The 121896-nt window shown below is 39.0% G+C and overlaps 2 protein-coding genes across 11 annotated transcripts; both read right to left on the reverse strand.

The window, feature by feature from the left end:
• Window positions 1-54122: 54122 nt before the first annotated feature.
• gab1 (GRB2-associated binding protein 1) lies at window positions 54123-108497 on the reverse strand. Of its 10 annotated transcripts, none has more exons than XM_041982336.1 (14): window positions 108066-108492; window positions 107786-107938; window positions 74146-74274; window positions 73550-73715; window positions 68981-69209; window positions 68715-68807; window positions 67565-68250; window positions 66582-66676; window positions 65459-65756; window positions 61779-61871; window positions 60316-60409; window positions 58705-58780; window positions 56071-56199; window positions 54123-55979 (listed from the first exon to the last, which is right to left on the reverse strand). In XM_041982336.1, the coding sequence occupies exons 2-14, from the start codon at window positions 107855-107857 to the stop codon at window positions 55821-55823; spliced, it is 2319 nt and encodes a 772-aa protein (XP_041838270.1). In that variant the 5' UTR covers window positions 107858-107938; window positions 108066-108492; the 3' UTR covers window positions 54123-55820. The 10 variants fall into 10 exon arrangements, 9 of the variants coding, with proteins under 9 accessions (XP_041838270.1, XP_041838269.1, XP_041838268.1 ...); XM_041982335.1 differs by lacking the exon at window positions 58705-58780 and adding an exon at window positions 59619-59742 and having other exon boundaries at window positions 108198-108489; XM_041982334.1 differs by lacking the exon at window positions 58705-58780 and adding an exon at window positions 59619-59742 and having other exon boundaries at window positions 108066-108489.
• A 4253-nt stretch (window positions 108498-112750) lies between these two features.
• usp38 (ubiquitin specific peptidase 38) lies at window positions 112751-121693 on the reverse strand. Its single transcript, XM_041983546.1, has 11 exons — window positions 121532-121693; window positions 118923-119613; window positions 118140-118275; window positions 117774-117903; window positions 117474-117575; window positions 116925-117083; window positions 116576-116769; window positions 116380-116473; window positions 116186-116292; window positions 114629-115973; window positions 112751-114061 (listed from the first exon to the last, which is right to left on the reverse strand). Exons 2-11 carry the CDS (start codon window positions 119602-119604, stop codon window positions 113897-113899), a joined length of 3114 nt encoding a protein of 1037 aa, XP_041839480.1. The 5' UTR covers window positions 119605-119613; window positions 121532-121693; the 3' UTR covers window positions 112751-113896.
• Window positions 121694-121896: the final 203 nt, after the last annotated feature.

A 121896-nucleotide genomic window follows, 5' to 3' on the forward strand; every position in this document is an offset into this window, starting at 1 on the left:
TACCGTCTTGTTACCTGCCTCTTAAACTCTCGTCTGTCTGAGCTTTAGTACCGCAAAGTTTGCTGCCGGGAGCCTCACATACCTAACTGGCTAAGTGTATCATGTGGGATGACTTAACTCGCATGCAATTGGTCTGCGTGTTTCCTGACCACTACCGTGAAGACTGTAAAAGTTGCACCAGTTAAAACATAAGCACCCTGTCAGATTTTATATTCTAGGTCCAGGTCCATATGGGACAGGTTTTGGGTCCAGATCTGGACCGTGGTTCGCTTGTTAGTGACCTCTGATCTATGGTGTTTTTATTTTTTTATGATCAATGGAAGGTCACTGGTTTGACTCTCAAATGGGGAGAGGTTCAAACAGGGGCCTTTCTGCGCAGTTTGCATGTTCCCCCCATGTGGGTTCTCTCCAGGTACTCCGACTTTCTTCCACCGTCCAAAGACATACATGTTAAGTTAATTGTTCAGTCTAAATTCTCCCTAGGAATGAGTCTGGTAGTTAAACACAAGCTTAAAAGAACAAAAAACAAACAAACAAAAAAAAAGGACATGAGGGAGATTCTAACTAATTCAGCACTTAAATCTCAGGAACTTCCTGCACACATTTACACCAATATCATGTAATAACATTTAGCCAGCTGAGTCAGTGCTGTGGCATGTATCAAGAATGCTCAATCAATCAAGTTTTCCATTTTTTTTTATCAAATGCTCAATCTTTATTTTAAATGTTTGGGGACATATTGTAAGTGAAAGCAGTCAACACATTGGTTGAACATTTCCAATTTCAATATGCAACACACCAGTCATCAAACTATCAGCTTCATTAATAAATATTCCACGTCACCAGACTACTTGGGGCTAACTTTCAAGGCTAAGGATTAGCAACCATGTTGGCTGGTAAATGTTAGTGCTTTAGGGCTTCCGGTGTGAATGGACCCCAAGATATTGTTTCCTCAAAGCAGTGTCGAGCCAGATGTTTTCATTTTATTATTACTTTTATTCTTACTTTAAGTTCAGAGACAGTTACTAGTAATGGGAGTTCATGTTTGTACAGAATGGGGTATGGGTGGGCGGGACGAGTGTACATGCACTTTGTATGTGTGTGAGTTTGTGTGTGATTGTGTGTGAACAATTATGAGGTGTGCCTTTTTATTTTTTGCTATATTTTTTGATGTGTGAAGGCTTTTAAATTTTGTTTTCAAAATGCATAATTTGTTTTCATTATGTACAGCAGGGGGCTTTTCCTTTCCACTGTCACCCCTTGCATGCTCAGGATGGGGGTTTGGATTGAAGTCAGTTCCCTGAGATGACATTGTTTTGAATTGACGCTACACAGATAAAGCTGAATTGCACTGAATAGTGAAAGTGCTGATGACACATGATTAGCTCTGCACCAACAGTCAAGCAGAAGGTCTGTGGCCTATTTGCTCCTTTTGTTTCTGCTGTGTCATGCACTGATTGAGCATGAGCCTCCGTACTCATAACCTGTCAGCTAAGCTGACTTTGTCTGCTCTAGTTTTCTTGGCCATGGCCACTGTCAAATACAAATAGCAGCAAGCACCGGTATAAGTCAAGTTAACTCGGAAATCACGAATGAGCTGAATAAGACAAAGTAAAAACACTTTACTCGTGCACAAAATAAATTTGCTAAACATATCAAACAAAATCACCAAAACTTTGACAAGAAAAAAAGCACCAGCTCCCTTTCACTATTTGTTACACATGTACTTTCTTTAAATGCTTTTTACTGAAAAAGTGCCTTGGCTTTATTGAACCAAAATCAATTTCCCTGAGTAAAATGCTTCCTGTTATTCCTTGATGTAATGTGAGCTAATCTAGATAATAAGTTGAAATTTTAATTTCAGGCCATCCTTCTTGTCTTGAAATCTTGTTTCTGTTCACTAACTCGTTATTACAAATAAGAACCACATTGCTGCCAATTCGCCTCACACTATTATTCCATAAAAAGTCAGTTAAACAATGCAAACCAGAGCCAATATTATTTTTTTAAACTAATCTTTGGGCTTTACTGGCCTTTCTGTAACAGTATCTAGACCGAAATGAGATCACACAGGCAGGGTGGCAGTCAGCAAAGAGCAGCAGGCCCGGAACCTGGACTGGGTTTATTGGGATCTTAAACAAGATCTCAAAAAAGGGACATTATTTTTATAAAATGTTTTTTTTTTTTTTTTATTCTAAAGCTAAACAAAACAGAAAAAAGAAGTAGTTTGTTTTGTCCCTTTTTGTAGATGCTGTTTTAAATTTCCAGTTTAGTCTTTTGTCCAGCTCTGAGGTACTTGAATTCCTCCATCACCTCCACCTCTTTTAACAGGATGTAAAAAGTGCTTTGTTTACTCCTGTTCCTCCTGAAGTTGACAGTCATCTATTTTGTTTTGTGTTCAAGATGAGGTGATTGTTTCCGCACAGTTTCACAAACCGATTAATTAGTTCTCTGTACTGAGCTTCTTGTCCACCACCAATACAGCCCACAACTGTAGAGTCATCAGAGTATTTCTTCAGATGACAGGACTCAGAGTTGTTAGTGTTGAAAAGGTGCTGAATAATCCAACATAGTTGTTCCGAGCAGGTTCCTGCAGCCTTGTTCAGGTTCAGTTTGTTTCTTTACCTGACTGCAAGAGACAGATAAGCTAGAGGTGGAAGCAGAAGCAGAGGGGGTCTCAGTGTGTTCTGATGTGAAAGGAGATGAGCTGCATATATATATGTATATATATATATACACACATATATATATATATATACATATATATACATATATGTATACATATATATACATATATATAAATATATATATATATATATATATATATATATATATATATAACAGCGGTAGCTAATTTAAGAAATAAATTGCATTAAAAATTTTAATGCATTAAACGCACACACAGCATCTGCCCTTTATTTACATGAGACATGGAGATTTCTGAAGGTGGTTTACTCTATGGATGGATTTGAGGGCGTACCACTGGTGGGGGATGAGGATGTTTTAACACCCACACTTTTCCTGGTGAGAGGGTTCAACACCTGCACCTTTCCTGCATTAAAAAAAAAAAAAACTTTTGAGGTAGTTTGCACAAACATTACTGTTCTGGTGGTCTCTGTAGCTGTACAGCCCATCGCGGCAGCATCCTCCTCTCCTCCCTCTCTCTCCTGTTGTGGACATCTACATCTATCAGTCTCATGTCTATCAGATCCATGTCACTGTCACATGAAGCGTAAGAATGAATGAAAATCTTTGCATGTTTATTGTTTGCACAATATTAGCATGTATTTTGTAGGTGGACCCCTACTTTTAAGATATACATAGCTTCTGGGGATCCTGTTTACAAACAACAAAAACACTAATGAGATGTGGGAAAAAAAAATTTCTCTAAATGTTGTAAATGAATAAATAAATAAAGGTGCGGATAACAGCAACCTATTTCAGTTTGATATTGTTTGCCTTTATTTCATATTACTTTTCAGTATTAATGAGGTTTGCTAGTGAAACAGCTGTAAAATCTACTAGTTATAAGACAGGCAAGCACACATCTATGAAGACAGCTCAGGTTCAGATATCTAGTGGGAGTGAAAACAAGAAATGAAGCAAGGGCATGTCTTCTCTAAATCATTGGCGCTGTGCAGATGTTGGAGACACAGGTCTGAATGTGAATGTGGTGAGAGAAATTATAAACAAATATACTATACAATATATACTATACAATTATACTTCAGCTATGCAGGGGTGAGTCTAGAAAAGTTTTGATGGGGAGGGGCAGGCAGGGGAACTGGCCAGGCACAAAGGAAATAAATTTTATAAGGTCTTGATTTTATTTAATATTGAAATGAATATTACAACTAAAGTGATCATCTAATGTTAAGATGCAAAGAAAAACCCACGTGAGAATTGGTTTGCTCTTTCTGTTGATACAATACAGTAAAAACAAACATATTGCAGGCAGTCACAAACAGTGATTAATCATGATTAATCATTTCACAACCCTAATTAATAGTAATAACTAATATTTCATATTGATTATTAAAATTTTATCTAAACCTTAATGTTTAATGACGCTGGATCACTACACAGTCAAATACATAATGATTGTCAAGAATCGGGCCCACTGTATATTTCAATGGACAGCTTAGCTTTCTGACTGGCAGAAGTAGTTCGGGGCATGTGCAAGGGATGTATGTGTAAAATACCAAAATCATCCATTAGCAGGCGAGAGGCAGGGTACACCCTGGACAGGTCACCAGTCCATCGCAGGGCCAACACAGAGAAACAAACAACCACTCAAGCACACACACACACACACTCCTAGGAAAAATTTAGAGTGCCGAGTCAACCCAACATACATGACTTTTTTGCTTTGGGAGGAAGCCGGAGTACCAGGAGATAACCCGTGCATACACAGGGAGAACATGCAAACTCCACACAAAAAGGCTACTGTTCTATTCTGTAAAAATGCTCCATTTGAAACCAAACCAATAAATGCCCACAACATTATCACTGTAACAACTCCAAATACTACTGTTGCATGGGTCACCATTTTGCATTAAGAAAAATGATCAATTACATTCAGAGTCACTGACCGCCAGCCAAATAGAAAGCTATGGTGTGTTAATCATTCCTGGCTAAGATAAAACTGAAGAGAAGCATGTGCCTTAACAAGGCTAATGCATCTCACTTAACAGAAGGAGATTACAGCTGTGGTATAGCCGAGAGCATGTAGACGCAGGATCAATGCAGATAAATAGCAGCCCAGCACTTAATAACATCTTGTTCTTCTCTTTTTCTGTTTATTCTCTCTATTAGCTGTAAAAACATAAAATGCCAACAAAAAGAAAGAAAGAAACCAGAATGTTGTTTGGACAATGCAAGATTTCAAATATTAATCCCCCAAGAGAAATAACTTTGTAAAAGTTACTCAATAGTTTTAAAATCCTACAGGAATAAAAGGAATATTTGTTAGTCACACCGGACTGATGACATCATATGCTGTTGCCTGCTTAGCAGAAGGAGGGATATAAACAAATCTAACCGAGATGACAGGTGAAAGCAGCACAAGAGTGGCCATAGTCTGACAGATAAATATATCTGAGCTGCAGAGACATTCCTTCGTGGTAATGTCATCAGGGTGGCACAATTTTCTTGCCACTCTCAGACTGGTGTCCATTTACCAGAGCTGTCTTAGAGTTGTAAATGATGAATGAACTATGAACTATGGGAAACCATTGTAATTCATGTTGCCACTCCTTTCTAAAACATAATCCTACACTCACAAAGGTCCCTTCAAATCTTTTACCAGAGCCATTAAGTTGTCAGCTGCAGCAACGTCACCATGTCCATGGCTATAGAGAAGAATCTGCTCATATATAGATTTATCTTCTTCTCTATGAGTCCCTTTTCTGAGTGTCCCATTTGCCCGTTCACTTTGCTCCTACTGTGTATCTCTATATCATCCTCTGATTTCTGCAGGGATATCAGTTGTTACCATGGTCACCAAGCAACAGTGCTGCTATTAAATGAAAGAAGTAATAGCATGGTGAAAGGAAAAAGGAGCAGAATGTCCATAGTAGATCAAAAATCTTAACAGCAATAATCCAAAAAATCCCAAAATAGCATAGCTGGCACACAAGCTGTATCAGAATTTTGATACTTAGGATTTTCTATTGTACAGGTTTGCAGTTCTCTTATATTACAGAGCGTCTCTTTGACACATTCATTTGTATTTACTTCCTTCTGTGGTGGAGTTGCAACCACGAACGACGACAGCATAAGATGCAAATTAGAAAGAGGTTACTGGTGGGGTAGAATTTATTCCACAAGCTGCTTCTGATGATTGCAATGACTCAAGTGGTACCCATTTAGAAATCCAATGTCAGTTAAACATTTGATAGAAAATTAAACAATAAATCCAAATATACTGAATAGCCCCAAGGAAATTACGTTTGCAAATCTTTCTAAACAATACTATGTAACCAATAAACACTTTTCAGCAGTGGGGCATCCTGTTCTGATATACATGCACAGTAAACACATGGCTCTTAGTTTATGAGCTGGAGTCCTTCAGTGTTACTAAAACCTGAATGGCTTATTTGGTTCTATGCATTCATCAAATATTAATTCATAATAATGCCAGTATGAGCTGGTAGGTCGTGGTGAGCACTATGGGAGTTTAACATATTTCTGACAGCAGGCTTTTAATGAACAAATCAGGCCCACTACTTAATTAGCTCCAGCTTTTGTTGATAAAACACAAACTTAACATTATGAGACAATGACTCATTCATGGGGACTAACAGAAAAAAGCTAACCATATTTTAAAACTGAAAATGTACTACTGAAAAAGTATGATAACATTTCTTAAATAAAGGTTCATTTTTGATCATATGCCAACACATTTTTACATAAAGCATTTACTTGAAGTATTATATTGCTTAGCGACAAAAAAAGACACCCACCCAGTGAGATCAAAGGTAAGGTAAAGTGAGGTGAGGTGAGGTAAGGTAAATATATATATATCATTTGTTCCCCTCTTTTCCTGACCATTTCCCCTGCCTGGCCCCCAATCAGAACTCTTCTAGACCCACCCCTGCAGCCGAAGCATAAATCCTGTCTACCATCTGTCAACTACTTTGTTAGAGAGGAGAGTTCCCATGATTTGTATTTTAGAGGTTGTTCATAAATTCTCCTACATCATTCATGGCCTATAAATGATCAGCCCTGGTTCTCCAACATCTGCACAGCACCAATGATTTAGAGAAGACATGCCCTTGCTTCATTTCTTGTTTTCACTCCCACTAGATATCTGAACCTGATCTGTCTTCATAGATGTGTGCATGCCTGTCCTATGACTAGTAGATTTTACAGGCTGAAACATGCTGCTTTTATCAACATTTTCTAGCTTCACTTGAAAATGACATGGGTCTGGTTGACATGAGACTGATATATTTAGCTTACTATTGCTAGCAAGGCGAAAAACAATACATAAGGGTAAATATCTGCCGGTGTGAACCACTAACTGCTAGTTTCCTCCTTCTCAGCTGCAATACGAGAGAAAAGCTGATCACGGACAGATGTCATGATTCACAACAACAGGAGAGGACGGGGGAAGAGGAGGAAGCAGCAACAGAGACGACTGGAAGCAGCGTTTTTGCAAAACTACATCAAAAGTTTTCTTCTATTTCTTTTTTTTTTAATGTGGGAAAAGTGCGGGTGTTGAACCCTCTCACCAGTAAAGTGTGGGTGTTAAAAGATTCTCATCCCCCACGGGTGTGACGGCTTTAAATCCATTCATAAAGCAAGCTAATCTTGCCTTTAGACACCTCTATGTCTCACTTTCATAAATGACAGATGCTTTACATGCGTTAAATGAATTACATAAATTACTTACCGCTGTTAACACTTTATTTTTGACAGCCTTAAATTTAAAATACATTAAAGACACTGAAAAGCATTTTACTCTGTGCATATGCTTGCTAAATAAGCATCAATTATCAAATAATAGATTCAAGTTTGCAATACAGTCTTGTAGAATCTGTTAGATGTTTCATACCAATAAAGCTATGAAATCCCAATAATTTTACAAAAATATTTGTAAATATTTATATTTTAATTGTCATCTTCAACTCTTTAAATTTAACTATGTAATAATACTCGTAGTTATTTTACTTTTCTGTGTAATTTTCTGTTTAATTAATTTATTTTATCCAGACTATTTTTATTTCTACAAACAGAAAAGACAAAGACAGAGACAAAAAACACATAAAACGTTACATCTTTCCTTCAATCCATCTCCTCTCTCTTTCCTGTTCCTTCTCCTTCTGAATTCTCTGTTTGAACTCGCAGGACTGAGCCGTCTGGGAGGCGTGGCTTACTGTCTTCAGCCAATAAGAGCAGACAGTCTTGCAGCTTTCGCAGAAGCTCAGCCATTGGATTTCAATTTGAATGTCAGAGTTTGGCTTAATGTTACACATTTTTCTTTTTCTTCATTCTCATTTCTTGAAATATCAGATTTATATTTTAGAGAACACTCCTGTATGTTATAGGTTGTTGAAACTATTAGTAGTGACACACACGTAAAAACATTGATCAGTTATTCAAACAGGATGAACATGAACAGTATGTTTAAAACAACAAATGCACTAAATAAAAAATTTTTTACTAGACTGAGTAAACATTGTAGAAATCTTGATGATTTGAGCAGTCTGTGCTTCCTACATGTATAAAGGTATTAGAAATGCCACATCTTGTTTGGATATCATTGCAGTGAGTGGTTACTGTAGATTAACCACTTGTTTGGACATTATCTGATAAGAAGCAAACATATTAACATACGGATGGATTAATAGCACGGATGTTTGTCTTTTCCCTGTATCTGATCTGCAAATCTTCACCAGTTGTCATAAATAGACTGCAATGTAAGTTCTGTCAAAAGCCCTGGACATGAGGACCCAAGTGCAGGCTTAAAGAGCCGGGAGGCAGACTTTCAATAAAGTAAAACTAAACTCCACCTAACAAAAAGACACTAGAGGCAAAACTATGGTATGGACTACATCTCATAGAAACAACAACAGAAGCAACAAACAGAAAGCAATGAACTGAAACTAATGGCCTTAAATACATAGAAGGAACTAACGAGGCACAGGTGAAGTAAATGAGCTAATTAACCACGTGAACTAATGAGCAGAAACCAGAAAAGCAACACAGAACTAAACATGACCCTAAATACAAGAAACCAAGAACATAAACCGTAAACATAACCAAAACCAAACACGTGAAAGAAGAACATGAGCCGTGAATCACGACAAGTTAACTATCACATTTTCTGCTGCTGTGGGGAGAGGCAGTACTGGACTCCATCCTCCACTCAACACCTATAAGACAACATTCAAATAACAAGGCTTAAGTGACTCGAAATTTGTTTTTAGCTGTTTTGGTAGGAAAATCCAATTATCAATTCTGATTTCCAGTGATTCGTATCACTACAGCATATGGTCTTAGATTGGATGTATATGCAATAAATTGCTATGTGATATCTCATTGAGGGTGCTCAAATCAGATCCCAAGGAATTATTTCCTTATATCCATAGCTGAACATTGACATGAAACTGCTGCATCAATATAGCGTTGCTAGCAACAGCGGCTAAAATCAAAAAGCAACCTATCTAGCTCTTTTTGTCCTTTCCAAATCTTTAATAATATAGTTCTCTCCATGTGCTGTTTGCTGCAAAAGTTTCCATTTCACAGTTTTAGAGCCTCTGTGATTGAATGTAACCTCCTGCGTAGTCTCACAAATTACATTTCCTTTGTTATTGTTGTAAAAAATGTATCTAGAGCATGTGTGCTTTGTTGGCAGGCAGTCACATTTATATGACAATTGGAAGCAAAAATGTATAGTTATAATTGTCAATAGTTGAATCTAACTGAATAAGAATTAAACAATATGGCTGATAATGTAAACCTAACAGTTGAACCTTAGAAGCTTTTAGAAGCAGAAGAACTGATGTATTATTTCAGAAAAGATGCCATCCTGATGACAATGATGAGAAAACGCATTTCTGCTGCTCAGATACTGAACTGAGCTGTGCGGCTTGGTTCATAACACATACAGAGTTTTCACACATTGTTGTGGTAGTTGTTGTTTACATCCTTTTCTCTAATCAAAGAGTCACATGTAATTTCCACACAGCTCTAGACACAGAGATTGTGTGTATTGTTCTGTTATACTGAATTCTTGAGTTTACCACCATCAACTTGTGGGATTATAAGATCTCATTTCTAAAGTAGCTGATTGATGAAACTACAAAATGCTCAATTAATTCAGTTATTTGATCATTTTATTTGTTTAAAAAATACAGAGTTGTGTTTAAATACAAAACAGTTGGAGCTATGAAGATATACACTAAGTCTAATTCTGACATTGTATTTCTTTGTGTTAATTTGCAAACAACACTCAGAAAAAGGCTGAATTCCTTTATTCAGACTAACTTCATTTGTTAGCTGGAAAAGCTGAATGTATGCTAATCACAAATCTTCATTTGAAGAGCATCCTGACTCGTGCAAAGCTTTAATCCATGTTCTGAACATTATCTAATAATTGGCACATTCCCCTGGTGAGAATGGGTCTGCAATCTCTTTCCCCACCATGACAGCATAATGCATTGCTATGCACATTCCACATGGCTTTGAACTTATCTTTACCCCCCAACTAAATTCTAAGTTGCCTCTCACCTCTCTCTGAATGAAAATGTGGCACATCACATTACTTCAGACCCACTGCCTATTCCATCATGTTATGTACAGAAATGTAAAGAATTACTGGTCTGCTTTTTACATGTTTGCCCTCAAATATCACAGTAAGAAAGATATTATTATCATATAAACTGTTGCTTAGCTCTCAGTAAGTATGAACTTTTTTCTACTTTTTCTTTTTCTTTTCTTTTTTTAAGAGTATGTTGTGATTCACTCACTATATTGGATATTTGAGCTTATAGACCTGATGGTTATTTGTCAAGCAAGTTAGCGCTGACTTAGCACATTCAGGATATGCACACAAACACACGTACAGCCAAAGCTTGCTGGCAGGGTGAGGAGACATGTGTTCCCCAGATCTCCTAATCTCACATACTGGACAACGCTCCACACTAGCAATCCCGCAGATGAGTAGTCTGCACATTGGATTTTCAGATCGGCAAGGAGACAGTAGATTCAGAAAGTTATACACAGCAGTGTTTGGGGGCAGCAGGAGGTAAACATCAGCCTTTTTTTCCCAGCTTACCAGTAGCTCCAAGCATCAACAATGTCTCAATAGAATGTTTGAGACTTGCTGATTGCAGCAACACTGCGGGGTCTTTTCAATTGATGATATGTTTTTCATCCTGATGACTTTTGCTTTGAGCTTTCAGAAATTTTTCAGCATCACAGTTAAAACGTAGGTGTGTTTATTTTCAGTTACCACAATTAACCATTTCCTTCGAGCTGTAGGAAAAAACACATGCTGCTAACTAGGGCTGCACAATATCTGGAAAACATGTGAAAAGCAATAACACTGTTGAAAGTTGCAATGATGATATGATCTGCGATAAATTAAATTTGATGCCGCTTTGGTCCTTGTGTGGAACTCCACTCACAAAACTCTCATACACAGATATCTGTTGAACTTTATAGCCTGTGCTATAATAACATTAGTAGCGTTGCTTTAGCGAATGCTAGATTTTAGTAACTCTTAATAAAAATAATTTCATCAGCAGCACAAACAAATCATGTACAGTGGTGTTCTGCAGCCTAAAGACTAGCGATCCATCCATCCATCCATCCACCCATCCATCCCTTTCACAACCAGCCTTATATTCTTCCTAATTAGCCAGATCGCATCTAAACCTAAAAAGTAATCTGATGATGTAATCCATCGGATGCTACCACAGTGCTTCTTCACTGATCCTGGATTGATCAGCTAATTCACCTAGCATGTACCATTTATGATAAAGACAGGACCAAATCAATCTAATGGAGTCAAAAGACATCCAAAGATACAGCCTCCCCTTCATATAAACGCTCATAATACTCCATCCTACCCTTGCCCATATGCTCGCCTCGCCTCTAAATCAAACACTGAGCCGTTTTATTAATAGCCTGTCAGCAGAGTTAACATTTATTTCATGTGTATTCATCTGAACAGAGTTTTACAAATGGCCTGTAACTTGTGAACCTGCTTTTGAAAAATTAGCCTTATTTTATTTCTCCTCTCCTCATGAATTTCAATGACTAGTTGAATGTATTGCTATGTGTCTACCTACTGCAGATGCAGCATTCTGTAAATTATCCTCAGAAACGGCAAAGCATGTGGTAGTATGTCCAAATCTGAGAGAATGTCATGGGACATTACTAGGCCTGTCGCAATAAGCAATAAGTCAATTAATTGCGCAGTAAGAAAAAATTAGCTCGATAAGTTTGACGGCCACGATCATTTTTATTTGTCCCCACCCCCCACCCCCCACACACACTTTACCATAGACTGTGTATAACAATAGGTTTCACTATGGAGTATTTTGACTGAACGCTCTCGTTTTTTACGGTGTGCTCTCTCTCATGTCATACTTGACAGCAGTATCTTGCAGCACGAGACCGCATTTGTTTTGCAGGGCTGCCAACATGCATTGGCCGTGAGACTCGCGCATTTAAGTGGTTTCTCACGCTCTTGCTCTAAATCTCTGATTCTCATGCTGAAATATGTAAATAAGTCAAATGGAGAAATAATAGCTGCGAGCACTTCCTCTATTGTTTCGCTGCTCCCCACATGTAGGCAGAACACACACACATGTAGCCTACGACGTCAGTACAAAGCCCCCACTTCCTGTCCTACCGTAATAACCCCTGTACACAAATAGAGTCAGCCTATATATTACCGTATATGACAAAACACACATCAAGAGAAATGCTGGCTTATCGAGAGGTTCCAGAGGATTCCCAGTGGGCCGCATTACTTTTGGGCCGGTGTCCCGGCATGTGTGAAAAAGGCGCAGCATGGCGTCGCAGCAGCGCGTTGCAGCGGCACGGTTCACTTACTGCTTATAGATCAGTCTTATACGTAGTGATGAGGGGAGATTTCAGCTTTACAAATGATGCGCAGTGTTTATATATATATATATATATATATATATATATATATATATATATATATATATATATATATATATATATGTGTAATTTTTTTTATTTTTTAATACATTGACATTAACTGGCAGTTTTGCCAGTTTTCCCTGTCTGAGCCTCATGTTAAATTTTTTTTAAATATATTTTTTTAAGGCAATTTTGTTTACAAAACAGACTTTATTATCCATCATACTTATTGTGTTTGGTTGTGTTTGGTTTTCATTCATTGTTAATGAGACTGAGAGTCCATTTTATTTGTTTTTGTTTTGTTATTTAAAATGTCTTTCAGTTCCAGTGTAAAATGTTCTTTAGAAATGAAAGTTTATTGCTCTTTAAAAAGGTGTACTTGCATTATTATGGCATTGTCATTATATTAGTTGAAAATGGTCTCAAAATGACAACATTATCGCTTTGCACAATATTATCGTTTATCGCAATAATTTCTGAGAAAATTTATCGCCCAGCAAAATTTGTTATCATGACAGGCCTAGATATTACGATTGAAGTGCGGAGCCGAGGGGAAATGTTTACCTATTCTTGAGTAAAACCGCAGAAAATTAAAAGATTCTCAGCTAATAATAATACAAAATATGGGGGAACAAAAGATGAAATAGAAGTTGTATTAAAAAAATACATTTGCTTTTTCTTACCAGAGACAGGAAAGCTGTGGAAAACTGAGGAGCATGGGTGCTAGTATAGAAGATGCTATCAAGAGTTATCTGCTTGTGATCTCCCTAAACAAAAGTGAAACAAACAGCACCTCTCTACAGAATTTATGGTGGCCTATTATTTCATTTTATGAATACAAAATGTTCTACCACTATTGGTATTTTCAGAGAGGAGTCTTGTGCTGACACAAATTGATCACAGTGCAAGGAGACAACCTATTTCTTCCTCTGAACGAATAGCAGAGGATTGTAGAATGAGAAAGGTGGGCTGTACACAGCCAAGAGAAAGAGGGACATAAACAAAAATAATACAGTGAGGAATTTGAAGTGAGGAAAAGGATAATCGACAAAGTTGTGCAGCAAATTCCAATTTTCCAAGACAAACATGCCAATGTAAAGGTTTTGCATTGTAGATGCATTCTGTGATAGTGATGTACAGAATTTCAATCATAAAGACATTCCCATATTTTCTGCTGATAAGACTGCCGCCACCAAAACACAAAGTCAGTACAATAACTCTATTTACTTTGGGGAGAAAGCTGTTTCTGCTGTTTTATTTCTAACATCATGACAGTAATGGCAACGTAACTGTGAGTAATTCAATAAATTCAATATTTAGGGTCACAATAATTAACTACATGATTTTCTTACAGTGCAATGGACGTAACTAAGCCCACCCTGCACTGGCTCACATGGCAGTACATTTAACAGCCCAGTCACAAGAGTGCAATCTTGTCATTTTAAATTTGTAAATGGTTTATGCAAGACTGTGCAAGGTTTTGAAAGGACACCATTTTTCCTTAATCCTAAAACTGTATGGAATTGGCCTGCTGTCTGGGACTTCAGTCTTGCATTATGTCATGTGTCCAGGAGAGGGAAGTTTCTACTGATGCAAAAAGGAGTTTGTAAAAGTAGGGTACACTACAAGGTAGAGAAATGTTTTGATTGACAGCTGCTCTTTGAAAATGTATACGTTACCGTCAACATATTAAATGCAGGCATTGTATATAATGTCTAGTTATTTTATAAAATACCAGGCATTTTTAGTTTGAAATATGATTGTTGTTCCAAAGGTTACCTTGACATTGTAAAAAATGAAGAATGACAAATGCGATTTGAGCAAAGTGTAAAAGACATTGGACAGGTCTAGAACAGCTAATGTGGTTATGGACGTTCTGGATCAGATGGCAAGGAAGTATTCTGTAAAGGATAGTACGCAGAGATGGTTCGTTGATGTATTTTACAACTGTAGCGTATTCCTTTGATAAGAAGGATCCAGATAAAACAAGAAACAGACAAACCTTGCTTTGGAATGTTTATCGACTTACACTCTTAGATGGATTTCTTATGGAGACAAAGAGACCTTTCCCAGGCAGGAGAGGACACTGGAGCTCAGGGTTTCCCATATGTAGACCAATGTGTGGCACAACGCCACAGAATCAACTCCAAGCGCCACAGATTCCACCTCCCAGTGCGATTTTGAATTAAAAGATTAAGGCTAACAAAAATAACACATTAACGGCAGTAAATAATTGCATTAACATTTTTAACGCATTTACGCATTTGAGTATAAAAGAACATTGCTGGAACAACACATGGGCACAGACACCCAAAAAGTATAGTTTTTGGCAGAACCCTTCTCTAAAAAACAGGTGGTTGAAAGGATTCATACTTCAGATATGCAGGGGCGAGTCTACAAAAGACTTACCAGGAAAAAGTGGGCACAAATGAGACCATTTTTAAGGTGTAGATTTTTAAATATTGAATAGATCATTACAACTAAAGTAATCATCAAAAAAAAAAAAAAGTGAAGAAAAGAGCCAATGATACATTTTATCAAGAGTTTACTTTGATTATACTGCTGTAGGTTTATATATATATATATATATATATATATATATATATATATATATATATATATATATATATATATATATATATATATATATATATATATATATATAACTGCTGCACAAAAACTTACACTTTGATGTTATAAAGAAAAATATGTTCTTAGGATTTTTATCCACATATTCAGTGGATCAGGTTCTTAATCAATATGAAGTTAAAATACTTAATCAAATCATCAAGTTAAAATACTCTCTTAAAAAACTTACATTAAATAATTAAGATTAAGCAAAATAATTTCAAAGGCTTCTTGTAGCTTTAAAACTGTCTCAGCAGATGATTCTGAAGAACAACAGATAACCATACAGGTGTATATTTAATATGGCAGCTCAGAAAGTGTGTGTTTAAATGCCACCTGCTGCACACACTTTACATACACCCCAATGTCTGACTCCATTGGGTCTGGTGCTGGTGGGAGACAATTAACCCCTTGGCTTTCAAGCATGAGATGTTAGCTCAAATCTTGATTTGCATAATCTTTTCCACAGTCCTTTCAATTTTATAATTCCACTGAACATACACAATTAACATGTGGTTTTACTTTGCTCCCACCCACTAACAGTTACAGGTATACTTTAAAAGTGCATGGTTAGGGTTAGATATTCAACAATACAGTTAGATTTAGAAAACTGCATTTTCACAGATTGCACATCAAAAATCATTGGTTGTGGATCTTGTCATATGACACAACACTACATAACAAAATTCATCTCACAATTTTTAAGCCTGGATTGTTAAAGTGCTATGTACTGGATGTATGGATAAACATTCCAATATTAGAGTTTCTTATAGAATGCTGAGATGGGTAGACCATCACTAATGCTGCAATGTCTTGACCTCAACTACTGTGGCTTCTAAATTTAGATCTGTCATCTCAAAGAAATTCAGCCTCTTGTCTCATTTCTCTCTGTCCCTTGTGTATGTCATCCTTGTTCTTCTCTCCATCTGTGCATCAGTTTTCTTTCCACGAACCATACAAAAGAGTGTCTGAATGGCTTTTTTTCTCCTCTTTTTTTTTTCTTTTTAGTGCAAAAGTGTGTTTGAGTGTGTCTGACTTTTGACTCGTGTTTTATGCAGTCTGGCCCTCTTTCCTTTGTCTTAATAAAGAAGTCTGGTCCTGCCTTTTTTTGCAGCACCTGGAAGCTTCAACAATATTTGAAGTACCCAAATGTGGAGACTGTTATTTTTTTTACTTGGTTTATTCTGTCTTCAAGGAGTGGTTGCTTGTTTATTATATGGTATCAAGTGTAAAGTCTCTTAGGGAAAATGAAAAACTTTTTTATGTGTAAAATAAAATGAAACAAGACTCACTTATTCTCCCAAACCACAAATCTACTCAATCTATTGCCATCATTAATATACAACTCTTTATTTGACTGGCATTAACAGCCAACACTGCAGGGAGATCTTGGAATTCTACTAGGTTGGGTGAGGACGACAACAGCAAAACTTTAACCAAGCAGAGGTGGCACATGTACAGTATATGCAATTAGTGTGGCATGCAAAAGAAGGCAAGATGTATGCACAGATGAGATAAGTTTTAGAGAAACATTTTTACAGCAAAGGAGAAGGAAAGTAAAAAAAAATCTAAAATACATTTTCAGTATACATTTTAGGGAATCTATACATACAATTTAGTTTTGATTAAATATTTCAAATCCCTTTTACATACATTAACATTACATACATTTGCCATACATTTCTATACTAATGCAGGAAAGAATCTTATGGAGTCGTTAAACCTCATATCTTTATTGCCTGGCCTAAAGTTTTCAGGGATCAAAGTACTGCCAGTCAAAAGAGCATCAAGTCAGATGATTTTTACATCACCTTCAATAGCCATTCCTAAATAAAAATCATAAAACTAAAAGCTGATCAGTGCAGAAGTGCATTAGTTTCTTAGCAAACTTTCTCCTGGAACCACACAGATAGCAGTAGTCACTCTGCACTTTCTGTATACGAGAGCACAGGTAAAGCTGCAGAACCTGTATGGCTGTCCTTCAGAAAATGACACCTTGGCCTTACCAGTGAGCCATTTAACATCACTGTGAATGGGACAGCAGTTAGAAGAAAGACCCCTTGTGGATTTGGTAACAGCTTGTCAAGACTGGAAGATTCAGTAATACTTCACATTGACAGGAGGAGGAATGAATAATGACAGGCTTTGCAGTTCTTTTAGTATAAGGCTGATCTCTCAATATTCTCCCTCATACCCAGTCCCTGGAAAGATAGGAGTACCTATAGGCTACACCATACTGGAAACTCAAATTAAAGCTTTGTCCATCAGGACTCATAATGTCCTTCATATTGTTATAATACTGTATGACAAGAACATAAATAATATATTAGTGCTGTGATTTGCAGAAAAAAAGCACATAGTTTCTGCAGCTTTTTTTAACACTAGCTCCAAAAACACTAAATACACTTGACTCTCCTGCTTCCTCACTTCATCTGTGTCATGCTGTTCTGCACCCAAAGCTTGTTACATACTCTGCAAGAAGTTTGTCATTGTTCTTGAGGCCACCAGAGCAAGAAATTGGTCTGGTCTATTCATACTCCACGAGAAGCTTTGAACGTGACAGGGATAACTGCAGGGGGAATGCCTATGTTTTTGTGTGCAATGAACAGCTGACCGCAGGGCGGGGTTCTGCACGCACTGGTGTCCCTGTCTTTAAAACCCATATGTGTTTACATTTACAGACTTTCTCTCCAACTCAATCACCTGCGGAAGCCTCAAATTTCAGCTTCATTCTTTCCCGCGTTAACTACGCCTACCTCAAATGTCTGACCAATCACACAATTTTTGGAACCCCACGAGAAGAAAGTTCTGCTTGGCTGATGTGTCGAAATCAAAACATGAACAAAAATAATAGGAATGGGTGGCATAAACAATGGTGCCATTCAAAATCCCATTTCCGGCCTGTACCCTGTGACCATATATTCTTTGTATTTTTTTCTAATTGTTTTTCTTCACCCATACTGTTCCATAGTCTGACCCCACAAATGGAAACACAAAACCTTTTTCTGTTTGTATGAATATTTTATATTTTAAAGTTATTATTTCCTCTTAATGTATAATCTCCCTCCCTGATTTTAAACATGTTCTGTTGTGTGGTAACATCCTCAAGTACAGTGACCAGTTTATATGTTCATTCTCTTTGGCAGACGTGAGAGTCTGTCTGATCTCATGACGATTTCAGCATGTTGAGTTGTTTGTGCAGTATCTGCATCACCTGCAGTACTGAAGTCACTACCAAAGTCTGTACCATGTGGAGTGTGAGCCTCTGCAGCAGTTGATGGCTGACAAGCTGCTCCCCAACAGTCCCTCATCTATTGGGTGGGTGTACAACTGTCCTACGTGTGTTTCCTGTGGTGATTCATACAGTCTGACCTGCATACAAGTCTGGTTGATGATGTGCTCTGTGACGTTTGTTATAGAGTTTTTCTTGTTTCTTCTTTCCATGTGTCTACATCTTATGAAACTGGTTGATGGTAGGCCAGTGTGGGAACGATGTTCTTATCACTCTTCCCATGAGGAGCTGTTCCAGAAAAAAAAAAACTTTCTCCAGTGGGGTGGGTCAGTAACTGAGTAAAGCTTTTGTATAATCCCCACCTCCTTTCCACAAGCCTTTGACAATTGCCACAGTTCACTCTGCTTCACCATTGGCCTGTGATTATCTTGGGCTGCTAGTTATGTGAGTAAATCCATACTCACTGGCAAAGTCCTTGAAGAGAGCACAGGCATACTGAGGGCCATTGTAGACATCAGCAGTTTAAGGATGCCATGCCGGCCAAAGATGTTCTTTAGGGCTGCAGTGACTGTGCTGCCTGTCACAACATTGAGGTGGGCAACCTCAATGTATCAGGAGAAACACTTCTTGTCCCAGCTAAATATGTCTGTACCAACACGTTGCTATGGCCTATCAGGTACAGGAGAGACAGGGACTCTCTGTTTGTCATTCTGTGTTTTATACACGTGGGTCATTTTTCAACTATCTGGATTATGTTAGCAAAAGGCCCTCACCACCAGAATGACTGCCGGGCCCTGGCTCAACACTTAACTATACCTTGGCGGCCCTGATGGAAGATGTTGAACATGTCATCTCTCATTGAGCTGGGAATAACAATTCTTTGTTCTATTAGGAGAAGATTTCCAACTAGCGACAGGTTCTGTCTCTCCTTCTAGTACGGTCCAATACCAGGTGGCAAGTGGGCTTTGTTGGGCCACTGTGTTTGACAGTTGTGAATGAGTGTGCTGTAGATTGGGTCTTCATTCTGCTTTTTTCAAGCTGCTGCAGTCTCCCCGCAGTAGCTGGAAGAGCTTGTCTGACTGAGTCCACAAATATCTCAACATCTGCCACCCAATCTCTCAGCTTGAGTGACAGCATGTCACACCGGTGCTCTCAACAGCGCGTCCACAGTGATAAGCTGTTTTCCAGGAGTATGCACGTCATATGTGAATTTCATCAATCTCAAGCAAAATCTCAGAACTCCAGGGGGAAGTGCTTTTGTACTAAGTAATGAAATGAGAGTCTTGTGATCAGTTGCAACCGTAAATCTCATGCCAAGCAGGTATGACTGCAAGCATTTACATGCCTAAGTCACAGCCAATGCTTCCTTCTCAATCTGAGCATAGTGTTTTTCAGCATCCAGCAAAGCTCTGGAGATGAATACTACTGGCTTCCAATAACCACTTTGAATGTTTCTGGGCTAGAACTGCTCTAACACCAAGCGATGACGCATCTGCTGACATACGTGAATATGGGTTAAAGCAAGCACTCTAGGTGAGCTAAGCTCTGCTTTCAGCTTCTGAAAAGGCTCTCGTAGTGGTGGCCCCAACATCATTCTTTTTTTTAGACATCAGGTCATTCCGAGGACATGAGGTGTGGGAGGAACTTGGCCAGGTAGTTAGCCATGCCCATCACTCTGTGAACATCTGCCACAAGTGTGGGTTCTTGCATTTCCAAGAGGGCTTTGACTTTCCTGGGGTCAGGATTAACTCCATCAGCAGTGACCCAGAAACATAATTCTGCTTTTAGAAAACACAAATTTAGGGATCAGCCCTTAATTTTTCAGTCTCCTTAGGACCTGGTGCAACCTGGCATCATGTTCGGCCTGATCTTTGCCGTAAACCAAGATGTCACAGCCCTCCAGTATTTATGTCATTTGTCTTTGGAAATGTTGCAGGGCTGATGAAATTCCAAAAGGAAGCCTATTGAAACAATAGCGACCAAATGGGGTAATGAATGTGGTCAAGAGAGCACTTTCCCCTGCAAAGAGAATCTGCCAAAATCCTGATGTGGCATCAAACTTTTACTCCAGAGAGCAAACCCAGTGTGTGCTCAACTGCTGGCAAAATATGCCTCTCTCATTTGACCTACTGATTCAGGGATGTCAAATCAACTGAATCAGTGGGTCAATGCAAAGTTTCTCCTTTGCACCTGGCTTGGGCACAACCACCAACCCCACACACCATGAAGTGGGTTATGTGATGTTGGATATTACCCTCATGGCCTTCATTCGTTCAAGTCGTGCTCTGACTTTGTTCTTTAGTGGGAGGGGAATTCAACATGGGGCAGACAAGGCATATGGTGTGGCATTTGGTTCCAGTTCACTCTTATATGGGACCTTCAACTTTCCCAGCCCTGTGAACATGGTGACATAACTATTTTTAATATCTTCACCCATCTGAACTGCATGCACATGTCTAACAAGAAACAAGGCTTCAGTGGTTGGAAGGCACAACAGTAGTTTCATCAGTCCGACCACAACATAAATGTCCTGTTCAATTTACATAGTTCCAGTCTCCAGATTTCCCTTAAAATACCCTTTTACATCCAGGGGCTGTCTGCCTGGACCATACAGAGTGAATTTGGGTGGCAGCAGTATTCCATGCCTGTCTACGAAGTATTGTTGGCTTGAAATAGCTGTAACACCAGCTCCAGTATCTAGTTTAAATTCCATCATCTCTCCATTTAGTGCCAGAGTTTTTCTCCACTCGTCAACATTGTCGAGTTGGATTAGAATCTCCCCAAGAAAAGCATTATCATCCCCACTGTCTGTGCAGTCCTCTGTGACTTCGTTTACACCACTAGAAGAGTGACAATTGGTTGCATAATGGCCTTTTCTCTTACATTTGTGGCATTCTGAACCTTACCAGGGCAATAGTAGAATAGAATAGAATAGAATAGAATAGAATAGAATAGAATAGGTACTTTTCCCAGGGATGCTGGCATGTGTTTCCACTTCTCCTGCAGCCAGCATCTCTGTTTTTATTTTGTGACTTGCTGATTGAGCTGCGTATTTTCACATTTGTGCCTTTTTGTGATTGTCACTTTATGATTATGGCATCCAAGTTACCTGGCTGTCCAGCATTCATGGTGCCACGTAATATTGGCTGTTGTCTTTGTATTTACTCTTAGTGGTATGCTTTGGTTACAGTTTTTGCTAAAGTGAGTTTGGGATCTATTTTTAATGACTCTAACAGCTTTGTGTCTCTTAATCCAAAAACAACCCTTTCTCTGGTGAGTTCTTAGTCTTATCCACTTCGACCATTTGCTTGCCTTATGGAACTTAACTTGCCTGGTTGAGCCAGTTGTATACTGCTTGCTGGAGCTGCTGGGTCTGCTCGTGCTGCAGGATTATCCATGTTTCACTGCCAATGTCCGTTACGCCCCACAAAAGCCTGTCTGGCTTGTTTTTAACACACCAAGTCTCGGAAGGCGCACACTTTCCTGGTGTCTTCTGTCAGGCCGTTTTCCATCTGTAGAACCTTTCCGTCTCTTATATTTTTTTTGTTCTTCTTTATTCTGACACCATGTTATGTTATTAACGCAATAACCAGACATAGCGGACTGTTTAACTGTGTTCTTTACTTTTGTATTCAGACAGCCACAACTCTCAACCTTTTGGTTTGGCTGAACACAGCAGTTACCCCTTCACACAACAACTTTAAGAATAATAATAAGAAAACTTGTACTGGTCCCTCAATAGGGAGATTGCTTAATACCTTTATACATAATTTGTGCTGTTTGAAATGTGACTATTTCTATAAATTTTAATAATTGTGAATGCATATTAATATGATCTAGATAACCAATATTGTGAATAATCCTTTTTGCTCGTTTCTGAAGAACAATTAATGGTTTATTTGATGTCATGTAGTTATTGCCCCATATTACTGCACAGTAGTGGAATTAATGTAAGACAATCACACAGTATACGTTACAGAGTGACTTAAAATAAGAACCAAATTTACTTTGTTAAAAACTGAGATGCATCTTGATATTTTGGTTTGTATTTGATGTGTGATTTCCAGCTAATCTGATCATCTATTATTACCCCAAGACATTTGTTTTCATTTACCTTTTCTATCTGAACTCCATCTGTCTCTAACTGACTTTTGTACTTCTGTCTTCCAAATACCACAATCTTTGTTTTATTTAAATTTAATGATAATTTATTTTTATCAAACCAAATCTTTAGTTTGTTCATTTCCTTGGTTGTATCTTCTAACAGCTCTTTCATACTTTCCCTAGAGCAGAAAATGTTAGTGTCATCAGCAAACAGCACAAGTTTTAGCGTCTGTAGCTGTGTTTCCACCCAAGAATTGTGCAAACCTAAAGATCGCAATAAAAACTGGTAATGAAAACACCCAAATTTCGGAAATCCTCTCAAATATTGCAAAAAAGTCTTAATGCAATCATGAAGTATTTTTTCAGAACATGTCGATATAGAAGTAAATTGCAAAAGTGTAATGGAAACCCTTTTTACACATTTACACATCCCTGGACATGACGTAGGGGTCACATGACCAGTTCATTCTGCATATAGCGCAGGAGATGACGGAAATTTTTTTACAAATAATCAAAGAAAGATATAGAACTGCGAAATGCAGTGTTTTACAAAGAATTAAAAATCTCCATCCTTCTCAAAGTGGAAACTCGCTGGACAAGATTTTACGAGAATAACAGCTAATGCATTAAACACCATTCAGTGGAAACACCTGCAAATCGCAACTGCACTTTGTCAGAACTATCACTTTTATTTAGCAAAAAACTGTAATGGAAACACAGCTTTTGACACTTTGGAGATATTGTTTATAAAATAATAATAAAATAATTTAGGTCCCAATACTGAGCCTTAGGGTACCCCGCAACCAATATTCAACCATGTTGAACACACATCACCCATCTAAACAAATTGTTGTCTTTGCTGTAGATAACTTTTGATCCAATCCGTACAATGCCTCCTATTCCATATCTCTCTAGTTTACTTACAAAATATCATGATTGACCGTATCCAAGGCTTTTTTGAGTTTTGCGTGGAAACATTGTTGTGCAAACAGGGCCATAATGTCCTTGTCTTGGGACCTCCAATGGTATTCAGAGATAATTACAGTATTTGTTTGATGCAAAAACATAATTAAAAATGAATAATTATTGAGTCAATTAATGAATTTTAGTAAGATAGTGATGTATTTTTTGTATGTTTGCTTAGTTTTACAGTTTTCCTAAGTAAAGGTTTCAAAACGAATTCAGCCTTGGATCTTTCTTGGGAGATTTATCTATCTGTCGAGCTGTTGCAGCAGGCTGGATCACACCACACATGTAAGCAGCAGCAAAATATATACATTTGTTACATCGATGTAGAATCGTCTACAACCGCATCGTGAGGCATTGTAGAAACGATTAAATTCAACGGCCCTACCAGCCATTCACTGAGTTTAATAAAAACTGACCATTTATTTTTGTGGTTGTGCAGGTGCAAGGTTGGTAAACAACATATAAAGCATAACATCTCTGACAGAACTATAAAATAAAACCAGTGTATGTAATATAATATTTTACCCTATGGATTAGTGTTGTGAAAAAATAGATTCTCAGTTAGTATTCAACACTAAAATTTAGTATCAAGTTAGATATCAATAAGCATGAGAAGAGGAAGTTTTTACATCTACACAGTGTTGCCAACTTGGCAACTTTGTCACTATATTTACTGAGTTTTCAGACCTCTCTAGCAACTCAAAAAAAAAGACATAAATAAAAAGTGATTAGTGACAAATGCAGCAACTTCTGGTAATATTAGAAACTATTAGATACTGACGTGAAGGCCCATATCATTCATTCATCTCAATGAGCAGCCACCGCAGGCCCCTCCCCAATCCAAAAACACTGCAGCAGCCACAGCTTCCAGCTGCAGTCAGAGCAGGAGATGTTCACCTCTGCTTCATGCCCAGAGAGAATGAAGCATGCAAAGCTGCCACTGGCTGATGAAATGAAAAATACTTTATTTATCCTCAAGGGAAATTAAAATGTTGTAGTAGATTTTTGTTTGTTTGTTTTAAAATAAAAACAGTAATAATAATTATTTAGAAGAAGATAGTACTTTGCTCTAGAGGGAATGGTGGTTGGCAGGAATGACCTGTGGTACCTTTCTGATTTGCAATTTGAAGAATATTCCACTATTTTCAGCAGCTTGTGCAGCATTCTTTTCTGAACGATCGGCTCAAAAGTTATCCCCAGTACAGAACCAGTTTTCTTGATCTGTTTGTTCAGTCTCTTGAAGTCTCTGGCTCTGGTGCTGCTGCCCCAGCAGATGGCTACAAAGCTGATAGCACAGCCTACAACAGACTTACAGAACATATGCAACGTCTCGGTACAGACACTGAATAATCTAAGCTTCCTTAAGAATTAGACTACTTTTTCCCTTTGAGAAGGAGATCAGAAAGGCAGGGTAGCAGTAAAAAAAAGAGCAGCAGGTTCAGAACCTGGACTGGGTTTATGAAGATCTTGAACAAAATCTTTAAAAAGGACATTATTCTTATAACATATATTTTTCATTTATTTCTAAAGTTGAAAGGAAAAGAAAAAGAAGCAGTTTGCTCTGTCTTTTCTTCTAGATGCCTCTGTGTTGCATTTCCAGTCTAGTCTGTTGTCCAGCTGAACTACAAGGTACTTGAATTCCCCCACCGCCTCCACCTATTCTCCCAGGATTTAAACAGTGCTCTGTTTAATCCTGTTCCTCCATAAGTCAACAACAAAAAAACTGTCAGCCACTAGTTAGTGTACTAATTTACATAAGTGTCATTTTCTTCAATTCAATACTTAGAAGAATATATCAAGTAAACAATAGAACAAACAAACCAGTGAAGGAACTGCTGTGGCTGTAGTTCAGGAGGAAGAGCAGTTGTTTTCCAACCAGGTGGTCGGTGAATCGATTCCAGTTTTTGTCATTTTTACCACTTTTTTACATCACTTCAATGAAATGACATAACATTGTGTTATGGCCTATTTTTGTGAGTTATGCATACATCACACACGCCTGCGCATAACTAAATCTGGAGGGCAACGAGAAGCTTTGTTCATTCTGTTCCATACCTGGTGGCTGTAGTATGTATGTATGTAATTTTTTTCTCCTCTACCTAACATTTTTATTTAATTCTATTTGACAAAGTTTTTACACATTATTACTCATGCCATATTAAAAATCTTAATTTGGAATTATCTCGGTGAAACAACCTTAGTCTGGGCATGTAGGTGCTTTGTCAGGGTAGTGAACAGAATCCACCACAAACCACTTTATCGTCCTTATTTATGAAGATTCTGACAGTTTTCCAGCCCTACATTTAGAGGATGCTGCAGGATGACTCATATGATATATCACACAATTAACCACTCAGTTATTGCATCTGGTGCACACTCGTTACGTGAACTGTAATAGGATTTATTATTACTTGTTTCTATATTCAGTATTGACAAGTACTCAAAGGTAAGTAGTTTTACTTGTACTCTGTTTTTAAAAATGTGGTATTGGTGCATCCCTAACAACAACTCTCCTAGTTCACTTAACAGCTGCACTTTCTGCACTCTGGAAGCAGTTTTTCACATGTACAATAGATGTATGCATAATTTAAGAAAAGGGTTCATTCTGAGTCAAGGATTTGTCAGTGTCACATTCTGATCATCCTATGGTGCCATTTGATTAATTCATTCTGAATCATTTGTACTGATTCATTTTCCAGTGCATATGGAATGTATGCATATATCTCGATATAACAAGCCCTGCAAAGGACAGGAGTGTTTCTGACTAAATTCATAAGGGATTTTAATTTCATATGGGGAAAGAAGTGTTGAGCATGTAGTTTGTAAAAGCTTGTCCAACTTGTTCGTTTGCCTGTTTGCTACTTCATTTACCTAACACCCTGGCGTATATTGCTTCTATGAGTTTTGGGGTATGCTCAGGCTTCCTGACAGAAATTTATCAGACAACAACAACAAAAATAATAAAAATAATAACGATAATAATATTAACATTAATAATAATAGTTTGCCTTTCAGTAGGCCTTCACACCACCTTCAAAGCTCCTCCCTAATTAGAAATTAAGGCCTGCATCTAAAAAAGGCCTGGTATGCTAAACAATTTTCATAAATAAAGTCATCAGCCTTTATTTAAGCAAATGCCTCCCTCATTTGTCCTTTAAAAGCCTCACATTTTCAAATGACATTACATAAATTATACAAAAAAATCCTTAATATTACTTCTGTTAGTACACTGATTAATATAAAATCTCATTTCCAGTGATTAAACCAAGATCAGGTTAAAGTTACGAACTATAAAATACTGCAAATGTAATTTCAGTCAGAATGAACCGCTGGCTTAAGTGCCTGGAAACCCTCCTCTCATGACCTATTCATTAGCTGCAATCCATTGTTTTTTTTTTGCATGAAATACTTGTCCTCTTTACCCACTACAGCCACCACTAAAGCGGAAAAAATTAAGGACCACAGTCACTCAACTGTGAATAATATATTAGACACTGTTGCATTCCCCTAACTATGAGTAATTTATGTAGTATTCCATTTTGAAAAATGAAAAATAAGACAGCTAAAAAGAAATTAGGGAAATAGGAGGCCTGGCACTGAATAAGCTGACAGTGTGGCATGTAAATGTGTCCATCTATCATGATGCAGAACATTGAGTGTGCCTCATCTCATAAAAAAGGAGCAGTTCATCTCACTGCTTGACAGCCGTTTGGACGCATTAGATTTGAAAAAGAAATACTCCAAATTGGACAGCAATTGAGAAATTTCACAAATGCTACTTACCCACTTGCGCTAACCTCACATGTTCGCTCTGGCTGGGGCCTTTCTCTCCCTATAGTCTGCTTCTAGCCTCCGTAGAGGCGTTGTTGCATTTGCATGATCACACTCTGATCACTCCTCGTTCCTTATACTGTGCATGTTGACAAAGTCACTGTGTGAAAACGGTGTGAAAACTGTGGCGACAACTAGAGAAAGGCTTTGACATCCGCATAAAATAGCTGTAGTACATACTACAAGGCTGTGGGGGGGGGGGGGGGGGGGCATCAAGATGATTAAAGAGTAACACTCCAGAGCTAAAACAAGACTTAGAGCATGTGCAGATAATGACATATCTGCTTGCTCCCACTGCTGATGATGAAGCCAGGACTGTCTGGACCAGCACCACAACACAGTTGGTCACGGACACCATTATTGTTGTTGTGTTTGGCACGTGTTCGTCACACTGACGTCATATCCTCTAGTGGTGCGGTTACGCTGTCCAGACAGTACCACAGATGGTAGAGGTTTCAAACCTATCCACCTTGGTACCTGGTTTCAGACATAATCGGTTTCATGGAGGTAAATCCCTGGCTTCGTGCGGATGCAAGGGTGGATTGCTAAAATACTTCTGCGCTTTCACTGCAATTTGGCGTCGTGGGGACGGCCCCTGAGTTGTCCAGTGTTATACACTAAGAGCTATTTTGTTTAGGTTTATTTGTGTGTTTCTGGTACTTAAGTTTTTTTTTTTGTTGTTGTTTTTTTTTGTTTATTTGGTTTTTAGGTTATTTATTTATTTATTTTAAGAGGTCCTGATTATTGTCAGCTCTGGATGCATGTGGCCTTCATGCCCTCCGACAATGCTGCATTAACAACAGACATTATAATGTCATCAGTATCATAAGTACATGTTCTCATGATCACACTAATTAAATTACTGTCTGATAACACAAATATAGATCAAAGCTTTATCATGCAAAATAACCGTGTGCTAATGCGACAGAGAAATTCCACTGTTTTCCTAAAGTAGATGGAGGCAAAGTGAAAAAAAACTGTTCTTTGGTCAGACAAATCCAAATTAGAATTTCTGTTTGGAAATCAGGAGTACCACGTCCAAACTGGATGGTGGTATCAAATGGACCACTGAACGCCACCATCTAGTTTGTTAAGAGTGAGGAGTTGAAAAGCCTGCATTTTTTATAGTATGGGGGCACATTAGTGCCTATAGAAGAGGTAACTTACTGATCTGGAAAGGACCCATAAATGCTGACAGGCATACACAGATTTTAGAACAACATATGTTCCCGACTAGACGACATCTTTTTCAAGGAATGTCTTGCCTATTTCTGTCAACACTACACCATAAACTGCATACTGAACAGCATGGCTGTGTGTGATGGACTGGCCAACCTGCAGTCTTCTTTCACCAAGAGAAAACATTTGGTACATGTTTAAACACAAAATACAAGAAAGACAGTCAGGTCTGATGAGCAGCTAGAATCCTGTGTCAGACAAGAGCAGGCAGCTGGTCCGCTTAGTTCCCAGATACAAAGCGTTAAAAGATGAAGGAATGCTAAACATGGCCCTATTACAAATGTTTGAGACATTTTTAATTGGGGTTGTATTACTACTTCAGGTTGTTGTTAAATTAAGGAAAAAAAACAACACCTTATTACCAAAAAAATGAACAGATGTAACTTAGCAAAATACCAATATGAACAATTACTAGGCTGGTAAGTGTCAATGCAGAGCCAATGGTAAGTCTCAGCAAATACACAGATATACTCACTTAGCTTAAACATTTTACCAGGCTCAGTTTTGAAACAAAATTGATTGTATGTCATATTAACAATTAGTCATGTTTGTGAATTTCTAAATTCTACTGCCAAATTTATTACCCACCGAAGTAGACGACTACATGATTAAATCAGAAATCAGAAATCAGAAATACTTTATTAATCCCTTGCAGGGAAATTCATGTTTTCAGTACAACCCATCCAAGACTAGACAAAACAACATATAACACAACAGGAACAGGCAGACTGACGGAGCAGCCGTTTCTACAGCGCTCCTTGATATGAAATGTAAATTGCAGAATCAAAATCTAATGAAATGTACAAAGTAAGTGCATTTAAATGGATTTTTTAAAAATGATCTTTTAGTGTAACTATGATATAGATACAATAAACTACACATAGTCTATGCTGCACAAAAACAAATGTTAAAATGGCACCCAACCAATTCACTAATTATTGTAATTCTTTGTCTTACCTAGCTGTCTGTGGAAGTCTTTTTTTAGTTACTTGTCTCAGCATCCTAGACCATCCTCCGCATTTGTCTGCACATATATAGACAAGAAGACAAACGTGAGGAGACAGTAGTGTCACAGCACAGCCAAAACCAGTTCTGGAAAAGCTTCTGTGCAGCCTTGCTGTTTTGTTTACTGGAGCGTCACCAAGAGATTCTGCAAACAGCAGCAGTCATTGCAGTACAGCAGCCTCAAGCACCCACCCTGCCTGACATCTTGAGGGAAAAAGAAAAATCTCTAGATCAGGCCAGTATAGAAAGGGTGAAGGCAGAGAATAAGGTCAAGCAGGAAGGAGCAGCAAGGAAGGCAGTTTTAAATGGGCTGAGGTGCAGGAAACAGTCAACAAAGATAGTCAAGCATGCAGTACAATTCCTGGTAATATCCCAGAAGACACTGCAGGGAACAGACTGCAATAACAATGTAGCTCAGCTAAAACAAACAAACACACAAACAAACAAATAAAAAAATAAAGCCTGATTGTGTTTATTGTCTGGGTCAGTGGATTTTCAAACTTTTTGAATAGTAAAGTATAGTACTCATTAAATCTTTAGTAAACAAACCCATTTAAACCAGTCAGGCCATGAAATTAAATATGAAATAATGGAATTAAAAAGAGGGAAGGAGAAAGAAGTGTTTGCTCCCAAAGCCTCCCTTGGGAGTGCTCCTGCTCGGTTCTGCAGGACTCCCTTCACCTAGCCACCTGAGGGACTCCCACGGGTCCTGACGGGTTATGCAAAAAGTAGCTGCAGTAACAGACAATCTTCTCATTACAATTCATGAGGGATTGTTTTTCAGAGCGCAGTACACTAAGCGAGTCTTTGATTGACAACCCGCACTCAGGCCACCCTGGGTCATGTGACCTACGTTACTAGTAACAGCGGGCCGCTGCACACAGAAGTTTAAAAAATAGGCTCTTTGCCGTCTTTGTCCACAACAATTTGAAAGCAACTCCAAATGTCTGATTTCCCTCTTTAGCTAGCGTGCACTATGTATATGCCATCTCGTATTTTGATTTCAACCGACTTAACCTTCCCCTCCAACTCCTCCTTACCACTCATCATCTGCTTCTCTCTGTCTCAAATGCTGTTTCTGTACATCAATCAGGAAATGTGCAGGAGGCAGGACCTGGTCTGACCGCCTGCTTCTAACCGAGGCTGTGTGAATTCTGCCCAATCCCGGGAGATTTGTAGCAGGTCCACAAAGTTTATCGCCTCACAGATTTAATTGGCTGATTATATCACGTGGGATGGCTTAATTCACATCCAAGTCGTCAGCACAACGTAAGATTTTATATTCTAGGTCCAGGTCCATGTGGTAACATATCTATCATAAAATCTGATAGATATATACAAAGACTACCACCTTAGTACAACTTGCTGTCCTCCGAACTGGAAAACATCTAAGACCAGAATATATTCTTGCTTTTTAAAAATGCATTACATAACTTTCCAACCTTAAAACTCCACGTACCGGACTTGTTTGATGGCACATATCTATTATTTGCATTATATATAACAGGCAATGGTTCCTTTTAAAAGATATTTTTAACTTATTTTCACAGGGTAAACACAGCATTTATTTTAGCAGTAGGGTGCTTACAAAGCACACATGTAATGAATTAAAACTTTGACTACTTTCTGTATTTGCGCTTATAAAATATGTGCTATGAACAGCAGGAATCTTCATCACTTCCTCAAACTACAGATCACCTAAAAATGATCAAAATCAGAGTAAACAAGGGGGGAAAACTTTCCCTTAGGAACAATTACTTGGTTGTATCAAAATACACACTTCTCTTCTTGAATACCATTCAATGTGATTAAACTCTACAAGTCATATTTACAACCCACTTACAGGTTAGCACGGGTCTTTTTTAGTTACTTGTCGCAGCCTTCCAGACCATCCTCCGCATTTGTCTGCACACATATAGACAAGAAGACAAACGTGAGGAGACAACAGTGTCACAGCACAGCCAAAACCAGTTTTGCTTTTCTCTGTTCAACACACAATCACACATCGTTGAACCACTGAAGGCAAAGTGCCCGAGGGCGCCTCAATGTAGACTGGGGAAGCAACCAATCTTCACATTTCAGACAACAGCTCTTCCTGCTTCTGTATACATGCCCCATTGTACATAGAAATTAAATGAAAAATACTGTATTAATCCTCTCTGAAGAGAAATAATAATGTGGTAGTTTTTATTTTTCATGTTTTTTTTTTATTATTTTAGTTTGAATCTTAAGTTGTTTTAGTTTAAGTCTATGCAATATTAGGAATACATGAGATATGCGCTAACATGGTTAAAATTTGCAATGACGGTATGATTTGTGATAAATAAAATTTGATGTCGCTTTGATGTTTTCTCAGAAACATCAAAGCCACTCACAAAACTGTCATTCATGGACATCTGTTGAACTTAATAGCTTCTGCTTGACTCTTTGTATAGCTCCTTGTGGTTTTACTGCAGGTGGCAGCAGCAAAGATTTGCCATGTTTCCCCTGGTGGTTCCACAAGTATTTGACATATCTTGCACAGTATCTGTGTTTGAAATGTTGGCTCTCTTGTAACTGAAATAGCTCCAAATAGCTGTTCTTTTTTAAGCATGAGTTCTTCTGCATCCACATTTTCATTGCTCCTTTTGCTCTTTTCAGTTATACCAGTACTTAATGTGCTCTATTGCTGCAACTATTAGCATCTACTTGGAGCAGGCATCCAGGACCGTAAAAGGTGCTTTCGCACCTAATAGTCCACTAGACTATTGTGGGTGGTGGTGGGTCCAATAAATATATGAATGACTGACTGACTGACTGAATGAATGAATGAATGAATGAATGAGAGGAAAGAAATGTGTCTTTTTTTAACCATATTTTTATCATAACTTTTGCCGCATTATTCTGCCTCTGACTGCAAGTCATTTCTCTCAGCCAGAGCTACCCATCATCCTACACCCATGCATGTTTCAGGTGGGTTTACCCACAATGTCCTTCATTTTGTAGCCTGAATTTGTAGGCAGATTTTGCTTCTTTAAGGCCCATTTATGCTCGACGTAAAAGAGACGGATACTCATTCGAACAGACAGTTTCGTCCGTCTTCTGCATCAGTTACGCACATAATTTGGTCCGTTTTCAGGGAGCTTAGCTATTCGTCGTTTTCGGTGGAAGACAGAGCAGTGCTACTGGAAATCATGGGGGCAGTGCTGAGCTGAATAGCTGGCATGTGACCAGGGAAAGAAACAAACCAGAAAAGAAAAAGAAGATCAGGAAAGGAATAAAAAAGCAGAAGAAGAATGAAGAAGAGTACAACTGTAGAAAATGCGCGAGATTTTGAATAAAGATTGTATGCGAGTGTTTAGGGTGTGTTGGGTTGTTGGAAATATGTACTGTATACTGCACAGGCTAGAATCAAGATCTAGGTAAATTTTCAATATACTATGCAGTCCTACTTAAGTTTTGTTCCAGAGGTTAAAGCTGCTGGCAGAAATATTCTCCTGAACCTTGCAGTGGACCTGAAGAAGATTCTCACTAAATACTGTTAGTTCTTCATTGTGTTGTGTAGAGGGTGTGAAGAATTTCCTATTATGCTTAGCAACATGTACAGCAATCAGCTCCAGTGTTGTCCCCAGTTTTTTTTATCAGTTTTTTTTCTCTGGCTCTGATGCTGCTGTCCTAGTCAATGCCCACATAACAGATTACACTTTACAGACTTATAGAAGATGTGCAGTATCTTGGTGCATAATTTGAATGACACCAGGTTCAATAAGAAGCAGAATCTGCTCTGTCTCTTCTTGTAAATGACATCAGGTTGCATTTCCAGTCTAGTCTGATGGTATTTGAACTATCTCTACCTCTACTCCCAGGAATAGACACGATTACCTGTAAAATCCACAATTACCTACTATAATTTATTCATTAAAAGGAGTACAAAGCATTTAACAAACTAAACTGCAGCCTGTCATTCTATTTCTTAAATCCTATTAAAAAAATAAAAAAAACAGCTTGCCCAAAGTGATATTTCAATATCTCTGCAGATAAACAGCAACAAGAGGACTGGGATAAATTAATTCTGAACTGGACTAATGGATTATACAATTACTCGCCCCTGTTTAATTTGATTACAGCTTGTTAAATTATTCCTGCATTTTCTCTCAACTGTAATCTAATATAAACAGCCAGTGAATAACCCATTTGTCAAGAACAGCATCATTATGTGCTAAAGTAGTGTTTCTGAAAGAGTGTTGTGTTATGCACGCCACATTGGTGCTGATACCACGGGCTTCAGGCTCATGTCAACAGAAAAGAGAGCACCCATGTAGCATTTACCAAATGGAAAGCTTTAGAGAAATGAATCAGAATAAATCAGCATCATTGTCACAAACAGCTGGAGAGACTTCACTTTTAAAAATGCATTTCAGCATGCCAATTCTCTCTCTCCAATACACTAATATTGTACAATGTAATCTATATGAACTCTATAAAGCTCTGTTGTTCTTTATCCTAAAAAACTCAATGCCCTTACTCTTGTCTGAATAAGCCCAAATGGCTTTAAGGTAGTCTCAATGAAAAGCTTGTGTAACTGGATTTGCATGCAAGGACACATACAAAAGTTGAATTGAACTTATATAATCCAACACTGATGACAACCTTTTTGACTTCGAAAAAGGTTTCCATAGTTTCTTACAAACTTCAGACACCTATTTGTGTTTCCAGTTTGATAATATTCTTTGGTTTTTACTCTGCTACTTCTCTGTTTAGACCCACACAAACATTTTCAGCATGAATCCGATCCAGGTTAAAGGGAGGCTGGCACATTTAAAGAAACACTAAAGCTTCAGTTGACTTGGATGTCTTGGGATCTTGGGAACTTCAGTTCAGTGATTACCATGCTTAAATTGTGCACTGCGGGCATAGTTTGTAGTGCTCCTCAGGGAAAACATAGTAGGAATGAGGCGACATAAGCACTTTAAGTAACCAAGCTGCTGCTGGCAATGAGAAAGGAGCAAATTACCTTGTTTTGGACGGACGGTGAAGTCATGTTTAAAAAATAATGATAATCTTTATTTTAACATATTTAAAGGGATGTCCTGGGTATACGTGAACAAGCATATTGCAGCAAACACTAAACTTCTAAAAATCCTGAAAACTCAGCTCTGAACATGGCCAATATTTGAACTCAAAAAGGTGGACTATTTTGCTACAGCAAATAGTAAAATAATGACTGAAACTGCTGTATGAAAACTATTCAGTGAGTTATTTAGGTACTGAGAAGATGAAAGGTGATAACCAAGTTAATAGTGTGCAAGACTTGTAAATATCAAAGACGGTACTGATATGTAAGAATGTGTGCAGACACCATACAGTGAGGGAGTTAAAGTCCTGACAATGGAGTACAAATGAGAAGGGGACTGTCAAGATATCACTTAGCATCAAAGCCTGCATCATTGGGCTTTTACAGCTTATCCAAGTCCCATTTGGTTGCAAATGCAGCCTACCCTCAAAGTGAATTGCTGATTCTCAGTAAACTTTTGACAAGGCCTATTACACAGATGGATAGCTGTTCTCACAGGGGAAACAGAGTCCAGATGCAATGAGCCGTGTTTCCTGTCAAGTGTCCCTCACCAGTAAAGCCCTGTTAAAAACACTCCAGGCGACTCAAATCTAATGAGGTGCCTGCTTTCCAACAGGAAATGCCAAGTTACAAAGTGCTCTTACTTAATCACAGCTCTGATGATCTATAATGCAGAAAAATAAGTGGTAGGATGATGCAGTGCTAAAATGCTTATGTCATCACAGAAAGCATCTTACAGGAGATATTTAAGGATCTAGGATCAACATCATTACAGCTGTTTTCACTGTTACCGAGGTGTTCTGAAATTTGCATACACTGCATCTAAAAATGTCAATGTATAGCATATGTAAGATTACGTAATGCTGATATATATTAGTATGTTGCCAACATTAGGCAATTGCTTTTGAGCTGTTTGGACCCGAGGCACCCATCTGGCAAGCCAAAAACTCATGCGCAAACTTAACTCAAACTTATGAGCAAAGCACTGAAATGCCACACAAAGAATTCTAACTTTTTTGTTGTATTTTTTACACTGGAGTATTTTTCACTCATCGTGAGATTCTTCAGTGTCTGTGGGTACCATGTTTTTAAGACAAGGCTTGCAATAACTTAATATATTTCCTGACTTTGATTTTTCCTGACCATAATGTGACACAAGCCCTGCTGACACTTTGTCATGCTGGCAAGCTTCAAGATGCTGTGTAAGAAAACCAGCTCTGCAGATGAACAGCTGACACACTACAAAAGAAAAAGTGACGACAGAGGCAGAAACATATCCAGAATACATCCAGGAGGAGAGTGAAGGAGCCAATCAATGTTTTCAGTCAGTGGACTCAACAGCTACTAGCTCTCTGGAGGCAGAGAACACCATGCAATCATAAGGATGCTGCAAAATCAAACATTGGTAGCTTAATATGCACCAAGTGGGGGGACGATCAAATCCTTTTCATAAATCACTGAACTCTTGGGCAACATTTAGTGTGATGGTGCATGGAAGAGTAGTGTTAGCCTAAGCATAATAGTGCATTATCAGAAGAGATAAATTTAGTATCATATTCAGGCCAACTCCTTAAGCTATTAAAAATTAATAGTATCCCATTATGCAGTGCAAAGTTAGCATCTGTAGCAGTAGAATAGTGCAGTAACATCCTTGATAATATAGTGATCATCAGTGAAGTTAATGAACCTGCGCCAATGTGCAATAAATGCAATGAAACTGAAGCGGAAAATGATGCAAATCACAAACTGAATTATGGCTCCTTGTTCAATCCTGCTTTCTAAATATAATTACCACTCTTTCCAACACGTAATGGTTTTAGGGATCTAAATCTCTGCCGATGACTGCAACCACACACAAAAACTCAATCCTCGTATCTTCACTAAATCTGATTAGAACGAGCTTTGGTGAGGGTGAAAGAGGGAGAAAAAGAGAAGCTTAAAAAAAAAATCACTTACTTTTTTCTCCATTGGCCTGTTGCCAGGAGGCAGGATTTGAAGTATAATGTCAAAGATGGGACACATGGAGGCGGGTGACGCCAAGTTTTTGCTAACTGATAGGGACTTGCCAGGGAAAGGAGAACATAACTAGAAATCATTCTACATGTATAGTAAAACCTCAAAAACACACAAACAAGGATATGAGGACAAATATGTAGTTTATAAAGATTTAACTGACCCTTTTTTGTCATCCTGTACCTTTTACATGGTATAGTAAATACAGTAATGAACAATCTATCATATGCTTTATCTTTTAAACCACTGTATCTGTTAAAGTACTGGCACAGCTCTATGATTTTAATGATGAAGGTTTTTGCAAGCTTGCCGATTTAGGATATGGACAGGGAAATTACACCAATTTTGTCTGGACAGAACAAAAGAAGAACAGTATTCCTGGACTCAGCAAACACTGATGGCATGTTTAGCATGGTTTTAGATTCACTCCAGAAATGTTTCGCTCCTAATGTGATTGGAGATCCTAAACATGGATGAAAGGGACAAGGCTGGAGAGCAAAGACACAAAGCGAGGCAGACAGATAGATGACGTGTGGAGAGACGAAAGGTTTACTGGGTGGGTTGAGGGTTAAGAGAAAGAGACCAACCAGCTGCCAGGACTGAAAGGTAGGGAAGTGCGATAGATGTGGTAAACAACATTTAGAGAGACAGGTAAATTGGAGAGGCATTCAACCAAGATACTGGCAAGAATGATGACAAAGTAAAATTGTGACATTAAAAAAAACAAAAACAAACAAAAAAAAAAAAACCAATCAAAACAAGCCAAACCCAGAAATAACTAAACAAAAACAAAGATACTGAAGGTGTTGTAGTTATCTTCAATGGATAACAACACTGGTGCAAAATGAAGGTAAACAGTCTGTATTTATTAAGCACTTTAGCGCTTTACTGTCCCTGGAATGATACCCAAAGCGCTTTACGTTATACATCACATTCACATACTGATGGCGGAAGCTGCCATGCAAGGCGCTAACCACGACCCATCAGGAGCAATTTGGGGTTCGGTGTCTTGCTCAGGGACATTTCGACATGAGCTTGACAAGGATCGAACTGGAAACCGTCAGGTTACAAGACGATCACTGAGCCACACCACCCCAAATCCTAAAAAAGACATCAAAACCCCTATGTGGAGATATTTCACATACTGTATAAGTCAGGTGATCAGGGAGATGTTAGACAACCAAGAACCCTTCTAAATAGCACCAAGTCAAAACAGAAATAATTTAAAGTCACTTTTACACAGCATGACATATTTACAGCATGACATGCTGAGTAAAAGATTGCACAAACACAGGTAAGAAAACTCCCACCATAGGACAGAGCGCACGTTTTGAAAAACATGCCAACGACTTGACAATTGAATGGAAACACTCACTCTCCTGCAGGGAGCAACCGGAGTAGTTCTCCAGTGTTATGCTGAGATTTCCATGTCAACTGCAGGACCACACAGAGCTAAAATAGTTGAATCTACATGTCACTGTAGTAAGGTCTGTGGCATATTGTGGAATAAATGGTTTTATTCCTATCTCACAGATCAGCAATTTTTGAGGAGTATGGATACATGCTCCTCAGGAATTCGTGAAATGAAATGTGGAGATCCCCAAGGATCAATTTTAGGCCCAGTACTTTGTAATCTGTGCATGTTCCCTCTTGGAGGTGTCAACAGGATGCACTGCATTGATTTTTACATCTATGCTGATAATACACAGCCTTACATCGCCATGTCTCCTGATGACCTGGAGCCAGTTAATGTCCTTCTAAGTCATGGATGGCAGAGAACTTCTTACAGCTTAACCTGAACAAAACTGAAGTTTTAATTATCGCTCCCTCTTCACCTGTCGTGGTGAAGAGGGAGCTGAGCCAAAAGGCAAAGCTCTCGATTTACCGGTCGATCTACGTTCCTACCCTCACCTATCGTCATGAGCTGTGGGTAATGACCGAAAGAACGAGATCGCAAATACTAGCGGCCGAAATAAGTTTCTTCCGCAGGGTGGCCGGGCACTCCCATAGAGATAGGGTGAGAAGCTCGGTGATCCGGGAGGGGCTCAGAGTAGAGCCGCTGCTCCTCCACATCGAGAGGAGCCAGATGAAGTGGCTCGGGCATCTGGTTAGGATGCTTCCTGGACGCCTCCCTGGTGAAGTGTTCCATGCACGTCCCACCGGAAAGAGGCCCCGGGGCAGCCCCAGGACACGCTGGACGGACTACATCTCACGGCTGGCCTGGGAACACCTCGGGATCCCTCCGGATGAGCTGGTGAATGTGGCCGGGGAGAGGGAAGTCTGGGTTTCCCTGCTTAGGCAGCTGTCCCCACGACCCGACTCCAGATAAGCGGAAGAAAATGGATGGATGGATGGATGGATGGATGGATGGATGGATGGATGGATGGTCCCGAGGGCAAGAGAGAGATCATTTTAACAAAATGACATTTTAATCGTTCTCATTGTGTGAGAAATATAGGTGTCCTTGACGACTGAGCTGGATTTTACTTCACACATCAGAAATTAAACAAAGACAGGGTTTTATCATCTTAAAAACATCACCAGAGTCCGCCCTTTTCTCTCTCCTGTCAGCATGGAGGTGCTGATGCATGCCTTTATTTCTAGTAGGATAGATTACTGTAATGTCCTGCTCTTTGTTCTTCCCAAAAAGTCTATTTTAAACTTACAATTACTTCAAAACTCAGCGGCACACATTCTTACGAGGACCAGAGGGCGAAAACACATTACACCAGTTTTAAAATTGCTGCATTGGCTCCCCTTGTGTTAAAGGACTGATTTAAAGGTTCTTTTAGTAGTTTATAATTCTCTTAATGGTCTTGGGCCTTCTTAATTATCTGATTTGCTTTTAAATTATGAGCCCTCATGAACCCTGAGGTTCACTAGGAACCAGCCTTTTAGTTGTTCCAAGAGTAAGAACCAAAACATACGGCAAGGCCTTTTTCCATTACTACGCCCTCGTCTGTGGAAAGCCTGCCAGAGAACCTCAGGGCTGCAGAGGCTATTGATGTTTTTGAAATGAGACTAAAGGCCTACCTTTTTAGCTTAGCTTTTAACTAAATTTATTTGATCTTAATTTATTTTCTGTCGTTTTATTTTATGTTACTTTATTTTGTTTTATTAAATTTTGTTTTAACTCCAGTATTTTCCTCACGGGGATCCTCCACACTGGGGGTTGTTGCCACAGTGATCGCCCTTGTCTGGGTGGCTGGGGTCCTGCACCGCAGTCTTACTGCTGTGGTGTGAACCCCAGCCTGCCTTGATCTGGGTAGATGCTACGGCGGTGGCCTCTGGCGGCATCTGGCATCAAGCCAGATGTTTATTTTTTGTATTTACATTCAGTTTAGAGACAGAAATAAGAGTGTCATGTTTGTGCAGAATGGGCGAGGGGAGGCAACTGCTTTTATGAGGCAACTGCTATTATGTGTGTACATAATAAGTGGGATTTTTTGTTTGTTTTAGTTTTTTAATTGCTATGTTATCTATTTTGGAGTGTGAAGGCTTGTTTTATTTTAATGTGCATAATTAGCTTTTTTTTTTAAAAAAAATCATGTAAAGCACTTTGCGTTGCCTTCGGCATGAAAAGGGCATTATAAATAAAGTTTGATTTGATTTAGTTTTGTCAAACACGATTAATATTTATTTTCCATGTATCTTCTCCAGGACAGCCTCCAGGTGTAACTCAAACACACGGAGTGAGTTTAAGGAGGCTGCTCTTATTTTCTGGCAAGATTTGTCAGCCAGTATATTTTCACCAGAAACAGATGCAGCTCTGTCAGTTTTTCTAGAGCTGTGTTGCATTGGATTTCTTAACTACGTTAAATAATTTCTTAGCCACTGCTGAACTTAAGCAAAATGATAATCTGGTTGCTGTATCGTGCTGAACAAATTTGCTCTGCCAAGGGGAGGCCTATGGGTAGGGCTCCTCTTGATAATCTGATTCATTTATTTATTTATTTACTTTGAATCGCGGAATTTATGTAATCTTCCTGGACCTGACCGGAGGGGACAGAAAAAGATGGAAAATAGCAAAAAGAGCAAAAGGGAAAGAAGAAATGAGACAAAAAGATCACAGACAGAAGGCAAAAACCCTTCAATCCACACCATCACCAGACAACAAACTGTTACACCTGTACATGAACACACCAGAAAATTTCCTACAATTTTTACAAAAACAAATAAAATAAAAACAACAAAAATAGAGCTGCTAGTCATTAAGAGTTTTTAAATAATAACCAAATCAAAATGACATATCATGAAAGTAGCATAACAGCGACCAGATACTAACTCACAGGAAAAATAAAAAGAAGAATTATTGCTTAGTATATAAACCCACTGGACAACTCAGTGATCGTGTCAGCATGCAGAGAACTTCCGGCTCTCAACCGAGGCAGACGCTTTTTCTTCTCCCTCCCTCTCCCACTCTGCCCTGCTACTGTCCTGTCATCTCTCTGAGCCTCTCTCTGCATTTCCTTCCAAAACTTAAATCTTGAGATATGGATCTGATCAGTTGGTCCCTAAATGCAATCGACCAAATTTATTCGAACCGGAAAACAGGCGTAGGGGAGCCTGCTTGCCCTGGCGGAACGTTTTCGGCTGGATATGTGATGGATTCCTGGGGAGTGTGGAAAGTCATGTGTCTGTCGATTCTTTCTGTCGAGGACGCTGAGGACATCTATACATTCGGATTCATGATAACTGGGTTTCTGCTGTTTGGAGCGGGCGGTTTCCTGGCATATCGCAAAATTCGGACACTGTCGGCAGTCACTGGCAAGCTGCCGGATTTCTGTGCTGGTGTGTGCCGAGCTATGAACAATCAGGCTGTGGCGGTACAGGAGCTGAATCGTAAACTGGAGGCTATTCCAGTTCTGGATGGCAAACTGGTTGCGATTTCTGGGCTTGTACGTGAGGTGGTCACCAACTTGGAGAAGTTGTCAGCTCGGCTGGATGGAAATTGACCCAAAATTCGGATGATTGGAGTCGCCAGTGGGACCACTGTAGAGACTCAAGGCAGACGAAACAGCTCTGGCCTGAACCAAAACAAATGCTGTTATCAAATTTGGCTCCCTGTGCTGGCCTTGAATGGCTGGTTGAAAGCTCCCTGGAATGTTTTGTTGATGGACGCTCAGTCCCCCACCCTCCCCTCACCCTCTTCACGGGCGATGGACTTCAACCTGGATCAGCCCTCAAGGATGCCCCACTATCATCAGGTGGCAGAGACTGTGAGGGAGAACTGGGGCAAAGTTCATATGCTCACTTCTACGCACACACATACATGCACCACACTCAAGTACACCACTACAGATACATCCCCCCGTGATTCACTGCCTGGGGCTGCTCCTTACCCCGCTCCTTCCACTCCCTGGCGGCGGGTCGACTGGACTGCGCTCGTGTCAGCTGCGTCCGGACTTGCTGTGATGGGAGACCCCCCCCCCCCCCCGCCGCCACGTGTTTCTGATGTTGTGATTGTCTGAGTTTTGTTCTTTATGTACTGAGGAGTGTTTTTTGTATCTCAATAATGGGCCCTTAGGCCCAGTGTGGAGATGCCTTTTTTTTATCCTCTCCAGCTACATCTTACTCCCCTAATGTTACCTTTCACCTATATCTAAGACAAGGAGCGCTTTAGAAACGGCTGCTCCGTCAGTCTGCCTGTTCCTGTTGTGTTATATGTTGTTTTGTCTAGTCTTGGATGGGTTGTACTGAAAACATGAATTTCCCTGCAAGGGATTAATAAAGTATTTCTGATTTCTGATTTCTGATCAGTGATGAAGAGTGGTGAGCAAGGCCGGCTTTACGCAGGGGCAAGAGGGGGCAGTGCCCCCTCAAACAAACATTCTGCCCCCTCAATCAAATGCGCCGAAATGGGCAAATCTCTCCAAACGCTCTCTCCCCTCTGTACTGAACGCTGTGTGTCGGAGCTTCACAGGATCCATTGTACTGTCTTCAACAAGTCCTTCCCACCACCACAGAAAACAACCAATCAGTGTTTAGTATGCAAATGAGTTGACATACAGCCTGATCTTGCGGTGTCATATTTCTCCCCCTCGTAGAGAGAGCGGCTGCTGAGCTCCAGCGGTAAAACTTATAGAGTAAAGCTCTGTTAAATGTGTTGTAGCGATACTGAATAAATACTTATAATAACAGACGTATTTATTGCATCTATTCTGTCAACTGGGGTTTGTTTCTGTTCTATTTAAACGTGTCTACGCCTGTTAGTAGGAGCAGTGATCAATCACGCACGGGCCATAGATGTGACTGCCTCCTCGGTACTAGACTGAGGGAAAACGAGCTGCGCATATGAGACCCCTCAAGCTCCGCCCAGCCTTTAGTTCAGCATGCTAGTTTGAAGAAAAAAATAACAGAAAGTTTCACTCTACATTCCCGCTGCTTTCAGCAGTTCAGCTCAGAGCTTCATGTATGCCTTGTTGGTTCTTAAAATTTTGATGAAGGATCATTTAGTTTTTACTCATTTTCATTTATTATTATCATTATTTCCCCCTGAAGGTTCACTGCCTTATTTTGGTAGGGGGTTTAATTTTTTGCTCTGTTATTGTTGTGCTTGATAGTTATGATTCTTTAATCATTATGGTCTATATACAGACAGAAACAAACACACAGATAGTTGAGTTTATTGTTATTAGTTTCAAATTTATTCAAAATGCTTAGACATCTAATGGCTGTCCAATAGGGCAATTGTTATTTTGTTGGTTGTTAAAGCTTTGATAATGGATCATTCTTTTCTTTTTTCTTACTTCATTTTGTTATTGATATTTTCTGTTCCCCCCCTGAGGGATTGCCACCTTATTGTGGTCAGGGGGTTTGCGTGCCTCAGTGACTCTAAGAGCTATACCAGCAGGAGCTTTGGTTTCAGGTGGGACACCCAAGCTGGACAGGTCTTAGAGTAGAGGCCTGACAAAGTGCAATCCATTTCTTTGAAGTTGGACTCCACTAACAGCACAGTTCCGTTAAAGAAACACTTAAAAAACAACAACAAGAAAATGCTGAAGTATGTACTCATAATGCCCCCTTCAAATTTATGCCTGCCCCCTCATGTATGCATTCCTAGAACCGGCCCTGGTGGTGAGTGAGATCGTGCAAATGCAACCACGCCTCTATGGAGGTCAGAGGGAGACCAGGGCAGCCCAGAGACCTGGGCCCTCAGCAGCAGCCCCGGAGCACCAACTCAAGCTACCCTACCACAAAGATGACTCCAGCCCCACCCGAAGGGCAGCAGAGGAGAGCCCCAGCAAGAGCCCTCCACGGTCTTGGGGCACAGGTCCCAGTGGGCCAAGATCGGCAGCCGCCGGCCCCGCCAGGGACCGGCCACCCAGGGCAAACCAAGCGAAGGGCCCAGGGCCCCAGGAGCACAGAGGCGGCTGCCCCACCCCTCAAAGGCAGAGGGCCCGCACCATGCCTAGGAGGACCAGCCCCCACCAGACAACCACCCGGCATAGGCCAGCACACACCCCGATGTTCCAGCCGCACACCCCGGGAACCAGGGCGCCATCGACCCCCTCCCCCCACCCTCCACCTACTCCAATCTGCAGCCCATATAACCCCACACTCACACCCTCCCGTGTGCCGTACCCACAAACCCTCACCATCACACAATCACGTCAAACATAATCCACCCACCATGACCCGTGGGGGACACCCCAGGCGGACCAGAGGACAGCGAGCCCCAAGCAAGGACTTGATCCTGGTCAGTTTAGGTGACGTCACACAGACAGGGGGCTACATTTGTCATGGGTCTTTGGATTCCATTGTCTGCCTTCTGTCCCCCCCGTGTTGTGTTTTGTGTGTGTGGGAGTGACTGTTTCCACTGCCGACAGGCTCCTGTGGCACAGCTGCCATTCATCAACTCACCACAGCTGCCATTCATCAACTCACCACACCAGCAGTATATCTACCACCGTCCTTCTTTCATTCAACGCCACATTGCTGAACTAACACATGGTATTTGGTCTACAGCAGGGCTACTCAATTCGGTCCTACGAGGGCTGCAATCCAGCAGGTTTTCCATGTATCCCTGGACCAACACACCTGAGTCAAATTAATGAGTCATTGTGTAGAACCTGATTGGCTGTTAGAGCCACCTAATTTGACTCGGGTGTGTTGGTGCAGGGATACATGGAAAACCTGCTGGATTGCGGCCCTCGTAGGACCGAACTGAGTAGCCCTGGTCTACAGTATTTTTGGGAACTGTTGTCTTTCTCGTGTTTCCAGGTCTAATGTGTGCATTGTCCTTTCAGAGAACCCTGCTTAAGCCTTTTTGATCTCTAAAACTGTTGGATATACCTCACCTTCCAGTCCTGAGCCACGTTTGCATCCACATCCTTCCAGATTCACCCGAGGAACCAAAGATCATCTGTCTGACTGCTTTCATAAAAATAGTTGCACTTAGAGGCCAAAACTGAGATCACAGTGCAACTGTACCATATCTGTATATCATAACAAAGCAGCCATAACAGCAGGCATACAATATCTGTATTATATCATAACAAAATAGCCACATCAACATTTCAAAGACATGAACAAACAGTTCTAAACCAAAACTAAAACTAAAACCAAGCGTAGGCTGAGGCAACAACAAATTAACAGATCATAGTCAAAGTCAGCTTTATTGTCCATTCTGCAGCATTTACAGGACAAACAGAGAATTAATATTACGGTTCTCTCAAACCTTGATGTGATGAAAAGATGCCTACCAGATTGCCAGTGTGATCCCTGGCCCTGCTTTGCTTGGATGGTCTCTGTGGCCTGCAGCTTGTAGTTAGATACTTTGAGTAGCAAAATGCCTCAGAGTGCTCCGCTGTTAACTGACTTTGGGTTGGGCTGAGCATGTTTCATGTGTGAAAACGCCTGCTCACAGAGATATGTTGACCCAAAGACTGACTGCAGCACCAGTGCAATGTCCCAAAGACAGCTGAATTTCCCAGGTGCAGATGCCCAGCAGGTGAGGATGTGGCTTCTGTTATCTTGCACTGGTGTGGCTTCTGAGCTCTGCAAACTTGTCATCCACAGTGTTGAGCTTTTCAGCTCAACCAGCTGCATTTCCATTTTCTTTGTATCCAACCAGTCAGTCAGAATAGCATCCAAATCATGTCCATCAAAGCTGTCCTTTTAAAATCCACAAATCCTGTTGTGAACTCACCCTCCAGCTCACAAGTGTACATGGTTATTTCAGTGGTGTTGATGATGCAGTGGGAGGACAAGTCTTTTAGCTAGCTTGTTTATGATACCTGGACACAACATTTGATTCTGTTTGATTCTGCTTTGTCTGCTTGGTTTCTGAAAGTCTTCTCGTGCTTCGTCTCAAAATGCCGCTTAACACTTGAAGTTCAGCACACAACATTCTCACAACATAAAGTGCGCACAGCATGGTCTTTCAAAAATACAAACCCAAGTCAATCAAGTTTGTCACTCAAACCCAAGAAATCAGGCAACACAAAGAGCGACGGTCGTCATAACACTGAGAGGTGCCGGTGTGCCAGTGTTTATGCCCCAGGACTAGTGCCAAAGGTTGCCGACCCCAGCTCTCGAATGACCAATAGTCTTAAGATGAGATAAGATCCTTTATTGATCCCACGGTGGGGAAATTTCACTGTTACAGCAGCTCAAACACAAAGTAAAAGAGACATTAAACAATAAACTAAATAAAAAATAAAGACACAAAAACCAGTATGTACAATAAATAGTAAATAATAATAACAGAAAAAGAAAGAAACAGTATACACAGCCTCACCCAGTTTGATGTGCAGTGGTGAGGTGTTATTACACAAGTGAATATGGATATATAAAAGATATGAATTAACCATATAAGTAAATAAGTGGAATGAAAAAAGACCATGAAGTGCATAGCTAGGACATCAGCTACAGTTTTGTGTGAATACATAATTCAACACTGAAGAGTCAAGACAGAGAAATTATGATATAGGAAAGATGATTTTACTGTATCTAAAGCACAAGGGAGATACAGACGTAGGCAAAATTGTTGGTACCCTTCAGTTAATAAAAGAAAAACTCACAATGGTCACAGAAATAACTTGAATCTGACAAAAGTAATAATAAATAAAAAATCTATGAAATTTAACCAATGAAAGTCAGACATTGCTTTTCAACCATGCTTCAACAGAATTATTTTAAAAAATAAACTCATGAAACAGGCCTGGACAAAAATTATGGTACTCCTAGAAAAGACTGAAAATAGTGTGACCAAAGGGACACGTTAATCCAAGGTGTGTCCACTAATTAGCATCACAGGTGTCTACAATCTTGTAATCAGTCAGTGGGTCTATATATAGGACTACAGGTAGTCACTGTGCTGTTTGGTGACATGGTGTGTACCACACTCAACATGGACCCGAGGAAGCAAAGGAAAGAGTTGTCTCAAGAGATAAGAAAGAAAATTATAGACAAGCATGTTAAAGGTAAAGGCTATAAGACCATCTTCAAGCAGCTTGATGTTCCTGTGACTACAGTTGCACATATTATTCAGAAATTTAAGATCCATGGCACTGTAGCCAACCTCCCTGGACGTGGCCGCAGGAGGAAAATTGATGACAAATCAAAGAGACGGATAATATGAATGGTAACAAAAGTGCCCAGAAAAACTTCTTAAGAGATTAAAGGTGAAACTCAAGGAACATCAGTGTCAGATCGCACCATCCATCATTGTTTGAGCCAAAGTGGACTTAATGGGAGATGACCAAGGAGGACACCATTGTTGAAAACAAATCATATAAAGCCAGATTGGACTTTGTCTAACTACATGTCGACAAGGCACAAAGCTTCTGGGAGAATGTCCAATGGACAGATGAGACAAAAAATGGAACGTTTTGCCAAGGCACATCAGCGCTATGTTTACAGATGGAAAAATGAAGCATATGAAGAAAAGAACACCGTCCCTACTGTGAAACATGGAGGAGGATCTGTTATGTTCTGGGGCTGCTTTGCTGCATCTGGTACAGGGTGTCTTGAATCTGTGCAGGTACAATGAAATCTCAAGACTATCAAGGGATTCTAGAGAGAAATGTGCTGGCCAGTGTCAGAAAGCTTGGTCTCAGTCGCAGGTCATGGGTCTTGCAACAGGACAATGACCCAAAACACAGCTAAAAACACCCAAGAATGGCTAAGAGAAAAATATTGAACTATTCTAAATTGGCCTTCTATGAGCCCTGACCTAAATCCTATTGAGCATCTTTGGAAGGAGCTGAAACATGCCGTCTGGAAAAGGCTCCCTTCAAACCTGAGACAACTGGAGCAGTTTGCTTATGAGGAGTGGGCCAAAATACCTGCTGAGGGGTGCAGAAGTCTCACTGACAGTTACAGGAATCATTTGATTGCAGCGATTGCCTCAAAAGGTTGTGCAACAAAATATTGAATTAAGGGTACCATCATTTTTGTCCAGACCAGTTTAATGAGTTTATTTTTTTAAATAATTCTGTTGAAGCATGGTTGAAAAGCAATGTCTAAAATGCATTGGTTAAATTTCATAGATTTTTTATTTATTATTACTTTTGTCAGATTCAAGTTATTTCTGTGACCATTGAGAGTTTTTCTTTCATTAACCGAAGGGTACCAACAATTTTGTCCACGTGTCTCCCTTGCAGTCCTTTAAGTGTTTGTGTTGGTGTTGTCACCTCCAACCATCCCCCCTGGGCTGTAAACCTGAGAGAAACACTGTGGTATGACTCACAAATAAGATGCACACTATTCCATGTTGCTACTGTCAGTTGTTACCATTTTCCTCTGTCATTTTCATTTCAAATATCACAATAGGGCCAAGGTCTCTTTGAGTCTCATTAACTCTATACATGCAGGAGAAATTCAATTTCCATATTATCTGGATGTTAGTCTGACTGAAGAACAGAATTTAACACAACTTCTTAGCATAGATAAAGAAACCAGTGGAACATATGGAAACTTCGTTTCAAATAAATATATGTGCACAACAAATCAAGCAACAGCACAGCTCTGCTCATGCTGTAACAAAACTGCTAGAAACAGGGCAGTCTGAATCAAAAGCTATATCACCTGAAGCCAGAAGTTTTATGCATTTACAGATGTCCAAGTTACAGCATGCCGTTATCCTGTGAATCATTTGCCCTGCCAGACCAGTAATAGCAACTGAGTTACACATTTCCTGACAAATTATCTTTTTCAACACTTGGAGTGTTTTCCCTATTATCATGACATGCATCTGCATAATTTACTGATGTCTATAATGCTGACTTATCACTCATACTAACAGTGTTAATTAAGCAGGCATGTTAGGCTTGTTAGCACCACTGAATTTCTCATGTTCTTAATTTACAGCATTTTCTAAATCTACTATACAATTACTGAGTTTGGAAAGGAAATTTTAATTTAATTTTATCATAGTTAACATCCACATTTACACCCTAAGCATGCTGCAACTGCCCCTGAACATGTGTATGACTGTTACTAGCCCCATAAGGCAACACCTCGAGCTACCTCAGCAACTGCTCAAATCACTCTAGGCAGAGGTCCAAGAGGACGGTCTTGCTCTACCCAATAAAGCTTACAGGCTCCCTGCTGCCCAGGAAGCTCACATAATTATTTTGTTGGCCCTGTTAAGAAGCCAGAGACTGTGTTCCTACCCCATTACTCACACAGCACCAAAGATACTGCATAGAGGCTCCCATGGCTGCTCCATCACATAACTGCAACAGTGCAGGTAGATGCCTATATGCAAACAAACAGACAGGCCTAAATTGTATGTTAATGCTTTTTGGTACACTTAGGAATTAAGAACCTTTTCACCCAAAATAATAATAATGAAGTTGTGAATAAAAGCTCAAATTCTCTTTGTATTTGTTGTATTTATGCATGTAAATACAAAAGCTGATAGGGCTTTAATGGGACACTGTTTACTGGAAAACTAAGATATGACGACTTACAAAGTATCCTAACATTGGCTGGGATATGTGAATTGAAATCTATTTTTATCTTTTTAAGTGTGGTTGAAATAGCTGTTTTTGGGGGAAAAATACAGAATATAAATTTATTCATGTCTGTAGCAGTCTTGATAAAATGTTAAAAATCATGGTGGATGTGGCGTTTCCTCCCTGTGATCAAGCATATGATAAATGATCCTAGATGATGACATAATCAGCAATCCAGTTCTTAAAACTTCATGCATGCAAAATCAGTCACTCAATCAATACTTAAAGGAGCAATAAATGGAAATTCAAAATTTCTAGACTGAAGGAATTAGAAAAAATGCTATGTGGAAAAACTAGAGGTATAATTGCAGAGTAAAGCATGATGTCATGTCACACCATCTCTCTGTGATCTCCATCCCCGTGTTTACCAGCCGGTCCGGCCACCTATTCATATACATTCATGTAAATCACCACCTCCTCTCTCCTTTTGGAGCCCTTGGCCCTCCCTCCCTATAAAAGGCTACAGCAAGCGAGCAATGGCAGCACGTATTTTCAAATGGTGAAGAGAGGAAAGAAAAGTTCACCTGCAGACAATCTGGATCTGACATTACCTCTAAAAAAAAAACTACTGCCGCTGAAGTTGTCGGGTAAAGAAAGGGACAGCCTGGATTAACATTGGTCTTGTTTTTCCCAAAGTGGAGTGCAGTGCAAGAGCTAAATAGGTTACAGTTTGACTCGGAGCTAGCTCTTCTCCTGGACAGTAAGTAACAGCATAAACGTTATGAGTTACTTTGACATATTCCAATGTTTTGTTTAGTGTGTTTGCACTTTGCACATTTGTTCGCAGAAGAGGTGAGTCGGGGGTGGGGGAAGAGGTAGAGAAAGGTGTGGCTCATGACACTTTGTTTGGTCTACAGGTAGTGCACAACAGCAAAGCCTGTGTTACAATGATTTTACTTTTTGCCCTTTTAAAAAGCTACAATCTAATATGAAAAGAACCCAAAACTTTTCAAAAGTTATGTGCCGCATGTGATAGTGTGACCAGAAAAATGTGTAAAGTTCACGTCATCCAGGTATGAAGCAACCCAACAGCAACATTTTACCATATGCTGTATTTCATAGTAATTAGAATCAAAGGCAGTATGACACTAGCATATTATATGCATCAATCAAGGTATTCACACAATGATTAAAAAGGTTAATAGAATCACTGCAACGACAGAAAGACCCTTTATAGGATGAAGTATATCTCACCAAATCTAATGCTACAGTTTTATAGGATTAGATGTGACTGTGAAGCCAATCACCCCATATGCTAGATTTCAATAAACTGGACACCTGTCCTGATCCATAAATCAATGATAAATAGCCAGCAGTAGGAGTTATGTGTAAGTGTTGTTACAGATCTTATCAAGAAGTAGAAAATTGACACACATTATCAATAAGAAAGTTCGGACAGGACCATTCCTGCAAATGACACACTGCAAACTATCAAACCACACAAGCTCCCGTCTACCTGTACAGATTCTGATGCAAAATTTTTTCATTCCCAATTTGATTTTGTTGTTTTACTTATAGTGTTAATTGAGTAAACCAGTCTAAATGGTAGTCTCTGCCAATCACCCACATATGCTCCCAAACAAAGAAAATAGTATCTGAAAACAAAAGAACATATAATAAGCTATGTTTCTTATTTCTTTCTGAGGAACTGCAGTACACTATAACTAACAGCTCTGAAGAAATGTTGTGCTCTGCCTACTTGTAGAAGTAATACATGGGTTTAAAAAAATAATAAGGTGCTTCAGTCCAGTGGCAATAATATAAAAAACACCCTATAAAAAATTATTTGAAGAGCTAAATAAAATACTGGAGAATTTAAGCACTGTACTTAATTTGTATTTTGTTTTAAATTTTTTTAATTCAATCTTTTAGATCCCATACACACTACAACAGACAGACAGACACACAAAAAAAAAAGAAAACTGAAAACACAACTGGGGGGTGGGGGGGGGGGGGGGTGGATCATCACTTTCTTAGTTTTTGTCTAATGATGCCAAAAAAATGGCTCCTAAATCTCCTGAAAGCAGGTCTGTGCATTTCTTTTCCCAAGACAGATCTGCTCCATTCTGCCTATGGAGATCATCTCATTTAGCTGCCTTCAAAAACTAGGGGCAGAAGAAGACTTCCGATTTAATAATTTTTTCAGCAGTAAGCATTTTAGCAGTAAACTTTTGCATTTTAGAGCAGCAACTCAACATGTGAGGTTCATAGTGAAGACCTTATAGATTAAATTTTGGCTGCCACAGCACTGCAAAGCTTCAAACGGGAAGATAAGTAGTGATCTAAAGCCTTGAAAACAAGGCATCAGAGCACAGAAGATACATAAAGTCCTTCATACAACAGCGCCATCCTGTGGCCAGCGTGAGTATAACTTAAAACAGGAGGGAAAAAAATAAGTTTAATTTGGTGATTCTCTCTGAATTGCAATTTTCCCATTTGGTAGTCATTGTAGTTATACATCTGACAAATGAGAGTGTCACTGTGACATAAAATATGTAGAGGTGTTATTGTACACAATTCTCACTTAAATAAATGTAGTTCATTTAAAACTGAAGGACGAGGTGGTCCTTTATATATGGTTTAGAGAGATTACAGATAGTGATATAGAAGTATCACGGTTATTATTTTTAGACTTGAATATATATGGACAGCAATATAACGGGGCGTGAGATAAACTTTGATAATCTTTTTTGGTTCTCTTTCATATTCTCCTATAATCTTAGTTTTTGTTGAGATGATAGTCATTTTAATATTTACTGGACTGGCATCATGTGATAAGTTTAAAGGGATAGGGGAAAAACCACACACACACTTTTCTGGTGGAGATGCTAAGAACTCAAGACTTTCAAAATATGACCCCCAGCTACACAGTACAGTCAGACTATTAAAATATCCTTAACAAGCCTATAAAATTCAGCCTGTTAAACTTTTGTTTTGAGACTTATCAAAGCTAACAAATAAATATAATGGCCAGAAAGAAAAACATTTCTTTCTTAACTTAATGGACTAATAAATTAATGGCAAGTCAAATACAAGTAGGTCTGCCTGAAAACTGTTCTCTAGTACAGAGCTCATGTCAATGCTTTTCACCGTCTAAACGTGACTGCTAAAAGCTTTTTTTCCTACATTCTTTGCCTTTGTGTGGTCATATAATCATATTTCTCAAGCTGTAAACTTGTAAAGTTAGATAAGTTTCACAAAACAGGAGCAATATTTCTCTTATGTGGGGTAAATATTTGAATTTTATCGAGAAAAAATTAAAGCAAATGAAGAGATTTAAATATGATTGAAACAATAAACATTTACATTTACACACATTTATTAGCTGGAACGCAACAAGCAAAAAGCTTCGACATGTTTGTTGGTTGTCTAAATTATGTTCACTCTCTTTGACATGATAAACACGAAAATACGAATGACGTTCAGACAGTACTTACCAATTACTTGGAGGCTTTCTCTGACTACTATTAAGTCGGAAGTTATTTTCATCCGATTTCTCAAACGTTTACGAGAAGCGCGTGACTGGTCAATTAAAGATGGCCGCCACTATTGACATTACCATTCTTTAGAGTTACTCATGATTACATTCATAGCAAAACCCAAACACCACACTAAAATTATTTTCTGTTATCTACACTGTGGCTGTAGGGTGTTGAAAAAAAAATATGCCCAAGGTACACATTTCTGTTTTTTTCTAAATTTGTTTAGTATTTTTTTCGTTTGAAATACAGGTAAAACACGTAAGGCTTTGGATAATTGTTGCAACCCAAGTCACAATCAGGAATGGTTTATAGCAGGGCTACTCAATTCGGTCCTACGAGAGCCGCAATCCAGCAGGTTTTCCATGTATTCCAGTACCAACACACCTGAGTCAAATTAATGAGTTATTGTGTAGAACCTGATTGGCTGTTAAAGCCACCTAATTTGACTCAGGTGTGTTGGTGCAGGGATACATGGAAAACCTGCTGGATTGCGGCCCTCGTAGGACCGAATTGAGTAGCCCTGGTTTATAGTGTCAACTGGCAACATGGTAAACTATAAAAAGAAGTTTCCCATAAAAATGTGTGGAATTTTAAACTCTTTCCTGAAAAGGTTTTCCTCTACTACCAGACAAGGGTCTTGAACATTCACCATGATGGATGAAGGGTTTTCCCTAAATATATCAAAGTTGAAGGGTTTAGTTGCAGGGGGTATTCTGAAAACCATCTGGTCAAAATATAAAGTAAATAAAAGAAAATAGTTACCATGCATTCTGACAAAAATCAAGGATTTAATGATGTGTTTGGGTCCTAATGTAGCTGGAGCTGTTTATTCCATTTTCCAATCAGGTGAAAACTGACAGTGTAGACCAAGAAATCTCACCTGGCATAGAACATGTAGAAGATTTTTACTTCATTTACTATATTCTCTTACATCCTGGTTTCCCAAAGATAACAAGAGTTTAATAAAGACGAAACAATGCATAGGAGATGGATTTTATTTAGTCCACTTTTCAAATTTACATTTTTGTTGAGATTCGTTAAAAAAGATAAAGCATCATCAGCTCAGCAGCCTGTATCACAAAACTGCAATAAGGAAAAAGTGAAGTCAAATGAGGATGACTTAGTAGGCACATCTTTTAAACGATACATGTTAATACATTTTATAGCAAAATATGTACAGCTAGGATTTCTTTTATGGTAGCACATGCTTGGGATTTCTGAAATAGAGATGATGGGTTAGTGAAGAAGAGATCTTTGGAGACAGACTTAAACTGTCTACAAACAATACCTCAAGTTGACTACATGAGACAGACAATTTTCCCAAATTGTATGCCAGTTCAGTTTAAAATAAATTAAACCTAAGAGGAGAGAGATAGGAGAAAGACAACGTAAAAATTAACTTATGAAGCTAATTTACCAGCATATGTCACACTAAGCATTTCAACAACTCTGGCAAATGTTTCTCCACTGAAATCAAGAATATTGAGCTGAAACTGATTATGACATTGGCCTGATGAAATTACTTGAGAAAATAAATTAGAAATGGAAAGTTGTATTAGTACACATTTAAAAAGAGTACCTGATTTTCTCTCACTGTAACCTATGTTTGATAACTTTGCATAACTTACAGAAAACCTGTCACGCTCTTAAAAACTCACAGTAATTCATTCATTAATCACAAGTCCTGAAACCATCTAAGACGAGTACAGAATTCTACCCTGCAGAATCTCTATACCTTTTAAAGTCAAACATGGTGGATATTTCATACAAATAAAAGGACACTTCTCCTGTTTATATACATAACACTTTTGTACAGTCTTTGCACTTCCATGACAACAGATTGAAGCTTTTCCACTTCCAAAACACATGGAAATCACATATTCAGTGGATTAAACTTTTAGTGAATCAAAAGCTTAAATTTAGCACTTGTTAACGTTTAAAATAAACAAGTTTAACTGCCGTAGTTTTAAAAGAAAAAAATGAAAGCATATGTGAAAAATCGGTCGTACTAGGCTCCTGATTTGCAGACCTGCGTTGGACACAGATCGGGGTCAGCTTGCGCCATCTGCCGTGACTTAAGGAAGAAATTGTAAAACTAACCTGCGGCCATCTACTGAAACCTTGTCCAGATTTAACAGCAGAAACTGAAAAATAAACACTGTTAACCTTCTATGCTATTCAATAGTGTTGCATTGACATTGTAATTATTATCAAGTGATTTTATTTACACCCCCCCCGCCGCCAAAATAAAAACAGCATTACAATTTAAGGAAATGTTAACTCTGGATCAGCCCATTGGCAATAAAAAAGATGGAAGGAAAAAAAAACAAAACAAAAAGACCTCTTATTCATATAGGAGGCAGTGAAGGTTCCAAGTTCATGAGTCTGCTTAAGTCAAACCTCCCAAACTGAAGTCCAGTCTTTCCACCTAATTTCTACCACACAAAGCTTATTCCTGGCCTGTATGAACTTTCTAAAGATGCACACACAGTGCTCTCCAAGGCCTGACAGCAGTGTAAACTAAAGTCAGTAGTGGCTATGATGATCCATACACTAAGGAACTCACTAGGGTGGAACATGACCTCCCTAAAGAATAAACCAGAGCCTATACTTGTATCAGAGGCCTGGCAGTTTGGAGGTTTGGGAGGTGGGTTGATAGTTAACATTCAACGGGCTCATTTGGGTACTTTGGTGGGGGTATCAGTCTCTGTGGATTGACGATCTTCGCTCCATGCTTCCCTGGTGTTCTTAAGGGCCTGTGTGCGTTGCTGGTCCACGACCACATAGTCCACCCTCTCGTCTGAGGATGTAATACCGGTGCCGTTGTTTTTGACCTGAGAAAACACAAAGTTGTTCTCAGAGACCACTTAACCCCCATTAATTAAGAAAATATGATTAAGATTGTTGATGCTAATAAACCCATACCTTCCTAGGTGGGGTAGATGTGCCAGATTCAAGATCCAAATCCAAGTACTCCACCTGCTTGTCTCCTTTCGGTTTCACCATAGGGCTACTACCACCGTCCATAGGCACAGGCGCAGCAAGTTTCATGATCTGGTTGAGAGTAGGAAAAGATTATTTTACAGTTTGTCACAGTAAAACAACATTCATACATGAATACGCAAATTTGTTGTCACAATAACCAAAATTCTTTCACTGATATTTAAAACCAGATGCACAACAAACTACATGATTGCATTCAAAACTGTCTTTGGTGTGTCTTTAGACAGACAGAGATGAATTATGGATTATTGTATTAGTCTACTACTAAGCTGATTATTGTTTCATTAGAAGCTTAAACCTTCTTCTCATCCAGCTACCACCGCTATTCACAGTCAGCAGGCTTGCAAGGTATGCTCAAGGTGGATACACCACAGAAGCAAAAAGTCTCTAAATTCTTGATGCTTTGGTTCAGACTACACATCCTAATATTTAAACTGTTTTGCATTTACAGAGTTTTCAATACAATAATATTAAATAGAGGTTCAGATGCTTTTACAGTAAAGAATTTCTGCAATACATAATATGGAAATACATAGTATGTATCCTTAACCAAGATGGGAAGACTCAATGTTTAAACACAGTTAGCTAAAAATCCTCTTGATTACACCAATCCTAACCTTAACCATGTTTGAGTACCAACTAAAACATAAGAGTTACCATTCATGTTCTTTCATAACTTGTACTCTTACTAGTAATTTTCCTTTTTGCCTTCAGCTTTGAATGCCACATCCTTAAAACAGTAATAGATTTATATTAGTAGAAAAAATTTTTGGTATTGTGACAACTCTTGGATGCTGGTCTAATAAGTGGTGTTAACTTGATCTAGGAGTAAGGTGGCGTTAATAGAACTAGGATGTGACAAAACTGTAACAGTTTTATAGTGAGAGTATACAACATCTAAAAAGAGAAAAAGAAAAAAAAAATCACTGCAACCTTTGTATCCAAGCCACATCCTGTAGGGGGTGTTGGGTGTCTGTGCCATCTAACTTGTGATCTAATAGAGCTCGAGAATGTCACATCACACCGCAAAGCACTGTGGGATATGTAGACACACCGGCAAACAACAATAGTCAACAATGTAGGCACTATTGGTTTGCAGTAAATTTTTCTGGTATATTTTCAGCGATAGGGTTAGGATTGATGACTTTTAGTTTGCATTCTTTCTTTCTCTGCAACTTTTTTGTCATGTACATTTTCCAGCGGTTGCATGGTGTGATCTGTATTGTTTTAAGATAAAAACAAGTGTATGTAAAATCTGCAAGTAAGTATTTACATAGTACATATAAAATATGTATTATTTAAATTACTGTGTGTGTTGGCAGACTGCGGGTTTGACATTCAAGACACTGCTGGACTAGTGTGTGTCACAACACCTGCTGTCACTCAAGGATGCTGTCAGTTCGATGCCATGGATGTGGAATAGACCAGACAGCTAGAACACCTCAGGTTGAGAGGATGGTTGGAGTACACATCAAAAACACTATCCTAAGAAATAGTACTTACTTAATAAGGTTACTTAAAAAAAATGGTCTGTGTATGTTGTGCACCGACCAATGTTTGTTCCAGTGTTATTGTTAAACCCCAGTCACAAGAATTGACTGGACCCTTTTACCACTGAATTAATTCATTGTGAAACAAATGAAAGTTGATGTGATGCTTTAAAATTCTATATATTAATTTTATGTGAAACTTAAAACAGATTGTTGGTGAAAAGAAAACAAGTGAATTATTAAGGTATTTATGCAGTAAACAAAATGTTTTTTTCCAACAAAAAAGAAACTGTATATGCTATAATATTAAAATAATATGATTATAAAATCTATCTTAAAACTTTACATCAATATTTACAAAAAACCAATTAAATAACCAGTAGTGACAGACACCTGCCAGCTTCTGATGCCTATAAGGTATCGTACTATAAAGTGCACTTACCAGCTTTTCTGAACAAGAAAAAAGTTGCTATAGAATTATGTTATACAGAACAATGATTATTGAATGAATACAGGGATTATTTCCTTAATATTATTAGAATGTCAGTTCTTTCAGACTGATTGGCAGGAACAATATAAACATTTTAAACAGGACTGGGATTGCAGGGCAGTGAAACAAAGCAAAGTTCACATCCCAAAGCTACAGATGTGACCGCAGGCATTTACAGTTTCGTGTCTAAATATGTCCGCTTACGTGTAGTACAGAATCAAGGCTCACTGGCTACAAGTGTCTTATTGAGCTGCACACATCCTAGATTTTTGGGACTGTTCCCCACGCTGGTATGGGTCAATTCTGCCTAATTTCTAGATTTTGTCTAGATAACATTTCCTTGTCTGATTGTTCAGTTTTTCTCCACAAGGAACAGCACTCTTACATTTTTCTTCATCCATTTATTTATTTTTTCTTCTATCTTAAGTGGTCACTGTTTTACTGTGCGTGTCTGCATCCTACAATGCACTGCGGGATGATGTAGATGTTCAAGCTCTGTAACAACTACTAAAAACTGCAACCTTTGGTGTTCTGACAGGGCAGGCCATGCATTTCTATCCTGGCAACCCTGCTCACCTCCTCTATGGTGTCAAGTTCCTCCACCTCCCTCTTTACAGGGGTGATGGGAACTGTGCAGTAGAAGGACTCCTCTCTACACAGAATAAGAGGGAAATTGCGAAGGAGGAAAACAAAGAAGAGCAGATGGTTACGACCAAAATGCAAGAAAAAGAAATCTGATTAAGGCAGAGTCTGAGGAAGCCAGGGGAATGGGAAACTAGGGGAAAAGAAAGTAACATGAGCAATGAAAGAGCAGGAAGTTGGCATTTTGTATCAAAGCAAGTAAAAAAGTAAACAAGCAGTTAACAGCAAGAAAAATCAGAAAACAGTAAATCAAATACACAAACAGTAACAAACATGTTTCCCAATGGTGTTTTAGAGGGTACAAAGCTGTATTTACCACCTTTTTTCCATGTTTTATTAGTCACCTTTGAATAAGTGAAAGATGTGCCAACATGATTTAATTTTACCCACTGGCAAAATAAAATAAACCTAAAAAAAAATGTCCGATAGAAAAAAGGCAGAGAAAGTAGGACAGCAGAACAAAAGGAAACTGCAATGAAAGGAGTTTCAGTGGGGAGGAGTCCATCTGCAGCCACCAGTATCTTGTCCACACCTATAGATGACTAAGTGGGTGAAGAAAGAACTATAAACTGGGATTTATTCCTATTTTCAGGAGGTAATCACAGGATGAGGATCAGTCCTTTAAACTATGTCTGCCTCACACTATTTTGCTGGTGGATCCATGTAAAAAGTGCATAGTGGTTTTATTTAAAGAGCATGAACAGTTTAAGGAAACTGGAATAAGCAGAAATTGCAATTAATAAATGAATTTTCTTCAATAAGTTTATTTGATTTTTTTCTGGACCTTAAAAAGTGAATAAAAAAATCATGACTTCTTTTTAATCAGAGGACAGTTGTGTGTTACATACTGGTTCATCTGTGGATTTATTAGAGTCCATGGCTACATAATTCTCATCATACTCCTCGGAGTCAGTGCTGGAGGCCGTGCTATGCACTGACGGGGGTCTCGTTGGCATTGGAAACCTAGAGAGACTGAGCAGCATTCAAAATGTTTACACACCGATTTCCAAGCAAATATACTCTCTGGTGAGCAAAAAACATAATACAGACATAACAGCTACAGCTATAAACCACTGTGGGGACGGGGAGTCCCTGCAGTATTAAGCACAAAAATAGGTCTGATCTCAGATAAGCCAACAAAGTGCCTTCAGTGTAACGTAGCTCTGAGGGAGATCCCAGACCTGTTTGCATGAGCAGTGCTACTTTAGTCAAACAGTGACTACAGTAATGAATGAAGTGTTAGTGTCTATCTAACTGTATCCACTATAAAAGGGCATGTTCTCACTACAGACTCTTTAACCCACAAAAGATCGCCCCAGCTGCATTTTGTGTTGTTATACAAAGCACAGGCTAGACAATGTACATATTTTTCAACAATAATGTTTCTCAAAGAAGTAAAACTCAAACTTTCAGAAACACTCCACTCTGTGTAGCAGCAGCTTCAGCTTAAACTAAAACCCGCAGGAAAGCAGAGCTGTGAGAACATGTCCTTAGCTGCTAAATTTACAACTATGAAAAATGCTGCAGAGCATTTTAGATACTTACTCTCGGGCAAAGGACCGTGTGACAGGTGAGCGGACAGGTGTGCAGGTCTCCTCCCATTCGTGTAGTGGTTTGATCTCCAGTGGAGCAGGTTTTCCTAAAACAGGGTGCACATACCAGTTAGCCAGTTAATTCGGTACAAAGAATGAAATTGTATCTGTCCTGGTTGTTTTGTGTGTGTGTGTGTGTGTGTGTGTGTGTGTGTGTGTGTGTGTGTGTGTGTGTATGGGTGGGGGGGGGGGGGGGGGTAGCAAAAAGTGATTTACAAAGATTTAAAGGGAAACACTGTTGTATCCTGGTTTATTGACAACTGCATCATACATAAATTAAAAGCAGTTTGTCATTTATGCTTCACTTCAGCTTCTACTGAAAGTGTGCTGACAGAAGTGTTTCTTAATGTTCTTTCTAATGTGTTTGCTTTGTTTAAATCATAAGCAAAGTTGCTTAAGTCGCACTTTGGGGACAGGATGGCCATCTTGCAGGAGAAGCCCTCTCATTGCCTGTTCGAATTAATTTCATTTGGTTATTAAACTGAGCTGCCAAGTTGATCTAAATCTTACAATACGTTGTTTCAACAAACCCAGTTACCCAAAATACAACACAGCATGGTATCAACTTGACATTCTCTGTTGGAGCAAAAAATTACGACTGTTGGATATATTTTGTTTCTTTTTTTGTAAAAAGTATAACTTTATTATCTATTGAAACTTATAAAACTTATAAAAACACAGTTGAATCCAGCATAATATGCAAAACGCTGGAGAATTAAGAAGTCTATTTGAAATTGATGAAACATATTTCATTTATCCCAGAGGGAAATTACATGACGGTGACTTATCTAGCGCTAATATGGTAACTCACAGTTTCTGTTCACTATGGATAGACGATTATCCACAGCCTCTGCTTAAGGAAACTGTTTTTCAAACTTTAATCAGGAGGTGGCTAAAATATACTCCCATGTACACAAAAACAAGAAAGCAGATTTGGTTGTTTGCCCAAGGTTCACATTAGATTATATCCTTGTCCAATATCATCCTGGAGATGCATCTAAAACAACCTCACATGTGTTTTGGGGATAGTAATGTGGCATCTTAATGTGTATTTTGGAAGCACAATGTGTTGTACTGCAAACAAAAACACAAAATTAATTATTCAGGAGGAGAAACGTTAGTATGTTATTTGGATGACTGCATTTAAGAAATCATATTAGTATCATGGTATATTTTTGCATTATGCAATCATAAAGAACAGTAAAAAACACTCATGCATCATCTGTTGGAATTTGTAATAAAACTGGATAATTTCACACATTTCATGTTTTCAGAAGCCAAGGGCCTGCAAAAAAAAGAGACATTACACAGTAAACTACTTACAACATGCAAAGAGTCCAGATGAAGTAGGGTGTGGAGAATCAAAGAATGGAAAGTAGTCAGATACACAACAGCAGTTCAGTGTGGTGTACCTACCCTTGCGTCGTCCCCTCGGGAATTCACCTACGGTTTGAGAGTCCGTTCGCTCTAAACAGACACCTTTTGCTCTTATTATTTTAGGACTCTGACCTGATTGGTGAAAGAAGACTTTGCTTATTACAAAATTTCGGGTGATCACAACAGTTCAGCCCTACAGTAAGAATTGCTCTGCCATGCAAAGCAAAAGACAAGTAAACTGCACCCTCATGTACACCCAATCACCTTTTTGAGCAGCACACTTCGAGAGGATGATTGTCATGACAACAGTAGACCCACACTGCCCAACATGCACCTCACTCCATGCACCACGGCTTCCCACACAAAGACTGACATCACAGCTGTGCATGCACAATTAGCTGTGTAGAAGCACTGAGAGTACACTGAAAAATCAGGTCATGTTGAGAAGAGCACATATCAATCTGCAGCAGAACAGTTACTTGTCAATAAGACACAATGCTGCATTTACACTGAGCTCAACATTTATCTGCACTGATGTCAAGAGCAAAACTATAAACTGTGCAGTATTTTTACATAATCACACTTGATTCAAAAGGAATCGTATGAAAATGAAGCTAGCCTTGAACACGACTCAAATTCTGGAACAGTCAAAGCAGAGAGAAAAGTGCACAAAAGATGAACATTGCTCAGAGATTCAGAGTAGTCTAGAGAACATTAGACTTTGTTTGGCTCATGGTAAGGAAATATGTAACGTGAAGGGAAGATTTATATTACTTTATTTATTCATATATTACACTTAATAAGATAAAGATTAGAGAATAGACACCTGATGTTTACTTTTCTGCAGTTTTCACTTAAATATCTTGGTTCAAATATTAAAGGACATCTGCCTTGAAGATTTCTGGCCATAATCTGGGTTAACTAAGCTTTAAACTGGCCTTTGTACTTTTTCTAATACAAAGCACAGCCGTGCACACGTCAAGGTAGCTCAGAGTACAACCTCTGGCAAACATGATGTAACCACCAGTCTGAAAGGATGTTTATTTAGTTGTTTGACTTTGTAGAGAAAAAAAAAAAAAAAAACACACACACACACAGAGACATGCCACAAAACTAAAGTCATTTAAAATGGCAACTTCCTGGCTTTAGGAACACTAAAAGAAATCACCCCAAAGAATTGTGGTAGTCGATGACATTGCTTTTTTTTAAGATCAAGAAGAGGGAAAAATTTATAGAATTACCAAATTCTGAGGAAAAAATATGGAATCATAAAAAAACAAAACACTACAACACACCACTTGTACTTTGTTACACCACCAGCCTGCAGAGGCATGGACGTAACGAGTAACAAACAGAACTCTTCATCAATCTGGCTCCAACTTTCTCTTATTGCTGCTGCCAGATCAGCTTTGCAGGTTGGAGCCTTGTCATGGATCATTTTCCTTAATTTCCTCCACAGATTTTCAAATGGATTGAGATCTGGACTAGTTGCTGTCCATGACATTGAGCTTTTTCCAAGTAGTTTTCAGTTTTTGAACTATGACAAGACACACTATCATCTTGAAAAATGATGTCATCGTCCCCAGACATCATTTCAGTTGATGGAATAATAAGTGTCCAAAATGTCAACATAAACTTGTGCATTTACTGAAGATGTAATGACATCCATCTCAGTTTTTCTGTTTACGTGTGTAAAATGGCTTTTGTTTTAGCTTTTCTGTATGTTAGTCCCATTTCCTTTAAGCTTTTTGTTAAACTGGGGTGGTTGTAGCTCTGGAGGAAGACCAGCCGCCTGCCAACCTGAAAGTCAGTGGTTAAATTTCAGGCTTCCCCTGACTACATGCTAAAGTGTCCTTGGGTAAGACACTGAACCCCACATTGCCTCCGATGTGTCTTTTCAGGGTATGAATGTGTTTGAAAGAGCAAAGCACCTAATGTGTTACATTAGAAGTGCTGTATGAGTGTGTGTGTGAATGGGTGAATGTGACATGCAGCGAGGAGCATCTTGAACAGTCAAGATGACTAGAAAAGTCCATTTACCATTTACAGTTCTTTCACAGACATTGACTCATTTGTTTCTCTGTGCATTTTCAGTTTTTAAGACTTATAGCTGTAAGTTTTCTATATTGACACTTCAGTATCTTCCTTGGTCTACCAGAATGCTTACCTTTTGCTGTTATTTGTAGTTGGTCCAGGTTTTAGACACAGCTGACTGTGAACAACCAACATTTTTTGCAACAGACTGTGATGATTTACCTTCTTTAAGAAGTTTGATAATCATCTTGGTTTTAATTGACATCTTTCGTGTTGGAGCCATGATTCATGTCAGTCCACTTGGTGCAACAACTCTCCAGGTGTGAACCTCATGTTTAACTGCAGATTAATAAGCAGATTTAATCTGATGCAGATATTAGTTCTGGAAATGTTCATTCACGAGAAGATTCCCAATTTTTTTTTTCTCAGAATGAAATGATTCTATAATTTTTCTCTCTTCTTGATCTAAAAAAGCTATTGTTATTATTGACTAACCAAACTTTTTCTTAATTTCTTTTAGTGTTTTTTAAAACAAGAAAGTTGCCATTTTAAATGACTTTAGTTGTGTGGCGTGTCTGTGAGCTCCTTTTGTTATCTACAAATTTAAAACAAGACTGGTGATTCCATCATTTTTGTCAGGGGTCGTACATCATGGGCCATGTGTAGTCAGAAGAACTTGTATTGTCAAATGTAAAATGTAAACGTAAATTTGAGGCACTTTTGTTTATATCTAGTGTAAATTACATCAACAAGAAGACATCGGGAAAAGAAGCAAAGGAATCCTACACCTGTCTCTATATACTGATTACAAAAAAACATGTTTCCTGCAACAAAAGCTCTCAACAGTAATTCCAATTTTCTTGAAATCTGAGATTGAAAGTTATTTTCTTTTTATGAAATATACTATGTGAAATACTTGCAGCACAACCACCTGACAAATGGAAGCAATGAAGCTCTGAACAATTTTAAACAGACATGTTTTTTGCAGTGACTAATACTAAAAGGAAATCGAACTGGCCTCAAGGTTAAACAAAAGGTATATTTTCTAATCAAGAAATATAAAGTCACACTATTTTACCCTGTGACATTTACAGATCTTGCAATTGATTTGCCTGTAAGATATTTTCTGTCATACTCTTTTTGCCCAGCGCTCTGTCTTTCAGTCTGGCCACATTCTAAAACCCTTCTGTCTTCAGGTCTTTAATCAAAGGGCTCCATTCAAATAATGGGAACAAAGGGGATGGAGGTGACCACTCCAGACTTTGGTCACTGCATGGCACAGGGACCAGCCCCCTCCAAAACGACTAATACTGCCTCTCAGCTCAAGTGAAGCATGCTTTTGACAAAAGTTAACTCAGAGAAATGTAGAAGGATGTAAACTAATTAAACAAAAATATAAATGAAGAAAAAAAAACTGCTCATATTTAATAGAATTTAATAACCAGATAAACCAGGGGAGGCATTTCCCACATTAGTATGTAAGTAAAAGATAACCATGTTGACAATGAAAATTTTGTGTTGTTGGTTTTATGCCCAGCAGTGAGAGACAAAGCATGAGTTGGAGCATTAGTTTACACTTAGCATACTGAAGAAAGTTAAGAGGAACAATGAAGTTCAACACAAACCAACCATGAAGCCACAACACACTGGATACATGCATGCATGCACACTTATTGTGCTCTCACCTTTGCGATCAGGCTTGAGATTTCGATCCACAGGTGGTGGTTGGCAATCACTTAACACTGGTCTGCGAGGGGGGGTTTTTGGACTTGAGCGGAATCCCATGTGGGCGGGTGGGGGAACCTGTTTTCCCAGGGAGGAGAACTCCATAGTGCTTGGGGTCATTGGAACATAGTTTGTCTCATGCACTGGCTCTGTCAAACTGCCTGAGTGATGATGTGATGGGGAGTTGACACTCATAGGGACATAGTTCTGGTCGACCTCCTCGGCAGAATGACCCAATGGCATCATTCCTTTGTTTTTCTGAGGGTCAAAAGGCAGATGAATAAGCTCTTAAATCAAAAACGCTCAACTGATGCTAAAGTGCTTCTAGACTGATGAACAAAATGAATGTCCAAGATAATTTTCACACATTCTGGCTTCAAATTTAAAATTTATTGTTTAGGAAAGAGCTGAAAAGCTAACACACCACTGTCAACATAAAGATCATAGTTTCAAAATCAAGGAGCAATGGACTCTTCAAAGAAAGAAGAGCAGCGGAAAAAGTGACTATTCAAATCTGTGGAGGCAGGGATGTGATTTGGTGTTGTTTCATTGGGTCCGGTCGATGCTCTATTAACTACCTCAGTTAACTGAATGAACCAGTTTTAATACCATGAGTTTCCCTTATTTTCCACTCGCAATGATATATTTTAAGGTGATAATGCCAGAATTTATTGGGTTCAAATCATAAAAGAGTGATTCAGGAAGCATGAGATACAACCTCCATGGACTGGCCAGCACTAAGTAAAGACCTTTACACCGGAGTACAATAGAAATATATCAATAAAAATTAAATCTCTGTTTCAAGGAAACAATCACAAATTTTCAAGAAAAAGAAGATTTTGAATTGCAGCATTCTGTTTATGTTTACTATTTCAATACTATCCTAACTTTACTATAAGAAATATCATACCTTTTCGAGCAATTAGAGTATTTAAGGCACTTGATCTTCAATATCGTCACAGCTTGTTAAAACATCACCACTATAATGACGATTCTGCTGTAAATCACATCATGAAAGTGCACCAGTTCTCTATAGTGCACTGGAGTGCTCTACAGTCCATTAGTGACTCTTGAAACACTTACAAAGTAGCTGTTGAAGCTTTCGTTGAAATCAAATGAGCAGCTTTTGTCTGAAGGGAATGATCTGGGAATGTCATAGCAGTCCTGGGATCCAAAATCTGCAACAAACAAACAAAAACAAGTAAAAATAAAAGAAAAAAAAGAAGAAAATGTCAGTGTGTGTAGTATAACTGTAATGTGATTTTATTTTAGTATATAGTCTGTTTTACACATAGCTTTAACCTTAAATACTGGAGGTATGATAGGTGATAATGCATGTCACTTACAAACAGAAGAACAACCATACAGAATAAAACTTGTAAGGCATACTAATACTTAGTGTCCCTACTGCAAAAGACTAAATGTGGCAAAACAATCATAATGAGACCAGATAGCAGAGACATATCAGTTTGTGAATGTATAAAAAGAAGTAAAAATGTTATTGTACTGAGTCACTTATTTTACATTGACCAGTTTCCCCAACATCTATTCAGCTGTTTGATTACAATTAAAAAAATGACTGGATATCTTATTTGACACCTGGCAAATTGGATAGATAAAAACATACCTAATATGATTTTTATACTATAAGTTCTGCACTGACATTTTTCACCACAAGAGGGAAGAGTTAAAATAACCTGACCTTCCTCTCTTGACGGTTTTGGTTTTATTCTTTCTTCATTTTAAGGCTTGATAAAATGAATGATGGGCATGAGTTATTGTCAAAGGCAGATTATCTTCTTCTAATTTTGTTAGATTTTAGTGTTAATATCATCTCATCTGGGAATATATTTTAACACATTTAGTTTTCTTTTGTTGGTTTTTCACAGATTGGATGGCACACTGCTCCTCCTCGAGGTAATAACAGCAGAGTAAAATGTGACAGATTTGACAAGTGGGTTGTGATGTAGAAAAATGTGCAAACGCGAACACATGGCTATAGCATCTAGAGGAAATATCCATCAAAATCAAGAGTAAGGGGCACCAAGGAAAAAAGTAACACAAACCTTTTCGGAGCCGGGAACAGTCAACAGTGCCGATAGTGTTGCTGCGTAAAGCTTTACTCCCAGCACTAGTTGGTACACAGTAGTTTCCATCCGTCTCTGAGGCTGAGCGAGGCACACAATAGGTGTCCGTAGGTGAGCGCTCAGCAGGAGGGGGTGGGAGCCCTGAGGTGGATCCCAGTGAAGGTTTGGGCGGCCTGGGAGGAGGCACTACATCTCCCCCACCCTCTGAGCCTCCAACCCCTGTTGATGATGACAATGTGCGAGGCACCTGGTAAGTACAGTTTGCACCAGGTGTGGGTGGGATGTCGTAACTGATGGAAAAATTGCGCATCTGTGTCTCCACTGAGTGCTTCCTTGAAGGTGTGTTGAAGACATAAAGGTCAGAGGCATCCCCGCTGTCTGGATGAGCCGGGGGGGAGGAGGCAGACTTAGGGAGCAGCACAGTGTCCTGGGAGTAGCTGCGGGGGAGTTGATAGAGGCCACCATCATTTGAGAGTAAGGCACCACGTGAAGGAGGGGAGTCGTAAAAAGAAGGAGCAGAAGCTGGACTCGGATGCTGTGGGAAGAAGCCATTGTGTGAAGTGTGTTTTGCTGAGGAAGCGGAAGGTGTAGGCGTGCGGTGAGACGGGAGGTTGTCGTTCAGGTCTGTCTCTGACGAGGTAGACTTCGAGCATTCGGCATGGGCTCTGAGAACATAATATGCACCAAAGATGAAGACTCAGATTAAAGCATGTTGATTCAGTGATGCTAAGAATTCCACACAGTCACAGTAAAACATGCCTTTACAATACTGTTAAAAAAGTTACGCTTATTAATACAAACTTATATTAAGGCTTCTCATTAGTAAAAATCATTCATTATTAGCATTACTTGTAAACTAAGTTTCAAGTTTTCAACACATGCAGGCAAAAACAAAATCAGTTTAGTATGATGCTAAGAAAATCCTAGTTTTTTTTCCAATACACAGGGAGGATTATTTGCAAAAATTATAATACAGCAGTAATATCTATTTGTTTTAATCGTTTTTAGTCATAATAATCTACAGTAGAGTTTTGTATGAAGCATTTGTGTTTTTCTGTTGGTTTGCCTTCTACACAAGTCTAGAACTCCACACCAGCAGACAGCTCCAACCAAAAAGCTGGCAACTCACAAACTACTCTGTGGAGGAAGAGTCTTGCTCTCACACTCCTCAAGGAGTAAATACTCCTGGTCCCCCTCCAGTGGAGACTGACACTCCCCTGAGCTACATTGCACCATACAGTAGAGACAAGGACAAGGTAAGAGTAATAGTAAAGTTGAAACATACAAAAAAAAAAAAAAAAAAAAAAGAAATGGTCTGGAAACAGTGCAGATAAGTGCTAAAATGATCAACACCACAGCACTGTGAATTAAGCAAATTAATATTATTAATCTCACCTGTTAGGTTCAGGCTTTTTGCTCTCACAGTTGGCAAGCCACAGGTAATCCTGGGGCTCCTCTGAGCTGGACTGAGAATCCAGGTGTCGCACACTAACTGGCTGGTATGGAGGTGGCACACTGGACAGCAACGATGCTGCTGGACCAACAATATTGCCCAGAGCTGGGTGTGGGGGGGTATCTACCACAAGACCCCCGGTGGCTGACTGATGAGCGGCTTTTGCTGCATCTGGACAAGGAAAATGAGAGAGGTGGGGTTAACTCCTGTCAAAGCTTTATGTTCTAAATGTCACCTAGTTAAGTAAATGTCTGTGTGTGACATTGATCCTAATGGTGTGTTCACTGTTTTAAGAGGTGAAACATAAAGATTTTTTTTAGACAATGAATTAACTATCACTTTCATAAACAGGAGTAAAATCTTTAACTTCCAGAAGAAAAACCACAAGTCATTTTTCTCGAACAATAACAGAATAAATAAATTTTGTGAGAGTAGAGACTAAACTGGTCAGAAAACTCAAATGCCATAAAGATTTGTTGGATGATAAGACAGTGATTGCTAAACGTGGCTTTCAGGGGAGAAAAAAGTACCTCGGATTAAATGTGAGCTAATATTAGCAAATATTAAATATTTTAAATCATATGTTTTTGTGGGCTATTATTAGCATAATCTTGGACAATAACAGTAGAAATTTACACACAAGTCATGTGATGGTATATGTAATGCGCACACCAGCACAGACAACAGTGCCACATCCACCCACAAATGCTAACATGTTTTCAGCATCCAAGTTCACATCCATGAGTGAGGATACAGGCCTGCTATTTCAATGCCACCTGCTATAAAAATCTGCTCAGCTAATTTAAACCCACAGTTCTAAATGAACCCAAAGACAATCAAGACGGCTGAGGGACCAAATGATGCTGTGGGCCTGTAAAGCCCACTGACACTGTATAGGTTATCTAGCTGACTTATGATATTAGGCACAAAATAAACAGTAAGCTGTCTTACAAATGCCAACTCTGGCAGAGAAAACTTAAGATTCAAACTGTTACCTAGCAACCCGATTTTCAATGCACTACTTAAGTCTTCAAGTACATTTTGACCAGAAATACATCAATCTTTACATCTCTGTAATCTCTGAACTTGAGAGGCTAATGTGAAGAATGTTGGCTTGTTCTGATAAAACTGCAGCTCAAGGACAAATCTCATATCTATCTGTTTCCCTGTGCTTTGTATACTGAAAATAAACCTGCAAGTCAGCGGCTAACACCTTCACCATTGATCCAACAAGCTAAAGGAACATAGCACTTCTCTCTTGGATAAAAACCCCAAATAGAAATAAATTCTTTTCAAATATGACGCATTGTCCAGCATGAGCTGGTGAACAGTGGTGCAAACAGACGGCTTCAAACACCAGCAACACAAGCCGTTATTCTCATCAGTCAGTTCATCCCAGCATAAACAGATAACCCAACTAAGAGCTATATTCATACATATTAACCCTTAATATTGTTTTTCCTGGGTTGTTTTTTTTTTTTTGGTACCTTCCCACACCTTTTCTCAGACATAATTTCACCAAGGTCTCTGTTTTGTCACAAGGTGAGTTATAAAAATTTCAGAGTCCTTTTCAAACCTTTGTGCTTAAACTAACTGCCGCACTGGAGTGAGTTATGACAGCTGATGAAGTGGGTAGAGTGGGGTGGCTTAAAAACTGACAAGAACAGGCAGAGTAAGAGAGGGCACTGGGACAGACAATCCCATCAGTGAAGGTTTGCTCAGTAAACTCGCACAAATAGACCTGCTGGAGTACGAGTAGGTCTAAACACGAGGACTCACACTTTAGCAAATATAACCATTAATACAACACCTCTGGTGCCCCCAACATTTACAAAATTATCTATAACTTCCACTGGTAAGGCATAATTAATGTGCTTTCAAGTACTAGATTACTCACAGTAATGTACCCTAATACAACCAATAAAATAGCAGTTTTATTGCAACTACTGTCTCAAAAGCCCAATTAACTTGTCAAGTTGTTGCTTTCAGTTGTGTTTAGAGTTAATCAATACCTGATTCAGCAGAGGTGATTTTAAAGTTGCTGAGATTTACATCCTGTTTATTAAACATATATGCAAGTTACATGTATGTAACTTAATAGCCAAAAAAGACTAAATATTAGTCCGCTTTGTTCCAGCCATCTATTCATGGTAGTCAGACTGACGGATTTTAGGTCAGTGTCGACTGATCCCCCCCCCAAGGCTAGCAACCTGGGGGAAACACTGCAGTCCCCAAGGTTCCTTAACAGAAATGGCTTTGATATCCCCGTCTCATTTTTCCTATTTTGTTGGTATGTATGGGTACTGCTGCACTTTGAAACTCTGTTTTGATCTCACTGAATAGAAACACAAACCCCTTTTGTTACTATTCGCTGCTTAAAATAAGGAAAAACTGAGAATGTCTATTATTTTAAGTGATATTGTACTCAGACCTCATCCAGAAAAAGAAATCTTTAGAGTACAAGAGCTGTTCCTCTCTTCTCTGATGGCATAACATTATTTGCTTTTTTCTTGTTAAAACTTTAGTGTTGATTTACAGTGGGAAAGGGAAAATCCCCACTGAGTGTATTAAACTATACCTCCTACACCGTTTTTGAGAGCCTCCATTCTTCCAGCCCTCATAATGTTCTTTTCTCCAATATCTCCTCAGCAATGAAGCACTCTACATGTAGTGTGGCCACACAAAACAAATGAGGGGGAGTTGGGTCTTGCATGCAGACGAGGTGCAAGCAGAAAGAGAGCCAAGGACATTATTTAATAGTAAGAGCTCAGGAGGCCCATCTGCTAGAATATGTCTTTATACCTAGTTTCTCCTTGAAAAATCTTACTGTTAGCAGGCAAGGTTTTAAAAGCCAGTTCCCATAATTCTGTTTGAGAGAAACCATAAACGCTGATATCAGGGTTGCCCTGTAACACTAGCTATGTAAAAAGAACTGTGGAGGCACAGTTGCAAAGATGACCTTGCAGCAGCATAATAAGTGACGCACTTGCCAAGTATAAAAATGACCTTCTTCTCCCAAAAGGTATCTTCATGAACTAGTGCAATTTCTTAACCTCAACAAAGAGGAGAAATTAAAGAAGACTGGGAGCTGAGTGCAAATGTAAGGTGTGATTAGGTTGAAAGATGACGAGAGTGAGAATGAGAAACAAGATTATATAAATAAGAGCAAGTGAAAACCAGATAAGAGACTAGGAGCAATAGAAGGACAGTGAGACCTACAGACACACAATGCTTTGATTATTCAGTACTGGGAGCAAGTGTAACATGAGCCTCAATGCAACACATGGATCAACACATGGATCATTAGACCATGGCTGAGAACTATGCTAAAGAGAGGCCTTCTGGCACATTCAGCTGATTTTTAAAACTACTGCAGAAGGAGCAATGCAGACATTTGGAAAAGCACAACAGCAACATAAGACACTGAACAAAGATGTTGTTCTAATGCAGTGGTTCCTAAACTGGGAGGCAGGCTCAGAGTTATGACAGGTGGGGCGAAGCAAGGCTAAACACAGTTGATAGGTTTTGCACAGCTAGCAAAACATGGACAAATTTGAGGAAGCACCCATGGGCAAACTATGATGAATCAACAACAGAGATTTCAGGTACCAAAACAAGAACAACAAAATATGATGAGGTATATCTTGACCTAGACTTGACCAGGTAAAAAAGTTTGGGAACCACTGTTCTAATGTCTAAGCTTTTATTGTTTTATTGTGGCAATTCAGTATACTTGTTTATGGATGGTGATGAAATACACCCTTAAAAAAAAGCTAACTGGAAATTCATTGCCAGTTTACAAGTCTTACAGTTATGTCTAGGAACTGGAGATTCATTCATTAATTTTCTACACCGCTTATTTGTGGGGCATCACGGGGAAGCTGGAGCTTATCCTAGCAATTAGCAGGCCAGAGGCAGGGTACACCATGGACAGGTTGCCAGTGTAATCAGACAAACAACCACTCACGCTCACACTCACTTTTTGGCGAGAATTTAGAGTGACCCCTTAACCTAACATGCATGTCATTGGATGGTGGAAGGAAGCCGGAGTGTCCGGAGAGAACCCATGTATACACGAGGAGAACATGCCAATTCCACACAGAAATGCCAATATTCTAACCCCTCGCAAGCCGAGATGTGAATAAGCAACCTTCTTGCTGTGAGGCCGTGGTGCCGTTCATTTCACTTTTTGCAAACTAAAAGAAAAATAAGTTAACTTGCATATGAGTTGGGCATATTAGTGGACAAATTATACAGGATGCGCCTTACAGGAAGAGGGCCAGAATATGAAGTAATGTTAGCTTTAATGACTTAATCTTTAATAAAACAACTGATGTTATTAATATATCTTAGTTAACATGACATCAGCCAACAACAAAATTATATAGCCTATCCTGATCTTAGTGAAGAGTTCTCAGAAGTGCAGTTGCCGTTTGGGACACAAATAAAAGTTGTGAATGTTAATTTAAAACACTATATTGTTGATGTGATGCCAAGTATTTAATAATTACCATCATCAGTGGGATTAAAACCACAGATATCGCAGATGTGGCGAACCCACTTATTCATCTCGTCTTCAGTGTCAGCCACCAGGTAGAAGACACGGTCGATAGTCTTGATGTCGAATATGAAGCTGTGCTCCAATTCTTTCTTGTTGAATGCCAGCCCAGCGTCCACCTAAAGTGACAAATCATGTACCTACATTACCTTATTATGGCAAGTAAAGGAAAGAAAAGGGACTAAATATCTAGTCAGTCAAAAATAAAAAAATGAAGTAACAGTGAACTGGTAGTAGAGCTGAAAATAATATTTATGAAATGGTCAATAAAATAACTATTTTTTAAGTTTATTGCCATTTCAGAGATATCAAGTAAGACTCCCAACATGACAACAGCCTCTTAAGTGCAGTTTATCTAAAATATTGAGTGATGCTAAACTGAAGATTGTAGACATGAATGCAAAAAGTGCTTGCTTTGTGAGAGTCAATTTTTATCAATGCAAAACACCACAAATCTATTGTTAGACACAAACTGTTAGTGTAGATTTCAATTATTTATTCAGAAACTTAGACCTTAGGTTCTTCTGTTTGGAGTCTGGCCAACTATACCTGCTCACACAAGTTGAGATCAATCACACGAATGGGCTTCTTGGTATGGTCATTCTTGTAGTACTCCAACACGTCTGGGTCGCCTGTCAGACGGCCACTGCGAAGAACAAACCACCGCTTCTTCCATGCCTGCAAGGTGAGCACAGAAATGAGGCCAAAAGTTATGTGTATGCTCTCACAATGAATGCTTGATTCCAAGATGACCACAGCTTGACCAACGTTGTATTTTTATCAGTTTAGCCAACGTGTCCTAGCATAGCTTGTGTCTCTGTGTGCATTTCCCACCAGCTGCACTGCCCTCACTAAAGAATATTGAGAGCCAGAGGGAAGAGGCCCGCAACCAGAAGTATGTGTCTGGGATATCCAGAACAAAAGCCACATAGTTTGGTCTAGCACCCTGACAGACATGACTAACCAAATCTATGAAGAGAAACAGGCAATTAAGTCTTCTCTTAAGTAAAAAAAAGATATAAGCAGTATAGATCTGCAGATTTACACCATATTTAAAGTATTTAGTAAACATTTGCGCAATACACCCCTATTCCTAGACAATGAGCAGCCCCATATATGCTTCATTATCTGCACAATTTCAACTGGCATTTTTATTTTCTAAAGGATTATTGTTAGAAAAATCGTAATGCAAGTCCCTTTTACAAAGTTACTTCCAATACTTGTTTAGTTAAGTTCATTTGCAATATTATGAGCTATTGTTAAAAGACAAAAAGGTTATTAAGGCTTCTCTTCAGGTCTTAAGAATACATAGTCTGATTTTGGCAATACACCAATTCCTATTAATTGTTTTATACAGAAACAATGTTCAGTAGGAATTAACTTATACGCAAACTCAAGGAACATCAGGAATGTTTGACGTTACTGACTCGTGGTGGTTGGGCTGAAAATTTTGACTCATGGCTCAAGATAACCTCTCCACAAAATACTAGTAAGACTTGTTTCAGAAGGAAGAGAGAAGTCTGTAATGAGATAGGGGATTTATCTTAATTTTTTTTACTTCCTTCTACCACTTAAGAGTAAGAATGGGCTAGCATTTATTGATATTCTGTACAGGATTTATAGCCTGAAATGTGACACACAAGCACCAAATGGAAAAGTTAAATTGAATGACAGAAACCTTTGGAGTGATGTTGCATTTATAGAGGAAAGTCATAAATGCAACTCATAACAAAACACCAACACTGAGATCAGAGAGATCAAAAAACATACCAAAAGAGTGCAATGAATGCAACTGAAAGCTTTGTTGTTATCTCTGTGTTAGATTTTGACCGTATCAACAATGCTGTCATGTTTCGGTTGCTTTTCCTTCCACAGGGTGCCCTTTGTTAATGGGCCAAGCCCAACACAGAGACCGCGAAAAGCTTTCAACCTTTCCTCTTCACAAACAGGATGAAGACACCAGCAGAGTTACAAAGCTTTGGATTTTAAATGTGAACACACAAACAGAAGATTCCCATCACACACTGAAATGCAGCACGTTTTTATACTCTCTAGCTTAACAGGCCTGTATTGTATAATCACAAACACACCCACATACTTCAAATAAGGCTTAAATTTATTAAAGCTACATCCTTTGAGGCAGGCCCACTTCAATATCAAATTTAACTGTAAAAAAGCTGAATTGATGTGCAAAAACAACACTGGTGGTCAGAGTTGTGTTGGTTGGACAAAGGCAGTGGGTGTGGAGAGGGAACCCCTCTCTCTCCTCCATATGACAAAGCGATCTTGGGTCATGTTACCCTGTGGGGAACAGAAGGACCAAAAGCTTGGGTTACAGTGAGGCCAGGCCCGCCCAGGGTGAGAGTGTTGACAACTGGGACAGTTGTGCATGCTCAAGACAGAGGCGAATAAGAACTGATCAACAAAACAGTTTTGCCGTCATAGAGCACATTTCCTTTAGAGATTCAGGGAAAAAAAACATTAAACCACAAAGAAAATTGTGTAGATCATAATAAACTCATATGAAATACATTTTAGAATTTACTATACATGCATACATACATGTATATATATATATGTATATATATATATATATATATATATATATATATATATATATATATATATATATACACACACACACACACACACACACACACACATACATATCTGCACCCACTGTTTCTTCACTGCCACATTAACATGGTTACAGGCTGTTGTGGTTCTAGGATGACAAGCTGTGTAGTAGCTTTACCATTTTTCCTCCATCTGTGGGCCTTTACACAGTTTTCCTAATGCATAATTACACACACTTTCAGTGTTTTCACAACTGATTTGCAGCATCCATTGAACATTTGATATGACCAAATAACACTTTCAGTAATGAGAGAAAATGCAAGCAATAACCTAGGGTAGATAGAAGAATAATTAGCTAACTTCCCTGATGGTCACCGCCTCACGTAGCTAAAAGGTACAAAGGGAGCTACTTTCACTTGATGGAGGAGGTGTGTGTATGGATACATAAACAACGTTTAAATGCACACAAGTCACCAGGAAAAGAAGCATAAATTACAATAAGTCAAATGACACAATAACATATTTGTGTGCACTCCAATAGCTTATTTAAAATCTAGTATTGGCCAGTAATCAGATTTCTCTCCTACATCCAACAAAGCAGCATTGGAAATATAAACAACACAATTATAAGCGCATGTGGACTGTTCAAGTGGGATAACAGGCACAGCATTGCTTTTTTTTTTCTTTTTTTTACAAACTATATAGGGGTCTGCATATAAAACATCTAACTCTCAGCAGAGACAATTGAACTATATGGATACATATACTTAAATTTGTATTAATTTTGGCTGAACTTCCAATTTACTGATGTTGGACCTAAATCAATTTGAAATAAACTAACAAATGAGTGTTTTTATTGTAAGACATCTGTTATGCATTCCTGCTCATGACGTGTACAAGCTATGAAATGCCAGGTTCCTCTAGGAGGAAAATTATTTCTCTTTACTATGACGCAATTAAATAAGTTAACTGTTTACATGACCCAAAAACAACAGAGAATGAATGACCTGCAAGCCTACATTTTCATTGGAAATGTTGGATCAAATTTACTACCCAAAAATACTTTAAGGAAAACATTACATTTCATGAAAATTATACAAAAATCTTACAAAGGGAAAAAAGGTGATTAGAAACCTGACTGTGCCAACATGGCTCAGTAGTCTGCAGTGACAGAATAACACACAAACACTGAGCAGTTGCACAGTTACATACCTCCTGTCACTGCTCATGCAGGTTATGATGAGGTCTCTAGTCCTGCTTTTTCTTTTGTATATTCCATTGTAGCCAGTGTTGAGCTGCATCAGCTACCAAATCCAGATTGGTCTAAACCAGACAGCAGTGCTTAGAAACTGCAGCATACATAACATATCCTTTCCAGTAATACTCATACATCATTAAATTCTAAACTACTCAACTCGCAGAGGACTTTTCAGCTTGTAGGAGTCTAGTGTTCACCACCCCAGGACTGGGAATGGGACAGCATGGGACGATACTTGTCTAGGATGGGGAGGGCGCCCCTGGCAAAGCAGCTGTGCCTGCCAACCCCTCTTATTTTTCTCCCCCACCCCTCTTTTCTGTAACCATGTCTTCTGATAGGATGAGACACAGGAAGACACACTCTTCTATTTGCCCACCCAGGTCCTACAGCCTAAAAAGGGGCAGACAGAGAGGGCTTTGAGGGGCTCACTAAGATGATGACAGAGGAAGGGGGCGGTGGGAGACTTGAGAGAAGATGCCAATTGAGTGGAGTCATGCTGTTGTCAGAGACCTCCTGACCCAAGAATACTGGAGCATGACAAAGTTAAAGGTGAAGCAGAGATGCACGTATAATGCAAAAGAGGAAGAAAATATGTAAAAGGCACAATCCAGTGTAGCTCCAAAGAAAAAAAGATAAAGGGCTGTTGTATCTTCTTCTGGGTCCTGTTGATTAAATTTCATGGAAATTTAAAAAAGCACAGCAAGTGTTACTGTTTTACTTAGTTGTGTAATATTTCAGTCATATGAAAAAATAATTATATCCTTGTTTTATATATTTTGGTCCCAAATATTGCTTCTGATTACTTAGGCCAGTAGTCCAACTGCAGTGGGCTATGTTAAACAGCCCACAATCATCGATTCCCCATCTGATGAGCTTAACAGGACTATCTGGAAAATGTTAACTATAAGAGAAACTGATTGTGAGAGATGAGTATGAGAGGAATCTACATGCTACAGTGACTCAGTTCACTAGTGGCTCCTCTCACTGTCAAAGTGACAAGCCTACATATGTTCAATTAAACAGTTATTTAACTAAGTAGTAAAGAAATCTTCCTGCTGTTTATCATTTGAAAAATGTCACCACAGCACATAAGCCCTCCAACAGCCATGGAGAAACCCTGGCCTCTATAGTAAACAAGCTAGAGTCAGAGGGTAGAAAAGGCTTATAAACAACCTCTGCAAACAGTAACTTTTGGTGAATTTTTGTGGTATTGCTTCTTTTCCAACTCTAAGCCAATAAAATAATGTCAGTTGTGAATGATAATTCAAACAGTTTGTTTTAGACACTAGCCAACCTAAATAGGTACCTAAATTGCCTACTACAACTCCTTGGCCTTTTCTTGTGCAATGGGTGTGTCTGAATTCCTTTCTAGCTTAAGAACATAAAATAAGGCAAAAGGACTGATGTACTGCTAGTTAACATGATGTGCAAAATCTATTTAAGAGAAATCAAATTTGATATACTTCATAAGTCTAAATATGTGAAACCAGTAAAACATCCAACTCCACTCAAGCTCCACCATTTCTACTTTAACTGCCCTAAAAGGCTAATTGTATTTAATGGTTTAGATGGCTTAATGCATCATAAGTGCACTAATGCCAATACAGTTATCACAGGCTGTTAAGCTGCACACTTCAACTCATCTTCAATGTCTCGGCGCTAAATGATAGCGAGATGGCTTTTTTTCTGGCAAAGTTCTAGGATTAGATTCAACCACCTTGTCAGGACACACATAGGTGTACTGTCTCTTTAACACTTCTGTTAGACATTACTTTTATTTTTATTTCAGCAGCTCTATGTGCTTTCGTCAGCCTTAGTACAGGCACAATATTGTAAATACTGCTCAGGGTCTCACTCACAGATCACTATTACTGTAAAACACAAAAGATTTGATGTTATAAATTAACACAAAACATGAGCAAAGACAACTTGTTAAAACACTCCCCTCTAATTTTGTGTTAGGGAAGAACAGTGGACTACAATGGGACAGTCTAACCCTTAACTAAAAGTTACCAACAATTTGGACAGCAAACAACCTACATGACTTGTCCATGAATGCTTAGACCCAGATAAACATAACTAAAGTTTATAAGAAATCTGCTGCAACATGCAGTCTGTGAATAAGTCTGGGGGGGAGAAGCTGTATGTATCTATCTTGGCAAATGATGGATTTTTTTTAACAGAATGACAGAAACAACAAGTTAGGAAAGACTAAACAAACAAAAGGCTTGCAATACAGTCTGAAGCAAATAATCTAACTGCAATGTAAGAGGTCACCATCACGTCTGATTAAGCACTTTAGTGCTTTTACATAAATCACAGCCATCTTACAAAGTCTGAAATAGTAATGGCTACACAACACTTTCAACAGCATAAGTCTTTACTATTATATTTATGTTAGTAGTTAAAGTTACAGTAGAGGCGGCTCTTAATTTTTTCAATGACCTGCTTCAGAGGAATCAGAATAATCTTGTCATTAAATAAATGAGTATTTGGAGGTTCGAGTTTTGTTGCAAAATGGTTTTCTCAACAATTATGTGCAGCAACTAGAGCACCTGAGGCAACTGAACGATACAAACTATGCTTACCATTTTCCACAGGCTTTGAGCTGCAGTTACATTATCTGCTCTTTCTGATCAGTGACAATGGACAAACATAGTGCACAGCAGCAGTGGAGAGTGAACCCAGGATGGACTGACACAGTCAGTTTCCCTGTACTATACACATACTTGTATAATCTCAGTATCAACTATATTTTTTTAGTTTTTAAATTGGGAGCATTCTGAGTTCAAGTATGAATCAGTGTAAAAGATCTCTCTCTTAAACATAAAACCAAAACAAAAGTGGTTCTGGTGAGATTGAATGTTTTCTTTCAGTGTCGGAACATTTCTTTTTGATATTTAATATCATACTTGAGTTGATTATTATCAAGAAAAACAACAATACACAAGAAAGTATTCTATTATCCACACACATATAAAGTACACATACACATAAAGTATTATCCATTCCCAAGTCAACCTCACATTCATACAAGATCAGTACACAGCTGGGACCTCCTGTGATGTGATGGGTGTGAGCAGTACGGACCATTTTTTGTGCTGGTAGTAATTCTGCATTCAGGTGTGAAAGTCCTGGACAACTTCACAACAGCGGAAAAATATTTAAATTATTTTTTGGATGTAAACCTCACTGATTTGACTTGTTACCTCCACCGAGAGGGAGGTTATGTTTTCAGTGCATACAGTTGTCTGTCTGTCTGCCTGTCAGCAACATAACTCCAAAAGTTACGGATGGATTTTGATAAAATCTTTAAGAATCAAAGAAAAAAGAACGAGTGATTAAATTTTGGGGGTGATCTAGATCACTGTCTGGATCCAGGCATTTTTTTTCAAGGATTCTTTACTATTGGAAGACAGAAGCTGTAATGGCAAAACGATCCCTTACTCAACAGATAATGCCAAGAATTAATGGCAAACAAAAAACAAGAACAACAACATTTATGACCCGGATCATGTTGACATTCTGGATCTGGTGATCCAAAAAGTTAGAAATATAGGGGGTACTGAGTAGGCTGTTGGGTCTTTTAGGGTTTTTCCTCAGTGACCATATGGCTTGACGGAGGTCTGCGCTTCCTTAGTGCTTCTAGTTTATCATTTTAACCATCTGAACATTGATGATCCTTGCATAGGTTTGTGATCTCTCTCCTCTGCAAAAACTAAGCCTTAGCGTTAGCTTAGATCTGGATGAATAGTTTACATGTATCAGCATGCGACTGGCTGAGCCATCTGTCCCATCTGAGTGGGCTGTGGGTAAATGACCTGCACCCCAGCTGCACTGACTCATCCTGACTAGGACAGCTTCTCTGTTTGTTCCTCTGAAAAACACACTGCGAGGAATAGAGCAATGAGGAGACAGGGCATAGTGTGCATCGGCTGAAGTCGAGGTAGAGAAGGTCAAGATTTTGGTGATAACAAAAAGAATAATATGTGCTTATGTTTTATCTGCCAGAAATCATCACCACACTATTTTATGGTCTCACATCAAGTCAATCTTTTGTGATCATTCAATAAATAAATAGTAATAAAAAAACTTTCTTGTTCAGCTTTACACAGACACAGTGCATCTCTCCCAAACAGGAAATTAAAAAAAAAAATGCTGCAATAACCAGGCTGTCAATATGAATCTGCACACTCTTAAGAGCACTCTCATTACAAGGATGCATAGGAAGAGGTGAGAAAAATGTAAAATATAAATAAATAAACTTGTAATCTTGCAGTGTCCATGTGGAAAAAAGTGCAAGCAATGCATTGTTTAATGCAATGACAGCTGGCATTTTATTCTTATTTAATTTGTTACAATATCTACAGTCCACAATGTTAAACTAAGTATCATACACATGAAAATGTCCTCTTAATGAATATCATCCTGTCTTCCATCAATATGTGGAAAGAGCTGCCTCACAACGAAGGAAGACATTAAGGGAAAAGGTTACACTACAGCAACACCAAAACTGTAATACGTTTCTTCCTCAGCACTGTCAATGCTGGAAACGTAGATATAAGTCATGAGTCATGTTTTTGGCACATCATAAGTGCACCATAAATGCACTGAATTGTGCCATTTTAGCTACTGGGGTAAATGCCCAGATGTTCAATAGTTCAATTTGCTGAAGCAGACGTAAAAAAAAATCCTAAATATTTTTAACACACTAGGATTTGACTAAAATAAGGTGAACAAATGTGCAATTTCTGAGCCTACTGTGTTTCCATTTGCCTGACTATCAGGTCTGTAAGACTCCTGAACAAAGGCTGTTCTAAGAGGAGTGTCAAGAGCGTCAGAGATTTTAGCACTCATGGCCTTGGTGACGAGGTCTGCAGAGGGAGAAGGAGGGGAGGAACAAAAGCTCTTCTATGCGTAGTGCAGCAACTTGTATAAATCAGTCTTTGTTAGCAGGACATGACTGGGATTCTTGCTAAATAGCTATTTTTACATCCTTGAGACCTAGCAAGGGCAGTTAACGTACAAGTAAGAGTGAATGGCCTTTGGCTACGTGGGGCCGTTCCGCCAACGTCATCAGTCCTCCGCCTGCTGGAAGGAGAGGGGACTTTCATGAAGCATGCGCACGCCTGCGGTCTACAATCAGTGGGCAGTGGTTAAAAGTCAGCCGATGCGACCAGAAGTCTCTGACCTTAAGGTAAACTCTCCATTGTGCTGTTTAGATCACAGTTTTGCATGACGGAAAATTCTTAGATGCAACTGGAGTCAGTAGATCTGAAGCACAGCATTTTATTCACAATGATTAAAAACGGCTTGACTGCACCACCTTCAACTGGATGATCCATGCACAAACTTAACAGGATTTGACCAAGTTTACCCACCTCAGGACTGCAATACAAGCACACAGACTGACCTGATTCACATTAATAAAAAACCTCCTCAACAGTGTGTTTTCAAGTCTTGTCCAAGCCTGTCAAAAATCAGCCTTTAATCTGTGTCAGTGGTGTTGAAGCAGAAAACATCTCAAACCTGGAACTGGTCATCTGACCTAGACAGTTCACATGAGGTAACAAGAGAAATGGGGAAAGACTGACATTTTTCCAGGGGGATTCTTTATTAAACCCATCTTGCATTATACACATTGCAAAGGTCAATCTTTTTAAAGGCTGGTCTAATGGAGTCCCTTGTCTGACAAAATTGTATTAATATATACTTAAAGAGTCCATTTTAAAATTCAACCCATATTAAAATATAAACTGATATTACACTCTACAAATAAGGTATAATCAACCTTTCTGAACCATTGTTGTTTGAAAGGAAAAAAAGGCATATGACTTTCAGGTTCTCCAAAGTTTTCCAAATACTTTGCTTGGTATTTCTTCAAGCCCAACACTAACATTCTTCATCAAGAGTGAGAATGTGCCAGAAATCTCGACATTCAATACCCCAACAAATCTCCATGCATGAAAGAAAATTTCCAGAGCACACCTGAATAATCCTGGTCTTACCGTGCAAGCTGGAAATCCATAGCTGCTGTCATATTGTATCTTGTAGTGTTTCTGTTTTTGACAGTTAGTAGGCAAGTACGGTGTTTTTGTTGTTTGTGCTTCTTCACGTTTATCAGTTGCTGCAATGTGTTGTGGGGTCTGCAGTCTGTGACCTCTCCCTCTTCTGACTTCCTCTTCAATGTAATCAGGTTGTCCCAGGCCCACCAAAAACTGACACTACTAAATCAGTAGGGGTGGGACTAAGGAGGCTACAGAGTTTACAAAACTTTTTATATTTACCCTCAAGTTACTGCACCAACAACAGAAGGGTAATTTTATTAACAGGAACATGTATTCCATCTTTGCTACAATCTGAGTTTTATCCTTTTAATTTTGGCCACTATTAATATGAATTCATCAATTCATTCTGTTCTATTTTGTATCTTCACTGTTAACTCAGAGATGTATGAACCCAAACTGAAAGAGCTTTTATATACAGATCTCAAAAGTTTACCCACATTGTTCATCAACATTTCTCTCTCTACAGACAGTGTTGACTTAGAAGCATCTCTCAGCATGTTATGTCCTAACCAACATCCTGTTTGAGGGGGATTTTATATCACATTAAAGAAGAAAGCATTTCATGAGAGCTTTAAAAATGCCTCGCCTTACCACTCATGTTGCTTTTCCTAATGGAATAAATTCTAACAATATATCCCTTTCCCCAGGTTTCTGCAGTAAAATATCCATTTCTATATTACCTTTACAAATCCAATATCTTGCCACCTCATAATTATGAGAAAATCACTTCCTTGGTATTTCTCTTACTAGAATAGAATATGAATACTCTGTCCTCTTCCCTTGATTTCAGACGACTTCTGCTTCATGTGAAGACTTCATAATTGTTTCTCATCTGCACTGGCAATTAAAGGAAGTCAGAAATGCCACAGAATGAAGTTTCTTTTGCTCTGCCTTCAAAACAGCTCTTCCTTGACAAAGCACTGACCCAAAATACTGTTTCTAATGCTGCCAACAGCTTGTTGGTGACTAGAGGTCATTCTAAGCCAAAAGATAACAAGGAGTGGCAGTGCCTTAAAAATAATTAAGACAGACCAAGAGGCAGACAAAATTCTTTTCTGTGAACAATAGGTTCAGAAACATTCGCCTAAAGCAGGGGTCAGCAACTTTTGTGACATGGAGTGTCAGTTAGAAATTTTCTTAACGAGTGTGCCATCATCAACTATAACGCAAAGTTAAATTATGACACAAAATATAAAAACATTTCCAACATACCTGGAATTTTATTACATCCATATAGAGGACATCCAATCATATTTTAAAGATAAATTTCTGTTATTAACTCAAAAACTGCTTTCATAAATAGAACAGAACTTGTCATTGTAACAAGTGCAGAATAATTAACTAACGCGCTCTTTTTCTTTGCGGCCTGAAAAAGTCTGAGGTGACAGGCTGTCATTCATGCCAATCACAAGTGTAGCCAATCACTGGGTGGTAACGCAAACACTGCCGGCGGATTCTTCTTTGTTGGTGTTTAGCCGCTTCGTCTTCCGGTCGGCAGACCAAGTATCAAAATTAGGAATCGAAATTTAAACATTCGAATGATCCCGGGAGAATTGGAAAGTAGATCCTGGTTCCAATCGATGCTCGATGCCCAACCCTAGTCATTTTCATCAAAAGCAGGCCTATCAACTTCAGTCCTCGGAGGTCACTGTCCTGCAGGTTTTAGATATTTTCCTGCTTCAACACACATGACTCAAATCAATGGGTTATTGTGCAGAACTTGACCACAAGCTGGAACAGCGAAGTATCTAAAATCTGCAGGACAGTGACCCTCAAGGGCTGGAGTTGAATAGTCTTGATTTAAAGTATTCAACCGTGAACCCTTTAGAGGCCAGCATCCAAAGTTGTCATGTGTGTTTAACATCCTCAACCCTGTTTTATTCAAGTCCGTACCCAGCAGTTTTTTCAAAATTAATGGCAAGTATTCCCTAATAGAAAAAAAACTACAATAATTTCTGTTTAGGATCTGTTGTATGCTCCTGTTCTGAAATGTGAACTGTGACTAGAACTCTTGAACTAATTTGAGTACCACAAAAATTTGCAATCCTTTGCAAACAATGAAGCAATCAAACACCACAACTTAGAATATGGAGGGTTTGGCGAGAGGGTTTCTCTGGTGAGAACATAAAACATCAGTTAAATAACTAATCAATTATACTTCTGACTACAAGTATACTATCTCAAAGAATCATGCTGAATTTTAAGAAAATAATATGCAAAGATAAGTCAAAAATTTTAAAAACGAAATACAGATGAATCTATATCTGAACATCAGCAATACTACTCAGGCAGAGGGAAAAAAAAAAGAAAAAAGAGAGTATGGTAACAGCAGAGCTAAAGATAGGGCCACCCAGGCAAGCAAAATGAAACAGCCAAGAACACTAGCTTATGTGAGCCTGTGTGTCCTACTGAACCCTTAGAAAAAACCTACAACAGAAACTGGAACTCCCAGTTGGTACTGAACTTGTCCATTTTCAATTGGTTCACAGCAGAGCTCGGCTCCAATCTATACATCAACCTCTTCGTTTCTCCTCTTCCAAAGGACAACAAGAACAAATCTTTCTTAACCTGAAACATCACATTGTTCATACAAGCACCCAACCATCCCACACCTGGTCAGAGACACAACAGTAAAAATCTCAAGTCATAATTCTTCCAGAAATAAATAAAATAAAATAGTCATCAACCTTTTTATGCACTGGAAATGAATAAGACTGTGGTTTTATATTCTCTGTATAATCTTCTGTGATAACTTGCATTAACTCACTGAACAGACATTTTATTCAAAGCAATTTAGAAATGTAGAGCAAAACTCAAGCTTCAATACAACATGAAGCCCCGGCTTAAAGATTAAACACTAAACCTCTGAGAGTGCAACAATCTTATCAGCGTGTGCAAGCAATGCGCGGTCCATTCCCATGGCTCCTTGTCTCAGTCCCTTTACCTCAACACGGTGCAGTGGTTTCCCCTAGGTTGTCCTTTGCTCGCCTCCAGCAACCAAGCTCACCTCCCTCTTCCTACTGAAGCATAAGGGACTCAGAAGAAGAGGCTCCCAATGTAATATTTAAACTTCTAACAATGACTCAGTGGTGAGGTGAAGAGAAAATCCTATCCCCTTACACAGACTTGCAGGAAGCATTGAAGACCGAAAGGTTAAAGGACAAGGTAACAGTGCTTTCTTGTTTAAATGCTGCAAAGAGAGGCTATTCCATATTCCAATATAGATGTCTGTGGGTGAAGTTTACTGTACTGTTTAGAATTTATGCAGACTTTTTTGCCTGATGGCATGATGCTGTCTGTGCACACTGAAGGTACAGGAAAGGGGTGGAAGCAAGAGGCTAAAAAAGTGACAAAGTGAGGCACAGTAACTGAGTGCACTGGGAAAGACAATCCATTCAGTGGGTTTGCTCAGTAAACTCCCACAAGTAGACCTGTAGGTAGTGAAAAGAAATTCTCAAATACTAATTGATACTTCTTTTCAGGCACTGCAGCGGCCAGCCCCTCTTCTCTACAACAGCTACTTGAAGGACCCATTGTTTACAGTGTTGCCAACTTGGAGACTTTGTTGCTATAATTAGCAAGTTTTCAGACCTCTCTAGTGACTTTTTTTTTAAGTAAATTTTTTTTCAAAAACGTACCTAGCGTCAAATCTAGCCATTTTTTCAGGTGTAATTGGAGTCTTCTGGAGACTGACGTGAAAGAAATTATCATTTACTATTCAATGAGCAGCCGGTGCTGTGCAGGCCCCTCCCCCATCCAAAAGCACTCAGGAGAGGCTTGGTCTATACAGACAGTATTGACAGTTCATTTATTTTTATCTGCTTTTCTATACAATGCCAAGTCTCAACAGAAGTATTTTCAGGTTCCCTTTCCTCCAAAACAGGTTCATACTGTCTTATTTTTATTAAAAACTAAACAGTCTGATGTTATTTAACAGATTTACATGACCCCTTCTTCTTTTGTGGCTTTGTTAATTATGTTTGTGTGCAGGTGCAGCTGGAGTATTCGGCGGGGCGTATATAAGACCCGCCTACAATCGGCCTGGTCTCTTCTTTCTTTGCTCCGCTCCCAGGCCGGACCTGCGCCGTTGCACCTCGCGTTTGTGTTTGGTTTAGTTCTACATCATACAACACTGCCTGCATTATATTTGTACACACAACCAAGCACGCCCTGACATTACTGATATTGCAGACAATCACACTTCATGATTATATTATTTTGTCTTAAGTTTTGGTTTAATAAATAATTATAATTGGTTTTCTTGGTTGTTCGGCGTTGTTTTGTTATAACCGTACGGCTGGTTGTAACAAATGGGGGCTCGTCCTTCTTGTTCTCGGGTTTTTGTGTTCTCGTTGGGTGCGCCGTGGTTGTTCTTTTGAGTGTGCGTTGGGTGGTTTGTTTTGGTTGTTCTTTGTTTGGTGTTTGGCGCCTGCGGCTGTCTTTGTTGGCGGAGGGAAGAGCCCGCGGTGACGTCGTTGGCTGGGAGTGGAGTTTCGTTTGGCCGGGGTGAGTTGATTGCTTTTTGCGGCTTAGCCGGTCGGTTGCAGGCTCGGTGCCCCGGTTAGGTGTGGAGACGTTGCTCCTTTGGGCTTCGTCTGTGTTTTTTTTTGTTAGTGTCGCGGGGACGCGGTTAGTGTTCGCTGCGCCAGCAGTGATCTCGGGGGCACGTCCGCGGGGTTTGAGGGGGTGATCTGTGTAGATTGCCTCGCGTCCCCGCTGGTTTTCAGTGCGTAAGTACCCGCCGCTGGCCTGCGTGAAGACTAGGGTTGAGCTTGGTGTTAGGTTAGGTAAGTTTTGTTAGGCAGGTGTGGTAGCGGGGCATTGGGTCTGCTGCTGTTTGTTGGTGCCGTTTTTGCCGTTTGGCCTGCGGTGTTTGTGTTGTGTGGGGAAATCATGGTGACTGTGTCGGAGTTTTTTCGCTCTCCTTCGCTGGAATTTTTGGAGGAGTGTACAAAGGATCAGCTGCTGGAGATTGGTCGTTATTATGGCGTTGAGATTGATAGCAAACGTCTTAAGGAGAATTTTAAGGCCATCCTGATTGCCAATTTGACGGAGAAAGGTGTTTTTTTGGCTAAGCCTCCGTCGGATTCTTTGCCGGGTGCAGCTTCGCTGACGCCGGGTGCGGTTTCGTTACCGCCGGGTTTGACGTTTGAGCAGCAAAGGGAATTGCTGCGCTTACAGTTTGAGATTGAACGCGTGAAGCTGGAGTCAATAAGGGAAAGCAGGCACAGTGACGCTGCGGTGCGCTCGTTGTCGGGTTCCTCTGCTGCCGACACTTTTGATGTTCTTGGTAACTTGCGCCTTTTGCCTCAGTTTCAGGAGAACGATCCGGACTCTTTTTTCCTGATTTTCGAGCGGTTGGCCGACGCACGTAAGTGGGACAGTTCGGCGCGCGCTCTGTTGTTGCAGTGCGTTCTGGTGGGCCGCGCTCAGGAGGCGTTTTCTGTGCTGTCCGTGTCGGATAGCCAGGATTATGTTAAGGTGAAGGCGGCTGTTTTGCAGGCTTATGAGCTGGTGCCTGAGGCATACCGACAGCGGTTTCGGTCTTGCGGAAAGGCCGGTGGGCAGAGTTATCTCGAGTTTGCTCGGGATTTGAAGTTGCATTTCACGCGCTGGTGCTCAGCTGCGAAAGTGGCTGATTTTGAGCGGCTGTGTGAGTTGATTCTCTTGGAACAGCTGAAGGATTCGGTGCCGTGTGTGGTTGCCACGTACATCTGTGAGCAAAAGGCCGAGACGGTGGCTGTGGCTGCGGCGCTGGCGGATGACTATGTTTTGACTCATAAGTCCCAGTTTCTGTATAGTGATGGGCCTTCTCCGGGTAGTGGGCGTGGTGAGTGCCGAGCTGCGTCCGTGCGTCGTGGGGATGTGTCGTCTGACGCGCGTGCCGGGGCGGACGTGTGCCACTACTGCCGTGAGAGGGGCCACTGGAAGGGGGATTGTCCTGTGTTGTCATCTAGGGGGAAAACCTCGGCACAGAATGTTAATCCGACCGCGTTTGCAGATCCGGGTGGTTCTCCTGTTGCCGCTGCTGGAGTGTGCACTTCATTTCCTTTGCATGTCCCCGACGCGCTGGATTCGTATGCCCCTTTTATTCGGACTGGGTTCGTGTCCTTGACAGGTGGCGCGAAGACTCCTATTCGGATTCTGAGAGACACGGGTGCGTATGATTCGTATGTCGTGGGTTCGGTCCTCCCGTTCTCTTTCCGTTCGGCTACTGGTGATTATGTTGTGGGTCGTGGCATGGGCTTGACGACGTTGCCTACTCCGTTGCATAGAGTGGTTTTGGACTGTGAGCTGGTGCGTGGGGAAGTGTCTGTGGGCGTGCGGGCCGCGTTGCCCGTGGATGGAATTCATTTTATTTTGGGGAATGGCCTGGCGGGCGGCCGTGTTTGGTCTGCTGATCCCTTCTTGCTGCGCGCTGCCGGTTCGCTTGTTGGTGACAGTGGTGTTCGTGTGACAGCCTCCCCTGTGGTTGCGCTGTGTCCGTCTGTTCAGGGGGGTGGGTTGTCTCCGCCTCCTAGGGTGTTTCCAGCGTGTGCCGATATGCGTGCTATGTGCGCGGCTTCGCTGGATGCGGTCGCTGTGAGGGAGGACGTTGCTTTGTCTGTGGCAGATTTTCCTCTTGAGGTGTCTCACGAGGAGTTGGTCCGGGAACAGCGTGCTGATCCGTCTTTGACAGTGGCCTTTGGTCTGGCTGTCCCAGGGGCGGCAATAGCAAGCGTGGCGAGTGGGTACTTTGTGCATGATGGTTTATTGTTTCGGAAGTGGACATTTGGGGGCGACCGGGCGCGTGAGGTTGTGTTTCAGCTGGTGGTTCCATCTATATTTCGCACTGTTGTCCTCGGAGTTGCTCATGACGACTCTGGTCATTTTGGTGTGCGGAAAACATATTTGCATCTCCGCAGGCATTTTTTCTGGCCGGGGGCGAAAAAAGATGTGTCTGCTTTTCTTAAAACGTGCCGGGTCGTCCGTTCCGGTGCCGGATGACCCCTGCTGTGTTCGGTCGGGGCGTGACATTGCTAGAGCTGATGCGTTGTCGAGGGCTCCTGTGGTTCGGTCTGTGGGTTCCCTGGTGTGTGGTGGTTGCCCTGTTTCTCACCTTCTCTTCCCCTTTAGGTGCCGGTGGAGGTGATGGTGAGGGTAAATTTGGTTGGGTGTTTGTACACGTTTGTTTTTGTTTTGGTTTTGTTTCGGTGGTTCACGGGGATGACTCCCCATGACCCCCGTTTTTATGGGGGGTGGTGTTACGACCCCTTCTTCTTTTGTGGCTTTGTTAATTATGTTTGTGTGCAGGTGCAGCTGGAGTATTCGGCGGGGCGTATATAAGACCCGCCTACAATCGGCCTGGTCTCTTCTTTCTTTGCTCCGCTCCCAGGCCGGACCTGCGCCGTTGCACCTCGCGTTTGTGTTTGGTTTAGTTCTACATCATACAACACTGCCTGCATTATATTTGTACACACAACCAAGCACGCCCTGACATTACTGATATTGCAGACAATCACACTTCATGATTATATTATTTTGTCTTAAGTTTTGGTTTAATAAATAATTATAATTGGTTTTCTTGGTTGTTCGGCGTTGTTTTGTTATAACCGTACGGCTGGTTGTAACAGCATGTCATAGCTGTTCTCTGTGTCTACGGCAGAGTTTAGCCCTGATGCCAAACTTCTATCACTGGACAGAGTGCGCATGTTGGAAAACACAGCAACCAGCTGAAAATCAGATAAAATATCCAAGTTTGTTGTTTTTTTTTTTTAAACTCTCCCAAGGAGGAGAAGATAGAAACACTTGTGGTCCAGTGAGGTGCATCCAGAGTATTTCTCCTACTCTGATGTTAAACCGAGAATGTTACGGGAACGTGCACAGCTAAACAAGCGAAATCTACCATCAACGTAGTAATTTCTGAGTTGCATTATGGCTTAAAATGGATCCAATAATTTTTGTAAGTTTTATTAACGACACATTATCTGAGATCTAGAGTGACTCCACTGAATAAAATGGTCTTCCTCAGGACATTTAAAATGTTTTTGTTTTGTTTTGAACTTTTTTCTGTTCAGTGGTCTTTTTTGAGTGTAGCTATCAAATGATATTTAAATTACTTGGTCATTATCAGACATGTCAAAGTCACATTTTAATGGGTAAGTTACCCGTTACAGCTACAGAACATATCATGAATAAATTAATCAGCAGAGCTGATTTTAAGGTTGTTGAGATTTACATCCTGTTTATTAAGCCTGTATATAAGTTACATGTATGAAACTGAAGAGTCAAAAGGACTCTTCACACCCTGAGGCTGTGAAGCTCCCTTACTCCCTCACTATACCGCTTAGTCCAATTCAGGGTCGTGGGGAAGCTGGAGTCTATCCAAGCAATTAACAAACGAAAGGCAGGGTACACCCTGGACAGGTCGCCAGTCCATCACAGGAAAAACAGTGTAGAAACTTTTTCCACTTTTTTATTACTTTTCATGGCACTACTCTAGTAAACTACAACATCTCATTCATTTGAGAATTTCCTCAGATTTACATCAAATAATTAGAAATATCAAGTTGATGCTGGTTTGTACAGCAATCCAAGCCAGCATAGGCTACAAGCACAAACAAGTTGCCCTACTAACTAAAAAAAAAAAAAAAAAAAAAAAAAAACAGAAGGGTGTTATTTTATGCAGCTGGGCATGAACTACAAAGGTAACATTTGTGCATTCCTCCGTTGCCAAAAATAAACTGGATAACCAACATCTGTTATGCAATGTAGAAAGCATACAAATGTGTGCCCACTTCTCTTAAGAGAAGTAACTAACTAGTTTAAAGCAGTGGAGTTTCTTCACACCAAAATTCATCACCTGCATTTACATAAAAAGCTCTTTTTTTCTGTGTCATACATGCAGTTCAGACTGCACGCTAATATGCATGCTTATTTATGTCATATTGATCCATAAAATGCACCTAAGATATGGTAAAAAAAAAAAAAAAAGGCCATTTGTGTTGTTCCATATCGTTCCCTCCCTCAACCTACCATCCCACAGTCCCTCTGCTTTCATGTGCAGCTGTAGAATTCTCACCCAGCCAGGCGTCTTCTGACCTCAGCCTGAAAAATCTACGGTAACTGTCCAAAGAACACAGACCCTGGGAGTCATACTGCTATCTTTGCAAACAGTGCACACAAAAAACCAACATTCTCATGAAAGACTGCCTGAAGGACAAACAGGTGGACTTAATTTTTGGGAGTTTCACGAGGGACCTAATAAGATAATGCACTGATTCTTCAAACTATCTAAAGCTAAGCATTCTGCAATTCAACCTGTGGTGTGTTAGCTACAGATCTTTCCATAATTATGTCCCAAAACATCTACAGAGTAAAGTTTGATTCTTACCAAATATCAAGATCAAGTTTTATATTCTCCAACGCTTTTTGCAGGTTAGGCGGCGTTGTCCTTGTAGCTAGTTAGTGTAGTCCATGACCACAGTGTTGTCGCTACTTCACTGGCTTTGAAAAGTGAAGGTTTATTGCTGTAGTTGATGAACTAACTCTCTCTTGCAGACTGGGAACAGGCACTCTCGTCAAGTAATCATTCCATATCATTTACTAGTGTAAATAGACAGACTGAGGAAAAGAAAAAAGGAAAGAGAAGAGGTGGGAAAGGTGTAATAGAAGAGAACATATCCAAAGGAAGTGAAGAACTGATAAAAGTTCTGCATGAAAGTCAAGCTAGCCTCTATACACGGCTTTTAGACAGGTACAGACTTAAAGCCGAACTCACAAAGTAAAGCATTAACTCTAATGGAGTAGGTTTAAACATTAACACAGCATCACATCGTGTAAGACTGAGGGAGCAGAGAAGCAACCGTAGTTACTTATAACATAGGAAACTCTTCAGCACTTTCACCATTAGCTTTGTCATCGTAAGCAAACCAGCTACCTTATACCAAATTTTCAGGAAACTTGGGGCTTTATGAAACAGAGGAGAGAAAAACACACACAAAGCAAAATAACATCCCTATGTGGAAGTTTCCACTTTGTTAGCGCTTTTTATCTTCCTGGTCATCTGTTCCGACACATTCTGAGCAAAAAGGTTTCCTGTTTTGCCTCCTTTTGTCACTGTGGTTATGTTTTGAGGGTTTGTTGGGTGCTAACTTTAGAACCTCTTCTATATTAACATTTACCTTATGCTGCAACAGAAAAAAGCATGTTATGTAGAAAAGTAATTACTGGATTGGAATAAAGACAATCCTACACTGCTAACCTTCAAAAACTTAAATGATTTGCCACATTTGACATCTTTTCTTTTGGTGCAAAACGTTTGACTAATTTTAGAGAAATGTTGCTACTTGTTAATGCCTTGTGGTCTATGGATTTCTCATTGGTAACTCAAATTACTGTTCTTTGTGCTGCAAAATAATTTTCCTGTTTGGGAAGAAAACAAATAGGTTTCTTCAGTTATTTTAGATTCAGTCAGAAATGACACGATGCAAACTACAGCATGCATTCAGTACACATTCACTATACACTATGTGGAAGTTTACTCTTACTAATACAACAATCCAAAATCAAACTAGCCTTTCTGCAGCCATTACCCAACTTTTTAAAGTAAGAATTTTATTGAATGTTTTTGTTTGTTTTTTAGAGGTTTTCAATAATCGTAATAAAAAATTATTGCAAATAAATTATTGAGCGACAAAGCCACAATTCCAGCAAAATTTGCTTAAAATTTGTTGTTAAAATGCTGTTTCTTCGAAAATCAAAGTAAAATATAACACCAGAGCTTCAGTCATGAGGTCCATTTCCCTTTGCATATGCAACCACTCACCAGCTTTTAAAGGATTTCTAATAGTTTCAAGCCAAGTATATTCTCCAAATTACATAAAACCAGAATTGTGACTATTAAACATTTTGAATGACAATTTTACAGTTTATGAAATTATGATTCATGTCTCTTTACCTGGGTCTGATGAGTCCAAGCTCAGCTCAGATAAAAATGGAGCAAGATTAGCAAGGTAAGCAAGCTGCTGACCAGCCAGTGTTGTTGAGTTAGTCTGACCACTTTCCTGCCTACCCTGCTGACTTCCCTCCCCTCCTCTCACTCTGTTAAAGTCTGCAACACCCAGCTCCAATAACCCATGACCCACAGGAAGTAGACACAATGGACTGAAAATAACACATCACCTCCCCTGGCAACAAATGCCCACCACAACCCCCCATGCATGCAGCCTCTACAATACAAAACACCTACAACAGCCTGGTTCAAGATAGGCGGGCAGAACCAAAAATATCAGCCACTACTCAACAAGCTGTGCCCACAACCCAGAAAAGTGCACCGTCCCACTCGGAATTCCCAGCTTAGCTTTTCATTTGCTGACATGCTCAGGTCAGTGTGAAGTGATCTCTCTAGAAGATTACAGATTAACAGATTACAGACATTTAGTGACATATTGTACATAATTTTATGTTTCAAAAGTCATGAAACCCACAGCAAATCACAGTATACAAAAGCAATTTCAAACAGCAACTTGTGGGTTGAGGTGCAGACAAATGGTGGTCTGCTTTCTACAGGAGGGAAACATTGCATAGTGAGATGGATGACTTCTCCACAGTCAGGCCTAAAATCAATCTGTGGGTGAATGTGTGGGTGCATGTATGTTTGGCTTACTTGTGATCCAGGAATGTTAATATTAAATTCACTTCATATCTCATACACACCAACAAAGCCACGGAAAAAGTATATTTTTCTTCCATTATAATTCAACATCATTTAAAAAAACACACACAAAAAACACAAGCCAGATAACAGGCACCTTGTTAATTCTGTGTTACTGAGTGTGCTTCTAACCCCATCCTGATCCATGAAGTGAGCAGCAGCATTCTAATCCAATCACTCCAATGAAAATGATTGTAAATCACATTAAGATACCAGTGAGAGGTTGCCTTAGACATGATCTAATTAGCAGCTCTCTTGCAAGAGTCTGTGCAGGAGGAAATGGCTTGAGATGTCGAACATAGGATAAGGAAATGGACTGAGATAATACTTCTGTGTGGCTAGTGGTGCTGCAAAAAACTGTGTTGCCTGGTTGCTTGGCAGTACAAAAGATTAAAGACTTAGATACATTTCCACTGCTTTGTAAAATAATGTTAAACAAATTGACATGAAACCCGTAAGACAGAAAAAGAGTAACTATTTAGTGTTATACATTCACATGCTGTAAATAATACTTCAGTGGGCTACTTTTCATTCATTTAAAATGAAACATGCTCACACTTAATGCTTGCATTATCCATGTATGGTGTCTTGTAAGAGCTGAGCTGCTGGCATGTTGAGGCTTGTTTCTCAGCCAAGTTAAAGGCACACCGCCTTTTTTAAGCCAGTCCCCTGAAACTGGTGCACACCTCTGTTCACTGTTGTCACATTCAGATGATACTACTTCACTTTCAGATGAAAGCAAATCTTTGTGGCGTGAACACATACCTTAGAGGTTAGTGTTGCATGTGTGTTTGTGTGTCCTCCACACTAATTTGCATTCAGTAAACTTGTGGAATTTGTCAAACGCATTACAAACAGCAGAGATAACAATGCCAGATATTTTCCAACTAAACTGGTATGTTAACAATCTCACAACACTGTCAGCATTTTTTTAAATAATCCCATTAGCTGAGAGTCGGCTCCAGTGTGTGTGTGTGTGTGTGTGTGTGTGTGTGTGTTTGTACTTGTAGTTGGAGTTATGCTATAATAAAGCAAACAAAGTATGCACAATCTACAATAATAGAAAGGAAAACCTTTAAACAGCTAAATTAATTATTTTGTCACTCCATACAAAATTATCAGCATCTTAATTAAAATTGGTATATTTTTTAGCAAGGTCCTCTCACGATGCATTACATCGACTGTATTTCTAATTATTACATATGAACAAATCTAACTTTTTACCAAGTTAAAATGACTGTTTTTATAGGGCTGGGTGATAATCTCAAAAAGTTGGATCAAAAAATTAAATCTTGCTGATAACCATTACACATCTTGGGTCAATCCGCTGCTAAAGCAAACAGCTTTCTCCCTCAGCTCAAGCAACAGCCAACATGTTTGACCACAACTTAAAAATACAAGCCCATTTATTACCACAAAACATTGTCTGAACTACGTATGGGGAGGAGGGCTGAATGGATGGACCCATTGGGAGGCACAAAAGCAATGTTTTGACTGATGGAGTCAATTCACATGATCCTACACAAGTGTTGAGGAAATTATTTATTATAAAGTTTTTCTTCTTAGCATGGTAAAAAGGCACAATGGCACAAGGGTAAAATCCAGGTCACCAATCAATACCTATTACCTTTATGCCAGTGAGTAGACAACATTAGATTTAGGACTTGCAGAAATAGAGATTGTGCATCCATTATGTGAACTGTCCTCAGGTTAAGTATTTGTCAGTTTTGTTGGGGGCAAGAATGACTGTGACAGAGAGCACTTTCCTTGACCACAGTAAGAATTTGAGCCCTTATACACCAAGCCAACAATCAGCTGTCAGGAAGGTCCGTGACAGTATGTCTCTTGTATTTGTTGAATCTGCCTAATCTCTGTAGGTCAAACAGATAACTGTATATTCAACAGAGGTAATGTATGTACATTAATGAGACAATAAATGCATCTTTTTTTTTGTTATGCTTTAATACTTTATAAAAGCAAAAATATGCTAAATAATTTATTAATGTGTTAGTTTGAATGAAAAAGGTGATTTTGAGTCTAGACAACTTAAATGATGTCTTAATGTACTAAAACAATAATGGTAACATAAAAACTGAAACGCTGCTTTATTTACATTTTACCATTGTGAATAATGTATTCATTATGACTTCCTTCATGCCCTGTTGTGCAGGCACTGATTGTGTTCCCTAGTTTACAACTGGATCTTGTCTTTGCAGTGTGTTAAAGTGCAATATTTTTTGCTCAAGAAACTGTGAATGAGGTTATAAAAGTAGGCCATTCTTCTCTGCTAATTCTTCAAGTTGAATATTAGTGTACAAGAGCTCTAACGTAAATGTGCAACACACGAATGTTTGAGACTGCCCATAAGCTTCAAATGATTTTACGTGATTGCTTCTTCTTTAACTGAAATTAGATGCTGATGGCAACAAGGATCTGATTTAGTAGTGCTTATGATAGAGTCTATCTCAAATACATCTGCAACACAATTATGATTCCCTCTTTGTATAACTAATGGGAACTGGTGCTGAAAATGATTCCCAGACTCAATGTTCTTAATTACCCATTTTCATACAGTGCTCTATTCAATCTGCATACTCTGAGGAGGGTTTGTAAGTGCAGATGGCAACCTACTCACAGCCATGGGAGCCAAAGCTGTTCTAGAGATAAAGAAAAGCTCATCTGACTTCAGGATATGTAAATCCCCAAAACAAGTTCATCACATTGCCACGTCTTCTCTTTCAGATTCATGTTTTTGAAAAAGAGCTAAATGATTCAGCTTCGCTCTGCCACAACCTTGACATTTTTACACATTGCATTCCTTCTTGTGACTACCTGCTGCCTCTCTGCTCATATTTTCATCCTATCTGCCTTTGCTTCTCCAAACACAGCCAATCTGAGCTCTTGTGCCGAGTCACATGCACTTGTCAAAGCTGCATCCGTAGAATTCAACACATTCCTTCGGCATAGCGGACTTGGTTCACATAATCACGCTGTTCCTTGACCGCTGACAAGAGAGGCTTAAACAATTCTCCTTTCAATCTCCACCAGCCTGAACGCCAACAGTGCAGTCAAACCAAATGTGCATATAACAGATGAGAAGAAAACTCAGTCGCACTACATTAACTGTGGCATCCAATGTCTTATTTATTTGTACTGAAATCATTTTCCTTTAGAGACCACCTATCTGAATTTAATAAAATTTTAAAAAGCATGACAAATTTGTCATTTTTTTTCCATGAACACGCACTAAGAAAAAGTTGCACATTTAAAATGTCTTAAAACATTTGACTTACAAAAGGCTTTTCCTATTTCAATGGTATACAGAACTTTATAATATAATCAGCAAATGATCATATACATGCAGATGTTGAGGAAACTTGAATAATAAGGCAACACTCTCTTAAACTTGCATAATAACTCTGTACCAAGTTTTCTGCTACTTTTTAGTTAGATTTTAACGTGACTGCTTGCTCTCGTTCAACTTTTATGCTTACCAAATATACTAGTTGTCTGTATCCTGATCCAGAAATACACAACACCAGGTTATTTATTCTCAAGTAAAGAAAATTTACCAACCTTCAGTTTCTAACCCTAAAGGGTTATCAGAAAGCCATATGTTCAGAGCTGTGACAGACAGTTCTCGAGGACACACCAACACAATGAGTCAAGAGGAGAATCAGAGTGCCAGAGAAAGCTCAGAAAAATGCCAAGAAAGTAGGTGAACAAGAGTAGTAGATCCTCCAGGCTCTCGTCTTTCAATCAGTCTAAAAACGAATCCTCTCAGTGAACAGAGACTGGTGTGGTCTCTGTGTGTGTGTGTGTTTGTGTGTGTGTCTGTACATGTCCTCTGGCTTGAGGCCAGGACAAAGATATCCGTTAGAACCATAGTAGGTCTAATGCAATCAGGGACAATGGCCAAAACAGGACTAATGGAGAATAAATGACTGATATAGACAGTGGGCTATACTTATTTTATTTCGATTCCAACTCTTAGATGCACAAGGAAACAAAAATTAAGATGTTTGAAAACCAAATTAAAAGACATATTAACGACTGTGAAACAAAGATAACATTCGTTTTGTTGAGGGCCTGTCTGAGTTGCAGTAACTTGGGAAATTACACAGGTCAGTAACAATATTTCGCATCTAGTCGTAAGGCTGGCATCCCAACAACCCCCTATCTAAAGAAACATACGCACATATCGACACTCACAGCATAGAGCAGGTGAAGAGGGGCAAAAAGTACCATGACAGCAGTGGGCTATATTAAGGGGCTATGGACACAGCAGATAGGGTCAGATCACACAGCACCACATAACTAGAGTGCCAGCTGTGTATGTGTGTGTGGGAAATGACAGGTGAACCATTAAATGTGAACAGATACCGGTGCATACATTTCTACCTTCAAAAGCCACCCTCAAACCTTGTCACCCAAATCGCCCAACCTTTCCAGTAACTTAACTCATCCAAGGGCTCAAGTTAAGTAAAGGAATACTACATAAGCTCCCTGGGAAAGGTATTTTTAAAAACAACCGTGAAGATGCACACAGACAATCCATGTCCAGTTATGTATTCAACTAGCCTAGTATCTCTTCTTGAGGGGACAGTCTCAATTTTACTTCTATTCAACTGAAGAGAGAAAAAAAGAAAATTTTGCCAAAATTTTCTAACATTTAAAGATTAACTTCATGACAAAGCTATGAAAGCTTGTTTTGTGACGCTGCTGTATAGACATTTAAGATTATAAATACATTCTGGGAGTTAAACAAATATTTAACTATTGCCATGTAGAGCTTATACAGAGTCCTGTAGGTGAAGACTTTTACAGTGGGGGTAAAAACTAGTTGGCCAACTTTGTTCTCATGTTTGCTGATGATCACATGTACACCGCATCTCCTATTCAAAAGCTGCATAGCAACTTCAGGGGAGAATTAATCGAAAGGAACTGTAAAACTTAGTTTTAAATGTTACCTGGGGACATCTAAAGAAAAAATGCAAGAATTAAAAGCTTTCAAGGTTATAAATTATCACTTGGAAATGCACAGCAGCGTATACAGACCGAATCAGGTTCATTATTACCCTCGTTTTTTTTTTCCAAATTATCATTTATTTATTCAGAGATTCAACAATCTTTTGAAAGAAGAGATACAGATAAGGGTTTTCTGTTTTGTTTTTTTAAATAGACAAGTACAGCATATTTGCTTTATAATATAAACAATATAAACGGCAGAAAGAATAAAGTGAGTAAAAGAAGAGCTTATAGGACCCCTCCTCTCTGCACCCGCCATCTGGTAGCCATCAGTGGCTCACACAGGAAGGGGCGGCCATGCCTTACTGGGGCGCCAGGGAGCGGCTTCTCTTCTCTCTTGGTGTTGGAGAAACAACAATCGCCAGTGCATTGCACTGCAGAGTAGTGCAAAGCAGCGAAGTTCAGCCCATCCCAACCTAAGCTAAACAGCCAGCAGCAGCCAGAGACCAGGCACTCACACCCCAGCAGCCCAGCAAAGAGGAGGACAGAGCAGCCTCACATTCCTGTTGTCTAAACCTGCCAAGAAGCACTGGGAACGGAAAGGAGGAGAAAGACGACAGAGCTCCTCTCACTGAAGGCTCCATAATTGTGCACCAAACAGCACTCATCTATTTTTATTTATTTTTTGTCATGATTGCTCTTTCTTCACAATGATAGCTATTGATTAGCACTGGTGTATTCCCACCGGTTCATGCCTATTCGTAGTTCTGAAATATTAGTCTAGAAGAGGTATCCCTTGCAATGAATGAATTCATGGAATGCACAATACAAATCTGACCCGACTATTTTATATACTTTACTTCTTTAAATGACATACACAACAAAGCCTTCACAGCCTTTTTGTCTGGCTAATGTTAACCATCTTTGGCCATCTGTGTTCTCATACTGGCCCTGTTCTATGTTCTCACCAGACTACAACTAGACTCTGGAAATAGAAAGGAGTCTTATGACTAAAACTATTTTTATTGCCTGGTGTCATAGGCTGGCAAGTTGAAACATAAAATAATGTAAACCATGTATGAAACTTTTTATGTAATCACGGGAAAAAAAAAATACTCAGATCAGTGTCTGTGACATTGTAAGTGAGATTTGTCCTGATCAGCAATACTAAAATAACAAAGCTTTGCAGTACGCTTCTGAGTTGTAATTTCATCTGCATTTTGTTATAACCCCACTTTTAACTGAACATCTGAAGTGAATCAGATCTTAGCAGAAACACAACTCAAAATGAGCATCCAAGTATTAACAGGAAAACCACGTCTGCATGAGAAGCGCTTCTTAAAAATCATTCCATGAACTGCTTTGTGGACTTGGCACATAGGACAGTAAACAGCTGCACCAGGAAAAAGAGTCATCTGTTTACAAAAAGCTCCATGTTAGCCTTGACCTTCTGGGTCAAATCAACAATGTCAGTACTCCAAGACGGTAACAAACTGATTGTAAAGAAGCACATAATAGTATGATATTTATGTCTTTGCTGCACAGAGTGCCACCTATGAGCAACACTATGGGCCTGATCTACTAAAGGTTTGCATTGTAAACCTCTGTGTGTATCTATATATATATATATATATATATATATATATATATATATATATATATATATATATATATATATATATATATAACTTAAACAGTAAGGCTTAATAATGAATAATTTTTAAGTCTAAATTATCATTTAAGATGTTGCAATTAACAAAACACAAACAAGTGTGCTTCATTTTAATTTTTCTCTCTCACATTAACTCACATTAACTTTTAGAGGATGTCCGCAGGATGACCCATTTGATATATCAAATAACTTTGTTTTGTTCTGTGCAAAACTTGAGCTGATCTACCATAACAGGTTCAGACATGATCTTTTGTAAAAAAGTGACAATATTGAGGACTCTTTACGATTAATCAGTCGTGGTGCTTTATACTGTAATTAATTGTGAAAGTAAATAATCATGACACCCCTAGTTACCTTTAAGTTATACATTCCAAAATTTTCATCCTTCTATGTCATATACATTTGATTTTATTACCTTAACATTCAAAATTAGATTTACAAGACAAATATTTTAACTGTTGCTGTGTAAGAGAATACTGTCTTTTAAAAACTGTTTGTTTAGTTTCTTTAAACCAAAGGTTACTGAATATTTCTAAATAGAGCAAAACTTCTAAAAGAAAAGTGTGCTTTAGAATTTATCACTAACTTTTGGGCATAAAATTTGTGATTAATTGAAACTGCATGATTTTCTGCAATTAAAAATTTTAAACTGTTGCCCAGCACCAATATTTATCCATGAACACTGAATGGAATTTAAACGATTAAATTGCAAACTAAATTGCAATAATGGACATAAAAAATCACATTTAGATTTTGTTCCATATTATTCATACTAAACAGTTGTTTGCCAAAGACATTTCATTGCTTAAAGGTATGCTTGTAAAAAGACTGACTGTGCTGTGAGAAACCGAGTTAAAGGTAAGAGAAATGTTTGACTTGACTTGAAATAGCTGCAAAACACTAGCAGCTTACAAGCCTACTGTATTTCGCTTATGCACACAATGCCATAATCAACTGAGAAGTCTGTAGGGGTGTCCAAAGTCAGTCCTCGAGGGCCGCTGCCATGCAGGCTTTCAGTATTTCCCTGCTCTGACACAACTGACTCAAATTAAAATTGATCCAACAGCCTATGACATTCTGCACAATGACTTGTTAATTTCAGTCAGGTGTGATGGAGCAGGGAAACATCGAAAACATGCAGGAACGTGGCCCTTGAAGACCAAAGTTGGGCATCTAGTTCCAGGATCACAAACTTCAAACCTCTTCAGCAAGTGTTTTCCATACGTGCATACTGCAGGACACCTGACTCAAATAATGGGTCAAAAGGCTGGTGCAGACCTCCACAACAAGCTGTCAGAAATCCATTTCATTTGAACCAGGTGTGTTGCAGCAGGGAAACACTGAAAACCTGCAGGACAGCGGCTGTTGGTCCAGAGTTGATGATCGGTGATCTAATTAATAAATTGACCAGAAGTTCAACGGTTTTCACTTAAAAAAGATCAACTGTGCTTTAAAAAAAAAAAAAAAAAAAAAAAGTTTATTCTCCAGAAAGAAAGAATGAAACATCAATGATAGATCCTCTAAGTTCAGTATGGTCCACAAACAGTGACTTAAATCTCCAATGTTCGTTCTGCAAACTAAAAATTTAGACTGAACAAATGCACTCATGCATGACAAAAGTAAACCATGTGAAGAGCAGGATCTAATATTCAATCAACATTTTTATGTACTTTTACTTCTACTAGTGTTGCAACCACAAACTTAACAGGCACCATGCAAACGCTCCACACTGTAACTTCTCACATTGCTTTTCTCTAAGTGCGTGTTTGGTTTTTCCCTTTGTGAAGCAACATGATCTCAGACTCAACACTATAAATGTCCTGACTAAAATGGAAACAACCACAATCATGTTTATTTAAGCTGCGTTTTGAAACAAAAACCAAAACAACACTTTAGTACATTTAGATTTTCTTTCTTTAAAAAAATGGGTGGGTATGTCAAATCTAAAACAACCCTGATAAGAAAATATCATTTTGTAAAATGTAAATATCAGGGAATCGGCTAATTTAATTTTTGACTAATTCCGTTGTTTTCTTTTAGTCCAACTTTTCAAACACTGTTGGCTACAATGAAACTGATACACCTGTGTACAGCACAATGACAGTAGTCTGTCAAGAGCAGAAGTGGGTTAATAAGAAAGACTACTTTAGCAGTACAGATATCAATATTTAATGGTCATTTGTTTGTAATGGCTATTAAATAATTAATGGCATATGCAATCCATTTTCAAGCTGTGGCAGATCACACAGGAGTATTCTTCAAACAGAATGTGGTGTTGCTGCAATGGTGAGGAGATGGTTCAGCAAATTTACTTTGTTAGCCTGAGAGGCTAATGCTGCACAAGCAACCCTCTGTTATAACCCATTTGGGTTGCTTGTTTGTTTGTTTCCTAAAGCACGTAGGGAGGGGGAGGGGGGTTTCAACAGAAAGTGAGTGTTTGTTCTCTGTTCCACTTGCTAAGCAGATTTAATGAATCCTCTACTTAATCGATGAGCTATGCCTTTGTTTTCATTTGACCACGCTGTCACATTTGTTGTGCCCAGATTTCTCTTCAATTGTCTCTAAATGACAACTGTTTAATCAGCCAGAGACAGAAGGATTGGTTATCGGACACTGTGGTATGCACTGTAAATGCATTTTATCCCTGTGGAGAGGCCTCATGGAGTATGGAGTCTCCCTTTTACTGCCATCAGAAGAGGACCTTTGGGGTTCAGTTTTTTCCTTTATCCGCTCGACCCTGTTGCCTTGTTTTCAAGCACTTAGGCCCTTTTAAGGGCTGGACAAACTTCAAAATTCTTTATCTGTTTCCAGTGAGTCCATGCCAATCAACAGGGTTTACACTAGTCTAAGTAGCTATGTGCAATGGAAGAACATGTGAGAAAATTAGAACATCACCAGGCAATATCGCATTCTTAATTTTGCATATTCACCAGCTTTGTTGCATGCTTTTATGTAATAGATTAAAAAAAAAAAAGTTATAAAATGGAAGCATGTGATTCAATAGCAAATGGCTGTACGTAGATGACATAGACATATTAAAGCAACCGCTTCAAATAACACAATTAAAAACTGTGATTCACAAAAATATTTCGATAACATGAACAGCATCAGCAGGTTTTCTTTAATCTAAAAAAAAAAAAAAGGTCAATAATCATAAATGGATATTAACGCAGTTACTCAACACATTACCACCTGCATAGTATCTTAACATAGTGACACTGAAAACATTACAACGCCCATCTCGGAATGTGTCCAAGTTCCCTATGATAATACATTACAGGTGACCTGAAGACACCGGTCTTCAACTTGTTCTTCTGAAGAGGGTTTTACCAGTATTCCGCCACAGAAATTTACTGATTCAAAAGGTAAGAAGAGGAAAGAGGAAACCAGATGGAAAATGCAGAGTCAATGACATGGAAAGCCCCAAAACAAAGTTATGACAAACTGGCTGGAAAAAGCGTTACAGAAGCATTTTTGGTCATAAATTCAACCCATCTTGCAATGATACATTAACAGCCAAGAAATATGGAAGCAATTCTAAAAGCATAACTAATTTCTCCATAACTAAGGCTGGATAGTATATACTGTAGATTTTATGAAATACAAAACTGTTTTACAGAAAAAAATACCCACCCATGTTTCATTTCAATCACTCTTTCCACACTGCTGACGAAGAATACAGATATCCATCTTAGCAGTGTCTTACTTGTTTAGGTTTTACACCTTCTCACAGCCTGCATTGTGCAACAAGCATAGTAAGCATCTTATACTTTAACAACTCAAATGCCATTATGACATAACGCAACTAAAGCCCCTTTGAGACATGTACTGCTTCTCAATAATCTGTCATTAATCTGGTGGCAAATGAACGTGTTGATGTTATGTGGGTGTTACCTCCTAGTGTTTTTCTATAACACTGTGATAAGGCAATCTGACCAGGTCGATAATTATAACATATACTATCACTTTCAACACAGCACAAACAGTCACATTAACAGCCAGTCAATGTATAGCAGTGGTGGGTTAATCTGATGTATGATGAGCTGTTTTGCTGTCTAGCAGATCAAGTTATCAAATAAACAAATAACAGTGGCAAAACTTTCCTCCTTGGTTTAATCTTGATAATTAGCTGCATCATTGACAGATTTTTTTTCACCATGTCTGAGCCAAATAAACAAGAGCAAACTATGTTCTGCAGCTAAAAGTTCTGATCTTGGCTGGAACATAAAACAACCATACATCTCTTTTATTTGATACCATGCAAATAGTTTGTTAATCTTTAAGACAAAACAAGGGGCTATAAGAAAACTCCAGAAGAATGAATTTTTTTTAATGCTGCAGCTTCTTGCTGCATATAGAAGGTGTCCACAAGGGAAGTAAACATGTCTTTCACCAGTCAATAACTACGCTATTACAAAAAAATCCTCAAAAGGAAAACAATGGCTGTTCAAAGATCTTAAACATGCAGAAAACTGATATTTTTTTGCTCATTTAATCTGTTGTCATTATGTTTTCACACTAATCAACTGTCATGTTGACATGAGAAAACTGAGACTCTGCAAAGACTATTATCCCACATCACTCCTGTCTTGTCTCACATGCATGGTAAATACTGTGCACACAACACTGCTCTTTCTATTTACAGAAAATTGACTTAATTCTGTCAGTTTAACCCTTTATGAGCTTGAGTGACATATGGAATTTTACCTTTCAAGCATGAAGTGGCACATACATTGCATCAACATTTTTTAAGATTAACATTTCATTTTTTTTCTCTTCCTTTTTTCAACATTTGGGCAAAGCCAGTATTTTACAATGAAAGCTGAGGGTGTGACCTCTCAAATTTTTAATGATTAAATGCTTCCCGTTTCATTAGAGGTGGAGAAATAAAAGGTTTTCTGGAAGACCTTCATGTTTTAGAAGTCTGGTTTTAATTAAAAACTGGTATTAATGAGTTAACAGACTGATGATGCATGTATAACAGTAATAGCTTCTCATGTATAACAATAGTTTAACTGGGTGCACTCTGGAGCCGTGATGAAGGCTAGAACAGTTAAGTCTTATTCTAGTAACAAGCCCTGATGACATACAGATTGACACATATAGATTGCTGATTTTAATATAAGGGGTTAAAAGTAACAGTATTGATTAAAAAGTACCATAAACTAATAGTATCGTATCAAAAGGAAAAATGTTAGTATCTTCCATCCCTGGTACAAATCCTAAAAACATCCTAAGCAATATAACTATAATCACTTTAGATCAGTCACTTCAGCCTAAACTGGCTGATACATTGGTTTCAATGTGTCAACTAGTGAACATTTCATTTCTGCCTCCAAACATACTTTAGATGACCAGTTACAGGCTCACCTGCTTTTCTGTTCATTGTGTTTTGGCCATATTTTATTGCATGTAAACATGGTTTGCACACACTTTAGTCAATATACTTCAGAGCAAAAGGTAATATTTTATCTCTGTGCAGCCCACTTCCCCAACCAAATCATCCATCTACAATGGCTTACTTCCACCAAGATTTATTTAAGTCCTTCTAATATATTTTTATGCAATTCTTGTACTCTTTTTGTTTTTGAGTCACATTATAAATATAATTTTTAAGACATACTGCAATTTTAGCCGTGCACCCATGAAAACAATAGAATCTGCCTCACCTACGTGTCCTTGAGCAAATCAGGATCCTCCTACACTGTCTCTCATTCACAAGTTGTTCTTATACAAGACAAACTGAACACAGGTCACACCGAGTTTCAGGTTCATTATAAAAGAGAAAGAAAATCTTTACGGCATAGTCAACTGTTGAAAACGCCTACAAGATGGGGCCTACGAAACATGTCTGTCATTTTTCCCAGGATCTCCAGGAAAAAAAGCTGGTGCGTTTGGTCCAACAGGTTAATTTGTCACAACGTCACAAACAGGACATAAAGTGCACTTACGTAACGTCTCAACTTTTTTTCAGGAGGAGACTTTCTCAGCCACCCCGCGCACACCACCTCTCCCCCACTCATCTCTGCTCCTGGCTGGCAGTCCCTGGAGTCCGAGCGGCGTTTGCCTTTTAGCTTCGATTGTTTAGGAGCGTCTTCGTGTACCTAAAAAATTATTAATAATAATACCAGTCAACACGAGGTTATGAGAGTGAGGTTGAAATCTGAGAAGCTGAAATCTAATATTTTGGTGTTTGCGAGAGCAACATACAGTCACTCCTTCGAAACTCACCGACAAACCAGCTCTGAGAAATGAGCAGAACAGATTTCCACTAGTTGTATTCAAATCAACCAGTAAAAGCCACGCTTGGAGTGAGTGTAAGCCACTGAACCGTCTTTTCTACAAATATAAACTGTAACTTACGTGTTTTGTTTAAACTGGAGCGAAGAAGGGGTTAAGAATAGGCAACTGAAAGTCGCTAAGTTTTTTTGTTGTTAAATGTAACGTCCCATGCTAATTCCCGTCAAAGTGAATCGATTTCCAGTTGGCGAGGTCGGGTACAAATGTCCCTTAATATATCGGTGCATAATGGTCATCAGTGCGTAAATTAAAATAATCTTGAGCGTAAACACAGTGGTTTCGCAGAGCTTCCCTAGCAGTTTACTCCCATGGTTCCTTAATTGTGATTGACAGGGTGGTTATGTCTTTCCCTAAACTCAACCTCCTTTGGATCATGGCTACGTGAAGCTAAAACTTACAGCGGCAGAGATACCGGAAGTGTCAAAGTTCTGCCATCAAAATAGAGCACATGCTTGCTGAAACCGGATTACATTAGCAGTTTAAAATGTTTATTAATCGAGAAACATTCTAAGTAATTTCTTCAGTCGTTTTAACGGTTTAACTAGCTTATCTCTTTGAAATTTTTAGCACTTCAACTTCCCTTTGAACCGGCACTTCAAAATAAAAGTTTGTTTTGAAAGTTTGTACCGGATGTTATGTTATTGGTATTGCGAGTACTTAAAAATAGTTTAGAGGACAAACTGGGCAGGCGGCGGCGTGCAGGGAAAACCGTAGGGCTTTAACCATGGGACATGTAGTTCAAAGATTGGATTGCGTCCCGTCTCCTTAAAAAATAATAAATGATGGAGTGAGTTGGTGATTTAGACATGAAGTAGGAGACATATGTGTGTCTCTATGTGAATACAAAAGGGGCTTCAGATAGCTGAAGGAAGGGAGACAAAAAGGACGCCCCTCGAAGGTCCCAAAAAATCCTTGCACGTCTGAACTACACTGGCCACTATGCGCGCCAAAAGGCAAACATGATTAGTGTACTCATTGACCTGTTCATTGGTATACTTTTTAGTCATGTTTGTCTTCAGCTGGTATATTTTAAAATGTTTTGTTGAAATGTTATACACAAAATGTTATTGCACAAAATTATAAAGAGATCAAATGACAAGAAATTTAATCAACATTTTTTTAATAAGTTGATGGGTTTTTTTTTTTTTACCATATATTATCTTGTCTATATGAAATAGTTATCTGAAAAGCTCCTGGGTCAGCACTGACCAGAAGTTTTTACAGGCAATAGTCCACCACCACTCTGGTTGGAAATTGTAGCCCAATATTGATCTGGTTCACCTAAATTAATCCATTTCCTGAGCTCATCTTTAACTGGTACAATCCACTTACAAAGGCATGTTTCCCATATACCCAGAATGCTATTTGAGGAATGTTACTGGAATGCTATTGTTATGGCAAATGCCTCCCCCAATGGATGCTCCCTCTTATTTCATGATTAATGACTTTGCCATTGTGAAGATATCATCTCTTTCAACATAGTTGGAAATGATTTAGTAACTGGGAGCAATTAAAGGGTGAAGACACATTACAAAAATTCCACTTAGTGAATTCTTTCAATACCATTTACCATATGCAATACAATTGTCCAGATGGAATGTAAAATAGCTCGTGAGAACTTCTGGGTGTGTCATAATTTGTAGAGTTAACATATTTGATCATCAAATTAACCAGACTGTATTAAGTTATGGTTAAAATTTCTTAAAGTCAATATAACAAATATATATACATATATATATATAAGTATTCACAGACAGATAGATAGATAGATAGATAGATAGATAGATAGATAGATAGATAGATAGATAGATAGATAGATAGATAGATAGATAGATAGATAGATAGATAGATAGATAGATAAGCAGACATATTGTCACACAATGATGAGAGCCAATTACACAGAGATATTGAGATATTTAGAAAAAAAGTAAACAGAAACAATGTGACCATTTAAATTAATCGGAACGACTGCAAAGAGACAAAAACAGCAATAAAGGGGATATGAGTTGATTATAGTTGTTAGGTGGAACAAAGACAAAAGTTCTGCAAAGAGAAAGAAACACAAACCAGTGAAATACAGAAGGAAAATTACTAGGGGCCAAAACTAAACATGCAGAATAACTAATAAAATTACTATTTGAGCACAAAAAAGAAGAAACTACAGACAGAAAACAACTTGTTTTTAGAGTAAAGCTTTTTTTTTCCTGTAATTGGCTTCTGAAAATATTGCATGTGATTTCTTACTTCCCTTTTCAGTCACCAGTTTGATACTCACTTCCATTTATGAGAAACAATTTTGCAATCATAGCAAAAAAAAAAGGATTCTTTGGTATGTTTAGGTGAGTGAAGCAATACACAGTTCTAATTTTATTTTCTTTCATTTTCATTGAACAAAGACACTTACATCATAAATTTTTTCTCGTTTTTTAACATCATTCTACACATACTTTTCAAACATTACAAGCCAAAAGTACTGTTGGGAGTATTAGGTAGCCCTAAATAGCCTATTTAAGTATTTTGACCCTATGTTTTGATACTTGCATCCTAATTCTGTCAGTGGCTAATAAGTTTCAAATGCTTTTGCAGGTTGACTGGAGTCCCTCTGCCTAAATGAACTAATATGCATATAAGGTCTCCCAGTTAACCATCTATGTCAGAGTGAAAAAAAAGCCATGCAGTCAAAGGGAATGCAAGTAGGATTATATCAAAGTATAGATCTGATCAAGAAAGCATTTCTGCAGCATTTATTTAAAAATAGCCTGCATTATTAGAAATGAGAACTTTGGAACCAACAACAAATGTCCAACACACTCTTTGCTGCTCTGCCAAAATAATCAGGGACAAAGGGCCTTGGTCACACAACAAGCTAATGGTCGCTATGAATCAAGTGTTCATTTATAGAAATAGAACCTGGATTGCTGTCGTTAAGTAGAAGCCATTAGTGTAGCACTCCAGCAATCATACCGTCACTGTTAAGCAGAAACCATTTCTCACTAAAAGGCACATGAGGGCCTAAAGGAAATTTACCAAAAGGGACCCTAAATGACTCCCTGGCAATGACAAGCAAAATCCTGTGATCTGATCTAAGATTGACCTATTTGGGCACAAGGCTTTTGGTGTGTGTGTGTGTGTGTTGACCATTTTCGCTTTAACAATGTGTACAGGAAAACATGACATTAACCCTAACCCCGAGGTGAATACTGGTCACAACAGAGGAAGAAACAGCAGTCCTGAGTGAAATCTAGAATTCTGAGTGATGTTTCAATAAAACATCACCACCACTACATACACTACCAAGAAAACACAAAAATGTCTTAAAAAAGATAAATAAAAAAAAAAAGCAATGGAAGTCATGGAGTGACTGAGCTTAAATCAGGACATGAAGCTAACTGAACATCTCAGGACTGACATGAGGAATCATTAAGGCCAACAAGAATCTGAAAAATGCACCAAACTCATGGGATAATTTCTGACAAGACTGCTGTAATAGCTGCTTCAGCCACGTACAAAGTGAAAATAACACACTCTACACAACACACGCGAGTATTATTTCTATATAAATCAATGAGTCACTCAATTAGGTTTTATTGTTTTTCTGAAAATTGCATGGCAATCCTGGTCCTCAGGGACCCCCACCTTGCATGTTTTAGATCAGGAATCACCAAATCTAGATCTCTTGGGCCAGTGTCTCGCAGGTTTTCAACGTGTCCCTGCTCCAGCACACCTGACTCAAATTAATGGGTTCAATAGCCTATGAAGTTCTGCACAATGGCTCATTAATGTGAGGTCAAAGAGGTCCAGATTTGGTGATCCCAGTTTTAGATGTTTCCAGCTCCACCACACCTGATTCAGATTAACTCAACTGCTGTTCTTTGGAAGCCTGCTACAGTTTGAGTACAGAAATAAGTAAAGCATGCAGGGCAGGAGTCCCCAAAGACCAGGATTAAGAAACACTACTTTATGTCATACTGTATACCAGGGGTGCCCAAGTCCAGTCTATGAGAGCTACTATCCTGCAACTTTTAGATGCATCTCTTCTCCAACACACCTGAGTCAAATAAATGGTTCATTACCAGGCTATAAAGCTGAATGACATGCAGATGAGGGGATTCAGCCATTTAATTCAGGTGTTGGAGAAGGGATGCATCTAAAAGTTGCAGTATAGCTCATGAGGGCTGGACTTGGGCACCCATGACTTATACTGATGAGAAAAAAAGGTACTGAGTTCAGGAAACTTGAGTAGGAAACTTTGAACATTTTGGTAAACTATGCTGGCACCATATAATATAGATCAATGCTTCTCAATGGCCTACAATGGCCGCAATCCTGCAGGTTTTTGTTTCCCTGCTCCAACACACCTGACTGAATGAGTCATTGTGCAGAACTTCCTCAGTTGTTGGATCCATTTGAGTCAGATGTGTTGTGGAGCAGGGATACGTTGAAAACCTGCAGGACTGTGGCCCTCGGAGAAACAAATTGAGTAGCCCTGATATAGATGGTTTAAACTAGTGTTCAATATATTTTATATAGTGGAGATGATTAAATACAGAACTCTCAGAAGGCATCTCAAACACAGTGGTACATAAAGTAAAAACAACACAGTTTTGGCATTTGGCTCATCTGCTGTTGTATTTTATTATCTATTCAAATCATTTTCTTAGTCTTGTCATTTTATCTCCACTCACTATGAATAACTCCAAAGTCAGTACAACACATACTCATTGGTTCTTACAATAGGAAAAGGGAACAGCATTATGAATAATGCAGTACAGCTCAAATGTAAATTGAGACAAACCCTTTTTTAAAAAGTATGCCAAAAATATAAAAAGGCACATAAAATCAGTATACATACAGAAATCTCCCTGAATGATCAAGTCAGAGAAAATGCACACACATGCTATCCATTTCCTGTTGTTAAATCTGCTCAAATAAGTAGTTTGTAATTCAGTTTTCTGTAGACAGTAACATAATGGTTAGTGCACGGCAATGAACATTCTGCATAATGAAAATACCTTTATTAAAAGTTTGCCATATATCATCTTGATATCTGGGATGTTTTAGAAATTCCATTTTAGGTCATATTTACATTTATTGCATGTGATTTGAAAATTATAAAACAATACTGCACACATTAAAGAGATTCAAAATACCTGAAAAATATAATGCCACAGCTTATGAAGCCTAGCTGCATGCAAATCAGAAAGTTTGAGCTGTGTTCTGAAGAAAACAACAAAAACCATCAAACAGGTGAGTTCTTTAAGTTTTTTTAAACTGTACATGCATTAATTTGCATGTGTGTTGTGTATGAGGCAATATTAAAAACACTCAAATAAACCAAATATATGAGCATGTTCTATACAAACCCAATCTTACATATTAATTCATCGAAATATTTTTAGAAGACTATTTTAATTAAATTGTATTTCGCTGGATTTATTTTATTTAAGGAGAATAATATATTTGCACCAATGAGTAGTAGCCACTACATTTTGAAATAGAGGGTAGTATAAGGCTCAAAACCCAGAAAAAAATTAAATTATGGCAAAAAAGGATGGAAAGAAATAGTTGTTAAACATGTAAGATTAAGTAAATTCAAATCAAGGATGAAAGTGAGTACTGAAGAGTGTGTGGATGTGTGATCTTAGATTAGGTCAGTGCTCTTTTTTGAGATATAAGCTATACATAGTATGAGAGCTCAGTATCCTGCAGGATCGGTCAACACCAGTTCATCTGTGTTTCCTGCAGTGTTTCTTTCCCCGTTTTCAGAAGACCAGTCTACTAATGGTATTGAAGCCTCCTCCCCCTCCTCCTCCACCAGATGGGCCACAACTCCCTGGTGGGTTATTGTCATCTGAACCGTTGGGCCTGAAAGAGCATGAGGATGAAGGGGGCTGAAGAGCCTGGGTCCGAGCATTTAACTCTTGTTCCTGTTTATTGTAAAGAGGAAAGTGAAATATTTCCAAGTTAGATTATGTGTGACTGGAGACAAACCTACACATAAACTATGTTATACCAAAATGCTAAATTAGAAACAGTTTTGTTGTAACAGTTCATCAGAATCATCACTATAGCACTGGAGCTCCCTCTAGAGGAGATATACTATAGCTACTTGTACAGGTGCAGAGGGGTGTCATCATAACACAGTACAGCTCAGTGACTCATGAAATTAAACCTGACATGTTTTAACAGGACAATTCAGATTTGACTTCAAGTCAAAAGAATAAATGAATAAAAGAAAAGTATATTCCATACAAAAGTATGATCTACTCCAAAGTGAAGCCTTGCCTGTAACAACTTCTCACTTGGCATGGTCAAATGTGTGCAAAACATGAAAAATAAGCAGTTCTTGCACTTAAACATCCAAGAACCTCTAAACAGCTTAACATACTTGACATTTTTTTTAACTTATTGTGACAATTTGGAAGCCCTGACAGTTGATATGGGTAACATAATGGTTATGGGAATATATGGGAGGAATTTATTTTGTGGGTTACCTGGAGATACAGCTTGTTGTCTTTGATAATAGCATCTAGTAGTTCTTTTTGCAGGGGAGGCTCAGCACTCTGTCTCATTTCATTTGCAATCAGTCCTCCATTCAAGTTTTGCCCTGGTAGCTCCTGTTTCCTGTACATAAGTACATAAGCTGTGTCCTTGGGGAAGCGATTAGTAATGTTTTGCACCAACTGAAAAGATGTGAATGTCACTCTGCTATCATTGAACAGCAGCCAATCCCTTGCCTCCTGGCCATTATTAGGTAATGTTTCACCTTGCTCAGGTGGAGCTGACAGGACAGAGCAGGTGCAGACACTACAATCAGCTTTTCCATTCCCCAAATCATCTTTAATAGGAGAGTGATTGGCTGGATGCTGTGTTCCATCTGCTCCATTGATGTTACGGCCATAAGTGTAATAGTGACCGCTCTCAGATGATATACCAGAATGCATCACCAAAGAGCTGAGGACATAGGGCACAGACTGAATTGGCATCTCTCCTGCTCTGTTTTCCCCCTCTACTTCATCTATCCTTGCCTTCCTCTCTTCCTCTTCATCTCCTTGTGATGGTTTGAGTTTCTTGGCCAGATTTTCACTGCTCTCAAGAGAATCAACTTGTAACGGAGAGGAGGTAGCAGAGGACCACTGTGAAGGTGTTGAAGGGGCATGAACAGGAAGTCCCAAGACTGATGGGATGGTGACATTGTCAAGAATCTTCCTTCGGATGTGGCATTTGGCATCATAGGAGAACCGCAGCAGGGTGAGGATCAAGTACTCAGGTGCAGACACCACTTTCATGGTCCTCTCTGCCCGCTGGAGGGAGCTACACTTCTCACAGAAGTAGGCATTGTCTTCATCCAGGATCTCTGGAGCCAGGAAATAGTTCACCAGATCAGGCACAGAAAGAGGCGGCTCATTTGATACCGGCTCATAAAGGGCACTGCTTGCTGAAGTGTTGGCCGAACCTTGCTCAGGAGCTTCACTCCCACCGTTGACAGATCTCTGACAGAGAACTTTTGGCTCCTCTGAGGGCCCCTGCGGTTTAGGACTGTTACGAGATGAGGCAGATGGACAAAAGGCCAAAGAGAGGTCTGTAAAAGGCTCTTCTTTCTCAGATATGCAGTTGCACTGCATGCAGCGGATGCCGCTAATTAGCTTTCCACCAAACATCCTTTCTATTAAAGTCTTTCCATCATTCGCAGATTTAGTTTCTGCTCGAGTCAAATCTGAATCCTTGTGGTCCTCAGAAATCAGATTTGTTGGGTCCTTGCTGTTCACGTCAAACAGGGAGACAGCTTTTGGTGTAGCTGATTCCAGGACCTGAAGAGTTTTTTCCTCTTCGTGTAACCTTAAGATCAGGAAATGGGTGAAATAAGTTGTTACTTCGTCTTGATGGTGTACTTTAAGACTCTTAGTAACATTGTACTTTTAAGAAAGCACAGTTTAAAATTTATTCACTAAATACTTACAATAGTTCATACAGAAAGATTCTTTTGCTCAATGACAAGGTTACTGTACAAAAATCTTATATGACCGAGTTATTCAGAAGATTAACAGTACCTGTCTAAAAGAAATCTGAGGTACTCTGAACAATCCTGCTGTGAGCCCATATTGAACCACGGAGGCCGAGATGCTTCTAAGAAGTTTTTGGGAGCATATGCTGCCCTCTGTAGGACACAGAAACACAGAAACACCTCAAGAACAGTCATCCTCTGTTGTCATTCAGCAGTAACCAAATTCAGGGCAACACTGACCTGTGTGTGTGCAAGGAAAGCAAAGAGGAGCTGAAGCTTTTTCATTAGTGTGTTGGAGCCATTTAGATGTAATGATAAAACGTGCCTCCTGAAACTGAAAAAAGAAGATCATGTTTAATTCTTAAGTCTCGTGAATGCAAAAACACATGGTCTCGCACATTTATTCTCTGTATGTGCATATGTCCACACGACTCACTCTGTAGCCATGAAGAGGGTCTGGATGATGCTGTTCATGTAGCAGGTGTTCCCTAGGTTGATCAAGCCTGTCTTGCCAGTCTCAGACTTTCCAGTTTGCTTCAACAGCCCAGAGGCAAATGAATTGGACTGAGATGTCCAGGCACTCTGATTCAGCACCAATTTGATCTTCTCTTCTGCAGGTTTTGGAAGATCCTGAAAAGACAATGTCAGGTAAATAATGCAGAAATTAATAATGCATTCATTTAAGCTCTTGACAGCTTATGCATCGTTAAGAGTAATTTCTAATTATCTTAATAAATCAGACAAAAAAAAAAAAGGTAAAATATTAACACAAATCCATGTCTTACCTTGATGACTTCTAGTATATGGTCATAGAGATCAGGGAAACCAGAGTACTGGTACATCATGCAGTGTATGAGCTCAGTAAACTGCAGCAAGAAAGCTTTACTGGTGGGGAGACCATCTGTCCTTAGGGACTGAACTAGATGCACTATGTGTGGAACAACCTGACAGAAATGGGGATAAAGAGAAGAAAAATACCAAGTACACTGAGTTGCTGAGAGCAGTACAGCTAATATTAATCATACAAATATGCAACACTCTCAGCTAGGAGGTAGAAGCACATCAGGATCCCCCAAAGAGAGTTCAAGCTCATTTGCTGTGCATTTTTGAGACTACTCATGTTTTTCATACTTTAATGAAATCGGCCAACTTCAGGGCCATTGCTCGGCATTTAAGAACTTCACACATCATTAGTGAGAGTGGTGCAGAGCCTGGACTTCTGGGAAAAGGAGTCTGTGTGTCTTTGAAGTCATTTAAGTCAGAAGAGATGAAAATGAGAAAACCAATAAAGGTGGCTATATGAGAGGGAAATGGGCCGTGAGGAGATCTCTTACCAAATGGAAGGCCTCAGGAGAGTGCTGGAAGCTCAGCAGCATATGGGAAAGCACAGCTAGTGCCCCCTGTCGCACAATGGGGTACCACAGACGACTGAAAACCTGTGAGTAACAAAAAAAAACCAAGAAAAACAAACACAGCAATGTAAATACATTAATAATTCATGTTTGTGTCTTACAAGGGAAAGGAGATGTTAAAGCACTCCAGTTTAAAAAGTGCACAGCATACAATATTTGTGCAACCCCACCACCTCCCAACATGGCATCTATTAAACCAAATTTAAGACTAACTCTACAAACCAGTTCAATTTTAAGTAGAGTGACATCAATGAGGATGGTGAACTTCTGAACTGCAGCCAGTCCTTTCAGCAGAGCGATGACCCAAGTATCGACATGCTGGGCCAAAGGCCAAGACAGCCAGTCAATCATCCTGGACAGACAAAACAACTGTGTGCTAATATCTACAGGTCACATATATGTTCAAATACTCCAACAAGCATTTTCATACTGAAAGAAATGTCAGTCTGTGGCTTATGTATTTAATGGATGCAGGAAACATGAAGAGAGCAAGAAAACTTCAGTTATTTTATACTGATTTGTGTTACAAACTGATTTTAAACCTCTAGCACAGCCTTTAATTTAAAATGAGTCAGTGTGGAAAGTAACCTGCAGAGAGCTTTTGTCATGCTTGCATCTTTGACGTTCTGGTCTGTGGTGAGGCTCTTAATGAGCACTGTGATCATCTGGACAGGGATATGCTGGACCAGGCTGGCCAGTGCGATGGATGGGTCAAAGGAAGGGTCTGTAAAAAAAACCAAATTGAGAGCTATAGCTTTTTTTGTGCACAAAGAATGGAAAACGAATGTGTATTCATAGTCAGATTGCACAAGGTGTGAAATGTGTACACAACTGATATGAGTTGGCATTTTAAATAATAAAGTGGAACATTGTCACTAAAAAGGTAACTAATGTAGTTTATTTACAAGGTCACAGATTTTTTTTTTAATACAGTATCCTAAAAGATCTTGTGTATTGTCCTATAGTGTTTCATGCAGTATGTGTGAAGAGCAGTGTGGATCTGTGTTCATACAAACCATCTTGGTAAAAACATGGGCAGGATGACCCTCTAACCAAAATAAACTTAGCTCATAGAGCTCACTGGCATATGCTGTGAGTGCAACTAATACTTGAAACTACCAGGTGCTGGCTATTTTTATTTCTTTTGTGTTCAGCAGTTCAATCACAACACAGTACAGAAGCCTCTGGACATCCATATTAAACTGAAGCTGTTTGTATAAAAGTGGGCAACAATAAAATACATATTTGTTGATATCTAACCAGTGTTTAGGGCATCAGTAAGCTTTCCAGGTTTCTAAAACTTATCCAATGCTAAGGACAAATACCTCACTCTTCACGAAAAAAAGATGCTTTCCTATTAAGCAGTCTTACCTGTGGAGGAAATGATTGCAAAGACTTCCTGCAGCGAGGGCAGCAGGGTGGCTGGGTCAGCTTTCCATATGTTTTGCAACAGTGTGCTAACCTTAGTCACCTGCCCTACATACTCTCTCAGTTCCCGCTCTTGGCTGGCAAAGCAGTGGAAGTAACTGATGGTCCTCACCAGCTGCTGGCAGAATAAAATGCCCGACTTATCCCTTGGAATGCACTGCATGAAGTCTGACAGCAAAGTGCTCAGCCGGGCACACAGACCAGGCTCAGGACGTTCACACACCATCCTCAAAACTTCCACCTGGATCACGCTGAAGATCTCCAGCACAGAAGGGCAGCTGATGAGTAGCCGCAGACAACAGTGAATGTAGTCTATAATGGCTGGGTCTCTGTGGTCCAGCTGCCCATAGCCCTGCTGAAGCAGACTGAGGACAAAGTCTCTACTGAAGAAATGCTCAAACTCTGGCCGGTGATAGCGTGCATAGGCTTCAAGAACCTGGAAACCAATCTGCTTCTGGAAGGCATCTTCACCGAGTAAGATGAGGCGGCTGGTGAGTGTAAACAGTGCCTGACACTGCTCCTCTGTCACCTCTTTCTCTGCTGCTTCCACTACCTTCTTCACTATGGCTCTCTTCACTGCAACAGAGTGATTGGAGCTAACGAGACCCTCCAAAATCTTGTCCATGATGTTGGGCTATAAAGACCAATTGAGAAAATACATGTTAAAAACATGTAAAACATCTGCCTTCGTATTAATTAAAAAAAACAATCAAACAGTGCTTAGTTGATATATCAGTTTTCCTGTATTGTTTTAGTTAAATGTAACATATCAAAAGAGTTTAGTCCCATTCTTAAATCACTTAATTAAAAGAAAACTTTTGATGTATAAGAGTAGGAAAAGAGAGACGTAAACATTCAAAATAAAAGAAAAATTGCTGAATATATGATGTTATGATTAATTTGAAAATAAAACCCCAATTACACACTGAGGCCCATCAAGCTCTTCACATGGTGACCATTGAGTGCACACACTGTCAGCACTCAAAAGTGGATCATGTGCACTTTCCTTTCATGTTCTCCTACTGGAATGTGCTGCGATGCGACTAGTGAGGTGAAAATTGTGTCTTATAATATGACAACTGGGCATATGCAAACAGATATGCAGAGCAAAAGCCTAAAAACATGTATTTATATAACTAAAGACAATTAAATTTATTGAAGAAATTCAAGATTGAGTACATTTGTTCAGGTCCCAGAAAGTTAAATCTTAGCTGGAACCAAAGAGGGGGAAGTTTCCATGAGTTAACCATAACCATGTCAAAAGAGCAAATTAGATTTTACCGCTTTAATGTAGTTTGTTTAATGTCATTTATTGAGTATACAACTTTGAGTAGAGATATTTTGCTTAAAAATGTTCAAAGTTCATGTTGGGTTTGTTCTCTAAGTGGTGCAAAAAAAAAAAAAAAAAAAAAAATACAATAATGTTCAACAAAATGGTTCAAGATCCAGAGCTAATTTGGTCAAAAGAAGAAGAAGAAGAAAAAAAGTATTTTTGGTCTCTCACAATGGCATATCAATAACTCATTTAAACTGTAACATGTAATAGTCAAACAGGACTGAAAATCTGTACCAAAAAATGAAAAGGAGCAGACTTGAAAACTGGAGCAGTTTCAGGAAGTGACCAATAACACACTGCCACATTTCAATACTGTAATCTATGATCAAGCAGGGCTAATATGACAAATACACATAAAATGCCTTTTAATCATGTGAGATAATTAACTGAATCAAAACATAAATAACAACAAGAAGAAAACGTTTAGTATTACTGGTAAAAACAAAATAAAAAAAAAGGTCAGGTCGTACTTCACATTGTTCGTTTTTTTTATCTTGAAAATTAAATTAGTGAATTTTAATAGCATATTAATAGCAAGTTAACAAATCTCTACATCTAAATAACAAGAACTAAACAAAAACAAAAATAAGTATACAAATGATTCTTTTAGAATAAATTAAGACGCATGTGGCTGACAATATTTCTTCCCACTTAGTCCTTCCATGATAATGGAAGACAAACGTGTACAGCAAAGGTTGCTGAACCTCTTATGGATGTGTGTGTGTGTGTGTGTGTGTGTCTTTAAATGTCTAACTACAATTTGCTGTCTTGGCATACGTCAATATCTACAGAGCAGCTTATGGGTTATAAATCTATCTATATAATTTGACAGTGATTGTTTAGATTTAATGTGTCTACACATATCCGATGTTTTACTTATCAAGCCAGTTCAGGAAGACAACCAACTGCTTTATGTTGGTGCTGTGTGGATACGATGCTAGTTTGCTAATGCTAGTTGTAATTTTCAATTTAAATCAAACCTCCACGTGAACGAGTATAACAGTCTAGCTTTTAAGCAGTATAAATATAAAACTCTTTTAGCAAGTCTATCCTTTTACAAAGACTCTAACTAACCTTTGCGACAAGAAAAAAAGAACAAAGCCAACAAACGGGCCCAACGTCTACCGAGGAACGTCAGGTACCACTGACTTGGCATAAATAACACCAGGAATTAGCGCAATCAGATACTTTACAACATCTAAGCCTATAGCCTTACCTAAATCAAGCATGTCAACAAGGTCCAATCAGAATATTTTCAGTTGTCATTTGGAGTAAAACGTCTTCTGGCAAATAAATCCGTATTATTATTATTTCTTTTCGATCACTCGAAATCAGCTGATTAACCTTCCACCGACGTCACTTCAACGGACAACGACGTTGTTAGGACCCTCGTGCGAAGCATCTTTAACTTTGCCTGTTTCGCTTGTACCCTTTTTTTGGCGGTAATAAAAAAAAGTGACTGCCCATTGGGAATGCTAATGATCGTTGAATTGCTAGAATTAAATAAATTCTAATTCAGTTAATATATTCCGGATTATTTCCTTTTATAATTTAGATAAATTTGTTGCATTCAAACACAGC

Source organism: Melanotaenia boesemani, chromosome 4, assembly GCF_017639745.1.
Source record: "Melanotaenia boesemani isolate fMelBoe1 chromosome 4, fMelBoe1.pri, whole genome shotgun sequence".
In the NCBI taxonomy this organism is placed as follows: Eukaryota; Metazoa; Chordata; class Actinopteri; order Atheriniformes; family Melanotaeniidae; genus Melanotaenia; species Melanotaenia boesemani.

Excerpts from the sequence above, each read along its gene's own strand:
- gab1 (XM_041982335.1), bottom strand. The coding sequence starts at position 107,857 with ATGAGTGGGGGAGAGGTGGTGTGCGCGGGGTGGCTGAGAAAGTCTCCT. Across the intron at positions 66,677-67,564 it reads CTGTTCCCGGCTCCGAAAAG|ATTTTGGATCCCAGGACTGC; the intron begins GTTTGTGTTACT and ends TGTTTGTTGCAG. Across the intron at positions 55,980-56,070 it reads CATCTACCCCACCTAGGAAG|GTCAAAAACAACGGCACCGG; the intron begins GTATGGGTTTAT and ends GTGTTTTCTCAG.
- usp38 (XM_041983546.1), bottom strand. The coding sequence starts at position 119,604 with ATGGACAAGATTTTGGAGGGTCTCGTTAGCTCCAATCACTCTGTTGCA. Across the intron at positions 118,276-118,922 it reads TGCAATCATTTCCTCCACAG|ACCCTTCCTTTGACCCATCC; the intron begins GTAAGACTGCTT and ends TTTTTTTTACAG. Across the intron at positions 116,770-116,924 it reads ATATACTAGAAGTCATCAAG|GATCTTCCAAAACCTGCAGA; the intron begins GTAAGACATGGA and ends TTGTCTTTTCAG.